This window comes from Drepanopeziza brunnea, assembly GCF_022702325.1.
Source record: "Drepanopeziza brunnea f. sp. 'multigermtubi' strain 214-2 chromosome Unknown ctg1, whole genome shotgun sequence".
Classification (NCBI taxonomy): Eukaryota; Fungi; Ascomycota; class Leotiomycetes; order Helotiales; family Drepanopezizaceae; genus Drepanopeziza; species Drepanopeziza brunnea.
In genome coordinates this window covers 75,635-212,490 of record NW_027094064.1, presented here as the reverse complement: position 1 = coordinate 212,490, position 136,856 = coordinate 75,635, and the positions used below count along the sequence as shown (strand labels likewise).

Genomic DNA, 136,856 nt, shown 5'->3' with positions numbered 1-136,856 from the left:
CGGTTCGAATTAGCGCGAGAGTTGTTTAAAAAAAGCTTATTAACACTTACGTATATCTTCGCGCGTTTTTTAATGCGGCTATTAATAAGTAAGTGCTTTTTACTAGAATCGGAATTTTATTTAAAGTGTTTATAATTTAATTTCTTATTATTAATGCTCGCTTTAAAAAAGTCTAAAAGCTCTTTTTTAATTATTCGGTTTAAATCTCCGCCGGTTATTAACGTAAAAGCTTCCGTTAATCGGCTTATAGCTTAGCTTTCCGAGCTTCGGCTTTAAATAACAACTTAAAAGTATAATATGCGCGCTCTTTTATTAAAGCTAAGTTTTTGCTCGTTTATAGTGCTCTTCTTTGCTTTTAGCAATCTTAAAGCACTTTCGCTTTTGCTTTTAGTTAAAGAGCTAGCGAGACGTTTAGCGGTATAGTTCGAATCGTTAAAATTTATTAAATCGTTTCGTAAAGCAATTGCTTTTAATATAAACGTATTTATAAAGTCTTTAATTAAAATTAAAGCTTTTAACGTTTATGCATCGCTCGGATTAAATAAAATCGCATTCTTTAAGCTTTGATTAAATCTTTTTAAATTAACTTTTATAAAGTCTAACGGCTAATCATTTTTTATATTAATTGCATTCGTTTTTTTTAAGCGATCTTTTACAACGTTTTTTATATTAAACAAAGCGTCTTTTATTTAATTAAAGTCTTTAATATCTTTTAGTTTAATAACGATGCTTTTGATTTCGTTAATCGATTAGCCGATCGATTTTTTTTCGTTTTTAAAATAGAATTAAGTTTTATCGAACGTTACGTTACGTATAATAATCACTTTATAAAGCATAAGAATATAGACTTTGTATATATTAAAAGCTATATATCTAACTAAATAGCTTATATATTTTTTTGGTTTGATTTTAAAAGCTCTTTTATTGCGAAGAGCTTTTCGGTCTTTGATTATTAAGTACGCACGAGCGCTATACGCAACCAAACCGTTATAATCTAGTTTTAAGTCGGTATCGATCCGTATAAAGATCGCTAGATCGTATTATTTAAAATATTATTTAAACTAAAGCTATAGCACTTCATTCGGACTTTTTATAAAGCTCTTCGCTTTTAATATTATATTATAAAAGTAAATAGCGGCTAATATAGTTTCAAGCTAAAGCTTTTTTAAAAGCTTTACTTTTACTTTTATTTTAATAAACCGTTTTATTACTTTTCTTTTAGCTTTTTCGGCTCTTTTATTAAGTTCGTAATTAAAAGATAATAAAAGCTTTAATTCGATCTTAACTTCTTTCGCTTATCTTTGATATTCGATAAAGCCGATAACGTTAATTACGATTATCGAAAAATCGTTATTATAACGCATAATAGCTATTAAAAGACCGTATTTGCGTCTCGTCTATGCTTTAAATTCTTTTAGCATTTTTATAACCGTCAATTGCAACTTGTCTTTTAATATAAAGCCGAATAGCTTTTTATTGTATTTATCTTTAATTATTAATAACTATTTGCTTTCGTTAAAACCGTTAAGAAAGTCGAATAGATCTTAAGCGATCTTGTAAAATAGCTTAGCTGCTTTATTATTTAACGTGCGGCGAGATATGACTTATTAAACATACGTAATAGTATATGCTTTATATTCAACTTTAGTAATTCTTTTAAGTCTTACTCTTTTAGCATTATAAGCTAGCGCTTCGAGCGCTTTTTTACTTAAATGACTTGTTCGTAAATATTAAAGTATTAATAAATCTTTTCTTAAAGCTCGGAAAATACTATTCTTTTAAAATTTATAGCGTGTTTGCAAGCGCTTTTAAGTTATAAAAAACATTATTAAGCAAAAAGAGCTACGAATTAATTAAAGTAAAAAATAATTAAATAGCTTGTATTTAAAAAACGTAAGATTAAACTTTTTCTTTAACTTTTTTAATACGACGCTTTTTTTAACTTTTTCGTAACGGAGAATTGCGTTATATCTCGAGTATTATACGCTAGCTTTGCTTAAAAGAGCTTTCGAAATAATATTAATATTAAACTTTTTAACGATAGCGACGTTTTCTAACTTTAAATCTTTCGTCTTAGCTTTATTTAATCCGTTTAAAGCTTTTTTAAAGACTTTAGTATTTCGCTCGACGATTAAAAGACTATTCGTTTTAACTTCGATAAAGTCGGTTAAGCGAGAGCGTTGAATTGACTTTAGCTTTAAGAGATTTTTATTATTAATAAAGTGAATAGCGCCGCAATTATTAAAAAGAATGCTATTAAATAGCTAATGCTTATTATCAGCCGTGCTATAAAGACCGTTAAAAGCAAGATTATCGAGCGTATTAAAGAGCTCGAGATCGATAATAGTTGTTAACACTTTTTTAAAGTATTTTGATTTATCGTTATTATTCGATTGCTTTTTTTTGCTTTTTAAGACGATCTTATCGACTTGAATCTATGCTTAACCTTTTTTCGTAATCTTTTTTCGAAGCGCTTTAAACTTAAGCTCTTGCAGCTTTTTTTTTATAACGACGATATCATTTCGATTCGGCTTTGCGAATCTACTTTCGTTAAAACCGTTAAAGCAATAGCGAAAGATCTTGCACTTGATTGCGTCTTAATAGTAGTTTCTTTTTTTAAAGCATAAGCACTTAAAACCTTTAGCAAGTCTTTTAAAGCTATCGGAGCGTTTATCGGACTGCTTAAAAGTAATATCGTTAGCTTTATCACTTCCGGAAGTGCTGCGAGTAGTTTGATCTTCGAAAGTAGCGAATACGCTAAAGAAGTTAAAGTTCGGATTGCTAGTCTTCTTTTCGATTTAGCTTTCGTATTAATTAAAATAGTCGTAGAAAGTGCGCTTTTAAAGCAATAATAGCTCGTCGTTTCGAATAACCTTTGCGAGCTTTAGCGATGCTTAAGTTAATAACTATTTTTCGCTAATAGCTTTTAAGAATGCTTTTATCGCGAGTGTACTCGTCGTTTTGTAAAAGTTATTTATTTTCGTTAACTTATAGATAGCTCGGTATTCTTTGATTTATACCGCTAAAAAGACGCTCTTTTGCTTAGCTGCTTGCAAAGATTTGTTATAGTCTCGTGCTATCGACAGCTTAAAGCTCGAGTCGAATAAACGGTATATTTTTTAAAGCTTTTTTATTAAGAATTAAATAAAAGTGTTATTTTCTTTTAAAGCCGCTAAGATCGCTTCTTCGAGAATAAAGCTTTTAATCGTTTCTTTGATCTAGTTTATGATTTGATTGCTTTTATTACTTAAGACTTTTTAATTGTTTATAGCGAAGTTGTATTTTTTTATATTATCGTTATACGCTTTTCGAACGTCTTCGAACTTAGCGTCTTTTAGCTTTAAAAGTCTATTAAAATCGTTTGCAAAAGCTTTTAAGTGCAGTTCTTTTTAAGCTTTTCGTTAACAGTCTTACTTTTAGAACTATTCGTTATTAAGCTCCGTTATTATTTTTATAATAGACTTCGTTTTTAATTTAATTTATTCGATAAAAAGAGCAAGTTCTTTTACGTTAATACGAAAAGATGCGTATTATTTTATACTAAAGCGCTTGATAAAGTATTTATAATTCGTAATCTATTTTAAGAAGTCGCTACGACTTATAAAGTTCGTTTTGTTGATCAAAAAGACCTTTTTTACTTTGTTGTTTATTATTATAGCAGTTGACTTTATAACTAAAGCTTTTAAAAATTGATTAGAGTTCTTAAGAGTAGTAAGTGTTAGTTATAAAGAATAAATATAATTGAAAAAAGATAGATTGTAAAATAAAAGTTATAGTAAAGTAGCGTTAAAGTAACTTATAAAATCCGCTCTCGATTAATTCGAAAGTTGTTAAAGACTAACTAAATAGCTCGTAAGTGCGAATATAGCTCTTAACTGTAATGCTTATTAGCATTAAGATTAAAAAGAGATTCTGTAAATTAAATAAAGCTTAGTATATTCTATTTAAAAAGCTCGTCAAGATCTATATACATATACTTAAGAGCTTTAGTGTGCTAAAGGCGCTACTAGGCGAGGTCATATAACATGTTACATGTAGCTTGGGTGGAACCATGCTTGTTCCGCACAACACAAATATACTAGCTTTATTTAAAAGCTACGAACGCGAGCCTTTTTAGCTCTACGATAAAAGAAAACGATGTTTGTATTATACGGATCGAAGCCGCTTATAAAGCTATACGTATTCGATAGTTGTCGAAAAAAAACTCGACGCATAGCATTATGAATTGCTTTTAAAAGGTTTATAAGTGTTTAACTATTTGACGAAAGGTTTTCCTTAACGTAGTTTTTATTCTCGATTAAATAATACTTTATATATAATTCCTTTACTTAGCACGTCGCCGTACTTTATAAAAGGTCTTTAAGGTCCAAGCATTGCGTTTTGGATACCCGCTCGACGTTAATAAATACAATAACAATAACAACAACAATTAGATAATCAAATATCAAATATCTATTTTCATAATTATAATATTTATCACGTAAAAGATTGTTTTTTTTTTTTTTTTTTTTTTTTTTTTTGGAAATGAAAACTCGCAGCAAGCTTGCAGCCCATCGACCGTTAAGCTTGAGAGGCTTCGTTCGGAATGTCAAAAGATCAGCTAGAATTGATGCGATTTGCAACTCGAACAAAGTACAGGATCCGAGCTCAATTTAATTATCGAATTATATATATATGTATATAGGTATATATATATAGCCGTTAGTTGAACGCAGCTAATATCGTAAAATATAGCTTCTTCTTTTTTTTCCCCATCGGAAATAATAGTGGGACTTGACGTCGCCACTTTTGGGGCCCTTCCCTAAAGTGGGCGAAAAAATTATGTCCCGCTTCAACGTCAAAAACCGCGGGGAACGTAGACACTTATATTGCTTATAACATTGCTTACAACATTGCAATAATATATATATATATATATAATAATAATGTTATTCATTCTCAATTAAGCTACGAATATTTTATTTTACTGCGTGTCCTTTGAATTGAGTCAAGAGATGCTACAAATCGAATCGACGGCGAATCTTTTTGTTTTTTTTATTTATCTTCTTCAAGCTTTCTTTTAAGCCCTTTCTATTTAATAAGTATTATTTTTATTTTTCTTATAATCTTCGTCGTCGTTATTGATTTGAATGCAAGCTAATAAATTTTATTTAATTCGAAAGCCTTTTTCTTTTGCAAATATTTAACAGGCGATTAAGTACGAAGCGTCCGCGAACTTAGCAAGATCTTTTTCTCGAACTTTTTTTGATAAAGCAAAGCAAAGCAAAGCAAAGCAAAACAAAGTAAAGCAAAGTGAAGTGAAGTAAATAAAAGCAAAGCAAAGTAAAGCAAAGCAAGTTAAAGCAAAGCAAACCAAAGCAGCGCAACGAAAAAGTAAAATAATTAAGTGAATTAAAATAAATAGATAATAGAAAGTATTTAAAAAAGGAAAAGCAAATAAGTAAGTAAATAAATAAGTAAATACGTACGTATATATATATTATTCTGAACTTATAAGAGATTAAAGTCTTAAGAATTAAAGAAAAAAAAGAAGAAAAAAAAAGCGAAAAAGTGAAGAATAAAATCTATAATAAGCTTAGCTATTTAAATCTCATATATATATATATATATATATATATATATATATATATATATATTTAAAAGAAAAAGAAAAGAAGAAGAAAAAGAAGAAGAAAAAGGAAAAAAGAAAAAGAAAGAAAAAAAAACAAGGACGGAAAAAAAGAATTTTTTCTTCTTTTTTAATTAAGATTAAAACTAACGCTAGAGAGATTTTAACTTTTTTTTTTTTTTTTTTTTTGAAAATATTATATTAGATTATCAATGTTTTTAGTCGTTTTTTTACGCTGAAGCTTGAAGCGGGACATAATTTTTTCCGCCCACTTTAGGGAAGGGCCCCAAAAGTGGCGGCGTCAAGTCCCACTATTAAATGAAATGGGACACTCGCTTGACCTACGGTCGAACACTTGCATATCCTGACTGGTCCCAAGAGCCCGCAGGTAAAAAAGGTCAGCGCGCTGGATACGGTACGGTACTATACTACGAACTCCATAAAGTAAAGTAAAAGCAAGATGAAAATTCAAATCAAGTCAGATAAAAAGAAAAACGAAGAAACAGAAGAGAGTCAAACTCTTGTCTATCTATCCATCCACCTATCCATCCCTCATCTATCCATCCCTCATCTATAAATCCATCCATAAATCAATCAATCAATCTGTAAATCTATCCATCCACCAGCAGCTTAACTTCCCCATTTCCTCTTCTCCCACCCACTTATCCATCCATCCCATTTGCACCATTTACCAAACAGAGAGAGCGAAAACCAACCAACCAACCAACGAACCAACCGACCAAAAACCAATAAACCAACCAGCACACAATCATGCGGCAAGTGAAGAAGAGGAGCAGAGACCGAGGAGCAGGGCAGAACAGGGCGCGCGCGCGGCAATACAATACAATCTATTATCCTTTCGACCTCGCTTTGCTTGACTGAGAAGGAGATGATCCCCCCCCTGCAAGCAGACAGGCTTTTCTGTTAATCTAACCTGTCTTATTACTTCTTCGTCGTCTTGTTCTTCTTCGTCTTCTGGCTCTTCGACTTCGTCTTCGTCTTCTGCACAACAGCGAGCCGTCGTGCAACAGCGTACGTAGATACATACACAGGTACACTTCTGCAAGGGGAAAGAAAAATGGCAAAAACAAAAAACCCCCTCCGGTGCGAGTAGCAGTATTACTCGTCCTTCCGAACAGACTTCCGAGTAGACCACGGGGGCGAAACATGACTTGCCGATCCCTCCATGCCCTCTGTAACGCCGTGCCGCTAAATGCTTACAAAAAGGAACGCCGTGCCTTGCCTTCACCTCCCCTTCCCCCGCATCCATATCTGGACATTCGTTGCCAGGTCGCCGGGTTTTTATGTATTGGCTCCAACAGTCAGTCCTGTCCGCATTCCATCATCACGCCACGTTAACCATCCCAGCCTTAGTAACCTCTCCCCTCGTCTCGGCCGTCGCACCACCCGCGTACGCCTTCTTGCATGATTCAAAACTCGTGTACCCCCACTGATCCGTCCACTCAGTCAGCATTTTCAAGACAAGCGGATCGTTACCCCGATTCGTCTTGATGAAAATAGTATCGTACGGATGGATGTCCATGCCGTAGTATCTCCCGTGGCCCTGCACGTCATGGCCGCCCTGGCACTCCTGCTCGTAATGCGTGCTGCTGTGATATGCTATCATTATCGGGTCGACTTTGTACCCGGCTGTTTGGAGCAGACCGGTCGCGTACACCTCAATCGCGACTGCGTCCCAGTAATCGTGCGGGCAAGAGTTGATTCCGGGGACTTTCATCTTCGGGACCGGTTTGTGATCCCTATCGCCGAGAACGTCCTTGTATTTGGCGATTAGGGCTTCGGAGGGGAAGAGCAGGACCTCGAGACCGACGCGGTCGGTAGCCCAGATCATAGACTGGACGTGGACGCGAGGGACGCAGTTCATGGTCATGCCCACGAGCTGTAATTTTCTACCGTCAGCCAGTCGAGTGTGGGGTGGAAGGAAGCAAGGGGGAAAACCAAATTGCATACCTTCGTGTCCGCCGTGATCTTGCTCAAATACCGCTCGCTCCAGCAATCCGTAGCCCAGTACGGGAAGAAAGGACCCCGGATACTGCTGTTCATCATGATATACTTGTTGTACTTCTTGTATAGATCATTCGTCGTAAGCACCTCCGCGAACGCCCCCAAGTCAAAGCAGTCATTCTCCCTGTGCAGGAATCGCACATTCCCCGCTACCGGCAGCAGCGACTCGGCATCAGTCTCGCCGTTGAGGATGAAGAGAAAGTCGGCCTCGTTGTGAATGGCGTGGCGAAGGAAGAACTCGAGGTTTGTTCTGGCGAGCTCCGTCTCGAAGAAGGCGTACAGGATCAGGGGCCGGTCCGAGACGAAGTCGCTGTCGTCCAGATGGTCGCGGATCGAATCAAAGGGATGGAATTTAGGGACCGTGGGGGTAGCTACTGGGATGGGTCCAGCGACTGCTGCTGGGGCTGAGCCAACGTGACCGGAGGGGCGTTGTGACGGTGTCTTCTGTCATCACAATCAGCTTTGCTCATCCAAGCGAACGGAACAGGAGATGCGAAGAGAGAGAGAGAGGAACTTGCATTCAGCAGATGCGTTGGGACAGTATTCAGTCCTATGCCCAGAGACCAGAGCGACCATATGAGACAGAGGGAGCCGATTGCTGTGAGCCACGGGATACGGGCCTTGGTTTGGGTGAGGAGAGAAACCATGGTGTAGCGTCGGCGCGATCCGCGATCACGTCTTGTCCTGCCTGTCCTGTGTCCTCGTGTGCTGCTGATAGGGAAGTGAGAAAAGGAAAGGAAGGAAATGGAGGATTGGCTTTCTCCCAGTCGAGGCAGCAAAGGATATGTAAGGATGCAAAAGGTGTCCAGGCCCGGAAGATGAGAAACGAAATTCGAGGCATTGGACCCGAGCGACGGAGAGCAAATGGAATATGAAGGAGGAGGGAGTAGCGGCGACCGTGGCATTGGGGGAAGCGCCCCGACCAAGATCTGGCACGACCTGTGGCATTGAGGATAATATCTCCCAGGAAGATCTCTTTCTCTTTGCCCTCTTGTTTGTCTCGACCCGGGATCATACGAGGGGTTAGAGTTTCACTCATCTGTGAGAATAGGGAGAGCACGGAGAGCACGGGGAGCACGGGAGAGCACGGAGTACCTACTCCGTGCTCTATGCCTCACTTTCTTTGGCCGGGGGGGCATCGTGGATAAGATAGTTTCAGCCCTGGAGCGGGCTCCGGCTGGCTATGGCCATGTCAACAAAGCCGTTATTCCCACTTCAGGTGCCACAAGCTCAGTAAAGATGTGGCTCGCTTCAGCTGGCTGGATGTAGGGATCTACTACTATCTCCTAGGAAGCTGTAAAGGTACCGTAGAAATAGACATGCCGTGCCCCCAGACGAGGGCAGTTTGATTTTGCGACAGTATACACTGTAGCGTAATAGCAATGGCCGTCCGCCCTCTGCCCTCTGCCCTTTAACAGCATCTCGAATCTTCCATACGGGCGTACGTAGGATGAAAGTGCCGATCGAAGATACACACATACCGTACCTACTCCGTACCTACTCCGTACAAACCCGGGTCACCGAAGACCACGCCCCTGCACATCCATCTACCATACCCTGGGTAGATATCACGGACATTGCGCCGCTTTCAGAACGATCTAGCGGAATCAGCCTTTACTGTATTACTAGTACATATTACATTACAGTAACGGAACCCGACTCATGCCGCGCTACTGTAATACTACTATACTTGTACAGCCTTGCGGATCGATGCCAAGGGGATGGTAAGAGCAGTGATTGGATCTTCGATGGGTCAGGATTCTAGAACCTGGAAGGAATCCTGAGCTGAGATGAGATCTCCATCCGCTTCACGGGAAAGAGGCCTTGCTCGTGTGGCGGCTTTGGCCGGCGGCCGTCGGCGATAATTTCCATCCTCATCTAAAGGGAAGGCTTCCCTATCCTACCTACCTACTACGTATTTGACCTGAGTTGATCGAGGCTGACTCCCGACTTGGATATCCGGAGAAGATGGGGATGAGAACACCATGCACATATTACGTAATACATGGACGAATGTTACCCGTGTATCGAGACATTCGTCAACTCACGTGATTAGCCTGAGATCATGTGTCGGGCCTGGACTGGAGAGTCGAGACAGGCCTGGTCCATTCTCGTGACTTTCTTGGCTGCTTTCTTCTTTTGCTGGGTTGGAGCGCAAGATAGTAGTAAGATGCACGTACGGAAATTAACACGAGAGCGACTTTTGATGGATGGATCCAGTCACATACCGGTACTGTAGGTAGGGTAAGGAGGGTAAGGAGGGTAAGGAGAGTCCAGAACACAATTCCAGCAAACATGGATTCTGCCCTAGCAGAGAGAACAACTGCCGTCGAATCGATACAGATAGCATGACAACAATCTACATACCGGTAGTATAGCCGTATGCATAGTGAACGAAAGATGCCTGCCTGCTGCCTGCGTGTGAAATTGAGTGTTGATAGCGCATCTCGAGAAAGCAACATGTCGTCGTTCAGACTACGCCTCATATTATGCCTGCTAGGAACATCCCGCGCGCTCTCTCGGAAAATGAGTAAAACGAAATGAAAGATATATCCGCATCACGATGCCTCGACTCTTGCTATCACACATCCTCAGTCTCGGTCGCGGTCTCGACAGGCCCAAATCTTCCTCCATTCACGGAGAGGTAAAGGCCTCCTCCGCGACTCGACTTCCATCACCAGACCCAACACTGACAAAGCCTCCACGCGTTCCCGTCAGACACGAGGCCCTTGGCAATCGAAACAGAAGCGTTCCAATTGCAGTTCCAGTTCCAGATCCAGTTCCGGTTCCCAGAATAAAACACAAAGAGAGCGCGGGGACCGGGGAAGGCGATTCGAGGCTGTGCTGTGCCTGGCTTAGATCAAGAGTCAAGAGTCAAGAGTCGGGAATTAAGAGTTGAGACGCTCATCCATTCGCCTTGGCCGAAAGAAAAGAAAAGCCGGGGATGCCGCCAAGGGACGAATTACGACGACGGGGTGATTGCAGAGTATGTAATCTATGGATTGATGTGGTCTGGTCTGGTCTGGTCGAAGATCGCCACGGGTCAAGGTAGGACGGAGGAAGGGAGATACTTAGTAGATACCTTCAAGGTAAAGAAAGAAAGTAACAAAGAAAGACATACATACATCCATTATATTTGTTTGGTGAGAACTTAAAACATCGGCGACAACTGAATTGCTGGTACTTGGCTTTTATACCGGTACCGGTACTCCATCTCCCGACTCTGTACGTACACTTCGATCTGCTTTCACCACTCGAGAATCGAGAAGGAAGCGAGCTACGAAGTAGCAAGAAAGCCAAAGCCAAATTTAGAAATCTACGGTACGGACCCAGAAAAAGGCCCAGAAAAAGTCCGAGACGCATGCCAGAGGCCCAGAGCCGAAAACGTCGACGTAGACACCACGCATAAGCTGCCAGGGCTGTGTAGCGACGACGACCAGAGAAGCCACTTACAAGCTCTCTTTCCGCCAGAGTCCGTTGCGTCCGACGTCGCAGACAACGACGACGACGACGACGACGACGAACACAAAAACATCAACAACACCGACTCCCGCTCCCGCTCCCCTCTCGCTCCAACTGTAGCTCCAACTCCGACCCCAACTCCGGCAACAACAACACCACCAACACATATGAAGGCCATGAAGAGAGTGGGCATAAACCGGGTGTTGGGCTCCATCCGGCGGAAGAGTAAGCACAGAAACACCCCTCCGGAAATCTACTGGACTGGAAGACTCTCCATCTGAATAAATATTTGAAAAGCTAATCGCGAGACCAATCCAGCTTCGGCCGATACGTCCCCCGAAACAGCCCTCGACACGCCCGAAGCCAACGCGATACGGAATGCGGTAGGTTGCGGAGACACCCTCCCGCGCAAAACGAGGCTGACCACCCGCAGCGACTATTCTGCGAATCCGGCGGTCCCAAAGGCTCGGTACGTCCTCCTACATCTTGCGACGCCGAAGGACGCGAGGGCAAGGCTAATATGGGCAGCAGGCCGAGGAAGTACTCTACCTACCCATGATCGTCGAGGCCTGCGAGTCTTCCCCCTCGGCCGCGCAAGAGGCCTCCCTCGTAATCCGCAAGTTCCTGTCAAAAGACAACTTCACAAAGCCCTACGTGCAATACAACGCTATCATCCTGATCCGCATCCTGGCCGATAACCCGGGCAGAACGTTTACCCGGAACATTGATGCCAAGTTCGTGGCGACGCTTGAGGATCTGTTGCAGGTGGGCAGGAATCCAAGCGTCAAGCAGCTCTTGATGGAGACGCTGGAAACATTTGGACGCGAGAAGAGCCATGATGAAGGGTTGGCTTTGCTGGGCGAGATGTGGAAGAGGGAGCGCGAGAGGATAGCTAAGGAGCACGTTGGTTCCCCTATACCAAACGTCATGAGAAGGGTCAATGAGCTGACAAGTAATCAGGGCCCGCCGGAACCACGAACCCCCAACGTGCCACCTCCCGGCCAGCAGCAACAGCAGAGTCAACAAAGCTATTTCTCCCGCAGCCACAGCTCGCGCCAGCTGCCCACCCCTCACGAACTCTCCTCGCGCATCGAGGAAGCGCGTACCTCTGCCGACCTCCTCTCGCAAGTCGTGCAGTCGACACCCCCCTCCGAAATTCTGCACCATGAACTCGTCCGTGAATTCGCAGACCGGTGCCAGAGCGCCAGCAGGAGCATACAAGCCTACATGATTGCCGAGAACCCCAGCCCGGACAATGACACTATGGAACAGCTGATCGAGACCAACGAGCAGCTCAACAGAGCCATGAACCAGCACCAGCGCGCCCTCTTGAGCGCACGCAAAGCAGCAAGCCAGGGGGCTAACGGCGCGTCCACACCACCCGCCGCTGACCTCCACGGCGCTTTCGCTCCCCCGGCCGGTCCACCACCAGGCCGCACGATCTCAAGGACCAACTCCACACTCGCGCGCAAGCCGGTGAAGACAAACTCGCAGCGTTCAGTCGCTCAAGTGCCCGCCGGCCCCGAGGCCGAGAAATCCTCCTCGGCGTGGAAAACCGCGAACCCGCCTTTTCCCAGGGATGAGCCTAGTGCGGCGACGGGCCAATTCAACGACCGAATGGGCGTCGAGCCGTATCACCCGGGCTTCAGCTCGACGCCGAGTTTTACGGGGAGGCCACAAAGCTCGATGGGCAAGGTGATGATACATACTGCTGCGGTGCCGGAGCGGGATGAGCCGGATAGCGATGATGATGATGATGGTCGGAAGGAGACGGTTACGACGACTGCTCCGACTATTCCGGCGAAGGAACCCGTTTATCGGTTTTAAGAATGCAGAGTGCCGAAGGGTAGATGTGTTGGGGCGGAGTGGAAGTGGAAGTGAACGCGGGATGGGTGGCACGAGGACCCGGATAAGGGGTGGCATAAGGTATAGATGGGGAGGGGAGGATCTACTACTCTTGTGTTTTTTTTTTCATTCCTCGTTCTTCCTCTAGTATTCTTGTACGGTCCTGGGGGTTTTTCCCCCTTCTCCATTCTGGGGGAAAAGCGGCCTTTTCCCTTTTTTCCCTCCCTCACTACCCCCCTTTTTTTTGATACCATTTGATGATGAGAGAAAAAATAGATGGAATAACGAAGATGGACGAAGGCCTTTTTGCATTTTTCTTTTTTTCTCTCTCTCTTTGCAGACTCGAGACTCGAGACTTGATCATCTTTGTCCCTCCCCGTAAGCAAAGCAGGTAGGTATGTAAAGGGCCTCTTGAGCTGCTTGCTGCTTGCTTGCTTTGGTCCCGCGATGTCGACTTGACTTGACTTGACTTGACTTGACTTTGATACTTCTTCCTGGGTGGGTCGGTCGGTAGGTCGGTAGATACGTGTCTCTGTCTTCCTTCGCTGTTGGAGGGAGGGGGATTCTTAAGGAGAAATGAATGAAAGGGAATGGAGGAGGGGGTGTGTGATGGGGAAGGGAGGTATTGGCTTGTGGCTTGTGGCTTGTTTGGATTGGATTGGATGGATGGATGGATAATGGATACCAGGAACGACCTCATCTTTTTTTGCAGGGCGGGCAGGGCGGTCAGGGAGGGCAGGGAGGGCAGGGAGGGCAGGGTATAGTAGGGAAGTAAGCAGGTGAGTATATGAGCTGGCTAGCTGGCTGGTTGCTGGTTGGGGAGGGGAGGGGAGGGGAACAAGTAGCTAGTTAGATAAGTAGATTGTGTGGAGGATTTACATCAATAGGTGGGTAGAGTAAGGAGAGGAGAGGAGAGTAGAATAGAATAGCACTTTTCTTTTTAATCCAAGGTAGTTTTGAAAATTGAAAGCTGTACTTGCTTATTGTAAAGAAGATATCTTGCAGTTTCCCAAGACGCTACTAATCGTCGGCTCGCTTAAGTAGACCGACCTCCTCATATCCTTCCAGTCTTAATCGGCCTAAGCGATCGCGGATCGGAAGCGAATGCAGATTTTCCCACTTTATTATCAATGTCTGTATATAAAATACAGTTTACAATATCACTTTTCGATTTCGAATCGCCTATTAGCATTTTACAACTACTCATAACCCGAAAACGCACGTATCCGAAAAAAAAAGCTTCCAAAGATTTTTCAATACAAAAGCTACGCTTAATCAGGTTGTCTTGATGCAATTACAGACCTGGCGACGGGTTTCTAATGCGCTATAGTATCCTTATTCGAACACTTGTAAGAGACATAGGAGATGGCCGCGCGTGGGTACGATCTTAATAAGCCTACGCAAAGCTGAGCGCGAGCGGAAAAAGACTGGACGAGAACGCTCTGCTGCAAGCTTGGTTATTGAAGATGACGATTTCATATATATCTTAATTTTCACTTCGAAGAGAGATTTGATGGTTGCAATGGTTATTTAAGCGTGAGGTTTTGCGGCTTCGTAAAAAAAAAAAAAAAGGTATTCTTCGATCAGCTTTCTTTTAATCGTCGGTTTCCTTAAATTTTAATTCGAAAGAATTGACCGACTTGCTGTAGCAAGTCGGCACTACTAAAGCGGGACACCCAGCAAGGCGGGACAGTAAAATTTGCTCCTTTTTAATAAATAAAAAATCAACCAATTGTTATATAATAATTATCTTTGTATAAAAAGATGCGCCGTATTGAGTTTGATATTAATCAATTAATTGAATTTTAATTACAAGTTGTAATTCCTTTATTGTGTTGAGTTAAAGTAATAAAAATAGTACTTTTAGTATATTCTTTTCGATTTTTGTAATGCGTGTATATCAGAATTGCCGCGTATATATTAGAATAAGCGAGGAATACGAAAATCGGACTTTTATTCAAATCTATCAAAAAAATACGTGCATCACTACCAACTTTTATTTAATAATTAATACCTTTAGCAATATAATATATTAAGTCATTTATTTTCGATCTATATGACGTTTTTTTGAATTAAGGTTGTGGCTATTAAGATATTTGCAATAAACAAGTAAATTTGAATTATTTAAGATAGTTTTTGACCATTTTTTTATTACATTTCAATGTATTAGATTACTATAAATCAATGGATTTTTATAATTTTAATTCACGTTTATAAAGCAAAATTTTCTAAGCATATAAAGATTTTTTTTTATATTTTTAATGATAATAGTTGTTGTTTAATAAGTGGTATACCGTTACTGTCCCGCCTTGCTGGGTGTCCCGCCTTGGTGGTGCCGACCTGGCTGCGCCAGGTCGGGATTTTTTACAAATTAAATTCAAGGCAACCGACGATTACTTTGTATTCTTTCTCGATGGCGATTATTTTACATTTATGGCCGATGTTATTAACGACATTTTTTTATAACAAGATCTTTTTTCTTTCTCTTGATATTAATATCGATAGCGATAGATTTAATTTTGATAGTAGTAATAGTGGGCCTTGACGTCGCAACTTTTGGGGCCCTTCCCTAAAGTAGGCGAAAAAATTATGTCCCGCGAAAAAATTATATCCCGCTTCAACGCTAAAAATCGCGAGGAACGTAGACACTTATATTGCTTATAACATTGCTCACAACGTTGCAATAATATATATATATATATATTTAATAATGTTATTCATTCTTAATTAAGCTACGAAAAAATTATTTCACCGCGTGTCCTTTGAATTGAATTAAGAGATGCTACAGATCGAATCGATATCGAATCTTCTTTCTCTTCAAGCTCTTTTTCAAGCTTTTCTTACCCAATAAGCATCATTTTTGCTAAAGGAGACGAAGGTAAGGTATTTAATCTTTCATCTTCGTCGTCATCGCTAATTTGAATGCAAGATAATGGGTTTTGTCTAATTCGAAAGCGTTTTTCTTTTGTAAAGATTTGAAGATCGATTGAATACGAAGGGTCCGCGAATGTAACAAGATCTCTTTCTTGAACTTCTTTTAACGCAGCTTTTTCGTTTGCAATTGCGTCTCGAAAAGAAATCAAATCAATATTATCAGCTTCTAGTTCTTTTGCTATAAGTTGCTTTTCGCGGTCTCGAATAAGGACTTTTCGTTCGGGTAGAATGTGTATAAGAATCCTTCGACCTTGTTGCTTATACGCTTCGTTCAACCATTTCTTTCGCTCTTTTTCGGCTTTCCGATCAAGAACTCTTTGATTATAACGATCGTTTCGAATTTTAATCGTTGCTGACTTGAGTTTAGCGTTCGCTATCTTAAGACTAGCTTCTTGCTTTTTTATCTCTATAGCCTTGACTTTTTCGAGTGCTTTAGAAGCTAGTATATTCCTTCCCGTTTGCAAACTCGACCTTCTAATTAGCTTTTTCCGATGTGTATCGCGCTAAAGCTTTTGATTTTTATCGAGTTCTGCTTGATCAAGGCTTCTTCGTAACAACTAAGTCTCGGTACCTTGTTTCGCGATATCGAAGCGTTAGCGGCTAAGAGAAGAAAGAGCTATTTTAATCTTATCGTTCAGATCGTCGAGTTGCTTTACGCAATCTTGAAAAGATTAAAGAGGTCGAGGTAGCGCAAGAAGAAGTAATTCGTCAAGTTGCTTATCGATTGAAAAAGAATATTCATCTTCTTTAAGATCAGACGTTTCTCCGTACTCGAATATATGCAATCCCGCTTCTTTTTTACTCTTTTTACTATACTCTTTCAATTTGCGTTGAATTTAAGAAAAGCTGATCGGCCACATTCTTGCATCTCGAAAAGCGTGTTTGATATTCCGAGTTGTAAAGGTTTGCTCGCGAATTTAAAGAAGGTCTCGCATAAACGATAAGATAGTATATTCAGCTTCGAAGCTTCGAATAGCATCTATGATAGCATATTATTGATTATGTTTCTAAGTGCGAAAGCAGCCGACATCGAAAGGTTGTAAAAGATGAGTTTAATAAAAAAGGAATTTGATAAGCTATATACGATTTTGTTTAGCTAGTAAAATGAAATTTAAAGCTTCGTAGCAAAGCTGACCATCAAGTAATAATATTATCTACGATTTATCGAGTCTTTGATCGGTATGCTTAATAAAGTGCTTAAGCCACTCTATAATAATCTTATCGTTCGTATAACCGGATTCGAAAACAGTGACAACTTCATGTCTAGTCATCTTTTCGGAAAACCAAGACGCTATAATTTGCTTTCCGAGCACAATAATCATTAAAGGAATAGCTTTTCTATCGGCAAGAATAGCTTCGATCACAGTTACGAATAGTCGATTTTCACAGATTCTTGTATACATCTCTTTGATTCCGATAGGTACGATAACTTCTTCTTCGGCCGGCATACAAATCCGCGCGCCTTTCTCATCTATATTTGCGATTCTATGCTTATCTTTAGGCCTAATTCCGCAGAACTAGATAGCAGGAACAAGCTCGGTATAGAACCAGTTGGAAAGAGATTTCTCGGTATGCATATCGACGCGATAAGATGCGATTAGTTTGGTCCGTATAGCATAGAGTTCTGCTGTATTTCTTAACTAAGATTGAAACTAACGCTAAGAAGGTTCTGGCTTATTTTCTTGTATTTTAAAGTAGCAAATGCATCGATAAAGCATACGCTTAATAGCTCCTTTCCTTCTTTTAGTTGCTTGATCTGCGGCGTAGATTAAAACAGCTTTATGCTGTGCTGCTAATAAAACCATAAGCCTCCTTACTTGTAGCGCTTTCCTTTCTTTCAATCGAGTTTGTTTAGCTTGATACTTATTCTATCTTCGCTTTAAAGTATTAGGCTTCTCTATCATATAAATGCGACTCGCAATAAGAAGTGTTTCGGAAAGGTTTTCGAAGAGCCATTCGAATGCTAGCTGTATTCGCTTATGTTAAGAAGCTTTTAAGAGCTTCTGGTATTCAGAATTAGGATCAAGAAGTGCAAGAGCGCGCGCGCGTTTTTTGCTTATTTTTATTTGGGTACGTAAGTCAATGTTTGATGGAAAATGTTGTGTTGAAGTGTTGTTGAAGTGTCTACGTTCCTCGCGATTTTTGGCGTTGAAGCGGGACATAATTTTTTCGCGGGACATAATTTTTTCGCCCACTTTAGGGAAGGGCCCCAAAAGTTGCGACGTCAAGGCCCACTATTAAATGTTTAAACGATTTATTACGTGGGGTAAGAAACGGATCAGACTCTAATGAAAATAGTAATCGATAATCACATCTTTTATCGGATCATACGATTCTAGATTTTTCGAAAGAGGATGTACTCGTAGATTCATTACTTATGTAGATATTTTATAATTATAGTAATAATTATTATAATGTATTTTTTTTACGAAAAATCCGCATTCGCTTCCGGTCCGCAATCGCTTACGCCGACTAGGACTGAAAGGATATAAGGATGCCTACTTAAGCAAGCCGACGAGTCCTTCTTCTGGAAGGGGAAAGTCGATCAAATTCCAGGGGCTGAATTGTCACCCTTGCGGAATTTTTTCAGAGGCCGCTTATTTGGCTATTGGTAGTTGGTAAATAAGACAAATTCTGTGTAAAGTCAATCAGAAGGGGTTTTCTTTTGGAAGTATGTCTGTCTACTTGGCATATTCATCAGCCCGATGAACCTAATTTGAAATCTGCCGGATCCAGGTATTTGTATCTAGCATGTCATTTTACGATTAGTCGAACACTTTATTTCCTCTCGCTCTTTATGGCTATTCTATTTCTTTCTACAAAAGCAGCAAAAGCAAAAGTAGAGACACAAGTAAAAGTAAACGGACGCTTTCACCGTTACACCTAGCACCGTCATGTGTGTCAGAAACTCGGCTGGTATGTACGTATAGCTTTGCAGGACGGTACACCGAGTACAAGCCACCCGCCCCTATCAGTGTCAAGCCCAGCCCGCCAGCCAGTCAATTTCCAAGTAAACATACGTCTGGCGAGAAAGCGGGAATGCATGCAATCAATCTATTCTATTCTTGGCTGTCTGCCTGTCCGCATCAAATCAAGCTTCCGTAAACTTCAAGCTTAAGCTTAAAAAGGGGCGAAGAGACAAGAATGCCAGAGCTGAACTCAGCTCAGCCTTATGTGTACCTTTCTCTGCAGATCTCAGCGGCACAGCTAGCTAGTTGCGGCTGAGACCCTAGACTTGAGCATCTAATCCCCCCCCAAAAAATCATCAGCCCAAAGAAAAGCAGCAGCCACTCAAAAGAGCAGCCGCAGATGAGCGGGAGTACAAGACACGGCGGCGGGTACGAGAGAGGGACGTTATTATTATATAAACAGGACACCTCCTTCCCCCGCCCTGAGGCCGACCGTCCGGGTCTGTAGCCAGTCAGTCAGTTTTCATTCAGGAAAGAAAGAAATCATCAGCTAATCATATATCGATATCGCTATCATCTCATCCAATCGTATACATACCTACCTACCTACTTACTTACTTACTTACTACTACCCCCCTATATATCATCAAAGATGGCTCTCGCAATCGGCGGCGCCGCACTCGTCCCTCGCCTGAGCGACTTCTTCGGTCCCGGCATCACGCCTCGATTCGAGAATGCCGCTGCTGGACATCTCCTCCAAGCGCGACAGTCGTCGAACTCCTCGTCCTCGTCCTCGTCCTCGTCCTCGTCCTCCTCCTCCTCTTCAGATTCCACCGTGAACCTCTTCATCGACTCCACGGACCCGGACTTCGAGTACGCGGCCTCGGTCATCAGCGCCTGCCGGGACGAGACGGTCTACGCGCTGCAGTGCACAGCCGGGCCCAGAAACGTGGGCGGCCAGACGTGTGGGCCTAATGCTGTTGTGAGTTTCCTTACATATATATATATATATATATATATGATGATGAGGATGAAGACGAATAGCTGATGATGATGACTGATGATATTAGATCGCCACGCTCACCAACGGCGCATCCACCTACGGTTTCTCCAGCGAAGTCACGACCACGACGCAGGGCGTAGAAGTGAAAGCCACAGTCATCGAGTCCTGCGCTCTAGCAGCTACTACTGCCGCAACCTGTACGCAGACCCCTCCCCTCTCCCCGAAACCAAACCCAAAAAAAAGAAAAAAAAAAAGAAAAAGGAAGCGAAAGCCTTGCCTCATCACCTTTGAGCATCGTCGCGGGACCTACCACCCATTAACATCTCCCAAAACAGGCACCGCCACAGTCAAAGGCGAAGCAGACGGCACCAAGACCTCAACCTCAACCACCACCATCCTGTCCGGAAGCGACTACATGCGCTTCGACGTCGCCATCACCGGAGGCGCCGAGAAGACCGCCGCCGCGACGGGCGCGTGCGAGAGTAGCGCGGCCGCTGGGAGGACTCTGGGCGCCAGCAGCGGTAACGTGATGCTGTGGGCTCTGGCGGGCTTTGCGGGCGCGGCGAGCATTCTGTCGATGGCGTAGTGCCAGTGTAGTCGGTGCGGTGCGGTGGATGGGGATTGGGATTGCGATCGGGATGGGATTTGCGTCTCATCTGGTACACAGAATGGATACTCGTCTATCGGCGCTTGCTTGCTGGCTGGCTGGCTGGCTGGCTGGGTGGCACGCTTAGGAAAGTAAGAAGCGAAGCGAAGCGAAGCGAAACAGTTGGGGGGAAATCCATCCATCCATTCATTCATCCATCCATTCATCCACATCTTTTTTTTTTTCTTCCCTTCTTTCCTCCTCTCTTTTCTCTTATTCAGCAAGCCGGCAGAGAAATCCTACACCCCCGAAAAAACAACGCAAATTTCGACATCGAAAAAAGATACTTGTTTTTTTTTTTAGCGTGAATGATAGTAATGATAAAATGTTTACGTTTACACTCAAAGGAGAACGCAGGCTATACAACCTTCAATGCCTTGAAAGGCTGCCGGTATGTTACAGGATAAAGAAAGACCTTTGATCAGACTGGTCTCTATTACAGTGGTACTCTCCCAGAGCTACTTATGAGTCCTCAGCAGCGATCGATTGCTGGGAAGTCATTTTCCCCACCCGCCATCCCTGGCCACACTTCATGTACCGGTACCTATTCAGAATGGCCCTCATGAGGAGCGTTTAGGCTTCTCTGAGCTTAGCTCAATTTGCTGATACGCAGCTGGCTTCTTAAGCAAGCTACACGGAAGCTTGCTAGCCAGCTCTCAATCACATCAATCAAAGCTCAAGGGCGCCTGTCAGCCAAAACTCATATGTTTTCACCTTTCCTTCCTTCTTCCAAGCAATCGAGTTTGAAGATAAAAGACTAAAGAAGAAACAGCAGCAGCAGCAGCAGCAGGATCTACAAGAGGAGACAAAACAAGACAACAAGTCAATCTATTCTCTAGTACTTCATTTCATTTCATCTCATTTCATTTCATTTCAACTCATCTATCCATCAATCGCTAGTCACCTAGATAAGATACCTCTAACCTACCGATCATTATCTCAACGAGCGCTAGCCTGTACGCAAGGGTTGTATTCTCCGTAGTGTGCTTGCTGTCTTGTGTCTCTGAGCATATATACATATATATATGTACATATGTACACACACACACACACACAGACACACACACACGCACACACGCACACACATATATATATATACATATATACACATACACATACCTGCATGTAAGTGACTAATAAACACCAAACCAAACCAAAAAACCAAACCAACCCAAGGCTTGCTTTGTAGTAGGTGTCAGAGTATCAAAGTAATTCACTCTAGCCGAATACCGAATCCTGAATACCGCATACCGCATACCGTCTACTCATATTCATTCGCCCCTATCCCGACATGGGTCTGTCGAAGATGAGAAGGAGGAGACCGATCGATCATAGGTACACACAATGCAGTAGGAGCTTCTTCAACGGAAAGCGCCCCGATCACGTACGATCTGACCAGCGGAAAGAAAGCATAGATGAATGATCTAGACGTCTAGAGGCAGGAAGGATTGGTATTTCAAATTATGCGCCTCCCGCTCAGGACGCGTCAAAGGCCCCCTCCCTCAACCAGCCCCCTTCTACTATCCCAGGACACCTTTCCCAAGTGCACCCAGACTCATCTCGTATCGACCGGGACTGTGATCCAGTAGCATACTTCCACCGAACCGGATCTCACCAAATCGCTTTTCCACATCGCGCACGTATTTCAAGACGCTTCTCGTAGCCGGCCGACCCAGGTCCCTCGCCTCGCCATTACCGCCAGTCACGAGCGCATCTCGCTGCAAGACCGGCATGGTCTCCACCACAAAGACTTCTCCCGGCGGCAACAGTTTGGCCGATAACATGGATGCACGGAGGGCTTTTAGAGCAGAATATGCCCATTGGTCGTCGTCCTCGGTGTTCATTCCCGGAGGACGGTTGGCGTACCAGTTATCCATGAATGTGCCGGTGATCCCCGCCCATACACGTTTTCGAACTTCACCCTTGGCGCCTGAGTCGTCAGTCTTGAAGGCAAGAGCTACAGCTTGGAGATCATGAAGCACGCCAAGAGAAAGGTAGGGGACCAGATCTTGACCATTGATGATCGTGGTGATTAGACCCCGAGTGGCGAGTCGGAGCGACGGGGAGAGGGTGGCTGGTGGGCCGTACGCGTATACATGCACTCGCCGACCTGGTGGAAGATGTATTCTTGACGGAGCGGAACTCTGCTCAGTCTGAGATGAGCTGAGACGGAGATGCGATGACGTATAGTTAGACGATGTGAAGAAAGCCGTCGACGAGGAATCAGAGGAGGGCTCGGAGATAAGAATGGCGAGTAGAGCTGTTACGCCTCCACCAAGGGAGTGACCACACATCACCAGCCCGTAGTCAGGGAATTCCTCCAAAGCAGCTGTGATGGTGGCCATTACGCGTCCACCACCACCATCAAGGAGTCGCCTAGCTGAAGCATGCATGCCCCTGTGAACCTTATATGCTTTCCCTCTGTACTCGAGCTCGTCGTAGTCGCAAGTCATGTCGGTCAGAACGTCTTCGAAACCAAGTGTTCCACGACAGGTGAGGACTACGGCTCTGGACTCGTGGTCGAGGGAAACGAAGTGTACCATTGGAACACCCGTATTTGTGTTACCATTCGCGTCGGTACCACCTTGGGGATCTACAAAAGACGATAACAGAATGGTCGAGGGCGGCAGCTGAGTGTGAGTAGAGAATGAGTGGTGTTCATGATGATGGGACGTTTCAATCTCTTTCGCTGTCGGACCTTTCGAAGTCACGATGCCCATAACGCGAAGAAAACTGGCCCCATATGAAGCGGATGCAAACCGCACGAATCTAGTGATATTCCGAACGATATGATGCTGTGGGAACAATCCATCAATGAACCCAGTGTGAGCCAGAGCTTCAAGCGTCTCGGAGCTTTCGAAAGCGCTGCGACTTGGTTGGCTCGCCAGGACCAGTGATGTTGCCGAGTTGTTCGCTCCGAGTGTATATATACTCGGCACAACACTCTTTGATCTTCGATGCTGGAGAATCGGAGAGACTGGTTGCTTCACAATGTTCTTCTCGGACCGTGCCCTTATCAGATTGCTCTGAGCTTTCAGGTGAGTCCTGAACGCCGTTGGCGATCCAGGCCGTGTTTCAGCCGAATGTATAGAGTAGGTGTCAGTTTGAGAGAGTAGTGAGTCTCGTCGTCGCTCGTGGACCGAGTAGTAACTTCCACTCGAGGGACTCCTTTGAGTGTCGGCCGGCTGCATCGAGCCAAGGTCCCGGGACGAAAAGTAATTTGGGTCGTCTCGCTGCGGAGGCTTAGGTGTATCCCGGGCAGAAATCATGCCAGAGTTACGATGAGGAACTGGAAGGTTTGATTTTGAGGCCGACGATGGACCCGAAATTTCCCAGCTAGGTTTCATTGGAGGTGGTTTGGTCTTTGACTGTGCAGCGCTGTCTTTATTCCAAAAGTTTGGAAGTGCTGTCCCGGATCCCTTTCTGAGAACATTTCGGAACGAACCCTTCTTCTCGGAGGGTTTAGTGGGCGGCCGCTCCAAAAGAGGCTTCTTCGTCGCCGGAGGCTTCGCGGCCACTTTCCTGAGATGGGGGAGATCCGAAGTCGAAGATGCAGAGCTCATTGGTCTGCGAGTCCGCTTCTGGTTCGCAGCATGCTCTGGAGACTTCGGGATCGGTATGGACGAGAATCCAAGGAGATTGCCGAATCCCGGTGCAGTTGATCTAGGCGAGCGATCCGTGTTCATGACGTCGGAAGATAACTTTCTCGACTTACCCTTCCCGGGTGGTTCTGGCGGCAAATCAGGAAAAAGCATTGACGGTTTGCTAATCTCACTATCCTCGAGGACTCTTCTATCTTCTGTAGCTGGGAGATTTTCTTCGTCGTCGCTCTCCTCAATTTCGTTTTCCTTACCAGTCTCTTTTTTCCGCTCAATGTCGGTGCCTCGAAATGTGCTTCGAGCAATCCGATAGACCACTCTATACCTGGGAGTCAACGAGCCGTTTCTCGGTTCATTCGTCAAGGCATGGCCATCGAGATCTAACTCTGGCGTGTGATGAACATCCTCTTCCACAATCTCGACACCGTGGGGCGGTGACAGATCCAGAGGCTGTGCCCCAGTGATCTCCACTGTAATCGTTTTCGTAGTGGTAGTTTCTGTGGTAATTGACACCGAAGCGTCGGCCGGCAGGGACCTCATGATCTTTTGCCTGAGGTTGATCTCCGGCAGGTCATCCTCGGACTCGTCTTGTAACCTGCTCTCTCGCTCGATGGTCTGGACAACCTCATCTCTACCTGGAGCCACAAATGAAATGGAGTGCGTCCTTGCCACATCCTCTTCAGCATTCGGTACATCGTCCTTGCTGATGACATCGGCCCTTCTCCCGTCGTCCAGCACCACGACATCCCATACCACGGCGTCCCCAGTCCCCTCGGCATCTGTGATCTTCTTGCACCACCTCTGCAGCAGTGCTAATCCGCAGATCCCAAGCAGAAGATCCGCGACTCCGACCTTCTCGCCTTCCTGCCCGGTAGCCGGATTTTGAAACTCCCTCCGTATGAGCGTAACAATACTGGCAATGGCCCTACTCGAATCCGTGCTCCCCAGTATGCTGTCCAGCGTAAACAGCAACTGCTGTGACAGGTCTCCCGCGCCGTGTAATGCTGTGGAGGAGATGTAGAAGCCGGTGGAGGCCGCGAAAGATATATTCGTGATGGTGGAATGTAGCGTCGCGATACTCCGTTCCAGAATGCCCTCTGCCTCCACCTTCCCCAGCTGCCCTCTGCTCCGCAGGTATACATCGCGCCCGGCCCGGTGTAGGATGCCTTCAAAAGCTGCTCGACTTACCTCCAGCCCAGTCAAGGTTGTGACTCGTGCGCCATCCAGGGCCAGCCCCCCGATGAACGTCCCGAGGCGGAGGTATAGAGAGCCAGATCGCGTAGCCAAGCTCACGACGTTTGCGATGGGCGCCGGCAGCAGAGTTGAAGATTCTGCGGCTGGTGTGGGATTCGATGAAGCTATTCCGACTTCTCGGCCCTTCCTATCCCGCTCATCCGCCTGCATCTCGACCCGCTGAATGTGGCTGGACGGCGCGTGGAAGTGGAAGTGGGATATGGGGGGGGGGTTCGCGCCTTGTCGTCGGGGTCTTTCCATTCGCGATGGGTATTCGTGGGATTTGTATCCGGTTGGAGGTTGACAGGATGAAGCATTGTTTCGAGGTGGCGTCGTGCAGTTGAGACTTGCATGTATTGGTTTGGTGGTGGTGGGCTAGGGATTGGATATGGTTTCATCAAAGTAACCTGGTCGCCTTGAGCGTTTCGGTGCACCCGAGGCATGTGAGAGGGTGGCGGGGTGGCGGGGTGGCGGGGTGGCGGGGTGGAACACTGAGCGTAAAAACCAACAAACAAATATCATAGAACGAGTACCTATCCATATAGAAACCACGCATTCCGAAATCAAACCATGGAATACATATACACACCTATATACTACATTATTATCAGTTCTTGCAAACATATCAACTAATCAAAAGCTATCTATCATCCACTTCCATCAACAACATCAACATCAAACTAACCATACGAACCCCTTCTCCATCATTCTCACTATTGAACCCTAACCCTTATCCCTCTACTCAACCCATTCCACCATTCAACCCATTCCACTATCCAACCCATCCCAAACAACCACCACCAATTCCACTCCATCCCATTCCCTTGAAGTCTAAAAAAAAAAAAAAAAAAAAAAAAAACACTCTCTCTCCCCATCTCCCCCTCTCACTCACTCCCTCACCCCCCCTCCCAACCTCAGCGTTCGTTAACCGAGAACAAACAAACAAACAAACAAACAACCGAAATGGAGCGACCACACACACATACACACATACTACCTCACCTCACCTCACCTCACCTCACCACATCACCATCACCATCACCATCACCAAGGATACAAACCCCCCGACCCCTGGAATTGATACCAGCTTTGCTTTGGGTTGGATTTCCGTGCGCAAGCAAGCAAGGTCAGGCAGGCAGATGGACAGACAGACGGATAGATAGACAATGAGCCTCTTTTCTTTTGAGGCATGTCGGTATGTAGGTCTATCAGCGTAGTGCACTGTGCCCGCCCCGGAGGAAGCTGTCTTTTTAAATATTGGTATCTGAGATCAGACCGACGAGTTTGTGTTTTGTGATTGGGTGCTGGGCGCTTCTTTCATTTATTTATTTAATTTCTTAAATATTTTTTTTTTTCCTTTTTTTTTTCTTTTTTGTATAGGATCAAAGGAGTGAGCACGTCAGGACAAGCGTAAATGAATTTGGAAAAATCATGTAAAGAGGAGAAGCATCGATTCATATCGGTCTATCCCTCAAGAGAACCTTTCGAGTATACGACTCCACCAAGCTATCACTGCCCAGCACCGTATCGAATCAAAGGGTATAAAGCCGCGCGCTGAAATACAATCATTACAATGCATCATCATCCACGACCTCCCGCCCATTACATCCTCTACCGCTCAGTCATTATACGTCCCCCCCCCCCCTTTGCCCCTCCTAAAACTTCATGTTCGCAGCTGCGACTGGTGAATCAAGCCGCGGTTGGAACTTCAACGGCATCAACCTTCGCATCAGCTTTATTTTCCACTGCAATACCCTTATCAGTCTGTCCAACCTCAGTGGACGAGACAACGGCATTCTGCTTCTCAACCAATCCCTTCACAATCTTGACTTCGCTCAAAATTTCCTTCTCGAGACCAGCGCTGACGATGGCGGTAAGTGAAGCAGCTTGCTTCTTTGTCTCTTCAGCGACCGACTTCACGCTCTTGACTTCGGACAGAATCTCTTCAGACTTATCGGCTGGTGCGGAAGTAGGGATTGCCTTGACGAGGCTCTCCACAGAAGTGATGGACTTCAAGATCTCATCGTCTTTACTCGTCGGGGCTGGGATAGCCTCAACAAGGGCCTTGACTGATTGGACAGAAGCAAGAATTTCGGCGTCCTTAATCTCTTGTGGTGCGGTAGGTGCTGGCAGGGCCTTGATGCGAGTCTCAATCGAGGCGATAGACTGCAGTATCTCATCGTCCTTGCCAGCAATCTGAGCAGCTGGAGCGGGAATAGCCTCAACGAGCGCCTTGACTGACTGGACCGAAGCGAGAATCTCGGTGTCATTTGTGTCTTTCGGTGCTGGGAGGGCCTTGACCAATGACTCGACCGAGGCGATGGAAGAGAGAATCTCGTCATCTTTGCCGGCAATCCGAGCAGCTGGGGCTGGGAGAGCCTCAACCAGAGACTTGACAGCAGCTACAGATGCCAAGATTTCTTCATCTTTGACATCCTTGGCGGCGACTGGTACTGGAAGAGCCTCGACAAGGGCCTTGACGGAGGCCACTGAAGCCAGAATCTCCTCGTCCTTAACCTCTTTTTGGGTTGCGGGAGAAGGAAGTCCCTCCACAAGAACCTTGATCGAGGCGACGGAAGCGAGAATCTCATCGTCCTTCCCAGCAACCGGGGCAGTTGGTGCTGGGATAGCTTCAACCAGGATCTTGATCTCCTTCACGGAATTTTCAAGACTGGAGAGGTCGACCTTCTCGGAGCTTGGTGCAGGGACGGCGACTACACCCTTGATCTCCGTCAGGTGACCAGTGTGGGACTCGAGGGTTGCGTTCAGCTTGGCTACGGATGACTCCAACGAGGAAAGGTCGGTTTTCTCAACAACAGGCGCAGCAGCAGGTTTAGCGACGAGGCTCTTGATCTCGCTCAAGTGGGTAGTGTGAGCATCGAGAGTGGTGACCAGGGGAGACAGGTCAACCTTCTCGGCGGGAGCAGAGACGACAGCCTTCACGTCGCTGATCGAAGAACCAAGAGTCTGGATTGAACCGTTTGAAGCCTCGACGGCAGCCAGGATATCCGATGTCTTGCTGGCGGAATTCTTGATTTCGGTTAGAGAAGCATCTTGCGCCTCAATAGCAGCGATGATGGTGCCGACGTGGGTGTTGAGCGCGGAAAAGCCAGTACTGTTTGAAGTCTCAAGGTCTGACTTGACGGAGGCAAGCTCCGAGCTGACGTTCTTCAAGCTAGCGGAAGCCGCGGAGTATTCCTTGATAGTAGCGAGCTCCGCAGTGATGGCGTCCAGTTTTTCGGCCTGGGAGGATAGAGCAGACTTCAGGGGAGTAGGGCCCTCGGATTGTAGCACTTGGAGTCCCGTGGAAATGGAGTCTAGCTTCTGACCATGTGCGGCGAACAACGAAGTGTCCGAAGATGCAACTTGTTCCTGAACCAGCTTCAGGTTGTTTCCTAGCTCCACCAGCGACTTCTTTATATCGGCCACAGCGCCATCAAGGGCAGCTAGCTTGCCGGTTGTAGAAGTGTTGGCTTCGTAGTTTTGTCGGACAAGCTGCTCCGTTGATCCCAGGAGTTTGGATTCGATGGCTGAGGGCTCTAGGGCCGACTTGAGGGAAGGTTGGAGTTCGGTAGCAAGGTGTTTGGCTACGGCTCTCGTGAACTCATCGTTGCGAAGGGCAGCCGAGATTGCGTCTGATATCGACTTTGGAAGAGCGTCTGGATCCTGGGTTTGCTGACTCTTGGGAGTCTCCAGAAGTTCTGGCTGGCCAGAGAACCTCGCGCGGAGGCGTGAATAGGCCGAGGTGGACATCACAGTAAAGGTGGATGATGCTAGAAGGACGCAGAAGAGAGTCAATAGCGACGACATGCGGAGGGAGGTGGTGGGAGAAGAAGAAGTGAAGATGGAAAAAGTTCAGCATCTTCTTATTCTGCACGAGCTCCACACTCCACACGACCCATGCAGGAGACACGGAGACGGTCGCCGGTCTCACTTTGCTGGAGAACTCATTTCGTGAATCGCAGTCGGAGTGGGATTTGTGGGATTTGTAGGGATTTGTAGGGATTTGAAGGGAATTCAAGGGAATTGTAGGGGGGAAAGAAGGTTGGCAAGGGAAGGGACGGGAAAGGGGACGGGAGAGGGAAGGGAAGGCGCGGCCCGCCAGTCAGTCCGTGCTAGAAGCCTGGATCTAGACGTCCATCATTACCTACTGTACAGTACCTCGTGGAAGTATTGGAAAGTGAATATTTTATTTATACTTCTACCAGGTGGACCTTCGACTCCCCTGATGAATCCAAGCGACGATCTACGGCACAGAGTAGAATGCCGGCTTTGAGCGTTTCCTGCGGTGCAACCTCTCTGCTGGATCTGGGGATCAGTGAGCAACGCCGATCCGGCCGCCAGCTGGTAGTTAGAAATGTACCACGCATCTCATGTTTGCCTGTGCCTGTCAAGTTGTCCGGGTCGCCAGTCCGAAGGGTACGAGTCATTACGGAGTATCGGTTTGTGGTTTCCGAATAACGTTTGCGCGGCGTTGCGATGAGAAAGAAGCCGGGCTAGCGCGCAAATTTTACATACGAAGTACTAAGACTACCTACTACTACCTACTACAGTACAACAGTATCATACCCATGCAAAGGTTAAGAATTCCCAGCCTGGAGCCAATTTCCGCCAGAAACCAAGTGTTCGGTAGCTAGAAAAAAACGTTTGTCTAATTTTAAATGTTTCAAAATGGTTTTTTTTTTTTTTTTTCAATGTCAACGTACTATCCATCTGACACGACGATCTCCATCGCGGGCTACCATACCGTAGTTGATAAGTAGCAAGTCCACTGGTCCTGCAGCTACGACTATTTACCTCGCTTGCAAAAGTTACCGAGCTCCAAGCCCCAAGCCCCAAGCCGCATGGCCAGGCAGGCCACACCTCACTACAATGTTCTTACTAGGAAGGCAGCCGGGCAACTCGCCATCATCGCTATCACGAAAAGGGGGCTCTCCATCTCCACCGGTTCTCCAAGTCCCGCTCAGCAACACACACCTCGCACTCGGCAGCTCAATGCCACACAATCCAATGCATCTGAAAGCCCTGCTTCAAAAAGAAAAAGTCGACCAAACGAATCTCTCTTTTTTGTTAAATACGGAAATTCAACTAATTCTCTGCACCCTTCCTTTCCCTCTTCCTCTCCTGTTCTCCTGAGCATGCATGACTATACACATACAAACAACACACATACAAACCGCTTCATTTTACATTTTTTATATCATCAGCTTTACCACATCATCATCTTCTTCATTATATCTCAGCATATCCCCTAAAATACCTCTCAATGATCAAAACCACGTTTTTTCACATCTCCATCCTCCCCTCTCCATCTTTCCCCCCCCGCCAAAAAAGCTGCCATTTCCTCTTAAGGCACAGGCTGAAGATTGATAGAATGCATGCGTTAGGAGTCCGCGCTTTCTCGGCATTTATTTCCAGGGGGCGAGGCGAGGGGTTTTTTTTTAAAAAAAATTATTATTATTATTAAAATTTTTTTTTGCCCTTTCTTTCGAAATCTATATGCAGCGAGTCCGAGCCCTAACGTAGGCTAGCTCCCTCGGTAGCTCATTCGCGCTCACTGCGATATCTTTATCCAAGCGTACCAGAACAAAGAATGCTGTTACTTGTTTTTGGGCCTCGTTTGGTTTTTCCACCTACTTTTTTTGGATGCTCATTTTCTGTGTCTTCTCCACCCATCCTGCAGGCTGCAGCATGCCGATTAGATTTCAAATATCTTCAAACTCCGCCAAATAAGGAGGAATGAAAGACCTTGCAGAAGGTATGCACGACGACGGCCGAAACCATTTTCAATTTCTGCAAAAGCCCTTGCAAAATTTATGTATTATACATATCTAAAAAGAGCTTTTCTCCCGTAGTAGACTCGTCATCCACAACCACCAGTCAACTACCTGCCCTCTTCGCTACTTTCCGAAACCCCCTCACTCTCGTCCTCGTCGCAGAAGCACAAAGTGTCTACATGGTGAAGAGAATCAAGAACGACACCATGAGGGCGAAGAGTCCCGTCGCCTCAGCGAAAGCGAAACCGAGAATGGCGTAGGAGAATAGCTGTCCTCGCATGCTCGGGTTGCGCGCAACGCCAGTGATCAGAGCACCGAACACCGTTCCGATACCAGTTCCGGCACCTGTTAGTCGTGGATCAGTTAGCCTGCTGGTGTATTCGTCCACCTTGCGTCAAGCTGGTGGGGAGAAGGGGTTTCAATTTCGATCGCTAGATTGGATAATTGCCTCCTCTCGAGCGGCAATTGTGGGATTCTATGTGTGTGTGTTTGAGTGTGTATGAGTGTACGTACCAATCAGACCAGCAGCGGCAGCTCCGGCACCGATCAGCTTTCCCGCACCCATGATCGCAGCACCGACGGTGATAGTCTCAGTCACGACACCGCGCGTCTGGTGGCGGGCGAGGTTGGCGGCCATGTTACGGCTCATGAGGAGGCCCGAGGACCGAGCAGGTTGGAAGCGGGAGATGGAGGTTTTGGGACCTGGAGAGCAGCTCGTTAGTGCCTGGTTTCAAGCATTGCTTGCATGTTGTTTGACCTCAATTGAACTGGGAGGAGTGATGAAAATTGTTGGCATGTTGGGGTAGTAGTTATCCGGGCTTCGGTTGGGACTGGGGATGGAAGCGGGGAAGTTCGAGACCAGACACAACCAACGGCATCATCGGCATGAGAGGAGAGCAATGAATTGATCGATTGATGCATCTTGGGGGTGAGGGCATTGACGGGCAACGAAGATTGAATGGAATGATGGATGATTTGAGCGTTGGAAAACGGAAACACACAAACACACATACCGTTGGTGAAGGCACGACGAGCAACCGTGTTACCCTGGCGCATGGCAGAGAGGCCATTGGACCGGGCCGAGCGGGCAGCGATCTGAGTGATGGAGTTCATGATGGAACGAGTTGGTGATGTCGAGTGGGAGTGGAGGTTTGGGGTTTGGAATTGAAGCTGTTGATGATGGATTCGGAGGATGGTAGGGGCGTCAAGGGAGCTGGAAGACAGAGGAGAGGAGAGGAGAGGGAGGAGAGGAGAGACGAATGGACTGGAATGTACGGAGCTCTTGGGTATTGGACCGGAACTTCGATCTAGTCCGGATCAGGGAAGGGAAGGTAGTCAGCCGAACCAATAGATGATGGTATGGCAGAACTTGTCACAGATTACTAGCCAGAGCTGCATATGGACCAAAGGGGAATAGGCCGAAGCTCTAGCTACGGGACAGACAGTCTGAACTTGGAAGGCTGCACATCCCTCCTGAATATCTACCCACGAAGCGTAACAGTATCAGGACGTGACGTGACATGTATAATCAACGGATTGAGTTGAGTTGAGATGGGTTGAGATCTCCACACTCCACTCCACTCCACTCCACTCTTGGCGGAGCCACTTCCCCACGGGGCCCCCTAAACCTAAAGCCCCACTTTATTGCGCATCATCTCCATTTTTTATCGCCAATTACCCAACGAGGAAGAAGCAATTATTGATTCGAGATAGAATCGCCACCACAGACAGCTATCTCGTCCCAGTAGATACCTAATTGATCGAGAGCGAGGGTGAGGACCTGAGTATAACATCGAGCTTGCGACCTATCTGTCCAATGTATTGGAGAGAGGTAGCTGCCTACCTGCACGGCTGCTCCTTTAATTCCGCTGGATTTTATTCCCGGCCCTATCCGAAGGAACACTGATTAGGGGAAAGATCTACATAAATACATATATAGGTACATATATGTACATACCTTTATATGATATACAGCAGAGGAGATAACCAAAGAATCTTTCTCTACGAGGAATGCAACCTAGTCCGTCCGATAAAGACCACAATCCAGTCGGTCCCTTTTCCTGCAGCAGCCCTAAATGAAAAGTTGCAAAATAGACTAACTGGTTATTGGTTCGCGGGCTATTTCGGTTTCAAAATGGGCATTTCTTCAGTGTCATATACAATACGATTCTTGGCTATATACACCTCAGGGTCATATCTACAATCTTCTCTTCGAAAATGCCGACACAACACAATCATTACCATACCTGCATGACCGATTCTACCATGAAATTTTGTATGTGCATTGTCCCGCCCGGTGCTGCTGGTCCCTTTTTTTTCTCTTCTCCAAAGCCATGCAAAATCCAAGTCCCCCATGGGACATCCAGCAAGTTCATATTCTCATGCGCCCATTTACGCCCCTTTATGGCAGCATGTCCGCATGTCCGCTCTTGGAAGCCACAACTTTGCTCTTCAACGCATCCATAATCTCCTCCCTCGTCTTGCCCCTCCAATCCTTATATCCCTTGTTGCTCAACGGCCAGAGCGGCAGGTTCAAGTGTCCATTACTCTCAACATGCTGCGCGAACCCTGGAGCTGGGGTGCTCATCATCGTATCCAGCTCCCGGTTTAACTCGGCGCAGTACGCATCGAGAGGTAAGTCGTTGACGTCGTTGCCAAAGGGGTTCTCAAGCTCGTCGCCAATCGTCGCGATACCGAGAATAATGTAAGCGGCGGCAATGGTGCCAGGGATCGTGACCCATTTGAGGGCAGTGTAGAGTTGGAAGGGAAGGAGATAGACGTAAAGGAGAACAACCTGCGAGATGAGGATGTTGTAACCAATTGGGAGAGGTGTCGTAAGGACTCGCTCAGCGTTACCGGCCGTATCGGTCATCCCAGCAAGCGCAGTCACTAATTTTTATCAGCATGATTATTGCAAGAGACGGTCGAAAGGAGGGCCATACTAACTTGTCCCACCATCGCGGCAGATTTCAATTGCCCGTTGTTGGACACCGTTTCGAAATAAGCACTCAGGTACCCCATAATTTCCATCGGCAAGTTTCCGAGCGGCTTATCAGATCTCTTCATCTCCTTTCGCGGATTGCTCATTGCAAACGGTAACCCAAGATGCATACCTAGACTCTTCCACATACTGAGTTTCTGCTTTTGGAGATGCTCCTCCTTGTATGCTGCCTTTGCATACGTATCCAGATGTGAGACTAGGCCGGCTATATCAGGGTAGTGCGCGTAGGGCTCGAAGCGGAGACGGTGCTTGAGGGAGACAGCGTGAGAGAGAATGAGGTTCATGGCTGTGACTTTTTGCAGGAGGTCGTCAATACCTTGTGCGCCCTCGCGCTCTTCAACGTGGATCCAGATATAGCGTGCCAGGTTGCGGGACTGGATCATGAGGGTGCACCAGGATTTGCGGCCTTCTGTGTATCTGGTCGTGTTAGTTGAGTCTATTGGTTTGGGAGTTTGAGAGGTACCGTTCGTAGGCTGTTGAGCTTCGGAATGAGAGGGACAGACCAACAACGAAACCGAGAACTGTGAGAAGAACAGTGTTGACGCCAACTAGGACAGTTAGCATTATTTCGTTGAGAAAGCTGGGATACGCTATATTCCTACGGTCGAAGATCCATTGTGAGATGCAAGTTATCAAAGTTGCCCAAGCGCCTATTCCTACTAATGGCAAGAGCATGCGAGGAAGAACACTTCCATGCATGCGCATGAAATACGGGAGCTTGGAATGACTGTCGAGATTTCGAGGGCCGAACTAGTGGTCATGTCAGTTAGCAGTGGATCGTATAGTACAATTGATTTGTGGCCGACTCACAAAATAGTGATCAAGATCTAAGATATCTTCAGACACTCGTGGTGTATTGGCGGCGGTACTCTGGGCAAGCACATCGAATCCAGACAAAGGTCTCTCAATCTTGACGTTGATCTTCTTCTCTTGCCCAGCGTCGGTTTGGTCTGATGTGTGTCCACCACCACCACGGCCTTCTCCACCACCCGCAGCTGGTGCTCCTCCCGCAGGTACTGGGGAGTCGTCCGACATATTTGATCTTGCAGATACGATTGATTAACTATGAATCTGTATCGGGGACAAAATCCAAGGTATGGTTGTGAAGGAAGGTGATTGATAGAAACAAGACGCGAAGAAGAGTAAAGTGAAGGTGGAGGAGGGGTGAAAAATTCAGAAGAAAACAAGAGTGAAGGCTCAAGGTTGAAGGTTGGAGTTTGAAATTGAAGATGAAATATTAATAAGTAAAGGAGACGCGACGAAAAGCAAGCTTTGGCTGCCCAGCCTTGTCGGCAGGGGTAAACTAAGGCTCGTCCCGAACAGGAAAGAGGAGCAATCGCCGACCGGCCGTTTCTGAATCTGCGCCCGCCCGAACCACCGAATCACAGCGTCAGACGGCCAAGGAACTATGGATATTCAGAGGCCCGTCCGCTGAGACGACGGTTCTGATGAATAATAGTGAGACTTGACGTCTCAACTTTTGAGGCCCTTCCTTATCCCGCAAAATAATTGTATTCCGCGTTGTTTATAAAATAACGGAGAAAAATATATATTTTAATCAAAAAACCAACTAGATAACTTAATATATATATATATTATTAAATCTTAATCAAGTTGAAAAAAAATTATTATATCGCGTGTCTTTCGAATGATGTCAAGAAAAGCTATAGATTAAGGTCGCAGCGAATCCCGTATACTTTTTTAATCTTTTATTCAAGCTCTTTTCATTCTTTAAGCATCATTTTTATTAAAGTGACGATAAAATAATATTAATTCCTGATAATCTTCGTCTTTATCGTTAATACAGATATGAGCTAATAGATTTTATTTATTCCGAAAGCGTTTTTTATCTGCAAAGACTTAAAGGTCGATCGGATACAAGCTTTCGCGAACTCAGCAAGCTCTTTTTCTAAACGTGTTTAACGCAGCTTTTTCGATTGCAATTGCGTTTCGAAAAGAAAATAAATAATCATCAGCTTTTATTTCTTTTTTTATAAGCTGCTTTTCGCGGTCTCGAATAAGGGTTTTTTCGCTCGGATAGAGTATGAACGGAAATTCTTCGACCTTATTACTTGTACGCTTCTTTTAACAATTTCTTAAATCAACTTCTTTTTATATATATCTAGCTAAGCTTTTTAAGCTTTACGGATTTCTATTTAATCAAGGCTTCCTCGCCATAATTGTATCTTAATACTTTGTTTCGAATTGTATCTTGCGAAAGAATTGTATCCTGCGTCGCTTGTAAAATAGCAAAGAAATCAAATATATATTTTAATTAAAAATCAATCATATAACCTAATATATATATATTATTATATTATTAGATCTTAATTAAGCTGAAAGTAAATGTTTGATTAAGAAATATTAATTCAGTGTGGGACACAATTCTTTCGCAGGACATAATTATTTCGCCCACTTTAGGGAAGGGCCCCAAAAGTTGCAACGCCAAGTCCTACTATTAAAAGCTCCGACCGCCCTCGGGGACTTTTGAGGAAAGATTAGTCAGACTCGAGTGAATGGATCCATTACAGTATGAGTGTGATCTGGTTAGAATCACAAATTACCCCTGTCCGTAGTTGTATCACTGGTTGCATATCAGATCGTTATCAAGCTAACTTTTCAGCTGCATTATGCACTCATTGAATGTATAGAAAAATTGCAAGCACTTGGATTTTAGCTTCGATATAACGTTGATTTCCTGTACGAGTCACTTATACCACGTGATCAAACGTTGGATGGACCATTTCCAGTCTAGCCTCAGCCTCCCTGCAACTGAAGCTCCACCACCAGATTTTGAGCCTCACCCCGCCTAAGACAGCTTCGACCACAACAACACGGCGAGTTCACAGCAGAAGCAAATGTGAGCATGTCCGAACGAGGTTATCAACGCGGTGGACGCGGTGGCGGTGGTGGTAGAGGTGTGTGCCTTCTCTTCTTCATCCCATCTCCAATGCGGCTCGAGCTTCAGTGGACAATGCAGTCGAAAGCCGACTCGGATGCAGCTATATACAGCTGAGAGATCAGGACAACGGCTAACAGCTACATGGCAGGCGATCACAGAGGTGGGCGTGGCGGCGGCGGTGGTGGTAGAGGTGGACATGCAGGTGGCTCAGGCGAGAGGCCGAAGAAGGAAAATATTCTTGACTTGGGGAAATACATGGATAAGAAGATTACCGTGAAATTTACTGGTGGGCGCGAAGGTATCCCTCCCTCACTTCCCATCCTTCTTTTCATTCTATGTATGTTTGGGTAAAGGGCTGATATGTTGGGCAGTAACCGGCACACTAAAAGGCTACGACGCCCTGATGAACCTAGTCCTCGACGACGTCGACGAAGTGCTTCGCGACGATGAGGGGAACACATCGAGTCGGTCGCTAGGTCTGGTTGTGGCGAGAGGAACTCTACTCGTGCTTGTTAGCCCGGTGGATGGGAGCGAGGAGATTGCGAATCCCTTCGTGCAGGCTGAGGAATGATGCTGTCATTGAGATGCTGGCGGCGAGGAAAGGCTTAGGGCCGGGAGGAAATGTACCATGAGAGATTTGACTGCTTTGGTACAACGATTTGACGCCTGGGAGAGGAGTCATGGTGGATGCTGGCGAGGACGAGGGACGATGCGAAGTCTCGTTTCGAATATTTCTCCATATGCAAGCGCATATGGAAAGTCACTCACAAAAAGAATGGCGAAATTCACTCACACAGAAGAATCGAGTCTGAATGACACATTTGCAGCATCTCCGCTCTTCGTTCGATCTTCTTTTCCATCTCTTCATGGATAGTGGGACTCAGCGATAGTCTCGACATCTCTCAATGGCTCACATTCAGAGTACCCAACTCCCAGATTACATTACGACTTATAGATATCGAGAACCACAAAAACTGCTCATCCTACAGCTGAGTCTACTCTTCACTCATATCCTCCCAATTCAGAACTGCAGCTCCTCAAGCCCTCCTAGACTCCAAACTCGTGTTCTCGTTTCTCAACCCCAACATCGACTCCAAGCGCTTCTCAAACCGCAGACATGCCCCCTATAGTCTCCTGCGGCTCCCTCAAACAACCCATCAGGTACTCCTACCGGCATATCCGTGTAGATCCAGATCCTGGGGCCTTCAACGGATGCGCCGTAGCAGGAGCCCGGTACCCACAGAGGATATGCGCCTCGGGCTATATCCTCAAGCATCCGAGGATCGTCGATAATAGAAATTGTGGCGACTGTGCCGCAGAAGATCGGAAGAGCAAGAAGAGTAAAGAACGGGAGAGGAGGGAGAGGAGAGAGAAGAAGGGCGGGAGCGGGTGAAGAGAGCGGATGAGAAGGAGGCGAAGAAGGAGAAGGAAGCGGAGAAGAAAGAAGAGGTGCCTAGCGAACTTGAGAAGAAGATGCAAAAGCCTGCTAATTTCCGGTGATAGGTCTTTTGTTGTTTTGGGGGGGGGGGAGTGGTAGGGGACGATGGTTGGGCATTCTTCGAGTCTTGGGAGGCAGGAGAGATGGTGATGGGCTCTTGGTATATAGGACGCATGGTTTCCTGATCGGAGGGGCGACGATCTTTGTGAGTATAGCGAGGTTTTTTGGCTTTGGTATCTGGACTGCTCGGGACTCCGAGTCTGAGCTCGTCTATTATTCATAGCTTCTTGTTGTTAATCAACCGCGAAGAGGCCTATTCAGAGGCTTATAGGTAGCCTTCTGACCATCTGAAAGAATCACATCTTCATTTCCCCAACGGTATAAGGAATCTCGCAATTTATCCTATCTTTTTACTTCTCATTCATTCCCCGCTAACGAACGAAGCACATCGTCATCAAAAACATCGCCCCCCTTCGCATCCATTGCCATGTGTACCCAGACGCAAGTCTACTACGAAGCATGCCTACACCACGTCAAAGACGGTCCGCCCACCATGCATCGCCCACCCTGCTCCGCCGTCGTCACGGCCGACCCGCACCAGAAAATCAGAGCCTACTGCCCGACATGTCGACAAGAGAGGCAGGCAGAGCTCGCTCGGATGCTCAAGGAAGACGAAGATGAGGAAGATTCCGGGCCGGGCCCGCTCGGGTACGGCTTCTACGGCAAGGACGACAAGGAGCAGCGCAGGCGGGATGAGGAAGAGAGGAAGAGGAAGGAGGAGGAGGGGAAGAGGGAGGCGGAGAGGTGTAAAGAGAAGGAGAAGAATAAGAAGCCACTTTTCTTTCGCTGAGGGCTGCTTGCTGGGGGGTGAGTTGGCAGGGGAGGAGTGGAGATGGGTGGAAAGGGTTCTCTCCTCCTCTCTCTCTGAGTTGCTTGGAGACTGATGGGCAATAGGTATCACGTGTGTGAGGAGTGAGAGATCTGTCTCTAGTCACTCTCGTACTTCTCGCGCTTTTTTCTTTAGGCTGTAGTTCTGCTCAAAAGAATGCATGTGGTTCCGTACATGTGGATGCGCCACGGCGTTGAAGTTTAGTATGTAGAAATTGCGTATTTATGCTGGATAACCATGAGGAGATTGTGACCGAGGGATACTTATGGCCATCGCCTCAATCCCTCGCATTCTCTACGCATGTACGATAGATAATAGCTGAGCGTTGTGTTGACTTCACGTTCTGCGAACTTTAAGCGAAGTTCGCCATTTGGCAACTGCAGCCAGCTCACTTCAATTCCAGGCCATGACGTCTCTCATCACTCAGAACGATCAAACCCTGATAGATATCCACTTTCCAAGCTACTCTACTATTTCAACTTTCCGTGGCTAGTTTCCTAAAAATTGTTAGCGCCTCTCATCTCAAATATCAGACCACGCATGCTCAAACACCAACTCACTCACTTACTCACTCACTAATCACCTATCTCTCACGTCTTTCAACCATCATCCACACAAGCAAAAAAGAAGGGGGAAGATGTGCACACGTCGCAGCATGCGTAAGCACCCATTCCCTCCACACCACCACCTTCCCTATCCAAGCCTCGTCACCTCCCCCAACCACCAAACGCGACCTAACGCGAACTAACCCGCGCCGCCCACCCAGGCTACGCATGCACACACATCTATCCCTTCCCCATCACCTCTCCGAACGCAGTCCACCTATGCAGCTTCTTCCTCTCCGACCCCCAATCCAGATACAACAGCGACCCGGCCAGAAGCCCGCCAGAATCCTGCACTCCTACCGTACTCGATACCGCCCACCCGAAACGCAGAGCCGGGCTGTGTCCGGCGTGTCTGCAGGAGATGACGAGGCGCGCTGACCAGAGGAGCGAGGACGTAGCGGGGGAGAGAGACGACGAGATGGTGGGAGGTAACAAGGAGGAGGGTGCTGGGGAAGGTGAAGGTGGAGGGAGAGGGCTGGAGATGAAAGCCGAGGGTGCCGAGGGTCACGGAACGGTGCAGTTTGCGTTGTTTCGGTGACGAGCGGGATTTCTGTATGCCAGATGGAGTTTGCAGCTGGTTTTAACTGGACGATTTGACGATTGAAAGGAGTCTTTTGATAGAGGAAAATCCACGGAAGTGTGAGCGTTGAGTGAGTGATTAAGTGCAGAAGCAAGGGAAAATATGCTCGTCTTTTCTGGGTCAATGATACGGCATACCCGACCGGCGACTTACTTATAGTCGTTCATGGAATATATACGGGCAAGGGATTGGCGACTGACCAGGTTCCTCCTACCTTACTTTGGTATATAACACACAAGCCACTATACAGATGTACCCTCCAGCCGTGATGCACAATCCCCCAAGCCCATCCTCGAGACACCAACACAATCAAAAGCAGCATGACCGGCGGCATGCTCATCCAGATCCAGCCGCGAGCATAGCGGAATACCGGCTACCCTCTGATCGATATCGAACGATTTACGAACCTGTAATGACCAACACGCTCTGACTCGAGTCTTGAAACAGACAAAAAAAAAAAAAGGACCGTCCACTTCGTCCCCTTCCTCCCTCTTTACTTCCAATCTGCAATCCGGGCGGTGCGACAACTGTAAGGCCAACTTAGCGGGAAAAGATATAGTCGTGAAGAAAAGGACGAAGGTAAAAGTAAGAGAAAGGGGGAGGAGGCGAGACGAGCAAGCCTCAGCACCTGAATCGACTCGACTACGTATCGTCGGACAACAAGCTGACAACAAGCTCGAGCGTCATGTCCTTGAGTTTCCGCGCCATATCTGCACGATAGCCTGCGAGGCGCGTTATTAAGCATTGATCTTCACACTGCTTGCAATTTCGGCGGACCTACAAATGCTCCAAGAATTCCAAGCTCGCACACTCCTGCCGTCCACATGAGCCTGGCTCAAGGGAATTTGTGAATGTTTTTGTTCATTGCGTGCATCTAAAGCCCTACCGACAATTCATCGCTTTGCGCTCCTTCCTATTTCTCCACCCACCACCCCCGCCGTAATATCTCGTGACTCGTCCGCACTTCCACGTGCCCCATTATCTGAAAGTCATAATGATCAACCTTCCTTCCACTCTTCCGTCCTAGTATCGCTTCCCACTTGGTTTCAACAACTCCCCAAATGCAGCGTCTACTTGCTTCTTCAATTCCTTATACCCCACAATCATACAATCCTGATCATCTCTACTAACGAGCTTGATCTTCTCCGCACTCCCCGCATCAAGTTTATTCAAGCACTCGAGCATGTGCCCCAGGTCGACCACCGGCTTGCCCTCCTGATTGACCTGGTGGAAAACGTAGTCTCTAAACAGCTTGAGGATATATCGTTCCCCGACCTCGCTCCACTTTACGTCACCTTCGTACTCGGGGCGTTCGTTGATCGTGCCTAGCTTGGCAACAAGGCGAAACAAGCGGCCGTTCTCGAGTTCCTGACTCAGGGTGCTGAGAGTGGTATCTTCTGAGTGGAGCGCGTTGTCGTAGGATGCCAGAATTTGGCCAGAGATGCCGCGGATAAACTCGTTTAGGTCTTTGGTACCAGGCGCTACGGCGGGAGTGAGGAGCCATTCGACTGTATCGCGAAACTCGGGGCTGTAGTTTCGTTTCAGGCTTTCCATAGCTCCTTTCAGGGGGGTGTTGCTGGAGACGAGGTTGGAGCTATTTGTGGCAATCGCTAAGATCAGCCTGCCAAACAATATAAAGTCCTCTTGCTGAAGATCTTGGATTGGTCGTCCGTTCTCGTACTGAATGACATCCAGGATAGAACATGCGCTCAGGCGGATCCGATTCTTGTCGGTGACGAGGACCTTGCTTGGGACCATACACCGCACTGCAAGATTGGCAGCGTGGATTGACTTTATTGCGTTGGCAATCTGTACGACGTAGCCCCATAGAACTTGTTCGGCGACTAAGGTGGTGGCGATACGATTTCCGTATCGATTAGTATTGGTGAAATGGGCTTCGATTAATGTTTTAGACATCGGGTAGTAGTTGTAGACGAAGATCAGGGAACTGTCTCCAAAGGCGCGGGTCGTGAAGGCATCTATGACCGATACGACGCTGGCGTTGTCAATCCTCTTCCAATTCTTGGCAACTGTTAAGGCGAGGTGATTGCTGAGTCGGAATCCTTTTTCGTCAGCGAGGCAAAAACTGGAAAACGATAGGCCTACCCTCAACCCGTCTCAAGATATAAGTAACGCCATTCTTGCTCGATACCGCTTTGTACACCCAGCTCGGCAGGCCAAAGACAGTAGCACTTCTACTATTGCTTGTATCTAGTGGTACTAGGGTGTGGTAATGTTCGACGGCTGGAAGTCCAGTATCTATATCCGTCAGTGCTGATGTATCAGTCGAAGTGTAGGGAACGTACTTGGAATGACCTGCCGCGCCGCCTCGGATTTCTTCTGCAAGTCTTCTCGGAGGTCGTTCGGCATAAAGAAGTCATGAGTGTGTCGCTGATAGGCTAGTAGGTCCTGTCTGTGTGCGCCGATGGGAGCGTAAAGATGATATTGCAGCTATTTCATCGATGTCAAAAAATGAAAGCATAATTATTGTTTATGACTTACAGGTTGGGCAGGACTGGCGAAGGCAGACTGCGTCTGGAAATAGCCCGCTGTATTGGTTGGAGCATTATTTTCTTCGAGATATGGATTGTACGGAGCCGCAGGAATTGCCTGGGCCATAGCTTGCATAGAGAAAGGATCGAATTGAGGCTGAACATCTGGTGTACCTCCGTTTGCAAGAAGCTGTGGATTATTCAGCACAAAACAAAATGCCTTGGGGCCATCGACTTACGCTGTGGGCCAAGTCATAGTTTTGCTGGGGAGTGAACTCTTGAATGAAGGCGGGATTGAACATTTTTGGCTCGCTCTCGGGTTGATTTGGTGTGGTAGTGCCCCCTCCGCGTGGAGTGAACGGCGCGGCAGCTGCAGCTTGTGATGAGATGGTAGAGACCTTGCCGGAGGCCGGTAGGGTCGAGGGGGTGAACGCCGGGGAGTCGAAATTCAGTGACTTTTTCCTGATGATTGTCAGTTTATACTCTCATCATAAAAGTGCGGTTATTGCGAAGCCTGGACATGATGGTATCTCTGGACTGGATGGTCGAAGCCCCACCAACTGAATGGTAACAGCGATGGAGGCAGTCGTACATCCTTTGACTGGTGAGCGCATTTCGAGAAGGAACCATTAACATCGCATCAGAGATACCACCAACGCGACAGAATTGAGGAGCCCAGCAGCAAGGTATTTCGATTCGAACAGCGGCATCTCGTAGCATAAAAGTGATCCGCCGATACCAAGTTTGCAGGCAAAACAGGGAGCCGCAATTAATAGCTTGATATGCTGGGAATGAATGACCTTCGTCATAGCAATTCATGAAACTCTCAGATGGTCTTTTCAGAGGTTCTTTTGTACCTGGGCCTCCGGTAACGTGTCTCTGGCCGAAAGACCGAGCAACGGACCCAGCCTTGAAAAATCTGGTCTTATTGACTGCCCTACTGATGCCTCCGTAGGACCCCAGGACTTGTTCGAGCCATGGCTGGGCGTATGGTCATTTGAAGGCCAGGACGGAGACACGATTCAGAAGGCGGAAAAGACAGCTTGAGATGTGTAGCCGTATCGTAGAATCATAGAAGCAGAGCTCTGGTAGTGCCACCAATGGAGATGGTGTACCCCACCATGTGTTGTGAAACAGGTCGCAAGCCATTCAGGACGAAATTCTAAAGTAGAACCTCCAGATTTGTCTGCAACATCGCCAAAGTCCTGTACGAAATGCGCGTCCAGTATCAGACTGTGACGCCCAGTCGATCGTCTCCAGATGCTCCAGGTAATCCATGGCATAAAAGAAAAAAGGTACCTACGTCTCGGCTTGAGGATTCGTAGCTTTATTGGGGTCATGAACGAAGGCACATCCAGAGTCTTCCCACCTGCAATGCCCGTAAATAGTGACATTTCGGCAAAGCGTATCCTTCGAGTTCTCTACACCACGTCCTATCAGCACTATGTACCACTCACTGCCTTTGCCCCGTTGTATCGCGGTACACGCACCTCGTCCTTTTGGTCGCGGCGATCCTGTAGATTTGCCGGGCGGATTGAACCGGATAGAAGACATTTTATTTGGAGAGGGGGTTGTTGATTCTCCAGCTTCCTATCTGCTGCCACCCATTGACACGATTCGAAGACTGGCAACCAAAAGTCAGCTAGGTTCGGAGTCGCATGCTGGGAACAAAGACATATGCAGCTGCATTTGTGCCTGTTCTATGGACGTATGGTATTTCAACGCGGTCAAATGGAGTGGACGGAGATGAGAGAAGGGGAGGGGGAGGAGAGGGGAGGGGAGGAGAACAAGGCTTTGGGATGACTAGAAAGGAGTGACTGACGGACTTCAATCTGATAAACATGGCCTTGTATTCAATTTTGTGGTCGAGGGAGGAGTTCCCATCAATGAATAAGGGTTAATTGATTGCCGCCAAAAAGAAAAGCAATTCCATAGTCTCCAAAATGATGAAACGCGTATAGTGTAAAGTAACTTGCAGTCGGAGTGATGCGCGTGGGGTTGAAGGACCGGTAGAGCTCAGATGCTCAGCTCAGCTCAGCCGCTGGTAGGGCTAGGCTTGGTGTGGCTTGCCTGTCGGAATAAAAATATCCCGGTGGTAGTCATTGCGTAATCTGTCTGTCGGCGAAACCAGTGCAGCCCGGTCCAGTGACCTCTCTCTCCTCGGTCTCCTCGGTCTCCTCCCTCTCCTCGCTCTGGTCCTTATTGTCGGGCAACCGCTCTTTCTCTCCCAATGTTTATTTAGCAAGGACTACCTACACCTACCATCACACTGCAAAACAAAATGGCTACACCAGAGACGGATGTCGACGAGCTGTCAGAGTCGCAACAACTGGCCTTACAGCAATACACGGCAGTCACAGATCAAGATGTTCCAGCCGCGATACCTCTTCTCCAAAGGTCGCAATGGAATGTACAGGTATGCGGCCCATTCTGCAGATCCATCACCAGCTTTATATGCTGACTTAACTTCAGATAGCAATTGCCAAGTTCTTTGACGGTGAGGGCCCAGACCCAGTGGAAGAAGCGCGGGCAGCGCAGAACCTACCCCCACCAAGAGCAGCAAGGCATGAGAATCTACAACACAGCTTGCTTCGAGGATCCTCGCGACCACTACGATCAGAGTCCCGACCAGACGCCGCGCCTCGGATAGTGCCACAACCAGAAGACGATGTCGCCCCGAGTCCAAACTTTTTCCTCTCTCTCCTCTTCACACCTTTCAGCCTCCTGTACAGGGTCTTCTCCTCGTCATTCGGCAGTCTCTTCTCCCTAATCTTTCCATTCCTCCCACGAGCACTGCGCCCGAATCCCACAATCAGAACTCCACGCAGGGCAAACACAGGAGGAAGACGATCGCTAAAGCCCAGAGATTCAGCGGCCAGAGTCAAGCGAGAGTTTGAAGAGGAGTACGGAAGTGACAACATCCCATTCTATGAAGGTGGATATGCGCAAGCTCTAGACTTGGCCAAGAAGGATCTCAAATTCCTCCTGGTCCTCCTTCTTTCCACCGAGCACGACGACACCTCCTCTTTCATCCGCGATACTCTCCTCTCCCCCGAAGTCCAGACCTTCGTAAAAGAGCCCGCCAACAACATTATACTCTGGATCGGCGACGTGCGAGACTCAGAAGCATATCAGGTCTCTACAGCCCTGAATTGCAGTAAGTTTCCATTCTCAGCCCTCATTGCCCACACACCAAGCGTCAGCAGCACAGCAATGTCGGTCGTTGCACGAGTAGTAGGGCCCATGGACTTCTCGACCTATCTGGCGAAGTTACGAAATGCGATTTCGACGCACGAAGAGCAACTAGCTACAGTACGCGCCACCCGCTCCGCGCAAAACTTTGAGAGGACCCTTAGAGAAGAGCAGGACTCGGCCTACGAGCGCAGTCTTGCCCAAGATAGAGAGCGCGCAAGATTAAGGCGTGAAGCGGAGGCGGCTGCTAAGGCAGAAGAGAAGAAGCAGAGAGAAGCGGAAGAAGCCGCAGCAAAATTGGCGGCAAACAGACTGCAATGGCGGAAATGGCGATCATCAAAGATTAAAGCCGAGCCCGGCGCAGACGCTAAGGATATCGTGCGGATAGCGCTCAAGATGCCCGAAGCTGCACGCGTGATGCGAAGGTTCAGAGCCGGCGACTCGATCGAGGAGCTATACGCCTTCGTCGACTGCTACGAATTTGTGCAGGACGGCTCAACTGCCGATGATGAAGTCAGCGAGCCGGAGGGATACAAGCACGAGTTTGGCTTTCGGCTGGTGCAGACGCTGCCGAGGGTCGTGTATGGCGTTGAAGACGAGGGCACGATAGGGGAACGTGTGGGCAAGAGTGGCAATCTAATTGTAGAGAGTATCTCAGATGGAGATGAAGATGATGAGGATAACGGGAACGAATAAGCCAATCCGGAGAGGGCCAATTGTAGAAAGCTGTCTAGATATACCAAACCATAACACTCACACCTTGGGTTGCCAATAACTGCTGAGCCAAGACCTCTAGGTATATAGTTTCCCAAGTGGGAAAGGTTGGTTGAATGTTCTTGCTTAATTTTTTGGCTGCTGATCCTGCCTTCGTCTTCTTCCCTCCTGGGTACCATCATCTATTTCCTGAATCATTCTTTCAATACTCTGTGGACTCTCATTGACTACATACTTTTCGATATGTGTAATTCTCTCTGCCAAAAGGATCTCCGCTTCAGAGGTGAAGATAGCGAGATCAGGTGGATATACCGGTCGGTACCTAGGGGTATAGCACATACAGGTACCAAATACTACGTAGTAGTAGTACCGGTAGTAGCATCGGCCAGCACTCGAGGTTAAACCAGGGTTCATACTTTACGACAGAAATGCAAGCGCAAATGCAATGATCCTACCGGTATACTACGTACTACGTATGCACGCTGAAAGTACTACCGGTACTACGTACCGTACAGAGGTAACAGCGGTGAAGTGTTGTTCCCGGTCCGACAAGGGCCAGGCTGAACCTAGCTCAGTCAGGTACGTAGTAACGTGATTTTCCAAGAACTTGTGCCCAAGCTGGCTACGTACTTGTTTGGATGATCTGTACCTCATCAAGTCAAGTTTGAGCTCGTCATCCTCTTCCTCTTCCACACCCCGCCCTGCTTTGAAAGAACTTGGCCGCTGTGCCTCTGTGGGAGTACCGGGTAGGTACCTAGGTAGGTAGGTACATCCTCACGTTCTCCAGTAATCCGCTTCGCAGCTCCTCTCGGCTAAAGTCCCTTTCTCCATCAACAAACTTCACCCACCACATCTCTTACGAAATCTCTTAAATGAATACCTAGTAGGTAGCGCTACGTAAGAGCCCGAAGTTTATTCGAGTAGCCTTCAAGCTCACCTGATGTAGTTTGTGGCCACGGAAATTCGAGAAAAAAATATATATATATAGGTATATATAAAAAAATACAAAGACTCTCAATTCGGATGAGCTGAGAGGAGAAACACCTCCGACTGATAGGGTTGGCTTTTCATCCGCTATAGCCCAAGGATGACCGCTGTCGTTGTTGTTGTTGTTGTTGTTTCGATTGCATCTATTAACATCCGGCGGGTGGCGGGCGAAGCCTCCGCCCTGGGATCGTTCATGGATCTCCCATGGGATATGCCGACATACTAAGCAAAGAAGTTACGTATAAAACAAGGTTGCCCTCTTTTCTTCGCCCACTTTTCGGAATGGTCACGATATGGTGAGGTCGATTCCCGCTATAATCTATCAAGCCAGGTCTTCAACTTATACACTTTGACTGTCTCAGAAATGGCGCAACAAGTTGACCCCGAACGTTGGAGCACTCCCTACCTCGTCACAAAAACACTTCGTCGGGATCCATACCCCGCTATCTCCCCATACAATCCAGCCAACTCTCAAAAAGACAAGATCATCATCATTACAGGAGCAAGCAGTGGTATTGGAGAAGTAGACAAGGATCCGATCCTTTCAAGCCCGCGAACCTTTCACTTACACACATCTAGGCCGCGGCAAAAGTCTGGGCTCGAGCTCGCGCAAAAGGCATAGTCATTGCCGCTCGCCGTCTCGATGCCCTGAACGAAGTCGCCGAGGAGCTCAAATCCATCAGTCCCACGACGCAAGTGCTCGCCGTCAAAACCGACATCGTCGTTGAATCCGACGTCAAGTCCCTCTTCGATCGAGTCCAGGAGACTTTTGGCAGAGCTGCGGACGTGCTGCTGAACAACGCCGGGTATCTGAAAGACGGTGCGATCGCCGAGACGCCCGCTGATGAGTGGTGGACCGGAATCGTGAGGCGCACATACATCGCTTCCTTCTGGCGAGAGCGTGTTCTGGCTGACCCGCGCCTCAGGAAATCAACCTCAAGGGCCCATACCTCATGAGCCAGTACTTCATCCAGTCTCAGCCTAATCCTAAGGAGTCGACGGCGACTATCATCACCGTCTCTTCCGGTCGTGCAGGCTTCACCAGTGCACGCGGCTCGGCCTACAACATCAGCAAGATCGCCGAGCAGCGTCTCAACGAGCACATCCAAGTCGGTACGTCGCCCTTCTCTTTTCACAGGTGTACGGGTCTCTTTTCATCCCTGTCCCGTACACCTGTAAAGAGAGAGAAAAAGAAGCTCACAACCGCCCAGAGCACCCCAATCTTCGCGTCTTCACCACCATGCCCGGCGTCACCTTGACAAGCATGGTCTCGGAGGCCTTCGCTCCATTCGCCAAGGACCACATCGATCTGACCGGCATGCTGGCTCTGTATCTCGTGCAGCCCAGAGCCGACTACCTGAAAGGCAGTATGGTTGGCGTCAACTGGGACGTCGATGAGCTGGAGCAGCACAAGGAAGAGATTCTGGAGAAGAAGGTGCTCCAAACGTCCTGGTTGCCAATTCTACCATTCTGTGGAGGGAAGGGACTCGGTGCTTAGAAATTCACCGCGGGATCAGAGTTAGGGGGAAATTTCGAGGATTCGATGTCAAAGAAGCGGGTTGTAGCGCTCCTCAGCGTCCTGATCCGCGGCCATAATTCCCCCTTATTTTCTCTCTTTTTTTTATTTTATTTTGGTTGACTCAAAATATGTACCGGTATTATCACATGGCGTGGCCAGTCCCAGATCGATCGATTCACGATCCTAGTCAACACTCGAGAGTTTACTCTAAAAAATTTATTTTTTTTCAGGACCATCCAGTCGTTATTGTGCGAGCCGTGCTGGAGATCTCCAAACCAACCGTGAAGTATGTGTTTGCTCCTGGCACTTTCTTATCGGGCCGTCGTGCGTCTTAATTGGTAGATATCTTCCCGAGACACGCAACCTTGATTCGCAGGGTGATGTGATCCATGATCAGTGCTGTCTCTACTGTAGCTGTGCCGTGGCAGGTAGTAGTAATTGCAGACGGAGTTTGCTTAGGGGGCCAGGACGACTGGCTTTCGGAAAGCTAGGCTGGGCTGGGCTGGGCTGGGCTGGGCTGGCTGGCTGAGCGAGATCTATGTCGCCTTGCTTCGAGAAAGGGGCTCGCTCGCTTGGTGATAAACATCCAGGAGTGAACCACACGATCTTCAATGTTTCTGCCAATCAAGCCATTACTCCATGCCTGACGAGTTGTTCATGTCTCCGTGGAAGGCAACCCAATTGACCCATGATAGATCCTCCTCAAAGTTACCGTCCATTATCGTTGGCTGGCTGTTTGCGATAGCCATCATGGGGTAGGTACCATGTCACCGGGTATCGTTTAGCCAAATTCCGGTCAGGCAGGTCTAGATCAATGGCCGTGCCGTTCAAGGTTGCGTTGATGTCAGATCCTGCCAATGTAGTGAACTCAAATCCGTTCACTTCAGGAGCTTCGGTAGCCAATGAGCATTGACCAGGCACTCCTCTGACCACAGTCCCTCTCAGCCTCTCTACCCGACGCAGCAGCTTCGCTATGGGCCTCCAAAGCACTCCAGACTCGCTGTCGGCCATAGTCTGGGAGTAATTCGCAAAGGTTCTCTGCGCGACGAGGTCAGAGTGATCGATTTCCGGGCCTTGGCCAGGTCCACCAAGCTCAGCTAGGAACACCGCGAGAACATACCATTTCACCCAGGTAAAGCATTGCCAAGGGGCGAACTCGATTCGAGCCCTTTTGTTTATTGATTGCTCAAAGATGTCCGTTGTCGCTTTCACGACGTCGAAATCATCCCAGGGAGGCACAGGAGCTGTGCCGTGCTGAAGTCGGTATAGAGAGCGTCTTAGCGTAAGCTGGATGTTTGCCAGTGATCCTGTCGCTGCCGCTTGTGTAAACTGCTCCAGAGATGTTGATGAGTTATTTCTCAAACAGGGAAACGGTAGCAAGTTTGTCTTTCCACCTGTTCCATATGTCTCTGCTGGCGAGAGCGTTGCACATGTTGGTTACAAGTCTGAGTCGTTGATGATGGCCGGGAAGCTCGTGAAGTCTGAACCAGACAGTAGAGGAGGGATACCTACCCCTATCTAGAGACAGTTGAGTGTCCTTTGCACCGATGGCGAGCCACAATCTCCTACGAATCCCTAATTTAAATACCGAGTATTTTGCGGGGTCTTCGGAACCGAGACCTAGTGCGCTCGCAAGTCTGACAACGACTGACTCAGACCTCGCTTCGCCCTAGTCATGGTGCAAGGCTGCCTTCCGCATTAAACGATACATCAATTTTCCATCAGAAATAGTACGCTTTGAAAGGATGAGCAAATGATGTAAAGAAAATGTAACGCTTTAGCCCGGCCGCAAGCTAAAACTTTCGGTCCTCCGCAAGCTCTGAGGTAAATTTTCCGGACCTTGCGGTATAATATTCGTAGCTATATAATCTACAATAACAGTTTCTTTTAGCGCGATGCATTTTATCTATAGCAAGAGCCCCTTTTAAGGCGATGCAGCAAGCAGTCTTTCGAGCGTTTCTCCTCCTTTTATTAATTAGCTATCCGTCAAGTATTCGGGAGGAGAAGAGTCTATAATCGTAGTTCTTGACCGCCAAAGGTGGATCTCAATTGCAAGAATGCAAATCTAGCTTATTAAACCGGCAAGATTCCCCTTTTTTCATATCAATAAGGAATTAGTCAAGTTTTTAATAGTCTTCGATGGCCCAAGCTCAAATGGATGCACCCAATCACGTAACGGCCGTAGGTCAGGACTCAGGCGACCGGACTTTTAACAGTCTACAGGATCCACATTTAGCTCAACATTATATTAGATATTAGATTTTACTTACACGAGTAGCGGGTTTCGGAACACGAGGTCTTTGAGGAATGTTCGGATCTTGAACTGGCTGGGCCTCGCTCTATGTACATGTAAGGAAAATATGTATATATTTAGTAGGACTGAACCTCACAACTTTTAGGGCCATTCGACAAGCTTCATATGTCATGGGGGAGTCAGTAATTACCGTGTACATAACATAGTTTTGGGGAAGGAAATGACCACGTCTCGGGACCAAGATCTGGAGACGATCCGAAATAGGAAGCTATCTATTTGCATAGGGTAACGAGCGATTGAGGCGAAAAAGCGCAGGGAAGAGTCCATTAGAGTTGCTATCCCCGGCGGACCGGCGAAGCAGGATGTTGGTATGAAGTCTTCCCCTCAAAGTGCGTGCCATCAACATTGATTCGTCCCCGAAAGTATCATATAGCCTATCAAACTGCTTCTGTTCCTTTGGCGAATGGTATTTGAGTGCTTCCGCAGTCTCCTGCTCCGTGATGATGAAGCTTGGGAACATCTTCGTGAACCGTAGCATGGGTTCCTCCGCCATAATTTGCTTGCTCCGAGGAATCTCGACTAGAGCAACAAGGCCCTGGTTTCTGCTTCCATAACGCTGGACTTTGATGTGATTATGGACACCGCTGTCCTGTGGCTCAACTTCTGACATCGCTTTCGCCTTTCGGTCGTCTGCTACGATCTGTTGGAGATGGAGGACAGAAATGATTATCGACGGGGGATCGGACCTAATCCCTTGCTAGTAGTATCGGTATCTACGGGAACGTGAGCTTGAGCTTGAGCTTTATTATGTAGAAGGTCTAGATCAAAAGAATGCATTTCATAAAGCGAAAGTCTCCATCATGTTCACCTGTCACTTCTCTTAGTTCTTTTCCTGTTTCTAACTTGAATTCCTCTGCTCCAGGAACGAGCCGGAGAGTGCACGTGTGACAGATTATGGATGAAGCCCAAGCAAGAGTTGCAAGAAAATAATAGTTGGCACGCATTCATCCACCACGTCTGGCCTCAATTGTTCGAAGACCCGGATGAGGGCTCTGATGACTTCTTGATGAGTACTTCCCCGATCGCACCTACAGTAGATGCAATCTTTAAGTCATATGGAAGGGAATGTGCCCCCAAATGATGGCCGAACGTGGAGAATTGCGGTAGATGAGCCTGCTTGTTAGACCTTGCCCTGCAAGTAAAAGCTGGGCCGAGAGAGGGTCGACTCTCCTTCAACAACAGAATGTATTCAGTCTTAGATACAGATCCTAACAGCTGATTATTGTTGTTATTTTATTTACTCATGTCGGGCGGGTGGCAGGCAAAAAAAAAAAAAAATTTGTATATAATACCTCCGAAATTGTTCCTAAACATATTCAGAATCTCCGTCTAGCTGGTCTAGTGGTTCATCGTCTGCCTGCTCCGATCTCGAATATCTGGGTTTTCGCTTTCGTGCGACCAAGGGGATTCTGAATATACGAAAAACGGGTTCAATCACGTTTGTATTCCAGAACCTCGCAAGTGCGGGCTTCTGGAAGATTTTTTGCTATTTTTTCGTATTTTGGTTGTTTTGGTTTAAGCGAGCTCGCTTCGTTTCTTCAATTTGCTTGGCGACGTATTTCTTCAATCCTCAGCTTCAATATGTGTCTTTGAATAACCGTTATATTCTCTCATACTTCCAGCTTTGAAGAGACGACCAAATTTCCAACGCTCAGGTCAGTGCGCATGTAAATAATAAGTCTCTGCGAGGAATCTTCTCCGCTTCAATTTGGACCTCTTCATTCTCCAATGAATGGCAGCAAGAATTTCGCCACCAGCCGACCAAGCTTTGATTTACGTACCCCTCTCGTCCGGAATCGTAATCAGGCGATCGGTTATGCTCGTTCAGCATGTCACCTGCTTTCGTCAGTTTATTTCGAAATACATCAACCAACGGTATCCTAACCACTGCCTAAAACCTTCTCCCTGATCTCGCGAACCAAGTTCATGGCTGCATCATCGAGCCCAGAGACGTCATCACGGCTCCCAAATCCTTGCGCAAATGGGCTCAGCCCACCAGTATCGACCTTGCCAATACGGTAGAGAGCATGGAATAGATGCGCCAACTGCGGATATGGCCCATTGTCTAGCGCTTCATGAGTAGTAATGACACGGTTCCTTCCTATGCTCAGCATGCTTACCCACCTCGGCTATTCTAGCTGCTTGTACGTGCTGGCCGGCCAGGGTGAGCATTTGCTATATACAATAGCACAATATGAGCATTTGCTGCAAAGCAAATTGGCCACATGCCTTTGTCCCGCCTCCGCATGACTTTCTCGAGCTGAGCGAGAGCCTTGATGATATATTCCGGGCAACATGGAAGCAGATGGCTTGTGTTTGAAGGTTGAGTAAGCAAGAAGTATAGCGCCTGGAGGTAGAATTCTCGGTTCGGAGGTGTTCGAGAATCCGATTGGCGGATGACGGGTTCAGCATTATTGGGAAATTGATCGCTCGCATGGCACCTGCCAGCTTGAAATAATTGTGGAGAAACGTATCTCTCTTTGCATCTTGAGGTGCGGAGCAGCATGTGCCTCAGGCTCTACCAAAGCTGGTTGAGTGGAGCAGCTACGTAAGCCTGAGGCTTCATCCACGTGTTGGCTCACATGACCTCGCCTCAATGGCGCACTGGCGCGCCGAGGTATCTGTATCGTCAGTCTCCTAGGTAGAATTACATAAGCTTCACTCAATCTACGGAATCCCCTCCTCCTTCGGTGAACCATTTGCACCATACATCTGTGAGATCATGTTACGACGTTGGGGGAGAACTTACTGAGAGCATCGCTTTGTAGCAGGCAAATACGATGTTGAATACGCTGTTTGCCAAACAGGAGCTGGTTTCCCCTAGGACACGCGAAGGAAGTTCAGGCCCTTGCATTACCATGTCGACTTTCTGTATCCCAAAAGCGGTGATTCCCTTGATATTGAGATGGAGGATGCCCACGGGAAGGGACTCGGCACCTGGAGCTGATGACCAATACTTTCTTTTTCTCTCCTCCTCTTCTTTGTCGAACGAAGCGCGATACGATAATCATTATTTACGGAAAAACACTTTTCCTTTCGGCAAAGCTCCTTTCGATCTGCTTATAAAATTGCTTCTTTTGAGAACCTCAATATGTAAAAGAAAAACCGACGCGTTCGCCTTTTTGAACGAAGCTAAACACACGATCATATCTCCTTCGAATTCACGCTCAATTCAGCCTTTTGTTACTTAGAACGAAATAATCTTTAAGCTAGCGTAGTGCTTGTACGAAAAAAACCGACGCTCCGATAGTAATACGTAATATCGACAGCTTATATTAATTTAAAAGCCTTGGCTAGGGGGACGGAGGGGGGGTTCTTTTTTTCTTTTGTTCATCTTTAACATATAACCTAGCTAACCTCAATCTGGCCTCGATTCACGTAGTTTTGCGGCTTTAAAATACGCCAAGCTTTTAAGCTTGCGAAAATATACTTTACTTTGCCTTCTAAATCTTTACTCCGATTTAAAGTCTTCGTCTTTGACATGCTAGGTATATTAACTATAAGAAAAAGATCACTATTGATAATAGGTCCGCTACATGACTTTTGAATTGCTTTCTGAAGCTTTTTATATATGAACCTTTAGCTTAATACGTCGCACTACCTAGTAAAAGGTCTCTGAGCGGCAAGCTACGCAAATAAATACTACCATTATTACTATTACCAGCTCTACTAAACTGGGGCGTGAAAACTAAACCTCGAGTCTTCTCTTTATTACTACTATAATAAGAGAGATAATTGGAAGACAGAAGGAAGTAAGTGGGACCCAGAAAAAGAGTTTGGCCTGATTCATAGCTTGATGATACCGGTAGTCAAGTCGGAGCCGCTAAAGGCCGTCCCGTAACCTTTCCGCGGACCGTATCGCGGCGGCAGAAGTGGCTTCCCCGAAGCAAATCTCAGGGATTAATCCTGTGCTACCACTCGATTCGAAGCTGCTAGTACCGTACGTACCGTATCAGGCCAAGCTTTCGATGATTTTGCGTTCGTTGGCGCTTGACTGACGACTACCTACTACCTAACCAGTCTGCCATCGCGCTCGAGCCCTAATTCTAGGCATGGGCCTAGAGAGAGGCCGCCACTGTAAAACGTCCAGACCAGAGAAGTATGCAGGTCCGTCCAGAGGGGTAGACATCATTAGCCCCCGAGCTTAAGACCAAGTCAAGATACTGCTGGCATGGGGATGTTTTCTTTAAGAAATCGCTCCCACTGCTGGCCTTATTACTCAACTCGATCCTTCCAGCTAGCGCAACGATACCCTCTTCGACTCCGGCAAGATGAATTCTTCTATAGCGAACGGACTTTGTTATTTACGATGTTTGGCAACAATGCCGGAAGGCATCTTGATATCGAATTTCGTTCATCCCCAGCCCGACATTTTCCCGAATCCTATTACGAAATCGCGAGACCTTTTGTGGAGTCCTTCATTCTCATTTGAAGGGACCCCCATCATACTCATCCTTCCTGGATCTCCTGCTAGTATACGGTATTGCGTGCTTGCAAGAAAAAAAAAAAAAGACTTCGTAGCTGCCTGTGCGTGGGGAGGCGCATGTGTAAACATGTAAGTATTGCTGGTCGGTCCTCAGTAGTGCCCAGCTCGAATATTTCAGCGTTTAAATAAACTCTGTATTCTCTTCGCCATGTTGCCGAAAGGTGATGCCGTCTCCGAACCTCATCGCTCGTCCTCTGACGCTCAGGTCAAGCGCGATGAAAGTCAAAAGGGAGCTTTGGGAAGCGAAGGCGAGGTCGTCCAGTCGGCTTCGGGAACTCTTGACGCAGTCTATGGGGTCGGTGGAGTCGGCCGCACGCAGCGAAGGTTGAAGGCACGACATGTAACATTCATTGGGTTTGGGGGAGGTATCGGAACAGGTTTATTCGTTGGTACGGGAGCGGCATTGGGCAACGCTGGTCCCCTCGGGTTGCTTCTGTAAGATCCTCTTCAAGAGACATTTTCTTACATAGATGCGGAACTTTGGATGCTCTTACTGTATATGCTAAGAACGTCAGGGCTTTTGCGGTGGTTGGCGCCATTCTGTGGTGTGTGATGGAGTCCGTTGGCGAGCTTGCGACTCTGGTAAGCTTGACCAGATAATCAGTCCCGGACAACATCCTGACCAGATATTAGTTTCCGACTGCCGGCTCATTCCCACATTTCGCCACTCGATTCGTTGACCCAGCACTTGGATTTACTCTCGCCATTTCTTATGGATATTGTTACACAATCGGAACTGCCTCCGAAGTCTCGGCCGCGGCAGTCGTGGTGGTACGACTCCTCCGTTTCCCCTAGCTCATCAATCTTCATGTTCACTGACCCTACCTACATATAGTCTTATTGGACCGACATCACTCCTGCTCTAGTGATAACTCTCGGTCTTGCCGCCATTTTCGCCATCAACATTATGAATGTCCGCTTCTTCGGCGAGACTGAGGTTATCACTGCCTCCATCAAAATCCTCTGTTTCCTTTGCTTGATCGTGGTCTCCTTGGTCATAACACTGGGCGGGGGACCAAATCATGACCGAATAGGCTTCAGATACTGGAAAAATCCGGGTCCATTTACCGACTACAACGGCATCAAAGGAAGTACGGGACACTTCCTCGCTTTCTTCAGCGCCATGATTAACGCCAGCTATTCATTTATCGGTGTTGAGACAGCAGTCGTCGCTGCTGCCGAGACGCTTAACCCTCACAAAGCGATTCCTAAAGCTACCAAGCGAGTCACATATCGGATCATGTTCTTCTACATCCTGGGCTCCCTCCTTATAGGATTAATCATTCCGTCCGACGACCCGAACTTGCTCAGTGGATCTGGAAACGCCAACTCCTCACCTTGGGTCCTAGCTGTCAAGAATGCAGGTATCGGAGTCCTTCCCCATATTATCAACGCATGTATACTTGTCTCAGCCTGGTCCGCTGGAAATAGTTACTGCTATATCGGTGCCCGTATCCTGGTCGCGATGGCAGTCGACAATCAGATGCCTCAGTTCTTCGGCAGGACAAATCGCTGGGGTGTGCCCTATTACGCTGTTTTGGGATCTTTTGCTTTCGGTCCTCTCGCATATCTCAGTTTGGGTTCTGGCGGCGCAACACAGGCATTTACCTGGCTCTTGACTCTCAGCACTCTGGCTGGTCTGCTGGCATGGATGACTCTGTGCATTGCATATATCCGGTATCATCACGCCTGTGTGGCTCAAGGTATCGACCGCAACGATTTGCCAATGAAAGGTCGTCTCCAACCTTATGCCGCCTGGTTCGGTGCAGTCGGTTCCGCAATCGTCGTTCTGTTTTCCGGCTTCAGCGTATTTTTATCTGGAAATTGGTCGGTGTCGGATTTCATTGCGAACTACATCGGGATTGTCATTTATATCGTGCCGTTCGTAGCGTGGAAGATTGTGATGAAGACGAGCTTTGTTCGGTCGAAGGAGATGGATTTGTTCTCGGGCCGCTTCGATTCTACTTATGCGCCTGAAGAGCCAGTACCAACTACCTGGTGGGGGAAGTTCACGGCTTGGCTGTTCTAGGTATCATTTTGGAAGGCGTTTGAGGAGGCTGATTGTAAATCAACATTAATATATATGGTGTGAACTCAATAGCTGTGCCCTCAAATCTTGGCTGTATCGCGCAAAACTCGGCTTTGACCCAAGCACAATCTATAAGGGTGCCAACGACTCTACCTCAGTTCTTCATAGCGAAGCTCTGACGTTCCAGAGTCTTCGGGAACACGAGAAAGAGCTGACGGCGTGCTTCTCGGTGGCTGCGGATATCGATATCGCCACGCTGAGTTTCGCGCGATACAGCTGAGCTTTTACGAGACCATTGATCTGGCGAGCCTCAATGGGAATTTTGCCATTTTTCACGCAAACACAGCTCTGATCAAGAGAGCTCGTTAGTGAAGTTGCTTCATGGGAGCATTCGCCGCGCACATCGCATACCGATCCGACTATTATGTCTGTCAGCAAGCGGACCGGTAGAATAGATGGATACATACGGTACCTACTTCGTATACATGTTTTCAATTGTAAGGCTGACGGCCCAGCGACGGCTGGGGTGATTGCAGTCATGCAGCATGCAGAGTCCCGCCCGGCCTTCATGGAATCTGAATCCTGGGTTGGGAAACGGGTCTAGGTGTTCCTGATGTGTACTCGGGGGACGATGACCTGTCAGTCAGAAGTGCCTCGAGGACTCTGAACAATGAGTAGTATAACGAGACTGATGTGAAGCAAAAGCAAACGCATACATGTTTAGAAACGAAGTCTGAATATGCAAAAAGATTAGTCTCTGCCAGGGTAAATTGAAGATATCAAGACCACCCAGTAGAGTAGATAAGAAAAAAAAAGAACAAAAAGAATACTCTTGAACAGAGTGGGACTCGAACCCACGCCACTTTCGTGACCAGGAAATTGTTGTTAAGGAAACCTTAACCTGGCGCCATAACCAGCTCGGCCATCTGTCCTTTGTTGTTGTGATGTTGATGAGATTGCAAGTGGTATTAAGTTTAGCATCGAAATTTTTGAGCTTACATAAGCCATGTGACGTGAATGATCCAGGCGATCCGATCCCGCAATCCAAATCCGGATGTCGCTTAACGGAGTAGAAGTGGCAGGCCAGAGCAGTCAGTCAATCAAGTCATCTTTGCAGTCAGTCTGGAGCACACATTGGCAGAAGAATTCTTGCACCCATATGATTAATGACATTTCTGGCTGGCGGGCTATGGTATAAAGACATGGTGCAATCCAAGTATACCCGATAATGAAAGAGTCAATCTGCCTGCTTATGATCGAGATGCAGATCGTTGTCGACGCCTTCATATACCGGTACTTATGACATGGAGCGCGAGGAACAGTGTTCGCTGTTCGCTTCAGTCACGAAGCTGCATCCCATATCAGAGTCGATCAAAGAAAGCTTGTCAATATATGTGAGCCAGGACCATGGCACTTTACCTACGTGAGATATAAAGTCAGATCAGTACAAACTCATTCGCTACCTTGTGAGTAATATATAATTAGTCACCCTTCCACTTGACCATATAATCAGTTTGTAAGTCTATGCGCCAACCAAGCTCTGAACTTCAGTAGTCTTGCAATAGTCTTCAATAGTCTAGAATTCCATCTCTACATACTTCGACTCAAATCTACTTGCGTACGTCAGGTTATCTAAAGTCACGACGCATCGAAGAAGTCAATAGAGAAACAAGTCCAAATCTTTGGCAAATTCAATCGATTTCTTTACACTAAGTGTCGCTCGCTTCCAATTATCAGCTTCTATATGCTAGGTTGTATAATCGATCTAGGGTTTGTGTAACCTGGGTTTTACAATCAGCTTTTACAATCCTGTGTTAAACGGTAAACCCAACGAGCCCTTAGACTATGAATTTTCACTCACTCAAACCAACGAATGAATGAAATGACTCAACTCCGCTCAACGCCAGTAAACTCGGACTTCATCCTAGAAACAAATGGAAGGGACGGGAGGCTACGTGTGAGTGAGTCGCCCACCTTTGTCATAGCCTCTTCGCTCAGTGAATGCCAGCCTGAACCGCAATCGCAAAGATACCTACTTAAGCATGCCTTCCTCTCGAAGAATTTCTCTTCTCTTGCTATTCTACAACCACAACAAAACCTCTTAGCAATAGCAAAACCCCTCAGCAACAGCAGGCATGGCAACTCCGTCTCCATCAGGCTCTTCACAGGGCAATCACCAGCGTCATCCGTCGCAAAAGTGCTTCTCCGTGGCACGGAAGGATCCCCAGGTTCTCTCCCTACCTCCCAGACCCTCTCCTCCCATCCCCCCCAAGTCGACTTCTGTCACTCCGATACCCAAACCCGCTATTCCAAGCCCCTGGACAACATTTCATGTCCAGCCAGACTCCCATTAAAGTCACCAACCTCGAGTTGCCACTCAAGCTCCGCCACCCCGATGGTAGTGTCCGACGGGAAACTCCCGCTGAGCGGGATTTGATCCGGGAGATTTTCCCAGCCATGCGAAGTATAGGGTAGCAACATCCGTACCTTGTCATAGGTGTCAAGGAATTGTCCCCCTTACCTTGGCCAGTGACCCTTGCTGGTCTGCCATTGTGGCTGACAGATAAACCCGACGGAGTCCTCCGGTCGATCTAGGCATGCATGGTCGTGGATTAGGCATCAGTGTCGACGGCGAAATCTGCGACTTCCAAGTTCCCAGTCGCACGACAATCCTCGAGATATTCCAAGCCATCATCGTGCTTGGAGGGAAGATCAATAAGATCAGTTGGGATGGTGTGATCTTCCGTGCGTATGGTGTTAAGTAACCCAGTCCAGGATGGAGAGAGAAATTGCCCGCCAAGGTCAATGGCTTCCCGATCAATTACTTCTGGAAACCATCAGATATTGGCGCAGAAATGGCTATCAGAAGGATCACTCCCGCTCCCGGTATCTTGGATGACTCCAACTACCTGGTGGGAGCAGGTCGGCTGGACTTGCGACCAGGAGTCATGGTCGAAGGGCTAGAAAACGATCTCACTTCCTCTTCGGGCACGACATCCGGCATCTGCGTTCAGTCTCTCAAAACAGGCCAGCAATATGTGACCTTGGCCGCATGTAAGAACAGAGTTCAATTTGGCATGGGACTGTGACAGCGAATTCAATGCGCAAGAAAGCCATGAAGTATCAATCTTTTCACCTATTTGGGAGATGTTGATGAGCAGTTCCTAGATGGAAGCTGTGGAGGTGTTATATGGGAAGAGGATTTGGATGTTCTGGGGCAATTAAGATATCAGAAGAGGGATGGGGATATTACTGCAATTGGTTCGACATTCGATAAATTGATCGACGCAGGGGTGGTTCTTGCTTAGGTCGTCCATGCGCAATGGAATTCCCAATCGTTGTGCAAAAGCAGACCTGCAATTCACATTGCAGTTTCTAGTATCATCACCCTATACCGCACGACACCAATGAAAAGAGCCAGAACATGCGCGAAACGGTCTATCGCAATCTACTGGAGAGCTCAATCTTTATCGTTGGCATCCTGCTGAGGCTCAGGAATCCTCGACACCTCACCTCGTGAGGAAAAACGCAAAAATAATCGCTCGTCGCGACTATTTTCTAATGGGGATAGGTCTACAGTGTCCAGCCAGGCTGGATGGAGGACCTCACTTCAGGGAACCCCTTAACGGCGGGATTGCGTACAGCCCGGCGCCTTAGCCATTACGACCACACGGCTAACTTAATTTACATCAAGTCAGCTACTTATCTAAGAGTTACTATACTTGTATAAACCGCCGCGCTATTATATATTGCCTATCGTGGTAATTGAGTATGTATTGCAAGTAATCATTAACTACGGGGTCGCTTAGTAGTAAGAGCTGACCTCACAACTTTGAAGGTTCTTTCCTAAAGTAGACTTGAAAAAAAAAAGGTAGCTACCAAAATTGAGCGAAAATTTAATGAAAATCAGCGGAAAATTCACGACTCTGATCGCGTGCATCTTGGTAAGATGTTAAAGCCATAGTAGTAGAAACTACATATTTAAATAAGGAGCTTTTTAAAGTATCTATATATCCGGATTTCTATATTTTCTATATACATATATATATTTTTTTTAAAAAAAAAAGGAAATTAAAGAAGACATGGTTTTCTTTAGAGAGAGAGAGAGAGAGAGCCTTTGCAAACTCCGTTTTAACGATTTGATTGATTAAGCGAGTTTTGGAAGAGGTCAACCAATACCTCCCCATCAGATCCACAACTTATATCAAGTGATAACTACAGACAAATATTTGGGTGTTTAAAGGAACCGAAATCAATGAGTTGGGTGAGATCGTGTATGCGTATTGAAATATCGGATTTTTTATAAGTCAGCCAAGTCCACTTTTCTTGAGGAGGGGGGAGGGGGCCGGGGGGTCAATGAATTTTTTTTTTAAAAAAAAAAAAAACAAAAACAAAAACAAAAAACTCCCCAAAAATCACTATCCTACTTAAATCCGTTACGGGAGACAGACTTATTTCGTGGTACTAAAAAACTTATTTCGCCTACTTTATCATTAGGGAAAGGGTCCCAACTCCCACTATTAAGTGTTGCAGCGAGGAATGGGGAATACAGTGTACCTACGCTCGTCCTAAAATTCAAGATGTAGATTTAGTCTGAGAGGACAATTTCCCTGCTCTGAATAGGTAGCCAAATGAACCACAGGAACGAAAGTCAGACCTCCCGCCCCCTATCCTGGCCTGGCGACTTTTTCAAACTCTTTACTAAGCGAGGAGAGGAGATACATCCATGGTGTTACACGAGTATCTATCTATACAATGTAGGTGCCATATCTATTTCTCGTATACCACCCAATGCTATGCACCCGTGTTCCCAGCTTTTGGTATTTTACAATGTGGATATACAATATGCCCTTCCCACATGTCCGGACACAGTAGCCCTGCTTAATACCGGACATCCTCGATCCTGCTCAGATCATCCTCAACCTCTTTCGACTGATCCTCCAACACGGTCTGCTGCTTCTCACCGTCAGTATTGATCTCCAAGGAGTCCGAAATTTGAGTCCCATCAGCCGTTCTCCCCTCTTGTTCACCTTCCTTGACCGCATCCACCTCCACCTCACCCTTGTCCCTCATCCCTCCAGCCTCTTCCCAACCGGTGGACTTTTGAGATTCGAGCCTATTATCAACAACCCTCCTCACATAGTTCTCTGACACACCGCTCTGATGTAATTCCAGACCATCACCCATAACTCTCCGGGCCACGTTTTTATCCACCACTGGTCTGATCTGCGCCTTCACGCCACCCGTCCCTTCACCCTGCTCTCCGACAATGTGGGCTATTTGGTACGCCATATCCACAAACTGGGCTTCATCCGCCACTTTGCCACCTAGAATGGGTCGCAGTTTAAGTTCTGCGCGACGACCCCCTGCTTTGCCGGCTTCGATGCTGGTGTACAGCAGCCGCCAATCTTGGTAATTAAAAGCGATCGAGTGGCGGACTTCGAGGCCGGCAAAGAGGTACTCGACCCCTCTGACATGTTCGTCCGTCTTTTTCTTGCTTTTGGTGTTATCAATATCAGCCTTTTGGAGGATTTCGAAGCCCCCGCCACGAGTAAGGTGCTTTGCGATAGGCAGTGTAACCGCCGGCGGAATTTGCAACATCTCGGAGCCTTCGAATGATAGACTACATTTCTTGATGTAGTCTAGAATCGGGTCGACGTAGTCATGGTATTGGGACTCATGCTGTAGCTGGCTTGTGGTGCGTTGCTGGAAGCGAACGTCAATGTTGTTATGCGGAAGCATGACGTCCGTCTTGCTTTCTTTTACGATAGCTACGATGTTTTTGAGCGCAGCTTTCTTGGAGACGCCGTCGATTGTGAAGCGCATTTCGATGGCTGGGAATGCGGTAAGAGCGTTGGCGCCGATGGGCCGGTGCTTGTAAAGTTTTGCTTTCCCGTATTTTACACGCGAGGTAATGACGTGGAAGGGGTCTGGCAGGAATCGGAGGACGAGGGAACTGACCCTATCTCCTTGATTTAGGACATGGGCATCGTTGACAAGTCGAGAGAAGTTGGAGACTTGAGTTACAAATGTCTGGATTTGATTAGGCCCTCCGAGCGAGAGCGGCGGAGGAGAATCTGAGGATTCAAGGGACGAATGCAGAACCTTGCCTAGTACTGCTGAGGTATCTGTGAAGTAATTGTGATCCCAGCAAGTCTCTGATATCGGGTCAGTTGAGTTTTGCATTTTGATTGCAGCTTTGGCTTCTGCTTTCGATTGTCCCTTTTTGCCCGTGGGCTTTATAATGGGCTCAGCAACGGGTGTCCTGGACGGTTCCTGTTTTTCTTTCCCAGTCGGAGCAGTCCATCGACCCCAATCTCGTTGTTGTTCCCTCCAAGGGAGAGCATTAGCCACTGGGGTGTCAACGAATCCCCCCTTTTTCGTACTCGTCGTGTCGCGAGCCAATTCGTGTTTATTTCTACTCGAATTTTCACCAGAGACCAGCAGGAGACGCCGAACAACATCAACATTGGAAACCACGGCATTGGGAGTTTTGTCAATGCACGAGATTTTCAACTGGATTCTATCAGCTTGCTGTTTTCAAGTCCAGTTTCGGCCAATACTTACAGTACCACTAGGCCCCTGAACGATGCTGGTGTTTGTTAGACGACTCAAGGACTGAAGGGTGGTGGCATCGAAGTGTTTCTGAATCCACCTGTCCACCTGTCTCTGGGTCGGTTTTTTTGGCCCGACGGGTATCAAGCTCGCTAGAGATAGAGTCGCAGTCCGACTGCGTTTCAGTGCGTCGTCAAGATCCCGAACAACGAATGGTTTCTTGACATGAGGACAAGTAACCCGGATCACATTTCTTGATCGAAACGCTTCCAGCTTTTCGCCCTCACCGTGTAGGATGGCCGCATGTATCTCGCTCAGAACCGAAGGATTTCCCACTAGGAACGTCAGGATGTTGTCTCACAAGTCAAAATGCTGGGCTTACGGAGGAGAAGGTCCAAGTCTTCGTAGCTAACTTGAATTTCAAATTGACCAATGCCATCCACTAATTCCGGCAGCTCCAACATCCAGCACTCTCGCAGCAAGCGAAGGGTCAAACGTTGCTTGGCAGTATGCGATTCCAGAAAATAGCCTCTCAAAGGATCGTTGTCAAAATGATCTTGTATTTCCGAAACTCCTGGCAACCAAGGTGTTACTTGTAGAATTCTGGCATCCGTCCTGATCGTAGTCCAAGGCCGTTCTGGTGCCTCGGGCTCCCGTCTGCCTTTGAAATTTTCAATATACTTTTGCAGTTGACCTGATGTGAAACCCTCCTGCAATGCCTGCACGAGCTCGTTGATCTCATCCCAAGTCTGACGCTCGCTCGCTGGCCTGAATTCATCGATATTCTTCTCCACTTCTGCCCAGCCAGCCAGCCCTCTTTCCTCGGCCAGCTGGCCTAATATATCGATGTGCGCCGCTTCTTGCGGCTCCAAGTGTTTAGAGTCCAGTTCGTACCAGTTCACTATCGAGTCTCGAAGCACAATGACCTTTGCCGTGTCCCCTAGAGAATTGTGCTTCAAGGTCTCCTTGAATTCCTGCTTCTTCAGGCCACGATATCCATGAAGTCGAGACGGCTCGCGACTACCCGGCTCCTTGGGTCTATGTATATCCAGGCCCGCATCGTCGCCCTGGTCATCTCGGGCATCGTATTCGTTGGTAGTTTGTACATGCGAATCGGTGGACTGGAAGGCGACTCGAGCTACGGCAATCGAGCGCTTTGCCAGACCTCGTTGACATCTCAAGCATATGTGCGGCGTCCTTCCTGGTCTGACAATCATGTAGGCGACGTGGACTGGCGTCTGATCTGCCGTGTTGTGAGGCTGAGAATGTACCGTTCATATTTCAATATAATTTTTGGAGTCGGAGGCCCAGGCCGGCATTTCCCCGAACTCAAAGCCTTGTCAACTTTCACGCGTGGGCGCGTATAGCAAATCGCGTCTCTCTCGTTTCAACCCCTCCACAATTTCGGCACGACGCGATTATCCAAATAAGTCGACCGGATTTCTACCAAGTACTTGACTGATTGACTACTTGCAATCGATAAGATGTCTTCAGTTGCGCGAAGACATCGGACTGTTTGTTCAACTCCTCCCAGAATCGCGTCTCAACTAACATTCGCCAGGCTCAGGCTGAGGAAAGCTCCGAAGAAGAGGCACCTCGAAATACCCAACGGCGCAGAACGCAAGCAGATTCTGAGGATGAAGAAGAGGATGAAGCAGAAGAGCCTGTGGAAGATACGATGGAATTGGACAGCGATGAGGGGCACAGGCAGGTGGTGAAGAAATTGGTGAGATATGCACTCGCATGCGAGTTCCAGCGAAAATATATCAGGAAAGCGGACATTATGGAGAAAGGTGTGTTAAAGATACATTTTCGACATCTTGTCATTGCTGACAAGTCAGTAATTGGGAAACAACAGCGAGGCGGAGCTTTTAAGAGGATATTTGATGCGGCGCAGAAGGATCTGAGGTTGAAGTTCGGGATGGAGATGGTGCAAATGACTTCCAAGGAGAAGATTACCATGAAGGAGAAGCGAGGTAAGAAATAATTTTTACCGATCATATTCCTGGCTAATTGTGCCAGCTGCGTCCAAAGCCAAGGCAACGTCCAAAGCCCCCGATTCGTATATTCTCACTACGATCCTCCCAAGCGAGTACCGCATCCCTGACATTATGCCCGCCTCCAATATCGAAAGCGAAGAGAAAGAAGCCTCGTATATAGGCATCTGTACCACAATAGTCTCACTCATTGCACTCAGTCCTAACGACTGCCTTCCTGACCACAAACTTTTATCATACTTACAACGATTGAACTTAGATGTCAATACTGGATTTGGAAAAACGGAGGTTTTGTTGGCAAAAATGGCCAAGGACGGCTACATCTACAGGACGATTGAAAAGACTGTAGATGAAGAGCAAATAGACTGGCGAGTCGCTGCAAGGGGGAAGGCCGAGATAGGGAATAACGGGATTCAAGGGCTGGTGAGAGAAGTCTATGGTGAAGAAGCGCCGACGGACCTGGACAAGAAGCTCCAGAGAAGTTTGGGGATGGAAGTCAAAAAATTGGATGAAAATCGGGATAATGGCATCGAGGAGGAACAGCCACAGGAGGAAGAGGAAGAAGAAGAAGAAGAAAACGAGGCGCCAGATCCAAGACCTAGTAGGAGGCGGAGTGAGAGATGAGAACGCAAGCCTAGCTATCTTCGTCGATTTGCTTGGTTATCTGCGGAAGCCTTTTCACGTCTGTAGTAACGTAATGCTTGCTATGCAAACATGAAAGACCACCTGATGATACTTGTGGTCAGAGAGTTTTAGTTGCTCCCGGCTTACTTATGCCAGGGCTTCCCATTCAAGTCGGCTGTAATGCATAGATCCTCGGCGTGGAACAATCCCATGCTGGCAACAGTCTGAGGCCCTTCATCTGCTCCTTTGCGGTACAGTACAACGACTGACATATCCCTACCCACTCATCATTCGTAATTCCCCGTGCCAACCACCATAATGCAGCCTGGCCTTTATTTGATCTCTCAATCTTGCACCTCGGGCGGCTTGCCAACAGGCTGTATCATTTTCTATTCACTATCAGCACATATTATCTCCAATATTTTCCCAAAGTTCTCCTGGCAAAAGAGCCACTCACCTCAATCATTTGAGCCCGGACCTTTTCCCTGCACTCCCCCATCCCGATCGCCATATAACTCAACAGCGGCGGATGTCCCACATAGCTGGCATAACTATCTCTCTGGATGTTGGACGTCCACTCGAACTTTGTGGTGTCGGCGTGCCCAGTGCCTACGTAGCGGGCTTGCAGAGCCTCAAGCTGTTGTTGCGCACGGAGTTTGTCTGCCTATGGAACTGGTGAGTAATATTCAAAGAAGGAGAATACGTGGGATTTACCATCTTGCGAGTTTGTATCAATGTGCAAGTGAGAGGTTGCGTAGGAACGGACGAGGCATGTTGGAACTGAGTTGAGAAGGCGGGGTTACTTTATTCCGGGCTCTCGTAACTATTCCTTGTTATCGGTACTGGTGCTTGACAATAACAACAATAACTATAACAACAGGCAAAAGTTTCTTAGTGTATTCTTCTCGTCACCACCAATCGAGCACACATCGGCGTGAGCTTTCGCCATGGCGGCTATGACAGAGTATGTACCTATCTATTATTATTCACGTGATACTACACGTGACAGAAGGAGGTCCTTTTCCCATCTTTCCCGCTACTATCTGCTTGATGGATTCTCTGTTTGATTATTGCTTCTCGTTTTTCATATATAACTAGCTACTGACAGTCGACAGAGGCACTGAGACGCATATCCAGTCTCAGCAACCACAGAACCTTTACCCATTGTCCCTGGACAGACGTCTCCTGGCCGGCGATGCCTTTAGAGAAGCGAAGATACGTCTCGAGAATACTCTCAACGTGATTGAGCGACACTACTCTACACCCGAATCAGGTGTCCACACCGGATTGCCCTCCTGCCCGCGTTGCCAAAGCAAGAAACGGGACATCCACCGCGCCTACTGTGACTACTACCTCTCCAACGACCAGCGAAGCTGGTACGCCGAAAACCCCTGGTACAAGCAAGAAATGAATCGGCGTCTCCAGGATCCAAACATTCCCCTAAACGAAATCCATCAATTCTTCAATAGTGCGTTGAGGGAGCACATGAGGCAAGATTTGTCTGCGGTCCAGCCCGGTGACAGCACTGTGGTCAAGGACTTCAAGAGAAAGACGTCAGATCTGTTTACAGATAGCTACCAACCGCGGTCCATGGCGGATATTCTTTCAGCGTATCTCCAAAATATCAATATCATCACCGGCCACCAGGACGCTACGGACCTGGTCAACGTCCTGCAGCTGACAACTACCCCGCAGGAGAGAGCAGACATCTACATCCGGTACTATTGCACCAGCAGCTGGAATGATCTGCCGATTGTCAAAACCTTCAAGTCAAAGTACGCCCGTATGTTCGAGTCCGGTGCTCCCCACGACGCCGTGCTAGCTTCCATGCGGAAAGAAGGCGAAGAAGCGCAAGCGTTGAAGATTGCAGAGTTGCAAGGCAAATTGAGTGATATCAAAATGGCTCAAAGCGCACATCTGAAGAACAAGAAGCGCAAGGAGGAGAAGCGTGAGAGGCTCCAGCGCCTGCGCGAAAGGCCGTCAAACTCGGAGATGGCACTCTGCGCCCTGGTAACATGTGGTGAAGAAATCAATATTTCGAGTGGCACGGTGACCGAGTGTGCCATCTGTGAATGGCATGATCGAAAGGGTGGGGACAGAGGACGAGTGTTCTACTGCTCGACGCGTTGTGCCGAGGAGGATTTCGTAGGTTTCTTCTTCCTCCTGATTGGGATCTCGGTTTTGCGTGCGTGCTGACCGGTGAACAGAAGGCCCATGATCCAGACCACACATGCATGTCCGAGAACTGTATCTTTGCCCCCGAGATCGGTCCACCGGGTGATTCCGACCTGCAGCCTGGCGTCTGCCAGTCTTGCTTGCAGGAGGACCATGTTGAGTACTTTTGCTCCCTGCCTTGCTACCGCGCGAACTATGTAAGTCCCCTCTGAAGCGACGCCGTAGAGATCTCTAATGTGTGCAGGCATTGCATAAAGAGCAAGTTTTCGAGCAGAGGGGATGTCATGACCATGTTGAGATGCTGGAGTTTTTCCGCCCGGCTGAGGGCATGGAGATCATCTCGTGACTCTACCGTGGGCGTGGATTTGAGATTGAATCGCAATCGAGAAATGAACATATTTTTCTAACATGGGTATAAATAAATGTTTGATCCGCCCGAGTTCATTAGTCTAGCGTCAATGTGCGTTCTTACCGACGGGACCTTGGTTTGGCATCGTATTCAATGCTGTGTTTACGGACAAATGTTCCCAGGCGCTTTTACGACGATATGACTTGTCTCCCTCTTAATATCCCTTCTATCCGCAAACTGCTGGATTTTTTTTTTATTTTTTTTTTCTTTGCCTTGTTTTTTCTTTTTCCTTTCTTTTTCCGTTCTTTTTCCCTTTTTCCCTTTTTTTTTTCTTTTTTTTCCAATCTGCTTCCATATTTTTCCAACACATACACACACAAAACACACACACACGCATACCCGTGTCTCCTTCGCATACGTTGACTTGAGCTCACTCAAACCCCATCCCATCCCATCCCATCATATCATTTCACATCAAATCACCTTCTCCGCAAACGTGTACGAAGAACCGTCAATTACTAGCCATGCTCCTACGCATACTCGTATCGTACAACCAGCCCCCTTTCTACACGTCTCGTCTCATCCATCCCAGCTGCAAGCGAGGTACTGCCCGTATGTAAGCAGATAGCCCAGTCCGCTTGACGCTTGATATCCAAGTCTATGGCGGGCAAAATGGCAATGGAGGCAAGATGGTATGATATGATACGATGTGATTCGGACCAGTAGCGGGCTAGCTACGTAAATGTTCCCGGTGTCATCATATGATAACAGTGAAGGGAAGAGAAGTAAACAATATCAAGAACCCACCTCAAGAATCTGGGCAAGTCGACTGTCTTCACGCTTCAGTGCTAGTGTTTCAGGTCCCTGCCTAAATAGGCCGACTCATCTCCCTCTTTTTAGGTGCCTGCTACAAGTAGATACGCCTAGCGGCGGTCAGGGGTATGAGATCTAGATTCAAAACATCGACCGACACAAGCCACTAGTGCAATACAACAGCCTATGCAATACCCGCTTGCCCCTGGAGCCAGAATGATCTTCTCAACGAGGCGGAGAACCCACACATACTACAATGTCAAATGGAATCCCTAATCTTCACAAAATTCAGATACCGCGTCAGCGTCCACCGCCGGCACGCCTTCCCGTATACGACCATTGGCACCGTCAAGGCGATGAAGAAGAAATCCAGCACGCTCAGCGCGATAAAGCAGTCCCTCACCCCGCTGTTAGCTAACCACGTGCTGGCCGTGAAGGTGAAGATGCAGCCGATGGAGTTGTTGATGACTGAGACGCCCACCATGCCCTCGAGGACCATCTCCGGGTAGGCATCCATCAGGTACGCCATGGACAGATCCCCCGCGCAGCCCCAGCCGAACCCAATGAGGCCGAGGCCGACGTACGGCGCAGGCCACGCCCAGCCGTAGGCCGTACCGATGCCGAAGATGAGCATACCACCCGGCGAGCACACGGCGCAGGGGAGCATCATCCACAGACGGTCCTCGGCTTCGCGGATGCCGTTGCGGCGCTTCGCCATCCAGAACACAAAGCGGTCGGACATGTAGCCGCCCCAGAAGCAGCCTACTATGGCGCCGATGATGCACGGCACATTCATCAGGCCCGTGCCGATTGTGGAGTAGAACCACGGCGCTCCGTACCAGTTGTCCTGTTCGAGGGTGATGTAGAAGGTGAGCCAGGCGTCCTGGGCGCCCCATTGGATGCCCGAGTAGATGACGGCTGGGAAGCCGAAGATGCGCAGGGTGTGCCACAGGCGGGAGACGTACTGCTTGAAGCCCGTGCCTTTGACATTGGGGGCGAGCGTGATGATCTGGATGCGCTGCCAGTAGGTTTTCGGCTTGTCGTCTGCGCCGATGACATCGGACGGGGATCGCTGGATCCAGCCTCGGGCCGTCGCCTTCTCGCTATCGGATACGTCTCCGGAGGCTATGGGACCGGTGGTGTTGCTGCTGCTCTGCGCGCCGTCGGTTGTGACGTGGGCTGCACGGTCGAACATGGTCTCTTCCAGTCCGAAGTAGAGGACGACGATGGTGCAGGCCGAGATAATGACCGACAGCCAGCCAATCCACCGCCATCCCAGACGATCTGCCACATAGGCCGCAATGAGCGGGCCAAGATAAGTCCCGATGCTGGTAGCGAAGACGTAGATGCCGATCACACTTCCTCTCTGGTGCTCAAAGAAGATCTCGGATAGCGAGAGTTGGACATTGGCTTCTGCGGCACTCTCTGAGGCTCCCACGAAGAGCTGGTTCCATATCGAGTCGCTCGCATTTCTGACCTTCGACATCCAGATTGCGCCGATGAGCCCCCAAGTCATACCGATCAGATACGGCACCCGTCGCCCATACAGAGAGGCTGCCGGAGAGACCAAGAATGTCCAGTATCCGATTCCGATAAACAGAACCCCCGCGCCCGTGTTCATCACATCGTACGAGATGCCGTACTCAGCGTTCATCCCATCCTGGGCAGATCCAGCGTCATTCGCCGTCCCGGCGGTGAAACCGGCGACGAAGAACAGGAGGATCGCGTGCAGGTATTTTCGGGGCAGAGACCAGTTGAGAGGGTCGTTTGGCGACTCGGTCGGTTGGGGCGCGAGGACAACGTCACCGTCTCTCTTGAGGTGGGAGATGGCCGCATGCGCATGGTCCTCAAACAGACGCGAAGTGCCGGGCAGCATCTCGACTTGATCGTCCATCGTGATGATGGGGTGTGTATATGTATCAGTATCCGGCCGGCACTCTGCTTGCTTGCTTCGCCACGGGAGGCAGAATGGGACCGGTGCACCCTCCGGTCAGCAAATGTTGTCGTTCTACGTAGTATATCGAGTTGCGATTTACTACTTGGTAGAAGATGGGACATATGGACTGCATCCAATTAGGTAGACAGAGCGACAGATAGGGCACTGACACAGCTGCTGCATTAGCTAGGTTTCCTGTCACGGGTAGCGATAAGCTCTCTCCCCGTCCATACTACTTACCGGTACCGGTATACAGTAGTACTGGTACGTACAGCACTTTAGTGGTTTAGTGCCCGCCCGATGGAAGGGGTCGGAGAGGTCAGAGAGTTCGAAGAGGTGGATCCGCCGAGATCCATCCTGCCTCGGCCTGTCCGACACCGACGTTGTCAGTCATACCGGTACTACACCACCGTAAGCAGTAAGCTGTAGCCGATGAGTATATCGTTACGGACTTACTGATCTACCTCCACGAGGACGGGGACAGGCCTTCTCGTCGACGACATCTGCCTGCTCTCGCGAGAAGTATGAAGAATCTGTTGATGTACCGGTAGTGAGTGTACAGAGTTATGGGAAGATGAGATGGACAGAAAGCTTGTCTACCCGGTCTATAGAGTGGTGGTTTCTGAATGGCTCAAAGCCCTGTCAACTCCATTGCACGGACTAAACACTGACCTAAAGATACTTTTCAAGGCTGGATTCTTATACTACCGGTACGTAAGTTGATTGGTTTCAGCCTTGGTAAGATCCCTTGCAAAATTATACTTTCGACATGTATTCATAGGGGGGAATAAGATCTGAAAGACGACCGGCCGACGAGGTGAAAGCTTGTGCATCCCAGCCCAGTCTAGGCTGCTACAGGTTAGTATCATAAGTAGTGTGATCGGAACGTGACGTCCGAAACCCAATAAATACTTTTACTTACCTCTCTACCCTTTATTACTCAGCAGTATTTTTAGATCTGGGAAACAAAACACTTGACACTCTTACGCGGGGCATGGGTGAGGTGGATGAAGAAGGGAGTATGAGTATCAGAAGAGATCTTCCGACGATCTGCAGAGATCTAGAGACCTTCAAGTGAAGAGAGAAGGGCATGGCATGAGCCCGAAGATAAAGCAAGTACGGAACATGATGCAACGTTCCGGATTGTTTCCAGTCCGAATCTCTGGAAAATTACTTGGAACATAAACTGACTGACTGACTGGCTTGTTAACCAGCCTGGCACTGCCTATGAAGCGGGCTGGACAAGCCTCCTGATCTAGCCAAAACAAAGTCGCATTTTCAAAGGATGAGCGGCCGTGGACGTATGCTGTCTATCCACGACCTGGCCCTCCTCCATACGTTATCGAACCCCTTTACCTTCTGCTCGGCCCAGACTTCTTCGAGCAGAGGTACTGCGTCGCGGAACATATGATATCGAGTCCAATCATCCCCAGATGGAGCAGAGTTTGACAAACTGCGTCTCTATTGATCGATCTCGCAGCTCGCAGCCGGCAAGGAAAAGTGGCAACAAGGCCTGCCTGGACATCATATTGACGTCGCGATACGAGAGTACGTGCTCCATGATAAGCCTTGCACGGTACAAGATATGTGTCGGGACGCTATTTCCAAGTTCCCACTTAAAGACCCTGAATATGTAAAGAAGAAGGCCATTTCTCCATGCCTCGGAGCAATGCATAACATCCTGATCTTGGTGCATGGAATCTTCGTCTCGGAGAGCTGTCGCAGCGGGGACGTGGCGCCAGGACCCAAGCGACGACTCAATGTCCGAGATGGATATGTTGTTGGATGCCAAATCCAGTGTCCAGGACTCCTTTTGCCTCTCTGCGCTGAGACGTGCTATCTGCATTACAATCTTTGCGAGACTCGTTGAACACCCACATCGTCCAAAAAAATCCCACTCTCATTTATGCTGGCTGGAAAGTACAGCATCGAAGTATGTGTAAGAGAAAACGCAGTGTTCACTAGACAGAAGACCTGTTATAGCATCCCACCTGGCACGTTAGCTAGCACTCAGAGACAACTATTAATCAAGCTTCGCATACCAGGTGAGTATCCCTATCTGAGCCTCGATCCTAGAGGAAATGGTTAATGTTTTGAGACTACCAAGATTTCGGGATGTTATATGCTCCCACGAGATGTGTGCTCCAATCTCCAAGCATGGACTTGGTTTTCTAATATCCACCATTAATCTGGACATAGTTTTAGGCAAACGTAGGTTTGACTAATATCCTGCGAGAATAGAATTGCGATTGTGTCAAGAATAGAATACATAATTTCTGCATCACTGAATGCGTGAAGACTCTAGCGAAGGAGTTGAAGCGCTTCATAGCGATGACTCAAAGCTGAGGTACTCTTGACGTGATGGCCCGCTAAAGCCATCACCGCATGAACTAGAAAGGTCGGCTCCAGATCGATATCTGTACGGTATATCGAAACGGATTTATCCGTAGGTCGAATGTCAATGGAATGATGCAAAACTCCCCGTTGTCTTAGAGTTAATAGTCCGTGGTGGGAAGATCGATGATGCGCCCACAATGCATACACCTGTCGAGCACCGGCTTGAACCGTTGATTAAGGCTGATATATTCTATAATCGGTGGTATAGGTGTAACAAGAGGATATGGGGTGTCAGTCAAAGCCCAAATCGCCCCGGCATTCGGCCCCGAGCCAGCAATATGATGCTCACGGGTAGCGAGCTCGGGTAAAGGCGAGGATATAGATTGGTCTTCGCTACTGCAACTCCACGGGTCCAGGCTCGGTTCGGTCGTTCTGTCAACTGTCTCAGGAGATACTCCGATTGGAATTGATCGACCGTTATCCAAAGTCCCGACTGATAGGTCGATGGTAGGTTCATTTTCCTCAGCAGCTTGCCCGTGGGGATAAGATCAAATGGGGCAAAGAGATCAGAGCTCGCAGTCCATTTATGAAAGAGGACATCATAGTCCGGCAACGAGATTTGGGTGTTGCAGCCAGTGTATGATTTGATAGCATCGTTTCTGCTTCAGGTTCTGTAAGTTGATCAACTAGATTCTAGATCGACCATTCCATTCGACGTCTCTTTGAAGTAGGTGTATGGTTTTCTATCCTTGCGTCCAACGTCAAACGTCATAATCATATTTTCTTTTTTTGTAATACGTAGTTCCATATACGTATGCATCCATGGTTTCTAGAAAACTGACTGGTCAGCGATAAGAAAGAGTGGGTGAGTGATAAGATGCCGGGCGATAAAGCTGGCGATCAGTACTTAGTTGTAGCATAGATTGTCGTCGTCGCCAATGATGATGATCAGCATCCCCGTAAGACCTTTCTTCCTCGGCATCGATAAGTATGGAGTACCGGTAGTAGTAGGTATCAGCATCGCATCGAGTACGTACGTTCGTTCGTTTACGTAAGCCGATCAAATGATCTCCATATCCCTTCAAGCTTGGCAGTTGGTTCTTGTACTCACTCCGGAGTCCTGAGTGCTGCGTCCCGACTTCTTATCTCAAGCTTCTCTTCCATTATCTACCTACCTGTCTCCCCCATCAAACAACAAATACATCAACACACATCGAGATTTCCATTCAACTCCGAACTGCTGAACCAAATTGATATACATCTCTCTCTCAACATAACACAGTATACTTCCTCTTTCTTCCTCATTCCCCCGCCATCGAGGCCCGTACCCTCACTACCTACGCAGATGTTGAGTCAGTATGTCAACTCTATCCATATCAGTTCATGGCGCTTTAAATCAAAACCAAGAAGTAAACCGTCATCGAATTCCAAATGGAGTAATTGTTGGGGCCCAGATGCCCAACAATTCCCACTCTGCCAAATTATCGGCCGTCAATGCCACCAGACCTGAGAAGACCGCCATCATCGCTTCTGCCACTGCCGATCGAGCAGCTATTGTGCCTCCCACGACTCCCACGAGTCAACAGCAGGCCTCGAGTCAACGGCACGTCGTGGTTGTCGGCGCCGGCATCTCCGGACTGCGTGCGGCCTCGGTTCTGCAGCGGCATGGAGTCGCGGTGACCATTCTCGAGGGACGGCCGGACCGGATCGGGGGACGGATATCGACGACTCGCGAACCAGGCAAGGCGGCGAAAGACATTGGTAAATATACCTAGACTAGGCAATATCTTCAATTGTGGGTGGTTGGGCCGTCACGGCTTGACCACACAATGTGGGTTGTTGATCCTCTCCCCGGCAAGATTGTGCTTACACTCGACTTCTAGGAGCAGCATGGATGCACGAGACCTCCCAGAACAAGTAAGGCAGGCAGGCGATGGGGAGAACTACCCACATCCATATCCATATCCTTTCCCTTCCCTTCCCTTATCATCCGGTCTGATCCCGAGGCATTGTCAAAACCCTCCTTTCCCAACCCGAAACATCATCCGCTCATGGCAAGGATACTGACTGACTGATCTGTCTGTCATCCAGGCTCGTCCAACTGATTCCAAAGCTCGGCATCGAGTATTACTACGATGATGGTGCAGCCCTTTACTATACTCGCGATGGCAGGGCCGGATCTCAATTTAAGGCGAAGAAGGTTGCTGACGAGTTTGCCGACTATGTCGAGCATTTCTACACAGCGAATCCGAACGCTGCGGATCGATCCGTGAAGGCTTTCGTCGACGAGTTTGTTGAAAAACACCCGCTCATCACTGCCTCGGAACGGAAGTGGGCGCCGCAAGCAACTCGGGAAGTCGAGCTGTGGATCGGAACGTCCATCGAACAAGCCTCATCCAAGCATCTGAGCTATTTTCTGACGGAGAGAAATCTCTACATGAAAGGTGGCTATGACAAGATTGTCAATTGGACGGCAGAGCCTCTCCTGAAGAATCCGGATACGATCCGGTTGGGCGAAGTAGTGAAACACATCAGCTGGGGAACAACTGATGGCTCCGTGACAGTTCACTCACAAAAAGAGACCGGCCAGAAAAGCACCTGGGCCGCCGATGCCGTGCTCGTGACGGTGCCCCTTGGCTGTCTCCACCGCGATGCCATTTCTTTCTCGCCTCCAATGCCGGCCTCAATCCAGGCAGGAATCCGGTCTTTCTCCTATGGTGCCCTTGGAAAGGTCTTCGTCGAGTTTTCCGAAGTCTTCTGGCCCAAAGACAACGACCAGTTTATCTACTACCCTGCTCCTCTGGCTCCTGGCACGCCAATTGATGACTCCTCCATTTTGTCCTACGCGACTGTGACCTCGAACCTCTGGATCATGTCTGGCACCAAGGAACTGTGCATCCAAATCGCAGAACCCCTTACCCAGCGCATCGAGGCCATCTCGGACAAAGCAGTCCTCTTCGCATTTTTCGAGCCTCTTTTCAAGCTCATGCGTACAGAACCCTACAAAGATCTTCCTGACCTCTTGAGTATCGAGACGACGCACTGGACGACGGACAGATTCGCGGGCTACGGCAGCTACAGCGTCGAGAAGACGGGAGACGATGCCTCCATGCTCGTTAATGCCCTGGATGAGCATCGTGGCAGTAGACTGCAATTCGCTGGTGAGCACTGTATTCAGACTGGGAACGGTTGCGTCCACGGTGCTTTCGAGACAGGTGAGATTGCCGCAAGGAATCTTCTGGCTGTCTTTGGGAAAGACTGGGATGGCTTGGACACCACTGCTAGGAGCGTTTCTCCTTGAAGAGGTGAGTGAATGGTATATTTAATGAGGGAGGGACAGACTTTGAGATTGGCTGAGTGAGTCTTTCGATTTTTTGGCTACGTTGCTTTGGCTACGTTATTTTGGCTTGGCTGCTCCTTGCGCTCCTTACACTCGTTTAGCTCTGGCTTTTGATCAGTATCGGTATTATTTAGTCGTGGTTTTAATTATGCGTTCCCTAATTCCGACGTCCGTCAAATATACACGTATTTCCCTCATTACCGAGAGAACAAGTTTCTGAATCTTTTGTCCTGCTGAAGTGAGGAATAGACGATGAGATGTAACGAAAGTGATTCCAAGGTCCTGGCTTCTCAATATAGCTGAACCAAAGCTCTCGCGAAAACCTGCTTCACTTCTCTCACCTCGTGTTACATTTCCAACGCCTGGAATAAGCAGGGACCTTGCGAAAGGGTTGAAGTCAAACTGCTGGATCAGAGAGAAACCGAGCCTAGAAAGAAACCAGGACGCGAGATGGCTGCTCGCTAAAAGATGGGATGCAGCGAGTAAAAAGGCTCTTATCCTGTAGGGATCATGCTCTCCAACAGTAGAGCATAATAAGCCATGCCTCATAGCCTTTAGTACCAGCGTATCTCAGCTATAGATCTCGGGTCCTTGTAGTGACGGTGGTGGTGAATTTGGATAGGGCGCTAGGCGCACAAGCCACCCGTTTGGAAGGATACACGAAGTAATATTAAACCATCAATCCACCCATCTCTCTCTTCTCCAGGACGATACTAAAAATGATTTTGGTCACCTGCGCAGGGAGGTCGATCTGTCGATTTTCTTCTTCACCGAAGGCTCAACCTTTTTTTAAGATTCATTTGTCTGGACACCTCTTCTGGTTCTGTTCATACGGCTAGGATTGAAAAATTGAAGGTTACTTACCGGTAGAAGAGAGAGCACTTGATGATTGATCGGGGCAGATGACGGAGTGCTTTAGTTTGGATGTATGCCACGACGTTTTTCGTGTCGCGTTCACCGCAGGATCGAGAGTGGTAGCAAGAGCTCGTAACTCTGGTGTTGGGAGTTTCGAGGTCATGGAATCAATCACTTGTCAGAGAGGGGATAGGGGAATGTCTTTGGATATATCGAGCGACGGGGATTCCAGCGCGCATGTTTTTTTTTTATAATGGGGTAGTTAGATAGGTAAGTAGGCAGGTAGCCTTCGATCCACGCTCCTTGGTATCCTATCTGTCATTTGATCTGCTTAGCACCCCTCTTTAAGCCTCTTTCTCATGTCTATCCTTTCCGTCGTAATCATATCTAGGTATGCCAAAGCCGGATTTTAATATGGGATCCTAGTGTGATATATCTATCCCCTTTACATATATATATGTTATACGTGTGTGGGTGAGGATGTATAAAGATACACTTTCTGCAAACCCACCGCCACATGAAGAAAGGAAGGACGTGATTTTGCGGTGTTTCAACTCCCAAGACCCTCGGTCAGGGTAGACGAACAGGCTTCCCTCTCTCTTTTATGCCAACACCACTGAAACCCAACAAACCCGTATGAGAGAACGCATCGGTCGGAATGAGCACTCGACACCGAGTACCAGGCTGGTCGCCATTCCCGACCTGTGTTACTTACTAGTGTATTGACAGTAAAGCGGATTCGTCGTTTTCGCAACCCCCGTTCCCGCCCTCTTCTCAATCCATTCCCGCCATCCATCCATCCATCCATCCCATGCCACGAGAAGTGACACACATGGGATAGGACAGCTAGAATGAAATCCCGTAGTTGGTGTTTTCCGCTCATCGCGATCCTTCTGCGTCTTCATCTCTTCCCCGTCTCCATCAGATCAGGGCGGGCCCTGAAGTCGTGAGGTTGTTTCCTACTTATATATATATATATATATATACACCTACCTATCCACCTATCTATCTATCATCTAGACATACATACTATCGACACACTTGAAGCGAGCGAGAGAGATCCAAGAGCGGAAGTCGAAGCAGATCAATCACACAATCAAACAAACAAACACACACACACACATAAATACACACACCCAAACACAAAAAAAAAACAAAAAAAAAACAACAACAGAAAACACCTCGCGCACTGAAAAAAGATGTATATGGGTGAAAGGCATAGAGCAGTACAAGATACAACCAATTTGACAAGTCCGCAATATCTCTCGAAACCAAGGCCCGAAAATCGGTAAACGACGCCCAGCCGAGCCGAGCTTCAGCAGACCACCAGCTCCGAGAAAAATTTCCACCCATCTTTCTTTTTCAAGAACAGAAACCCTTCGGCCGGCTCCGGTTCGGCCGTGATACTGGTCGCTATGCGAGCCCGCACAGCCACGCTCCAAGCTGGCTACAGCAGTCTGTACCTGCCTGACTGACTCTTTCTCTTTTTTTTTTTTTGTGGTTTTCCCTTGACGAGAGATTTTCTCTCGCGGTGATCCATCCTAGCCGTAGGGAAAGGGCGCAGACGAGATAGTAGTAGCTCTCGCTGCAGCACCTTGGATTGCGTGCTGGGGCCTTCTTGTATGTAACTCCTTAGCTAACTAAGCACGTCGCCGTACCCCATGGGAGGAGGTCCCAGGGCGGCGGCCGGCAGGCTTCGCCTGCTACCCGCCCGACGTAAATAAATACAACAACAACAACAAGAACAGAAACCTCGTCCTCTCGTAAGCCTTTTCATCACAAAGCAACGCGTAGAGTCGTGTTTGTTACTGTGGAAACTGGTAGGGGAGAAGAAAGAAAAATTTGCTCCTATATCCGACCCGACCCAACCCAACCCAAGCCTGGGTACTACCGATCCGAGCCAGCCTGTCCATATACCCATCACTCCCCCATCACTCCCTCCATTTGGCCGTTCCAAAGACAAGAGATAAAGACAAAGAAAGAGACCCTTCCATGATATCCAGGTACACCTAGCCCACGCCACCTGACCACCCTGCCGATTCGTAAGCTATGTCGCGAAGGAAAAACAAATTTGTACAGAGCTTCCCGCCCATGAGCACTGAAATAAAACATCAGGTACCACCGACCCGATTCATCCAATCATTTAGACGTGGATCTCGCTGCCCCTTCTCCATGCATCTCCCCCTCTTCCTCCTCCACAACCTCAACCCAGCCCAGCACATCCCGCTTGACGTCCATCACCCGCGCATACTCCAACAGCAGCCGGTACATGTAGATCTGCATATCTTCCTTCCGCAGCACCTTCAGCGCCCACGCCCTCCCATCCGCGCCAATCTTTTGCGCCAGGCGATCCCGGCCCCCCTTCTTCGTCCGGAACGTGCCCGTCTCATCGCTCCTCTCATCCAAAGGCGCGGACTCTGGGTGGAAGCCGTCCGCCGTGCCCGTGCCGACAAAGAACTCCATGATGCCGTACAGGTCCATATAGCGGTTGTCGACGGGCACGAAGTGCTTCCATGCGACGAGCCGGCTGTCGTGCCACTCCTTGAACAGCGTCGCCTTGAGCGGCACGCTGAACGACTGCAAGAAGTCGCGGTAGCGCCCCGAGAAGGAGTTGCCGTCCACGTCGGGCAGGTACTTGTGCGCCTGTTGCTTGAGCAGGCTGATGCTCGACTTGGGCGCGAAGAGGTGGTCTGTGTACTCGCAGCCTAGGGATGGGGGATCCTGCTTCGGGAAGCAGGAGAGGTCGATGAAGGAGGCGTCCGCGAAGGAATTGAGCCATTCGCCCATGGCCTGGGCGCGCTCGTTGGGGTCAGGAGATGTAAAGGTGGAGAGGCTGTAGGGTTCGAGGGGGAGTGTAGCAATGTCTATAAAGGAGGAGGAGTTGGGCATTAGGAGGGCCTGGGTCCCGTTCAGCATGGACACGAGTCTGTGTCGGTGGAAGCCTTTCCAGTTCTCGGCTCTGTTGCGGCCACCTGATGCCAGGCCTCGCCATATCATAGTCGACGTCTTCTTGTCCCATGGGACGGCAGCATCTTCAGCTGACGTGAAACGTTTATCGCCTTTATAGTACATCGTAGGAGGGACTAGTATCTCAGATCCCTCGGCAAGCTTGCTGCTCCCGAACATGGGGAACAGCTTGTCGGTTGTGGCTATACTGATGCTCTCGATGAAGAAGCCGTGCAGACCTTGGAGATCTGGTTGATGACATATCGACATCGAGAGTGTATAGTTGGAAACATAGCCTTGGTGCGTATGAGGTCCCGTATGCGCCAAAGTCATGTTCGGCGGCTGTGAGAAGTCGGTCTGAATGGGACACGTCCTCGCCGGACTACCAGGCGGACATGGAGCCACGACTCGAGGCCAGATGGACCCTGCTGTGTTCCACGGAAATTGTTCTATGAGTTCGGCGGTCGCATTGTATTCGACGAAGTCTATACCCATTAGCACCCGCCCGCCATTGAGCAGCATTCCATTGCCGCATCCATCCATCCACTCACCAGAGAACTTATCCGTCAGGACACTCTTGTCCACCAGCTTTCTCCCACTCCTCTCATGCTCCATGTGCTCGCCCATCTTCTCCCACGGCACCCACATCCTCGGTTCGTCCATAGTATTCATAGCGAGATCCATGTCCGGCAGCCCCTTCGCCACAGTCTGGATCAACTCCTGCCAGATCGGCATCCAGAAATGATCCGTCTTCTGGCTGACCTTCCCCTTCCTGACCTTCATCTGGCTCATCTGCATCCTCACATCTCTCAACATCTGGACCGGGTCCAGCGCCCATAAGGGATTGAGATCATGGTATATCTGGTCCCAGAAGTCCTCCACGATGATCGCATGGTGGTCCTTCGCATACTCCCACCACTTGTCGAAGCCCGGTGGCGGATGCCGTCCTCTGCGCTCGCGGTAACGCTGCGCCGCCGCCGGCAGGTCAAAGGTCTCCTTCACCAGCAGCTCGTCAAATTCTTGATCAGCGCGCGCTAGCAGTCCGATAATCGGGTGGTGGTCCTCCTCGGGCGACGGGAGCGGTATGTCTGGATTGTGCAGGGCATTGCCGTCGGCACCTGGCCACCACGTCGGCGTGGACAGCCGGTGAGTGTGCGCGAACTCGTTGGAGTAAAGGTACGAGGTGAGGGTGAAGAGCGAGAGCACGCAGGCCACGTAGGGCAGGAGCCTCAAGATGCGGATGTCGAGCATGGAGAGTCGAGCCGGGGAGAGAGATGCGTCGACACCAACATCACCACTGACGGAGGAGCAGAATCATAAGGACTGGAAGGAGGGTTAGAAGAGGAGAGGAGAGGAGAGGAGAGGAGGGGAGAGGGGAGAGGCGAGGAGAGGCGAGGAGAGGAGAGTGGGAGTGAGCGGCGCAATGTTGGAGGAGGGGAGGAAATAATTGAATAATCGAGAAGTTCCACACCACATCATCCTTGTAGAGACGATACTCTTCCCCCCCAGGAATACATGTCGAAAGTATCATTTAGCAAGGGATCTTACCAGGTCTTAAACCGATCAACTTATATAGTATACAGTACTCAAGAATTCATTCAGCCTTGAAAAGTACCAGTAATACAGTATCGTTGAGCCAGCATTTAGTCTGTGCAGTGGAGTTGACAGGGCTTTAAGCCATTCAGAATTCACCGCTCGCGAATCTATGGAGCTAAACTGGGTCTGACATTTAGAGAGCTAGATGAATTATTATCTTGTTATTACTACATTTATTACTACATCTATTACTACATTTATGACTACTACTATAGGGCTTTAGGCTGCACGCTTAAGCACGGGGTCTACCCAAGAACGACTGTATTACCGTAGGGCCGACGTTTCGGACCTTATTAACTGGGCAGGACAGGCCATGCATCACGTGGCTGCACGCACTACAACAACAACCAACTACTACAGTACTACGGTATAGGTAAGTACCTTATACAGAGATCTATAAATACACCACCTATTGCCTTTTGCGATATGGAATGAAACCAACCCCCATAACACTATTAGTACTAGTACGTACTACGTAAATCTCGATCCTCAAACGCGAGCAAGGGAAGCCTGCAGCAAAACCACGAGGGGACCAGCCGGACCCGGTCGACCACGTTTCGGCGGCACTGCGTGCTCTATTAGACTTTCCTAAGTACCTTAGCCAGGTCGGAAGTCAGATCAGATGCGTCGTTGCATGAACTCTCGCTGGTTGAAGTTGTTCCGCTCCGTAGGTAGCGGTATCTCCGTCTTCACTCCATCAACAGACGACGACCGACGACCGACGACCGGTACTGAGGAGCCTGCAAACTACGGTACTACTATTTCTCCCCCCTTTTTTAAGCTTCAGCTTTCAACAGCCCTTCTCCCAATTCTCTCCTCCTCTTCATATCGCGAACCCCGCTGAGCAGATCGCTACGACGACTGCCTCCAAAAGAGGCTCACAACGGAGATACCCGATTAGTCAACAGCCCCGAATGCCTCTTCGGCACCGACCCAATGCACGACCTCGAACCTACCTAGTTCCCCGTCAACGGCACCGCGCCGTCATGTATTCATACATACGTATATAAGTGACCAATACCAATAACTTAAGGGTATCTAAACATTACTACACAACAATGCTTTCCTTTCGTACTCCTTTTCATCCTTCCTTCCTTCCTTCCTTGCTATGCCATGCCACGCCAGCCAGCCAGCCAGCCAGCCAGCCATCCAAGCCACCACCCTGATAATTGTCGCATACTTCTCATCTCGTACTTCTTAATCCGTACCTCATAAACTCCCCTTCCCGTTCCCAGTCGCCCCATACCTCACGCAAGTCTCAACACAACCCTCCAAGCCAGCGCGCCGGCCTCCCTCACAGCACAAGCGAGACAGCCCCGCCCCCTTCGACTTATCACAGCATTCCACCCGCGTTCCGCACAAACCGCCCTGGCCAGCATCTCCAAATCGCTACCTCCTTTCGCCTTCTCTTTCTTTTCTCTCTCCCGCATACTACTGTGTGGGCTCGCGCTTCCGGATCGGGGAGGGAGCGAGGCCAGTGACGCGTCGGTACAGTCGATGATCAAGAATTGGGGTGTACCAGAAGAAACGGCGATATTCGTGTGATCAGGGGACCTAGGGGGGAACCCAGCCGCGATGAGATCGATGGTCTTCAGATCCTGCGCGGGCCCAAGGGGAGAAAAGAGAGAACAAAGAGATGTCTTGTGGAAAGTATAGTTCGTGTGGAGAGGGTGGGCTGCGTACTTATCAGTCCTGAAAAGAAGCCTCGATTAGTACGAGGAGATTGGAGGCAAGCATACCGTTGAACGCCCCGTCACCCAGCTCTGTGGGCTGGCTTTTACTACTAACTGACAGCCTCAAAGACGACCGCAAGAGCTCCACATGCGAAGAAGGGATACATGGATGCGCAGTAACGAAATGCACATCGTGATTCAGCGCCACATTCAATTCCCGACTGGCCATCTCAGTTCCCAGAACCATAAAGCGCATCATTGCGGAATAAGTCTTGACCGTCGGAGCGAGGCTGAGCCGCGAGAACGGGGTAGGCTCCTCTTCAGTGGGTGTCGAAAGGATAGAATCCTTGGCTTCGAACATGTCCAGAGACTCGAGGTGAACGCAGATATCTATGTCGGTAGGCTCATCTGAAGGGACGACAAAGTCTCCTGGAAGCACACCAGAGAGTCCTTCTGCTCCTTTAACCACGTGGCTATCGTGTTCCACTGCTTGCTTCTGCCAGAGTCTTGGGTTGTTTTGCTCCTCGTTTGAAGATAAGACTGGAATCATGTCAGCATTATGCGTGCCAAGTGTTCATTTGCAAGTAAAGCATACTAGCCAGCTCTCGAGTCTCCTCCAGCTCAATATCCATCCAGCCCTCCTTCGCTCCCCTCGGCAATACCTCAGAGTAAACCCAGCCCATACAATCCGTCGCACCCTTCCCGGCGGCCAAAACCCGTCCAACAATGCACGCTGTACTCCAGTAGCTTTTGCCCTGGTAGATGAAGCCACCATAAAGATTCGCCTGGTCACCCAACCGCGACAATGCAATCGGATCATTCTCTAGCAACGTGGAAATCAGAAAATGGCTTAGTCCTTCGCCTGGTAGAATTAGTCCGCTAATATAAGAATTGGAGAGCCATCCCGCAGGGTAGATCATGGTCGGAACGTGCCTGGAAAGTGAAATCCCTCGCTTCACTTGTGGTCGTCGATTCGCGAAGTACGAGGACCGGTGTGTAGACACCGATAGGGGTGTTCCGACGGGAGTGCTTCGAATGCTGTCGGAAATCGTAATACCATTCGCCGCCGCTTTCGCGGTCAAGCTGTCCAGATCTGGCCAATGAATGTTCCGCGCAAAATGGAGAAGTCCACTGAGTTGCCGACTTTGGTGCCTCCCGGTAAAACGGATATCCTCAATTCTATCAGCTAACATTGGTTCGGGATTTGCGGCTGACGAGAAAGCCGCTCGCCATCCTGGCTTCTTGTCCGCAATAGTCACAGCCGGCCTTTCGATGGTGATGTTCTCTAACCAGGTACGAGCCAGTAGAAGCGACCATTTGATGCTCGTCGTTGCCATCTGCTCGAAGTCCCGGATCTCCATGGGTGACGCTATCTTCACGCCATCGTCCATCTTCACAGATATAGCATCCAGCCGAGTTAGTAGTTCGCACGACAGCAGAATTTGCACCAGCAGCCAGTATCGTTCGGTTCCAGGGTCACGAGCCATCTCATTGTTGATAGAAACTCCATCTTCCTGATCCAGATCAAGGGCTACACCCCAGAGTATTTGGCCAAGTCTAATTCGCCATTCAACCAGACTAAAGTCCACCCAAACTATAGGCGCAGCTAGCACCTCGAGCAAGGCCTCGACTTGAATGACGAGGCTGTAAGGATCGTTGTGATCAGTAATTTTCGACGGAGGAAATAAAATCGCTGCGAAAAGCTCAGAGTACAGCTGAAAGCTCGGCCTCGGGTTCTTCTCCGGATCCTCGTGGTACACCCTACTGATGTCGAGCAAACGGTCAATGAGAAGACTATCCGGAATCGGTCTCAGCCCATCCTTGCCATTCAGAAAATGCTTCCTATGTTCATTAACCACCTCGGGACTCGTGTCCACATGCCCATCCGGGATCTCGAGCGCATCTGCAACCCCCATCTCCAGCGCAGCTTGATATCCCATCGTGCCCCTTTCAATCCCGTGCATGCTCAACATATTTGGTCTTTCGCGACACCTGGGCAGGTAATGCGCTTTCCGCTTCTGATGGTGTTTCTCTATCGCAAAAGGATTCCTGCTACTTTGTATGGTAATATGCGGCCACGCCGTGACATATCCCCATGCCTCATCGTGAATTCTCCAGTGATCAGTGAGATCCCGTACCTTTATGTCACCATCCCATGGGAAGCAGACAGAAGGATGCGGCGCGCCTGTATAGTGCCCTTCTGCCCTGGCATAGAATTGAGGCGCTCCAGAGAATATCTGATGCAGTTCGTCTCTTGTGATAGGCGAGATGATGCGCTCGAGTTGGACGGAAGCCTTCGCCGGAGGCATGCTTTCCGGAAAGCCCAACGAAGGTGGGGGGGGCAGAGGTTTGTCCTTGTCCATGGGAGAGACTGGGGACTCTGGCAGTTTTGCAGGAGATGCGACTGCCTGTTCCGGTTCCGGTTCCGGTTCCGGTTCGGATCCCGGTTCGGAATTCGTTTGCCTTGGGCGCAGCTGTAGATGATGTCAGCTGTTGCTTGAGTAAGATGTCAAGCATGCCAACGGACAAGGTATCTCTCTCGTACCGTGCTCCGCCCACTCGCACGGCGGTCGGCTCGGGATTCGTGGGATAGGCTGGACAGCCTCCAGAAACTGCGGAGATAATCGCGTTTGGACTGTCTCCGTTGAGCCTTCTGATCTGTGCTGCTCTCATGGCTGCTGTCGCGACGGGAAGGAGCCTTCTGACGATCTCTTTTGGCATTGGCGTTGGCGTTGGCGTTGGCGTTGGCGTTGGCGTTGGCGTTGGCTCTGGCTTTGGCTTTGGCTTTGGAGGGACTGAGGAATGAGAAAGAAGGCATTGTTATGCCGCGGAGTAAGTAGCGAGACAGCAGTCGAGGGCATTAGATGTCGAGTATCAATCTAACGAGTGTTGCCGACCAACGGGCACAATAAAAAAATAAAAATAAAGAAAAGACCCTGCGAGAGGGAAGAAGAGCGAGCGAGCGAGCAACTGAGAATCAGAGGATGAGCGAACGACGCAGACCGGCAGATGCCTGCGGATCACGGGCGAGCTGGGGCTTTTGATTGGGCTTGCACGGCACGGCATGGCCAGGTCGTGGATTCCTCCGAAGAGTGCTCCCTTATACTAGTACTAAGTACTAGGTAGCATTAGACGCCGTCTGCAAGATGAATCTGGACTTTGGACTGCGCCATGGGAAGTGAAGGGAGAAGAGCGCAATCCTTGTTTTTGTTTGGCCCTGGCCCTGGCCCTGGCCCTGGACCTGGACCTGGACCTGGACCTGGACCTGGACCTTGACCTGGACCTGGACCTTGACCTTGCACCCCTGGTCGACCTTGCTTTAAGCTACGGCCTAGAGCCTACGGAGTAGAGCGGGATGCCGCTTCTGCAGGTAGAGCAGAGGTCGGTATTTGGTACGTACTGGTACGTAGTAGTAGTACGTAGAGCAGGTGCAGGTGCAGGAGCCGTAGCAATACCGGTAGCCGGAACACCACACTGCGAAGGTATTAGTAATCGGAGGAGATGCCGATTTGCTTGCATGAGGTCGAAGCTTGGAAGTCGGAAGATGGAACCAGTAAGATGGAAGTTGCACGTTGCACGCTGCAACTTGCAACTTGCAACTTGCAAAAGGCATCTTGATCTAGTAGTACCGTAGTAGCTGCATCAGCGGCGTGAGAGAGACTTGGCTGCCGTGCCAGGGCAATCCTCTGTCCTGTGCTCAGAGGAAAAGGAAAAAAGCAGAACAGGTACCCACCGTATACCGGTACGGTACATGTACTACTACTGTACGTAGTACAACTACGTAGTACCTACCGGTACTACTACTTGCATCTGCACATACTACGTACATACGTAGTATAAGACCAGGTACCGAAGAAGCATACCTAGGTATAGACTCGCTTCGTACAACTAAAAGCTGAGAGCTCGAAGTACCGGTAGTAGTAGGTGCCTAGGAGTGCGAGTCTGCTAGCCAGGCAATACAGATCTAATTATAGACGTGTTAAATATACTACCTACTATATACATGCATATGGTTTACGAAGTGCGACAAGGTCCTCTACGTATACAGGAAGAGAGTATCTGATACGGTACCTACGGAGAGAAGGAAAGAAAGATTCCCTGATCCTTGTCTTTTGCACCCGGTGATTCGTGAGACGTCAGGTCGGAAGTCTTATCCCATATTCGGCTGGAATGCTCTGCCATCTCGTCGTGCTATCCCATTCGAACCTCCCGGCCTCATGGAACACGTAGGATTTACCTAGGCTTGTAATGTTTGGACGCGGGTCATCCGACTTCCACTATTGTCCCCATCTCTAGTCGAAGTGAAGATGTGATACGCCTGCCTTCTGAATGTGGAGATTGGAGGTTGCGGTGCAGCTCAAGCTGAGAGCCGAGAAACGGAATCTTGAACTGCACTTCAGAAGCACCATCACACTGCATTACGAGTTGGAAACCGACCCTTCACTCCTCGAACCATCAGATGAAGCTCGCACAGCGCTGCAGACTTCTGCAGCAGCTCGAACCCAGTAATTTCAACTCGATGCCGAGCTCAGCTTCCAGAGCCGTACCCATGGTGTCACCGCAAAATCCCAGCATAGATATGGAGAACGAAGATATTGCCATTATCTCGTCTCAAATCCATGTCCCCAGATCCGTGAACTCCTGTCCTATGTAGCACTAGGGTATTCGCTCCAGACCAAACAAACGCCATGTGCAACCAGAGAATCACCTGCTATCGAACACTATGAAGGAACGTCATGAACGACCACGAAAATGTACTTGGGGTCCGGGACAATGACCAGCTCATGCTTCTTCGTTCTGAGTCGTAATAACTTGACATCGTCCTATGCGCACACCAATTAGCTTACCATCCGCCTTGGAAAAGAAAAGGTGGGGGGGGAGGGGGTAAGTGTCCAGGGGTATATCTGCATACTTCAGAATCCATATCGTGCACCAGCTCTCCCGTCGAGTTCACGTAGCCCCAAACCATCTTCGCGAAGCGCTCAGTGGCCCGATCCTCCGCGGTTCCATCCTTGGCCTCATCCTCGTTGATCGCTGTTGCCCCGGGTAGACTGGGGGAAGGTGAGGTCAAACTTGTTGAGCCAGCGGCTACCACCGAAGGCGCTGTCTCCATCGTGTAGGCAGCCGCGGAGGTACATGAGGCTGGGTTGGGGGGCACCGCACTCGAGGCAAATATAGCAGCCAGTGCCCCCGTACCGTGGAGCACGCACGCGGTAGTCCTGTCGATTGCAAGCGCGGCACTCACACCGTGTTTGGAACAGAGTCTCGCCAGTGTCTCTTCGACGGACAAACAGGGTGACGAGATGGTTGCCATGGGAGTCTGTGGGGTGGGGGTAAGAGCTGTTGTTAGTAAAGAGACTCGAGATCGAGGCTGAGGCCGAGGGATTGTTTGTTGACTTACCAGTGATGAGAAAGTGGTCTTCGGTGAAGGGTCTCTCCGGAGTGGAATGTTGAATGAAACTGATGAACTGGACTCGAGTTGGGCAACGAGCAGGAGTGGTTTTGATTCTGAGCAATTTCCTCAAGCTCTTACGGAAGTGGCAGGTAAGGCCGATGATGATTCCTGCAAACAGCGAGGTGAAGAGGAAGATCGTGGTGAGAGTGCGAGACTGAGATACGGAGAGAGAGGTAGAGATTAGCAAGGGTTAGCAAGAATTACGGATACTCTCGGCCTCACTTCGGCTCGGGGATAGGTTCTTCCAGACCGTTGTAGCCGAGAGGAACTAGGAAATAGGAAGTAGGAACTAGGAAATAACTCTTACCTTGCAGCCCGGGTCGTCAACAGGACCCACCATTGTTGTTATTGTTGCGGTTGTTGTTCTTGTTCTGGTCTTCTCTGTCACGATCTGTGTGTGGTTGTTCAAGATGGGTTCTTCTATGCGCAAGAAACGCGAGAAGAAAAAGGATTTTCAGGTTAGCACGTGACTATTCCAACCCTCTCACGTGTTATATCCTCTCACCCTCTCACCTTCTCACCTTCTCACCTTCTCACCTTCTTACCTGTTCACCTTTCGCATCCTCCTACTGACATCCTCCTACTAACGTCGCCACACAGAAAGCGAAACTGCGGGTGGGCAAGACCAAGGCCAAGGCCGATAACTTCACCGATACCAGCTTCAAAGCAAAGTGTGGGTTTTTTGGAATTCTTTCTCTTTCTGCTATTTATTCTTCTTCCGCTATATTTTGACTTCTTATTTGTCTGTTTCTGCAGCTTGGATACTTCCCACATTTTACCGTGTTGTGCTTGATTGGTATATATTACTGGAATGCTGAGTTTGATCTGGGCTTGCAATCTGGGCTTGCAAGTTGCAACTCTTCATAAGCTCTGGGTGGTTGGTTACTCCGAACCGAGAGCCTGGTTCCCCCTGACCAGCCTCGAGATTGATGCATTTGTTTGACTCGGGCTCCAATCGTCACCCGCAAAGCCTGAGACCTGGGGCGTTGATGCGGATCCAATGTACTGGGGGACGCCGGGCAAGCAGACCTGTCCATCTGGATCATCTTCCTCTCATATTCATATCTCCTCAATCAATCCTGTTCCCATGTCCTACATAGACACTAAGACATTCAAAAGACTGACATTCATACCATCATAGCCATCGTCCTGAACCAACAATCCCTGACTACGGTCGCTCCATCCACCACCCATCAACTAAACCACTACTTGTCTCTCGCCTCCTCATCCAAATCAGACACTCAGCGCAAAGATGCCATGGCATATCTCGTCTCGCGACTTTCCAATGCACCCGCCGGGACACCGACCTTATCAGCTGCCATCCTCCTCCCGAAGCTCCTCCCTCTAATTCTCGATGGCTCCACCTCAGTCCGAACCCAACTCCTCAGGCTCTTCCAGACCCTTCCTCACCGCGATGTTTCCGACCGCGCCGCCTCTGTCATCCTTTACACTCGCGCAGGTATGACGCACCTCGCGACCGAAATCCGTGACGACGCCCTCAACGTCCTCGAATGGCTCCTCGACGTCTCCGGCGACGCAGCCGTCAAGTGCCCCGGCGGCTGGGTCAAAACCCTCAACTCCTTCATGTCGATGCTCGGCTGGACGCTCGATAAATCGGTCAGCAAGTGGAGCGCGGAGAGCAAAGTCACCTTTAGCAATAAAACTAACCGCAATTTCGCTCGCCAGCTCGTTGTTCTTTCCAAGTTCCTCATGGCTGGGCTGGGCGAGGAAGCCGTTATTGAGAAGCGCACTCTCGACGAAATCAAATTCGACGCCAGAACCTACATGATCCCCACGGTGTCGGATCCTTTTGGGTATCTGAACCTGTTCGGGCCGCCGAGAGATGAGGACGGGGCGGCGTACATGGATTCTGATGCGAGGAGGAGGGTGTTCCACCAACGGTTTTTAGGGACTGTCGAGAAAGGTGCGGAAGATGCGCGGAAAATGGGGGGCGAGACGGGGAGAGCCGGCTCAACTCTTTTGAAGGTCACCACTGAGGGTATGGCGCTGTATGGAGGGTTATGATTTGTACATCAGCCCGGGCAGGGCAGGCGTGGCGTTTGGACGGGGCGTTTGGTACTTGTAAGTGTACCCACTGTGATATTGGAACGTGAGACTCGATTTGCTCACGATAAATGGATTCCTGATAGAGCAGCCCAGTCTGGTTCTGCGTCGGCTTTGTCTGGGTGGCCTGAATTTCTCCACAAGGGGATTGGCAGAACGGCCTGAATTCCCCTGTACCTGATCTCATATTGTAGAAAATCCTGGGGCCTTCGTGCCCACGCCACAACGATTCAATATCCCACGGCCCAGGCTTGGGATATTCAATGAAGTTCGTAGACGCCATCCTCGATAGGTCCCAATTTTCGTCAGCCTTAACCACGGTCTTGACACAATCAATTCGAGGCTGCTAAAATGTCCATAATTTCCTGCCCCCTCTCTAAGGGAACATATTTGAAGTAACGACATTGCTCAAGCATCAAGATGGGAGCATTTCTCCTTCTTCTCCCCCTCCCCCCTTCCTTTTTTCTACCTTTTTTTTTTGGCAAGTCCATATGCATAGCTCTGATTCGCAGCCCGGATATTATCTTCTGGATATTCGGACAGACCAAAGGCTAAATAAAGATGGTTCCTTCTTGCCAGTTTAACGCTCAAAACTAATCAGCAAGGAAATCGATAACGATCATACAATTGACAGCCACTCCTCCAACTACCTTACAAGCACATATCCAAGGACGTGTTTAACCACCTGCACTCAATGAAGAAAGAAATACTGTTGCGCAAAGCCCTCCCCTCCCCCCCCCCCCCCGCCATCTGCACACTGATAGCAGAAAACGTATCATCAAGGCCAACAAGAAGGCTGCGATTGGGCGGGTCATGTCGTAATCAGCTCTTTAGCAAGTTTTGCAAGAAAGATGATATCCAAATGCCTAGTCTGAGGCACACTATATACGCTCTTATCTCAGACCCTCTTCTACAAAGAAGATGAGAAGCGCCAGCCAGCGTCCGCCGCCCATGCGCTTTTGCTCCAAATACCAAAGTACGAAATCTATTATAAGACGACTGACAACGTTGAACTGAAGGGCTATGGCAGATGTAGAGACTACCGTCCTCAGGAAAAGGCCACTTCGGCTTTCACCTCACTAAAGACTGCTAGCAGCAGCAGCAATCGGAAGTAGAGATCTAGGTCTATTATCAAGACCAGGATTCAATTTACCAACCACCACGGCAAGTTTTTAGTACAGGCGATGTTAGAGGAATGGTTTTCTCTTTTTTTTCAGAGTACGGCTTCCAATACTGCTGTCAAAGTCAATAGTGCTGGCTGTTATGGATTTCTTGCCGAGCATTCGATTCTGTCTCCCACCAGCTCGACAGGACTCCAGCTAGGTTCACGTTCGTGTGTTCGTGTGCGTGGGAGCTTTGAATAGGTCAAGATCTATCCAGGAGATATGAATGGATATTCATCCATTCCGGACCTAAGAAGAAACACTTCTTGTGTCTAGCGGCGTGGCATCATTATACGCTCTTGAGAGATAGTTGCGACAAGCGATTATGTATAGCATTTCGCTTGTATAGTGACTTGTTCTTTTCACGAGGTGCTTTCGGTCGTTGAGTACATCTATATTACTCCAGTCGCGGTGTGTACGGTTGCGTCTATTCAATCTCTGTCTCAGTCACTCACTCCTCGGAGTCTTCGCTTCAAGGCCACGGATCTGTTATCTGGCTACATAATTAGGTAAGGACCACAGTGATCTCCCAAGGTGGTGTCCCAACATGGTAGGGAAGCAGAGGGAGGCATTCCCTTCATTCATAGCTGCCTTGTGCAGAATCGGATACAAATGGACACCTTAGTACCTCTGAAGAAGCATTACATAAAAATTTGCGCTGAGTTTTCTCGCGTCAACTATTCAATAGGTATAGCCTTACGAACGGCTTCGATCCACATAAGTACAAACATCGTTCTCGTTGTCGTAAAGCTTTGGAGGCTCGTATTCGTAGCCTATAAAAGTACGAAGAAGCCCGATATTTTTACCAATAACCGGAAGAGGTGATTCCTGTCCGAGCTCTTTAAATCAATGGATAATCAGCTGCATATTCTTAGCTGAAACATTGATGGCCTGAATCTATTCAGCCAGAAAATTTTATATCAAGTCAAGTTTTAGCTGTCGTAACACAAGAATGGAACCCAAGTTACCAATACAGATTCCATTGAATTTGAATAATCGGCAAATAATAATAGCAATGACCTATAAGCGGCAATACTATCCGGTATGGCAACACAAGCATGTCCCGGAAAACAGTTTCTCATTTGAGACCTCAGTTCAGGTCCGTAGAATATCGTATCCCTTGCGCATTTCCCACCAATAGGCTGGACAAGGCAATTCGTCTTTATTGATCCGATCTTAGCTCTTCAGTATTTCTTCTCATCAAACGAGGGGGCATGAAAATCTGGGAATTTTGACAGATATTTTAAGTCGAAAAAAAACCCGTTCCGGCACGTGGTTTTTATAAAGTATCGTATTCTCCCAATTTTTCGTACACTTCTCAGCTCTCAATCGCATCCCTGTTTTGTTCGTACTCTTGTTCACCTATGATCTCCCGCATTCCTATCCACCCACTTTAGCTAAACTATTATAGAGCTGTAGGCTACGGTGGCATAGAGACCTTAGAAAGATTCAAACACCTGGTCCGGACACGCTTTACTCTATAAGTCTGTTAATGTCGGTAAATTCTTTTCACCCACTGCCTCGTATCCTGTCTCGACGTCTCTTGCTCCCCTTACCCTCTCGAGCTTATTACTCCCCTATCTCTTCCATGCAACACCTTTGAGTAAATATGAGCTCCTCAATCCAAATTTTATTAGGCCAGCTATATTCTAAAATCAGTCCTCCTATAGCCTCTCCTTCTTTTTCACTATCATGCTCTTCATCCTTGTAACACAACTAATTCACCGTCGGATAATCCGGGACCGGCTTCAAACTCTTGTAAGGCTTACTCCATTTCCTCAGAATCTCAGATGTTAGCCCTGAGGGATGAGGTTCGTGTACAGTTCAGCAGAAAGAAAAGCTATAATTTTTCTCGAGACTCAAGGCCGTCCCAGCCATGAATGCCCTTTTTTTCAGCTTACCCAAAATCCCAACATCAAACAAACGAGTAAACAAACAGACCCACAGCTTCTTCTCCGGCCTCGCTTATCATCCCATGTGCAGCAGCCCCTCCATGCCGCCCCCACTATTCCCTTTCCATACTAGCCTCCCTATCACGCCCCTCTCACCAAAGCGGCAAGGCTCAACACTCGGCTCCACCACGACTACTCTGCACAGCAACATCACGTCTCTAGATTACCATCAACCACCATTATTTTCAACGACGAGCTTCATGTCACCACTTCCGAGCCAACGTCTCTTTACAGACCACCTGACGAAATCGAGAACACTGCTGCGGAGGAACCGGGTACTGTCTTGAGAAGAAGGTACGTGAAGACGCGCATTTGTCACGGTGCACGTCTGTTTGTCGCATAGAGTGTAGAGGAACGGAGTGTTGAGCTACGGAGATGAGATATGTACCAGTGTGCTTATCAGATGTTGGGGTATCATAATAGGAAGTTTCCTGGTGTTTAAGTCATGTTTGGACTACTGGCGCGTCGAGGCGCGTGATGCGCTGGCTACTTAGCGAAAAGTGGACAGGTGCGACTTTACTTTGCTGTTTTAATTTTGATATCGGATTTGAAGTTAGAGATTGGGACATTCTGAACGGTTGTTTTGCAGGTTTACATGGCCAGCTATCAGCTCTTACTTGCCATCATTCTGTACCCCAGTATGGCGAAGTATGGCCTCTGACGAAGTATTGCCTCGGCTTCTATACCTCCTTGTGTTGGCGAGGCGAAAGAATTTGTTTGCACGGGCTCATGGCATTAACTGGCTGTTTGGATATGATCTTCTGCTTCTGAAGTTTGTTAGCAGTACATTTGTTGTTGGAGAAGAAGGAGCGGCCCTCCCAACGAACGGGCTTCTGTTGAGTCCTTACAATCGTCGCATCCTGTCATCTACATAGATCCTTTCAGATCTATCATTATTCGACCTATAACTAATACAACGAACAGTAATATCTCTAGATGATGGAGATGGCGGCGGAGCTATCCACGACGCCAGTTCTAATAAGAGACGACACCAAATCCGAGGACGAGAAGGAAAAAATCAAGGATGATCCCGATGCAGTGGAGCTCATCAGCGAAAACAAGACTGGTCGCAAGATTCCCGCGCCCAGGAAGATCAAAGAAGAGCCCACCGAGTATGTCAAGATTGACCTTACTCTTCCTGATGGGGAGGATGACATGTTCGAGGACGTGGATGAGCTTGACGAAGATGGCAATGAGATTGTTGACCTCACGTACGAAGGAATTGCTCATGTCAACGGGGTACGGCATTTCGTGTGCGAAGGTAAATTCGAGATGGTCTAGCGCTGCAGATGGAGGCTGACCCTACCAAAGGCTTCAAAATCCGCCAGATCCCCGAGCCTTTTATTGTCAAACGAACACTAATTGACATTTTCCGTAAGGCTCGACTCAACCACGGTGAGATCTTCGCTTACCGGTGATGCAGGATGCGTCGAGAGCAAATCCATTGTTCTTGACCCAGATTACCAGAGAGAGGAGGTATGGGACGAAGGTCGAGCTTCTCTGTTGATCACTTCCATGTTGAGTACGTTCACCACCAAACCTCTCACCACACCATATTGAAATCCGCAGTGGGATATTTTATCCCTCCCATCATCTTCAACGTCAAGAAGAAAATAGTTCAGGTCGATGGCCGGGACGAGGAGCGCTTCCTGCGTACCTGTGTCGACGGCAAACAGCGCCTGACTTCCATCTATAAGTTCATGAAGGGCAAAATCGGGTTTCTCGATACCAATACCCCTCAGAAGAAGTGGTTTTTCTGCCACCCGATCATCAATGGCCAGATCCAAATTAGCAATCGCAACGTCCTACCCAACGCAGTCAAGAAGTTCTTCGAGAAGCAATTCTTTTGTTGCTACGAGTACGAGGACTTGACGCCCGATACAGAGGAGACCATGTTCCAGCTCGTCCAACGTGGCATAGCTCTCACCCCGGCCGAGAAAATGCGAACCATGTCCACCGAATGGGCAGCCTTCACCCGCCAATTCGAAGACGACTACGCTCTCATCGTCAATCGTACGTCCTTCCTGCCTCCATTCGAATGTCGCTCGCTAATTAGTTTTGAAGTATCCAAACAAAGCCGCGCCTCTGGCTTCCGCCTCATCCTAACAATCTTCAACATGATCCGCGAAATTTTCTCATCGCCGCGCCGTAAGCGCTACTCGCGCTCCTCATCATCCCACCGTACCCTATCCACCCCTCCCTTACAAGCATCTCCACAGGCCCTTTTGCGGCTCCTTGACTCCAAAACCCCCATCCCCTTACCCTTGAAAGCAACACTGAAAGCAGTATTTACACGCTACGAGCACCTCGTCAAGCTCTCCTCCACCCAGATAACAGCCACCCGCTTCAAAGTCAACACGGACTCCGCCTTCGACCCCGCGCCCAAGTACCTGCGCGCCAACATCCTGATGGGCGAAGGCACCGGCCACGTGCGGACCTTCAGCCCCCTGGAACTCGTCTCCGCCGCGATCTTGGTCGCCGTGCACATGGAGCACCGAGACGACGACCAGCTGCTGGAAGACGTGAAAGAGATGCGCACCTTCATGCGCCGGAAGCACAAGGACCTCCGTGTCAACGCCCAATGCTGGGCCACCGGCTGGACCTTCATCACCAGCGAGATGGACGTGCGGAGGAGCTACAAGGGGAAGCTGCATCGGAGCATCGAGGGCAAGTCGTCCGGTGCGCGCATGGACACGGATGGGGATGAGAGCCCGTTGAGCTCGGTGCCTACCTCGGACTCGGAGTCGGGGTCGGAATCGCAGGAGGAGCCGCTTTTCAGCAAGAAGAAGGCTTTAGGAACGAGGTCGCAAACTCGTCGGAAAGTGAGCGGGAGTGGTGGCGCTGGTTCTAGTCGGAAGGGAAAGGGGAAAGGAAAGGGGAAGATCTTCAAGTCGGGTCAGGTTGCGAAGCGGCCGAAGCCAAAGAGGAGGAGGAAGACGCCTATCGAACCTGTGTTTGAGAATCTGGAGTAGGGCTTGTTTACAGACGGGTGGGTTTGTGGCATGGGCGGTGTTTGGTTGGGATTGTGTATTGTGAGTGTCGTGCTTGTTGTGGTATTGACGCTTGGGCATTGCATTGCATCGCGTAGAGGGCGGGGTATTGCTGCATTATTGCACCTGTAAGTACCTATTTGTATCTGAGTAAGGATGGCATTGGTGAGGATCAGGGGATGTATGAAGCTGGAGTTGTGACATCCACACATCATTCTAAGCGGTCCAACATGGGAACGGTCTTGGCCTGGACCTGGGTATAACATTGCTGTACCCAGCTGCTTTCACGCGTGTATGCTTATATGTATGTGCGTACATCCATTCTCGCACTGCTCAGGTATTAAAGAAAGGAAAATCGTCAACGCGCATTATCGCTTATATCATCATTGTGACATCCCTCCCTCTCGCATTCTACCCATTCACATCATCATTATCATCATCATCACATTCAAGCATCTACAGCTCCCCTCTCAGCCAGTCCATCCACCCCTTCCCTCCCTTTTCCTCTCCGGGCAACCTGATGCCCTCCCACTCACTCCTCTCCACACTCTTCCACTCCTCAATAGGGATCCACCCGATGTATGCACGATCTCCGAAGCCGCCAATCCAGTACACTTCTTCGACAACCAGTCTGACCCACGTACTAGTATGCACCGGATTCCCTGGGAGCCAGTACTTTGCGTCTGGGTGCTTATTGGTAAAGCATTTCGCCAGCTTGAGCGATTGGACCAGGTCAGGAGAAATTGGCTCTAGCTTCCCGATGAGCGAGAAGCGCGGGAGCGAGGCTGCCGAGTAGGGCAGGGGCCTAGGGTCGTTGGGCGAAAAGTAGGAGAGCGGGTTGAAGTAGGAGGGCTGCGGTGGAGACGGCGGTGTCCAGCTTAGGGACATGGAGATGTTGGACCCGGCCGCGACGTTCTTGAAGGACGTCGCGATGTTGATGGCGAGGATGGTGGGGTTTCCGGTGGACTCGCAGTCTGCGAAGTAGTCTGGATGGGCGCGAGTTAGTGTTTACTTACTAAAGTGAGTACTGATGGTTGTCTTGTTGCCATTCTTCGGTAAGGGCGGATCGATTTCGTCCAGCTTGACTTGGCCTCGATGTCCCGACAGCGCGTATGCTAGAGCTCTGCCCAACTATCGAAATGAGATGGACATACCCATCAGTCCAATAGGCACACCTCCCAGGCCCTGCGGTCTTTGTTCTGTCGTCTCTGCATCATCCTGGGAATGCGATTTCTCGGATGGGAAGACGGTAGCCAGTGTTGCCAGCGGTGTAAGGTGAAGTATTCTTCTTGCTTGGACCGCAGATTCCCTAGAGGTAGGGATCTTGAAGCCGGAAACAGACACTGGATTCGTGAAAACGGGGTTTGGGGAGAGGGCGTGTGCTGCTACGAGGGGTAGCAGGACAAGGAGAGAGAGCTGCTGCATCTTGCTTGCTCGAGGATCGATCTTTGGCAGCCGAGAGAGAAAAGGGCAGAGGGAGAATCTTTTGACACGAGAGAGAGAGAAAATATAGCAAAAGTTTATTGATTCAATATCACAGATAGCCAGCGCGGACACGTCGGGACTCTTGTCTTGGGAACAGAGGAGGAGGAGGCGCAAGAGAGTAAGCCAAGCAGAGGAGGCCAAGTGATAAGATTACTTGGAGGCGGATCACTGACATCGGAAGACCGAAAGCTCCGGCCTCGGCTTCGGCATACGGAGACAGGGAAGTTGGGAAGTCGGTCGGCTCCGATAAGAGCCCTTATCGCACGTGCAGCGATGTGTATTACTGAAGCAAGAAATTCGCAGGATCGTCAAGTTAGATTGAAAAAAGCCGAAGAATTACCTGCGGATTCTTGAACGTGCAATCATATTACTTTGTGGGGACCTGCAGCTATATGATGGTATGGTCCTGAGTGTCCACGTGACTGGCACTCAAAATGCCCTACCGGCCTAGCGCCGCTTAACCGAGAGTTTCAGTCCACACTCACAAATTCCAACTGACGACAGCCTCTTCCACGACATCGACAACAACAAACAACCTGTAAGTACCCATCGATCCATCATCTCTCCGAATCAACGCAACCCTGCCCTCCCGAATCTGCAATCTGCGAAACCTGCGAACCTGGGAACGGCGCACAGCGCGAAGGAGAGGCAACAGCAGCTAATCTGATATCGCCGCCCAGATCGGAAATTCACATTCAGCATACCGATAGACCGCAAATATGGGAAAGGTTCACGGATCCCTCGCTCGTGCCGGAAAGGTCAAGTCTCAGACACCAAAGGTACGATACACGATATTTCTTGATGGGGGGCAGAGTGGCGGCATGGGAAATGAAGAGCGCATGGATGCGAAACCATGTGGCGATGGGTCACTGCTGGCGGAGGACTGCGTATTTTCAATGCCAGAGGAACGAATGCTGATGGTCTACGCACAGGTTGAGCCCCAAGAGAAGAAGAAGACCCCCAAGGGCCGCGCGAAGAAGCGCATCACATACACCCGCCGATTCGTGAACGTCACGCTCACCGGTGGCAAGCGCAAGGTTTGTCGTTCCTATACCCTCGACAATCCAACAGTCGACTAACTCCATACACAGATGAACCCCAACCCCACCACATAAGCAGCCAATTTTCGGTATGGAGGGAGGCTCGGGCGTTTGCTTGTTTGTTGCTTGGACTGGAACGGAGATGCGACTCATGCATTTGGGTCAGATTGACGCTCGGCTCTGGGGGGGAACTCTCGGAATGCCGCTGCAGAGAGATGGCTGGCGTCTTTGTGTATATTTGACACCCGAGACGAGATAGATGCCGAGGTCTTTTTTTCGCTGGGTCATTCGCAAATGCAGTTTGGTCTTCTCCGGATGTGTGTCACCTGCAATGATGCGGATCTGTCGTGATGTTCGCTGGTTATAGTGCCCGAGGAGTGTTAGTTCACGATTTCGGCTCTAGCAAAGCCATGTGCCGTCTTGGATCCTTGACGTCGCTTCTGCTCGTCCAGATGTCACAACTCCCAAGCTTCAGCAGCCGCCCCGACAAGCCTCATCTCCTCAAGCGCATCAATTGCCTCAGTATTCTCTCTGCCCTTGTGTATCTTCCGAGGCATTTACCGTTTACTTTCATTCACCTTCACATTCAGTTTCTATCACAGCCAACCAGCTATCTGTTGAGAAGTATCCACCCGCCTCCAGAGTCCTTCCACACCTCGTTTTCGCCTCGACTTCGATCCGACCTCGTCTACTCCTCGGGCCCGTCAAGCAGCTCCTCTCCCACTCACCCACCCAATCGTCATGGACGGCCCACGCTGTATTGGGAAAACACGGGGGATGTCATGCAATGCAATGCAATGCTGTGCTCTTGGCTGCAGCGTGACGGTATTTTTTGGACCCATATATATATATATATATATATATATATATAAACATATGTGCGAGTGTTCGATGCTTGTTCATCACTTCTGCTTTGGAAATTCATCTCGCTCCAAGATACAAGCTATTTGCTCACTGGGAGACGAACTAACTATCTCAGCTTTGGCACGAGATCTTCCCCTCAATTCCGCTCGTCAGACTCGACTCAGTAACTTCATCTCCGAATATCACAAAATCCACCACTCCAGACAGCACCGACCACCATGTCCACACAAACCTCGGCTACCACTACCTCCTCTTCCCCAGACCCAGAGAAGTCCCTCGACTCCCTCAAGCCCACCATCTCGCAGCACGAACTACACCACGAGCACGGCATCAAGACCATCGATTTCGCACCCGGCTCCTACGTGCAGTCCAACAACGCGTCCTCGTCTCCGTCCCTGTCGTCGTCGTCGTCATCGTCATCGCCGGGAGACGAGGTCGAGTTGATGCGGAGGATGAGTCTGGGGAATCGGGTCCAGAAAATGTTGTGGAATCCCAGAGCCAAGTACACGCGCCGGGGAAAAATTGCAAGGGCGTTGGAGAGAGACCGTGTCATCTGAAGGGGTGAGGCGTAGGAAGCGTGGATGGGGAGAATATAGCTAAGCGAGCGTAAGTGCTTCACATGTTATTCTGCGGAGATCTTTGTTGACAATCTTCTGAGTATTTGGCTGTAAATCCACGATGATAAGGCGGAGCGGGGAGCTCGGGCTTTGGGCAAGCAGTCGCCGTGCATGAGCTGGAGGCCTCGCTCCGGAGATGGACTCCGGGACGATCATCTATTGTGCCTGGCCCAGAAAGCGGTCGGTGGGTATTGAAGGGCGAGGTGCGGCGATGGCCATACCATGCTACATTCTGGCTATTGCCTTCTGATTTCAACAAGCTCTCGTCGGCATCCAGAGCCTGTCGCTCGCGGTCGGAGGTAATCGCTTGCGGGCAACTGTCCCAGGGAGGTTACGCTGGAGCCGTTCAGCTTGGTACCTAGCACCGTGGCCACGCGAGCAATTCACTTTGAACATATACAAAAATCAAGTGCCGGTCCACGATCATCAGCTATGCCCAGTCAGTTGATCGCAATCGCCCTACTCTCTTTCTCGTTTCCCATCCCACGTCAACATTTCCACGCTGCTCGAGACGACTCTCTTTCTTCCCCACTTCTCCACATTGTCAATGGCATGAGATGACCCGTACCTATAGCGGTAGCGCCATCACGGTCTGTCAAATCGATACACACCTCGCTATCTGTCTATCCACTTCTCAACAACCCAAGCCCTTCCATACTTTCCACGTACTTCAAAAACACAGCGGAAACAACCCAATGTTTCTCCATGCAAAGGATGTGGACAAGATTTTTCCACCCTCCATTAGACCAATCAATCCCCTACGACAGGAAGTCAAGCTCTCCGTCACAAAAGCGTGGGAAAAATTGTCGAGCTATGCTTAGAACTTTCCCGCGCTCTTTTCATGGCGCCGGCAGGAGAATGCTTTGTATGTAAAGTGAACTGAAGTGAAGAAGCTCACGAGTGGTTCGGGTCTCGGTGGTTTCTGTTCTGCGATGGCGAGTTGGCAGGTAGCTCGTGGTTGGGTTTTTAGGAGGAGTTGTTGACTTTTTTTTCTTTTTTTTTTTTTTTTTTTTTTCTCTAGCTAAGCTAAGCTGGACTAAATACAGAAGTATTGAGGCAGCCTTGGTCATGCGCAGATGAAGCCATGTCTTCGGATACGCCGTTAGACGCGGTCGTCTCGAGCGCGAACTTGTCTTTGGAGGATGTTGCTTTATTTTCAGCTAGCAAGCTGTATATTGTTGTCAAATTAGTTTGCTGAGTTACGATGATGAGCCGAGCGTTCATCTGCTTCTCTTGCGTTTAGTGTTAGGGGTGTTTGCTTTCTCTTTACAGCACAGGATCTGAACCGTTTTATATCACCTTTTCCCAGCACGGCATCTACTAGGTACCTCACTATTGTTTCTCTTTTCTTTTCTTCAATCACTGTGTTTGAAACCAATCCGAACCTAGGATTTTATTCTACGGGTCTAGCTGCTGTGAATAGTCAGCCCACGATCTTGGGCATTTGCTTGCCGTAACCTGCGATCGCGTTTATCATTTTCTTTCCCCGTCACCTCGGGCAGTCAAACCAAGCCAGGGGGTTCTTTCTACGCACACAGGAGAAGTCCTCGACCGCCTGTGATGAATCCGTAGCCAGGAGGACTAGAAATATGGAGAACCAACAAGCTATTCCCGCATCATTTCAGTTCGGGCCTGGACCCCTCAGCAAGGCCAAGCCCACCAAATCTTCTTCATCCAAATGCGATGGAGCTCAACCACGCGTGCATACTACTCAGCCAGTCCTTATTCATCCCGGAGACAGATAGACATGTGTATGTATTCCTTTCCTGCCCCAGGCCGCCTTCACCAAGTCGCGAGGACGTCACCAGCGCGAGTTACTATCGGGGAATACCTACTGCGGAATTCGTTCGAGTCATTGTGTGCTGTGCACAGTAAGGCGTCAGTATGCTTACTTCTAATATGAACTGTGAAATTCACCCACCTCAAGGTTATATCTTGCGATGATACAGTGCCCACTTAAGCAAGCACAGCAAGGTATTCCTTAAAGAATCAAGGAAGGCTTGACTTCGCCCAGAAACACAAAAGCTGCGTGCTCATGTCGTCTTGGAGCAGCACGACAGGGAAATTTGATGATTCTCCCCATCTCTGCAATCCTTTTGTACTCTTGAATGTTAGTAATTTGGCTGCGGGTACCTGGCGCTGTTCTTGGGATCTAGTTATCTCTTTGCCATCGTTTCTTTCACTCTTGTCGAGGACTTCTTGTCGTGTCTTGCCTCCAAGCCTTTGTGGTTGATACTTTAGAACGATAGAATCCACCAAGTCTGAAGATACACCTTCGCCGAGCCTGTAGAGCTCTTCTTGTCTTTAATTCATATACGTTATATCTTTATATGTGAACACGGCCGCTATCACAATTCTTTGATCTCTTCTTTGCAGAGTTGATGCGATTCTAAATGTTTCTTTCTTGTCTTCATGTTTTTTTTTATACTTCTTGGGGGGTTTCAAGCCTCGAGAGAATGGTATGTGCCGCTTTACCCGATTCGATTTCTAGGTGAACTTCTCGGTGCTTCAGATATTCCACGTTTGCGTAATAATACGCTTCTGCTTCTTACGCCGATGCGATGAGAGATACCCTTTCTCCCACAATAGAATGGCAACATACGTCGGTGACGGCAGTCCCTGATTGCTTGTGATGGCCTGAGTTTAAGGTACTAGGTGTACCTACTTTAACTATCCGAAGATGATAGCAAGGGAATCCATCAGCCCACTGTTGTCATTCTACCGCCTGCTTGTCCGAAAGCAAAAGTTTCGGTACACCCCCCGTCGGAACCAAATACCTCTCCACACAGTTGCTCAGCGATACCGCCAGGTCCTCGTGCGTGTTCTCCCTCTGCCAGAATGCATTCTCCACCTCTCTCTCCGCACTTCCCCAGTCCTCTCCCTCTTGTTTCTCATTCTTCGTGCGAACGTCCCTCGTATCTCCCTACTAGCACTCTATAAAGGCCTTCCCTAGCGACCCCCGCATCACCCATCAGATTCACATTCACTATCATATTCTTCTCCACCCCTTTTCGGAATCGCATGAATCAAAGAGTAGGTAGGCAGGTAGTATACAAATACGCTGTCTGCTTGCCAACTCACATTCTGTCCTGTGCAGCTTCTCGCAATGAAGGTCTTCTGGAAGCACGGTCGGCACGCAGCCAGGTCCGGCAAGGCAGACAGCCGTCCTCGCAGCCGAACGTCTTTCGCCATTCCGAGAGGCGGTGGAGCGAAAGAGACGGATGCCGCTCTGTTACAGATCGGTGATCGAATCAAGTGCCATGCTCGAAACGCTGTTGTCAACCTCCTTTTTTGCTATCAGCTCGGTATTTCTTGTTGAAGGCACCGGCCGGGGTTGAGGGCTAGCGGAGACTGTGCCGAAATCTCATGGCTTGTAATACTGCTGTGAAGCGCAGAGAGAGAGAGAAAGTCATCTGAGTTCTTGCGTCGCCCCCACCCTGGACCCTCTGCAGAGTCCTCCATCTGGTGCCGCCGTTTGAGGTAGATGGGGGCGCGAATCACCGTTCCGTACCGAGTCTGAACTATAGCTTCTGAACTCGCATTCCCTCAAATCTTCTTGCTCTGCTGCTAATACCGTCATCACGGAATCTGGTGTCAGAATCCAAAGAACCGCTAACAGATGACTAGAAGACCTGAATACCAGATCTGAGAGTGGAAAAGCACAACCCACTCGGTCCGTACTGACTGACTAGAATGCGACGCCACAGCCCAACAAGGAGAACGTCTAGCATTTCGGTCTTGCTATTGAGCTTTGGGGTAGCCAGAAGGCTGTCTTGTTAAGGACTCGATGCGTAGAGGCGGGGGGCGACAGGACATTGAGCGGCGGGAATCACTTCGACCAGGTCCAATTTCCGAAGATCACCTGCTTCGCCGCTCCTCATTCACTTCTCGGACCCCAGAGAGAGAGAGAGATATATAGACTCACCGGCGGGGCGGGCTGTGAGAACCCAAACCTCCGAAAAGCTTTGTTTGGGAAAACTTCCCACCGAGAGGCGCCACGAGCGGTGGGTTTGTTGCCGGTTCTGGCTCCCTACTACTCGAGCCTTGAGTCCTTGTGATATATACCGTGTCTTCCTGCTTCCCCTTTTACTTTGATAGTGTTGATCGTGCAAGGTATTCAGATACTATGCGAGGTGTTTTGAAAGCAAGACCAAAGAGTCTGTTGACCTTTACGTGCTGTCATGGATTCCTCACTGTCATCTCTTCCGCTTGTTTTTTTTTTCTCTTTTTTCTTTTGCTAGGATACCTAGCTCGATGAGCCACCACTCATCGATATCTCCTCCTCTCAAACATTCAGGCACCAAAGTTCTTCCTTCTTCTTCCTACTCTCCCTCAACTCTATCAGCCGCCAGTTGCTTGCGCACCTCTCTCTCTCCATAAGCGACGTCTCCGAACTTCTGGTTTGGTTGTTGAGGTTTCTCAACCATAACTCCCCTCCCCCCTTTCTTCTTTCTTCCACCGTGACAAAAGCGGTGGATTTATAGCAGCAGCAGCAAGTCACGCCGGAGAGGCCGAGAACAGCCTCGCACAGGTATTCACGTCAACCCACTAAGCCCCGCCCGTCACGAGATTGATTGATTCACTCTGCACCTTACCTACCTCCCTTACCGACACCAGATCCGGGACCTCGCTTAACCAACCACCTTCACGCCCCTGCCGCGAGCGAGCGACACTTTGCACTCATACCGGTACATTCACTCCCCTACACACAGTCTCCTCCAGGCCCCAACCCCCAGAGAGATCTCCCAGCTGAACACAGCCAGCCCGCTTTCAAGCCGCGGAGAAGAGACGCACGCCGCGATATTGCAGAGTCGAACAATCTATATCCCTTCCTGGCTCACGTTCACTCACCCTCTAAGCGAGTGTGTGTCAATCTATTTAATAAACGAGTCACACTTGCCTCGCCTCCTCTACCTAATTCAATCCAATCCAGTCCCTCCTTCCCAAAAAGCATAAGAACCCCCCCATGCAACCCCCTCCCTCCTCTTCCCCAAAGAACCAGAATCTTTCGGAGTCAGGCTGGAGGAAGTCGCACCCGCCACCACCACCCCACCCGAGAGCGAGCGCTTCGCACATACATCTCCAAACTCCACACTAAGATAAGACAAAATAGATGCAGGCTCCTACCCGAAACCCAACTTACAACTAAACAAACAGCAAGAGCCCTCCTTCCCTTCCCCCTCGCTCAGAATACCTGCTCTGCTGTGCTGTGAGCCCCGCCCTACGCGCGAAACGGGAAACTGGAAACGGGAAACTGCTGCCGTTGGGTATCGCTGCTGTCAGCGAACGTGCCCTTTCTCTCTCTCCCCCTCCCCCTTTATGATTATTATTATTCTTCTTCTTCTTCTTCTACTACGACGACGACGTACGCTCTTCACTTTTTCGTTCCAGCTCTAGCTTGCAGCACGCTGGGTAAGTAATCTCTCTCTCTCTTTTTTTTTCTTTTTTTTTCTTTTCTTTTCTTTTCTTTTCTTTTCCCCTTCCAGCCAGTCGTCGACGTTCCATTCCACGCCACGCCACGCTACGCTACGCCATGCTACGCCCGCTGCCCGATCCGACGTACACATGGCCCCGCGCATTTCCAGAATCAAGAGCCTGCCTGCCTCTGGCTCTGCTTCCATACTGCTACGCCCTTCCTTTGATCCGCTCTCACAATCATTTCTCCCTGTCCTTTCCCGTCCGCCTCGCAGTCATTCCGAGATGCGTACCACGTGAAACTAGCATGAGAATATGTTCACCAATCCAAGTCGCAAAACATCCATTACTATGATCTGCTCTGCTCTGCTCTGCTCTGCTCTGCTCTGCTCTGCTCTGCTTCCTCCTCTCCAGCTTCGTCAGGTGCAGGCTGCTTGCTAGCTAATTCCCAATTCCTCATCAGATTACACCGGCCCCCTCCATCCCCATCCCCTTCCCCATCCCCATCCCCATCCCCACCTGCGGCACCACCTCTCGCCCCGCTCTCCCATACGCTCGTAGAAACCCATAATCAAATCTATCATCCAACCCAGGTATCAAAATAACGCGTCACGTCGCGCCCAGATTGTCTATCCGCAGAACCGCAATCATGAGAGCAATCAAAAAGTTGGGGTGTAAGAAAGGAGTACTAGTCATCAGCCTTCATTCGTATCCCCCTCCACCCCCCCCGTCGCCCCGTCGCCCCCCCTTCGTTATCCAAGAAGGTCAAGCCAGACCCAAAACAACAGATGGGCAAGGCAAAAGAGCAAGCGATGGTATCAAAAAAAAAAAAAAAAAAAAAAAAAAAAAAAACCGCAAACGTCAAACCATCCACATAGTCCCCCTATCCAAAAAAGGAGAATCTTGAGCCAAAATGAAGACGTTAGGCTGGCGAAGAAAGAACCACCCAGCCCCATTTCTATGCAACCCAGAACCGATTCGAGAGTCGTGAATCCCCAGTCGTTACGAATGACGCAGAGCAGATAAAGCACAGACAAGCCCCCCGTTCGTGTAGCCGTTGCTTCCCACCCACTTTGTCTCCCGAGGATGATGATGTGCAGGTGAAAGGAAAGGTCGAGACGGATCCAGGCAGAGGTCACAGACTCATCGTCAACCACTCCCACTCCTGGGGGCCGGCGCCCCCAGCTCCTGCTGGCCCCATGCCGGGCGGGGGCCCCATTCCGTTCATGCCGTTCATGCCCGGCACAGCCATTCCACCAGGGCCAATCGGTCTCGTGGTCATGCCAAAGGTGTTCGCCAGTCCAATATTCGTCATGCTCCCCGAGTTCACCAAGCTCATACCCAGAGAATTCGCAGCCTCGTTGGAGCCGGCGGAGTTCTCTGGGGAGTCAACGTCCATACTCTCGACGGCGCTGACAGATTTGCTGTGCCGGCGCTGGCGTTTGGGAGCCACGGCGACACTCGCTCGTGGCGTGCTCGAGGCGGCTGCTCCAGGGCCTGGAGTCGCTTTGGGAGGAGCGGCGGCGATGGGGACAACCCCCTTTCCTCCACTGACGCCACTGGCAGCAGCAGAGGATCCCGCGGAACCATGGTAGGACGTTGGTGTACCGACCGTGCTTCCCCCGCCGTTGGATCCAGATACCGAAGGCGGACTCTGGCTTTCGTTTACGCTTCTCGCGGGCGCACTCGTTGGAGTCGTCACTTGGGTCGCAGGAGCTGCACTCGTCGACACAGTTACGACCGAATTCTTCCGAGTGCCGGCTCCGCCTGTCGAGGTCGGATTGCCAGCCTTCTTCGAGGCACGCATGGCCGTACCAGCCGTGGCTCCAATGGGCAGCGAAGCACCTGATCCTCGATTTCGCTTCTTGATAACATCCGTTTTCAGCGAAAGTGGCCGGACGACACCGTGAAGCTTCAAGAACAGCCCACAAGCATTACACAGGGGGTGGCCTTCCGGGTTCCTCCTCCAGAGTGGCGTGGTTTGCGTGAAGCAGTTGGTGCACGTCGTTGGAACGCCATTCTCGCCCTGCGCTGCAGCTCCAGCGAGGTTGGTCGAAGAGCCGTGTCTTGAGCCCCCAGGAGAAGATGGCCGGCTAGGAGCCACCGAAGAGAAACCAGACATGTTACCCTCGGGCGGCGAATTTGGATTCGATTGTCCCATTGGCTGCTCGAACATCCCGCTTCGCTGTCCCAGCAGAGCGGTGTTCGGTGTCGAGGCATTCCGCGGGATCTTCTGTCTTCTGTCGCTCCTTGATCTGTTGTCCGAGACAGACTGGGCAGAGCCGTGCGATCTCCCCAGTGAGCCCCCCGAGCCATCCCAGTCCAGCGGCGAAGACATATCGGCAGTGCCTCCCAGCGTAGCCTGTTTCCTTGGTAGCCCCCCCGGATACCGAGCCGCCTGCGTATTAAATTGTCCCGGTAGAGTAGCATCCCACTGCAGTCCGCCGGGGCCCATCTCCATGTTCGGGTCATCCAGTGGCGACTGTGCAAAGTCGTGTTGCATCATGAGCGTCCTATCAGCGAAAGCCGCCCCCTCCTCGTCCTCGTTATCCGAGTCGCCTCCGAAGCTGAACATGTTCTCATGGCCCATGGGAACAACCGGTGAGCGGGCGGGATGATCAGGCTGAAAGACCTGCGTAGGATCTATGTGTTGCGACATGCTGAACGAGGTCGGAGAAGTAAACGAGCTGGAAGGGCCAGCCGACGTGACCTGAGTGAAAATCGAGCTTCCATTGGCATTATACATGTATTGAGGAGCCAAGGCATTGGCAAGGTGGGAAGAGCCGTGGTTGAATGCGTGCAGTCGCTGATGTCGCATATCCATCCCACTTTGTTGCTGTTGCTGCTGCTGCTGCTGCTGCTGCTGCTGCTGCTGTTGTTGTTGTTGTTGCTGCTGCTGCTGTTGTTGTTGTTGCTGTTGTTGTTGCTGCTGCTGTTGTTGTTGGAGGTACATTTGCTCGTTCTCTGGGATGGGCTGCGGCGTCGAAACGGCGGATGGATAAGCACTTCCCGGGGGGGAATAGTAGTTATTCGAGTTCATCGAGGACGAGGGCATCGAGAGATTATTGTACATGGCAGAGAAAGGACCGTGCTGCACGAGGGGGGACTGTCCGGGCGAGAAGGGAAAGCTGGACTGGAAAGGGCCGGCGGAGGTAATGATGGGATCGTGCTCCAGATTAAAGGTATCGAGTTGAAAGGCGACACCCGTGTTGGATGGATGATGTAGGTCAGGCGGGTGGAGTTGATCGAGAGAATACTCATGCAGCTCCTCCTCGTGGTTGGGTTCGCTGGGGATCATGATGCTGTTGACAGCTGGGACGTGGGGGGAGAAATCGGCGGGACGTTTCCGGTTCTTTAAGTTATATTTAGTCAGTACCAGCCCGGTCAGGATTCAGTCGGTGCCTATCTCGCCTGTCTATCTATTGACTTGACCCTTGTCCCCGAGAAAAAGCATGTTTTCAATTTAACCCAGATAGGAAGCAACTCACGCGTCTGTCATCTATGCTCGTCTTTCGTACATGGCGTTGAACATAGTTAAATTCGTCCTGGTGACGAGGCACCGGTACGGATTGAGGGATCGCAAACTGCGCTGGCTCCTTGCGCATCTTGATGGGGATGGCCGAGGCGACAGCATGGGACGACTTTCCAGGCTCCTTCTCCTTGTCCTCTACCTTCAGTACGCCGGGAGAAGGCGACGTGCCGAGACCAGCTGGGGTCGAGATATTATCCGAGAATATATAGTCGTCGATGTTCATCGGCGTATCCAGCTGCGGGAGTTGTTCTTCCGCCGCATCCGGCGGGCCCGAACAGTTCCTCAACTGCGCGATTCCACTGGGCGCCGACAGGGTCTGCGGCTGTTGCTGGGAGTTCCTGATAGCAGATGTTAGACCATCTATCTCTCCGTCGGTGTGGACACGGCGGTTCTCGCTCGCATACCTTGCCGCCGCCGCCGCCTCCAGCTCCTTCGCTTTCCGTAGATTCATCGCCATCATGCGCCAGGTCAGGTTCTCCATGCGCTCCGAGTTGGGTAATTGCTTCTTCGTCTTGCTGTACAGGCGCCATATCTGTGTCGCGAGCGGATCTTTCCTCTGCATCTCGTCGGGGCTGTCGAGCGAAGTGTCGCCCGCATCATCATTCCAGGTCGGAAAGAAGCTCTCGCGCAGCAGCTCTTGGCGCGCGCTACTGGCGGCCGAGAGATCGAGACTCTCCAGCTCACTCACGCTCGAGTCTGTAGTGGTAGCGCTGGGGGTGGGGGGTATGAGCGAGGCGTTCGCCGTCGCGGCCGAGGCAAAGGGCTCGTCCGAGAAGGAGGTGGCGGGCCTGCGTGGGAAGCGGTAGTCGTGCTCTGTTGTAGAGGATGCGGAAGAGGGTGTAGGTTGAGATTGAGCCTGTGCCTGAGCCTGTGCCTGAGCCTGTGCCTGTGCCTGTGCCTGTGCCTGTGCCGGTCCATGGACATATTGCTTGCTGCTCATCATTGTCATTGTGTCGGAAGGTTCAAAGGCTCGCTGCCGCAGTCCCTGGCGCTCCCCGTACTGTGCCACGCCCGACATCTCTGTTGACTGGAAAGCACACACCTTGCGACTCCAGCCGAATGGATCCTCCTCCTCTTGTTTGGCAGTACTGGACGGGGACGGGGACGAGCAGGCGGGTGGTATATCCAGGTTGACGCCACGGTGAGTGAGGATGAGAGATTCGAGTTGTGAAGTGGGGGATGCGGGTTGCGGGTTGCGGGCTGCGGGCTGCGGATGTGATCGGATGTGTGCCGAGCCTGGTACTGCTTGCTCGCTTTGCTTGCGCTAAATCGAGTGAGTCGAACAAAGGATTTCCGATCCCACCTGTTGTTCCCTTTCTTCTTGTTCTCCGTCGCGACCACGCTGTACGCCGTACGGGAGCAGCTCTCTCCGTCTTTCCCTCTCGTACGCGGGGAGGAGGGGTTTTTGGAGGGTCGGGCAGAGCAGCGCAGCGCAGAGCAGCGCAGGACAGGGCAGGGCAGGGCCGAATAGCGCCGTACGGTAGAGCCGACCGAGTTCTCCGTCGAGGGAGAGAAGGCGACGGGATTCGGCGACCTGTGTGGTGTCGTGTCGTAATAGATACTTCAGATACGAGTTCTGTCCGTCTGTGTATAGGTATAAAAAATATATATATATATATTTATATACATATACATATACTCTTGATCGTCGTCAAGCGTTGTTGAGAGGAAGTCTTGACCTCGCTGTCGGGGTTGGAACAAGACGGGAAGTGAGTTGAGTGGGTAGCAAGTACAGTAGGTAGAGTTAGAGTACGGAGCGGTGTTAGTGGCTGGTAGTGGCAGCGTAGGGTGTAGTAGTAGCTTTAGCTTTAGTTACTACAAGGATTTGGTAGTGGGGCAGGGAAGGGCACGGGGCAGGGCAGGGAGGGGCACGGGGCAGGGCAGGGAAGAGGCCAGGACAGGGCAGGGAAGAGCCGGAGACAGGGCAGGGTAGATTTTAGCCAGGGTAGTAGGGGTCGCACTGTAAATAGTACGTAGTAGTAGTAGTAGTAGTAGTAGTAGTAGACCGGACCGGACCCTATAACGTAAACTCGATACAGGCCTGTATCATGATGCAGCCGATGTTCGCAGCATGTACTTGTACGAGGTCATCAGGAGTACGTACGTACTACCACGGCTGTCATCCAGGCCCTCTAGTGAGGGTCCCGTGACGCGCGGGAATTCCACTGTTGTTAATTTGTAGTGGTAGTAGTACAATAGTTGTACCGAGCGAGCACCATGCGCGCTTCGAGTGGGGGGGGGGGGGAAATAGTAGTACTACTAGTACTACAACTACTACTAGTAGCTGCTGGCGTGCAGCAGAGAGACAGGGTCTCCCTGCCTGCCGGCCGTGTCAGTGCGGACCCAGCGGCGCTTTCAAAAGAAAAAAAGGAAAAGAGAATATATAAAAAAAAAAAAAAAAAAAAAAAAAAAGATACTTACACCATCCGCTCGCAATCGACCAAGTGAAGCGAGACTGGAGAATGGCCACAATCGTCTCAACAAGAGCCGCTCCTTCTCTTTTCGACTTGCAACTCGGTCGCGGTACCTGCCCTGCGGCCACCTTTGCTTCCTCCAACTGGGCTCCAGATTGCCAATGGGGGCCTCGACCCGCCAAATCCTCGATCCGTACAGAGCTGGCCCAGCAGCATCGCTGTCTCGGCGATGTCGAGATCCACTCTCCGCTCTCCGCTCTCCGCGCTCCGCTCTCCGCCCTCCGCGCTCCGGCCTCCGCTGTCCCTAATCCCCTACGTAGTGCCGTCTCCAGCCGGGTCGAGCTGCTCTCCTGGCGGTTGTCCTGGTCAATAACTACGTCGTACTAGTACGTAGTAGTACGTAGTAGATGGTTCTCTCCGGCCGCCGAGGCGAGACAAGCGATAGACTTCCCCCGCCCCGGCCAGCATGGATGGGCATCCACGAGTTCCTCGGTCCTCGCCGCCTTGTTGGATCCCAAATCCCACTACAAGTATGCATTTGATTCACCTCAGGCCACCGCCCACCGCCCACTGCCCACCGCCCTCAGCCCACAGCCCACACAGGCACAGGCACAGGCACAGGCACACCCACACCCACAGGCACACCCACACCCACACCCACACCCACACCTGGCCCCACCATGCCCACCATCCCCACCATCCCCACCATCCCCTGCTCCCACGGGCCCTGGCCCCGGCCCTGGCCCTGCCTGACCTGCATCGCGGGATCAAAAAAGTGTGGGGGGGCGTCCAGGCCTTTTTCTGCATTGGCCCTCCCCTGGGTAGCGGCCCTCACTCAAGAGCTCCCCCCCCCTTCCAAGAGCCCCCCTCCCCCCCCTTCCAACCCTTCGGTAGTGAAGGAGGGGCAAACCGGGAAAAATAAGTAAAATGAAAAATGTTTAAAAAAAGGGAACAAGACGAAAAAAACAACAACAAATAAAACAAGAAAAGAAAAAGAAGAAAAAAAAAGAAAAAAAAGAAGAAGAAGGAAAATGAGAAAAGCAAAAAGGAGGTCCATCCGCATCGCTGGCTTTCTTCCTTCGGATGGCCCTCAGCAAAGAAAGTGCCCTCGCCGCCCTCGCCGCCCTCTCCGCCCTCCCCGCCCTCCGCTGCTGACTCGCGACGACGGCCGCCGCCTGCTGCTGCCTCCAACCAAGGCAGCGCAAGTGCTCCACTGCAGTGCCCTCTCTCTGCATGGCACTGCACTGCACTGCACTGCACTGTATAGCACTGCATAGCACTGCACTGCATACTGCACACTGCACCACAAGCGAAGGGAATCCATCCGCTTGCATATACGTCCAGTGTGTAGGTACGTAGTAGTACTGTCTGTATCAGGAGGTAGGACAACTACTTGCCTGTACTGTTTCGCCCCAAGACCACCACCGACCCGATCGCTTCGAGCTGGGACCCCGACCCCGACCCCGACCCCGACCCCGACCCCGACATTGTTCAAAAGGCCACAGACCGTGCAGAAAAAGTAAATAAAGAACGTAGTAGTAGTACTACGTAGTACAATCTGTACTGACAGAGTACTTCTCCTTCCGCTGTAGCTCCAAAATAGCCGACCGGCCGCGAAATCCCTCCGTGCCAGGCCCCCATCCCTATCCCCCATCCCCCCCCCCATCCTCCAATCCTCAGATACGCGGCCGGCGACTGGGCAATTAGTAGTAGTAGGTACTACCCGTACATACAGTCCGGAGTTGCAGCTCGCCCAAAGAGTGCGCGACCGGGAAGCGCTGGCTGGTCTCGTTCGCCTCCCCGAGCAGTCCATCAACACGCAGGGAGTCGATTTCCTCCTATACGAGTGTCCTCTCGGGGAAGTTGCGGCCATGTGGTCTCGTCGCGCCCTCGCGCGGGCTGATGGATTTCCTGGTCAGCCCGCCAGCATCCGCAACCCAGATGATCGGATGCCGTCTCATCCTGCCATCCACACATGGCGAGGCGGGAAGTCCTGGCACGCCCACGCCCTCGCCCTTGCCCACGCCCTTGCCCACGCCCTTGCCCACGCCCTTGCCTATGCCCACGTCCACGCTCACGCCGCACGGCATCCCGAGTATGAGGGTGGGGGTACCCTGGAGCAGAGCAGCGAATAACAGTGGTACTGTCTGTCCTGTAGCTACAGCCGGAGGAGCGTAAGCTTCGCCTCCAGCATTCGCTCGGCACGCAACTCAGAAACAGGTTGTGGTCGTACGACCGGCAGTATCGTACAGGACAGGACAGGACAGGACAGGACAGTAGTGTACAGTAGTGTAGACTGGCCCGGAGTCGGAAGGCCTTTCGCATTCTGGAAAGTGTAATTAATGTGCCCTGCCCTGTCCATACTCTTCCTTCGCTGACATCATAACAGCAAAAGAAGCAGAGCCGAGGAAGATACTGTACTTCGTAGTAGAAGTACGTAGTACGTAGTAGTAAGTAACGTCGATGTCCGTGAGCTGAGAAAAACCGGACCCCTGATTTGACATCTCGAAGACAGCCGAAACTGTGATCATGCCCGCCTCCCCCCGGATCATTTCTGTATCCCGAGGTAGTAAGTAGGTAGTAGGTAGTACCGGTAGGTACGTAGTACTTACGTAGGACGGCGTACTTCTCGAAGTAACAGGTGACAGCGGGTGGGTGTGTCGTCTCGTATCGAGGAGGAAGCCGTTGCGGCTGGGAAACCCCCGATAGCCTGGTTAGTGAGTGAGTGGTTGGGATGACCTACGGAGCGTAGTCCCGTCTCTTGTGTGAAGAGCGGCTGGCGATGGATCTGTGCAGCGGCGCTCAGAAGCCACACGACACCACACCACACCACACACACCAAACAAAGGCCGTTTGAGTCGTCCATCCATCCATCCATCCATCCACCCACCCATCCCATCCATCCTTCCATCCAGCAGTGCAGTCCGAGTTCTTCCGAGCAAGATACTGCCTTCCCCCTCCCTTACGGTAGGGCTACGAGACGGACGGTGATGGCTGACACGGCAAGTACGCGGTACCTACATTTCTCAATTGGTCCTGCAGCCTCTGTCTGCTTTGGAAGAAGGCTTGACTCGTCAAGAAGAAGGGACTGACTGAAGTCAGATCGCAAGGTGGTCTCTGCACACCATCATGGACGGATTCAGAATACTAGTAGGTCCTAGGTCCTAGGTCCTACTGTAGGTACAAGGTACTAGGGACTTGCGATGGTCTTCTTGCTCTGAACATTGTCGGACCGGGCGCAAAGTATGAAGCAGCGAGCCTCGTGGCGGTGAGGGGAACACGCCAAATGCTTCAAAGTCAAAGGTGACGACGGGGTCCCTGCTGGCCCGTTGAGGTGCCAGGCCGCATAAATCATCATCATCATCATCATCATCATCATCATCATCATCATAACGATGATCATCCAGAGTGACACCTACTGCGACACATGCTACACCGTCGTAATCCTATCCTGGTGCCGAGCAGCGAGAGTGGTACCTACTTCAACAACATAGACGTAGAAACAAAACCATGGCGGCAAACAGGAATGGAGGGCGTCGGAACTCGTGCCAGACGGCGAGTGCCGGGCCAGTCAGTAGTCCTCCATCTACATACAGTATTACGAGTAGATCGAGAATCGAGGCATCTCGGCTAAGGGGACTCGGCTCGTCAGTAACCATCCGACTCCGTACGGTACGGAGTCGTCCACACCCTGCCGACCATCCAGTCTCAGAAGGGACAAGAGCACTAACGCAACGTCGGACCCGAGCGCTGTTGTAGACTTTTGCGAGTCATGTAGAGCGCATACTGCCCTTGCCCCAGATTTCCCAAATCTGCATCGGGATCATACTACAGTAGTAGTACAACTAACAATCAATTAAGTACCTGTCACCCGAGGAGTTGTTTCGAGCCATGGGCTAGGGCTGCGGCTGGGGCTGCGGCTGGAGCGACGAATCTCCATCTCATGTCCCGGCTTCCAGAGTCTCCCGCGTTGGATGCATGTGCGATGAGATCTTGGAGCCACCACATCGTCCAGAGTCAGGAATCGGAGGCTGTCCACGGCTCCTTGCTCTCCTCTGCCGTCGAAATTAAAAGCCGCCGGTCAGACTGGCGTGTGCTTTCGAGGCGTGAGGCCGGCCGTCAGTCCAGGAGAGCCGGGGATCGGTGGTACCCTGGTGAGGAGATGCACTCAACTGGCTGAAGGAGTGGTATCCGTACGTCCTGTAGTCTCCGTAGGAATATCACTTCGCGGGCCAACTGCGGCGTGGGCGCGCCAGACCCAGGGGAAGCGAGTGCTGCTTTGAAGTCGGCGATTGGGACGTTTTAAGAATTCATTCGGAATCCACCTCTGCCGCCCCCGGCTCTCTCCGTGGGGGGCTGATGTTGCACCGAGGGAAGCTCAGCACGCACCTGGGGATAGGTATCCGGTAGCTACCGGTACCTACCGGTATTCTTGCGTTTACCTGGCTGCGTGGCACTGGCGGGAGACAAGCCGACGAGCCACTCGAAAGCATCTACTGTATGGAAAACCACCATGGAACAAGCTAGGTAGGCGTGGGGGTGAGGCCAAGCAACGAGTTGGAAGAACGGGCGGTATATATCGGCAACGGGCACCGCAACGCATCGCATCCTGTCCTGTGCTGTCTGGTCCTGATCCTGCTGAGGAGGCATGCGCGCCGAAAAAAGACGGCCTGCTCCTCCAGCTTTTTGGGGGGGGGGGGGGGGGGGTTTGGTGCGAAAGGGCATTTTTCCATCTTCCTTCGAGTGTGAGCGCGGTTGCCCATGGTAAGAGTGCAGAGAGTTGAGCCCTCGCATTGGTCTGGAGAGTCAGGGTAACGAAGCCCGAGGCCCGAAGCACAAAATGTGGATGAGGTTCAGGTTCAGCTTCAGATTCAGCTTCAGGATCGGGTTCGTAGTCGCGCATCGAAGAATCAGAGAGGGAAGCGTTTCGAGAGCGATCTTGTTTTTTCGTGTCGGTAGTCGAGTCAGGTGACCCAGAACAGGACGTCCTCTGCAAGACATCCCCACGAGAGGTGATGGCAACGGCCGGCAGGTACGCAACTGGCTGCGGCTCTGATTTCATCTGATGGCACGGTGGCTAAGACGGTATCATCTTAACTTGTCATCACGAAATAGCCAAAAAACATAGGATTACTTTTAAGAAGGTTTTGAAAACAAGAAGTCTCAATTAATGTGGTCTGCGAACAGCTACGTAGTACTACTAGTACTACGTCTAGAGCGACCCACGACCACGAAGCGATCGATTCCCCCCATCGAATATTGTTATTGCCTCTTGGACGACGGGATTCTGCGTAATAGTTATTACTACTACGTATATCCCACGCCAGCGACCGCTCACCCCACGGAAAGTCGGCACAACTGCAGCCAGCCCTGTAGCTGCCGACTGCGGAGGTACAGCGGCTATCTATTCCCCCCTGCTCTAATACACTACGGAAACTAGGCGCACCGAAGAATCCAAAGAGAAGAGAGTCTCGAGATCTCATTCATCACTGAAGTCGTTCTTCCGTCAAGTGATTTCAAGACGGGACGTCCTCTGCAAAACACCTACGGAAGATACTACCTACGTGATTGCCACGGCCGGCGGGTACGCAACGGGCTGCGATCCTTACTTCATCTCATACTTCTAAGTAGAGCGGTAGCTAAGACGGTATCATCTTAATCCATTACCTATTACGGCATGATTGAAAAATAAGCTTATTATTAGAAGGTTTTCTCTCTTTTTTTTTTTTTTTTTTTTTTTTTTTTAAGAGGACCTATGTCCGGCTACAGATGAGCCACTACTACTACTATTTAGCTACCCATCACCATTAAGCCCTCGGCCCCACTGGATTCAATTTCTCTTGTTTTTGGTTTCCCTGCCAGGACCAAGGCGTAGTGGTTATTAGTATTAAATCCTAATCCCAGAGGCCGCTCTTGCCACGGAACGTCGGCACTACGGCAGCCCCTGTCGTTGCCGAATAATTGCCGCAGATGCTGCACAACAGCTGCTCTCGCACTTCGTATAGCCCCACTTGGTACTGCCGCGCACAAATAATTTGTGCGTTCTTAGAAGTATTTTGAATGGAAGTAGTAGTATCTAGGGCGTCAGTTCAGGTCCGGTGATGGCCTGAGGCTACCAGGGGAGAGTAGGGTGCACTTGCTACCTTTGGAGCTACATACCTAGACTTCTCTTAGCGATAGGAGCTGAAAAGAATACGTCTTTATTTTACACACTTTCCCTCTTTCTTTTAAAGTGATATAGTAGTACGCAAGGACGTCCTTTTGCAAATCTCTAGACTTCGCAGTCAAGTAAGGGCAACGGCGAAGACTATTAATACTTCAATATCGAAATCCTGACGAACTCCTTGCTTTATTTACACTTAGAATCCGGATCTTCTTTAGCGACTTCAATACTCGCATATCTTATCCGCTTATATAGAGAGTTTCTATACGAATGCTTTAAATCGATACTGCTTTTATAAGATTTATTTTCTTGCAGAATTCTATCTAAATCGAAATCTTCGATAGCAATAAGGGAGGGCTCTTTCCTTCGAAGGCTTGCTTATAAGTGCAAGGTTCACAATGATAGGGAATCACTATTCGAGGCTCCGATAATGCTCCGTTGATATTCAGATTGATCTCTACCTTTCTAAACTCTTGAACTCTGAGGAACCCTTGAGAGATACAGCTAGTATTATATACGTGATCGAGCTAAGCCCACAAAGCCTTCGAATATGTCATGCGTGACAATAATACCTAACAGGATTACCATATCACGCTCGACAGGAATACTTTATTCGGATACTCAGTACCCGTCTGTCAGAAGGTAGCTTTTAAAGACAGGCAAAGATAGAATAATAAAAGTGTAGAAGTATGTATCGGTAATAAACTGATCTCTGGGGCTCTAAGAAGCACTGTAGCTAGATATTTTGGGTGTGCAAAAGTAGTGTTTCTAAGGTACACATGGGCATGACTGTAACGAAAAAGAATATATAAACCAGATTTGGAGAACATGAATCTCTCGGACTAATCGTCGGTTACATTGAATTTGATTTGTAAAAAATCCCGACCTGGCGCAAAGGCGGGACAGTAACGGTATACTACTCATTAAACAACAACTATTAATATAAATATGAATAAAAAAAATATTTATATGCTTAGAAAACATTGCTTTATAAATGTAAATTGAAAATGTAAAGATGCATCCATTTTTGATGATATAATATATTAAAATATAGTGCAAATATAGCTAAAAACTGTCCCAAATAATTTAAATTTACTACTCATCTGCTGCGAATATCTTAACAACTACAACCTTAATTTAAGAAAACGTCTTAAAGATCGAAAAAAAAAAAAAATGATTTAATTTATTACATTACTTAAGGTATTAATTATTAGATAAAAGTCGATAATGATGCACGTATTCTTTTGATAAGTTTAAATAAAAGTCCGATTTTCGTATTCCTCGCTTATTCTAATATGTACGCGGCATTTCTGATATAAACGCATTATCAAAATCGAAAAATACATATCAAAAGTACTATTTTTACTACTTTAATTCAATACAATGAAGGAATAATAAGTTGTAATTAAAATTTAACTAATTGACTAATACTAACCTCAATACAGTGCATCTTTCTATACAGGAATAATTACGATATATTAATTGGTTGATTTTCTATTGATTATAAAGAACCAAATTTTACTGTCCCGCGTTAATGGGTGTCCCGCTTTGGTGGTGCCGACTTGCTACAGCAAGTCGGTCAATTGTTTCGAATTAAATTCAAGGAAACCGACGATTAGCTCTTATATTTTTCGGACGGACCTGAGTAGCGAAAATAGAGAGCGACGAGATAGTACATTATGCAACATGTGGTTATTCCAGTCCGCGGGATACAAAGGAATCGGCTTTTGATATGATGGAAAGAAGTTCTGGAAGGAATTTGAGCAGGGCATCTCACCTCTGTCCAAAATAATCTCTGGGGAGAGGTTCGTAAGCCCAATTGTGACATTGCTGCGAATCGGATCAGCGGCCGAATACCACACATTTCTGGATATTCCTTCCTGTCCTGCCTTGAGTCCAGCGTGGATTCGTCCCCTAGTCGAAGCTCGCTGAAGTCTCTGGCCATGCAACAGTCACGACTACGATTGCGTAGGAGGCGATCAGGGTTTCGACTTGGTAGCTTCGGGATTTGAAGTCTCACTGCCACCCTGCCCTCTCTGTGTCTGTCCCTGTCCGGCCGCAGATCCAGCGACCGTCTCCTCTCCAAGCACTTTCGATGCCGCCATGAATCTGGGTGGCGACAGTTAGCCTGGTCCGTAAATCTCATTGATCCGCCCTCCAGTCCGACGAAATCCTCCTCAGATCCAATTTGGAAGTCGCCACAGCAACGAGTCCACCACCGAGGGCCAATATCTGCAATCCGGCCTCCAAAAAGATACCCCACAGAGGGAAATGGCGGCACCACCTACAGTCCACCATGCCAAGCTCCCAGTCCTCGTACACTTTCCGCTTGCACACTCGTCATCCGCAACAGGTTTTCCAGATCTGCAAGGTTCGCGGAGAGCTGGGCGAGTTGCGCGTGGAGGTGGTTCTGTGATTGCTTATTAGCCACGGATCTTCTGGGTATGAGATTTCTATGGAAGGAGAACCGAGGTAAGAGAGAAATCGAGCGAAGGTATATGGATTAGTTGGATGGGCGTGAATAGCATTGAAGACAGTAGAGAGGAGACTGTACCAACTGTCGCGGTTTGATACTGCTCGGGGCGGTAGACAGACGCGGCACGTTGGTTGATGGGATGCGTGTCGTCATTGTGCTTGAGTTTGATTCAAGCTGAGAGTGTGGAGCGATTTGCAACGATTCTCTGTATTGTCGTCGAGCGTTGGGCAGAGAGCTTGGTGTTTCTGCGCGATGTGGGGAGTTGTTTACATTGGAGAGCACGGACCATGTCGATATCACATACCGGTATCTGCGACATCGAGTTGCCCTGCTCCCTACATACGGAGTAGAATATCTCTATCATTACCCTTCTCAAAAGAGAGAAGGAAAAAAGCATTCAACTACGCATAGCACTAGTCGAAGTGGCTCCCAATTCAGATGACAGGACTTTTGCTCTGTAAACGGCCAGGCAATACCGTCTAGGGAGGTACTTCAAGCCACACTATCACATCTATCTATCTCCCTTTCAGTTCGTATACATGCTAACAAACAATCGCCCGTAGGAGTTGCAGCAGAGGTAAGAAAGTCATTTCCACCGAGTCAGCAAACTTTTAAGCGCCGAAATTTTCAAGAGATTCGACAGGGCTCAAGCTTCTGGTCACTGTTCGGTCCAAACATCTACGTGATTCTGCAACAGACAGAATATTTTGAGACACGATGACGAGCTTTTGAGAACTCTGAAAAAGCCTATCTGGTTGCTGCCTCCGAGAACATCGATTAATGAGGCATGACTCTTGGGTCACCAGTCCAGGACTATCAAGGGTATCGTATTAACCAAGTTTACCATCGGCCCCGTAAGCCTTTCTCGCTGCGTGTATACGAGTGAAATACATTGAAACCTCGCTCGAACAGCACCTCTGTGTTCACCTTACCTCTCAACTTGAAGTCCGGTTCCGCTGTCATCATTCTCATCAATCTGCCATGCCATCTCACAAGGTAAAAGACCTCAAGCTCGCTATTGATCTCTTGTCTTGATCTTCCTCCAGCAAGCACAACAGCGAACCCATCTCTTCTGCGGAAGAATCTCAATGAGAGGCTGTTTTTACCCGGCTCTCATCAATCTTGTTCGATCATCATGCTGGCACAGGCTGTTAGTCACCCTTACATAGAGCCTAGTTCTGAATGTATAGTTACTGCTATGCACCGGAATCCCACCGAGCTCTATCGCGAAATCCAAACGTCTGTGACAACTCTTTGACACTTTCAAAGTTATCAATACGAGATACAAGATGGCGTTGCAGAGCTGAGCTGGCTGTTGCAGCAATGGAATGAGAACTCTCTACGTAAATCTGGAGAGACCTCAATGCCTCATTCTGCATTTATTCTCAGCTAATTCTGCAAAAGGGGAAATGTCAGCTAGCTGCTGCCTAGTCTCTGGCTGTATGACCTCGGAGTCTATTCTTTGAATTGCTCAAGTGCAGATTTGACCTTTGTAGGAACGTATGAACTGTCTGTGTCTATTGATTAAACATCGATGGAAAGGTTCGGATTCCGGAGAGTCTGACAATTCTAAAGAGTATCGTCACGGAAATATTTTTTGGGAGGCTAAGCGAGATCATCTTCCTTTTGAGATGAGCACTTGGATTTTTTGGGGGCACGAAACCATATATCCACAGATCCAATGCAGGGATGGGAGTTAATCTGGTGAAAGAGAACCCAGTCTTAATACAGTTCGTTCGTCGATAGTAGTCGATTAAAAATCCACACTTGGAAGAAGGAAAGAGCGAGCGCAGAGATTCGTTTCAATCTCGTAGTCTCCGCAACGACCCTTTCATTCATTCGTATTATACTACACCTGCTCATCAAACCTCCGCAGCTTCAGCCTCCCAATCGCCAGAGAACCCTCCATCATCCTCGGCTGGCAAGCGATTCCCGTGCAGCTTAACCTAGCCCGGTATCTACGAGACGCCCGTCTTACTATCCTGCCCCTAGAGCCCCCAACCACCTTCTCGCACCTTTCCTGTTCGATGGATCTACTGAAAAGACGGTAAGTATGCATGTCTACGGCAGTAGCGGAGACTTCCCATGTCACTGCATCTGCTCCTGTCTTGGTGCGAATAAGGCGGTTCCCCAGCGGGTTGGATGCTGCAAGACGATGCCGCCATTCACTATAGGACGATACGTTATACACTAGCCCGAGCCTCTATATCAACCAAGCGAAGTTAGACGCCGCGTCTGTCTTTATTCAGAGTAGAAATGAAAGATTTCGTCCGTCTTGATGAGAGCTTCGTGAATTGTCCGGTTTCGGGCGGCCTGGCATCCTAGCTCTGGTTTCCAGCCTTGAGACGTCGAGCTGGATGGATTAGTTGGGTTAAAGGACTGGTTCCCGATTTCGATCCCGTATGCTGTTTGACAGACATGCATAAGAGGACACTTCATTATTGAGTCTTGAGTTCCACAATAAAATGACATATCGTCTTCTTATATCACCCTTCTCGAGAGAATGCAATTCTTGCACCTCTTCTCTAAATATGTTAGCAAGGGAGCTACGGCCACGGGGTTCGTCGTAATTCCATAAACCGCCTCTATTAATCACAATGAAGGACTCGTCGAATAATGAGATTTCGAGCTCCAGAGAATAGATCAGCTGATAAGCTGCATCAAAACTTGTCGGGCATGTTGGGTGCTAATAAAGCCGCAAGCAGCAAAGACTTCGAGGTAGGAATGAGCAGATACGAGCTGAGAGTTGAGTTAAAACGGTTGTTGGATAGGCGGTCGATTGAAGTAGTATTCTCAAAGGTTATATATATATATCATATACAATTCGTACATGACTTCGACCGGAGAGCGTCATCGTTCTTTGGAGCAGCTTCTCTTCCTTTAAGAATCCCGGTTCCGGATTTGCTTTCTGTTCTTCGTATCGAGATCTCTACCATGATCACAAACTCGCCATGTATATTCTACGGCAGAGATTCGAGTCGAAGTTCCAGCCACAGCCCCGACCAACAGTCATCTCCGTCTCCAAAATCTCAAAAACGAGTCCAGCTCAAAATCCCGTCTTGATCTCCCTCGTTGAGTATTTCTTGGGCACAACGAACAGCGCCCTGCCCTCCACACAGACCTTCCCATCCGCAGTCTCCAGCCGTCCTTGTACCCACAGCTTTCGTCTTGCTCCCTCCATCTTCTCTCCCGCATCCACACTCGGCACAGCTCGGATGACATAAAAGCCATTCGTCTGAACCGGCTTCAAATAGTTCAACTCCAGATTCGCCGTGACCCCCGTACTCCCCTGCAGCCACCTCACCGCGCACCGTCCGAAGTTTTCGTCCAGCACCGTCGCAATGGCACCCCCGTGCGTCACGCCAGGCCATCCTGCCACCGCCCCTCCAAACCAGATAACGGTAACCACCTCCCCCGTCTCCGTATTCGTATATATCCGCTGGAAGCCCCCCAGGGCTCTCGCCCCCGCTAGAGGCCCCGTGGTGATCCTCTTTTCCCGCTCCTGTTGCGGGAGAGATGTGTATGCATCGTGGCTCGTCCAGGCCGAGTCCATCGAGAGGGATTGAACGATAGGCAGTTTGGACGCTTGCTTGTGGATGTATTCGACCATGGCATCGTCTTCCTTGGAACCCGCGGCTGGTAGTTCGGGCGGCGCGACGATCATGGACGTGAATTGGCCGCCCGCGACGCCGAAAAGGGTGAATAGAGCCGCCCAAATAAAGGGGCGCAGCGAGCGTTTGCTGATGGGTGGCGCATTAGGTGAACGTTCAGCTGGAGGAGGAGGAGGAGGAGGATTGTACTGCGAAGAGGGGAGTTGTGATCGCAGGGTCCTCGGGAGGTCAGCTGTGGGAGGTGTGGTATATAGGCGGATAGAGGACATCCGTGGAGTCGAAGCGCGGGTTCGTAGACATTTTTGAGATTGTGGTGTAGTTCTTCGAATCGCAGATTTCCCGCAGGCGCGCAAAGGGAATCGGGTACTCATTGCGATTTGTTTCTCCACGGTGATTTTTGGGCGTCGAGTATGGAAGCTTGGAATTCCGAGGCTCTCGGGAGCAGCACCAACCAGACGGCTGGACGACAGCAATTGCAACCCGGGTATTGGCTTCTCGAAATATAAAAGATGCCGTTTTGGTTGTCTTCAGCTACGAAAAGAAGTTGTTGTGCAATGGCCCCGTGCGGACTTTGAAAGCACGAAGTCCTGTTCTCAAAATCTAGCCTCGGTCTCGTTTCCGTATATATTCTCGCTAGACTTAGACCTCCCCCCTATTGCAGCAAAACAAATACATACTTCGCAGACACTTTGGTTTGAGAAAGCCACAAAGAGCGTAAAAACTGCTCTGCCCGATGCCAATGCGACGGAATTTCCAAGAGACTTTTCCTTGCAGCAAGACTTCTAAAGCCAAATTTCGGGAGTCGGTGGTCAGCAAGTGAACATCTACAAACAGCTTCCACAGATCTAAAGAAATCTCTCGCGCAAGCTTCTTTTAGGACCACAGTTGGAACGCTAGTCTTCAGCTCCTCTGGCGTAGAAGGTGGTATCAGAGAGCTCTTCTCATGCGCATCTCCCAGATATACGAATCCCCTACACATGGCTAATCTCCAAGTTCAATACCCAGGCTAGAACGATAGAAGCACTAGATATCACTCGACCCCTTCTCCCTCTCATCAATGTAGCTGTTGTATAAAAGCACAATTCCTCTCTACGCTGCTCGACACCCCAGCAAGTTCTTCTGGCTCTCACTATTGCCCAGACAGCTCTAACCTACCAGGCATCGCTTGATATGTATAACTTCTACGTTCTACACCATTTCCCATCTCCCATATCTGAAAAAAAAAAAAAAAAAAAGACAAAAGGAAGATCACGCACCTGCATTACGAATACCAATACCAATACCAGGTAATTTTCCCATCCATTGATTGTCACGAGAGCGAAACATCTTCGATCCCTCTATGTCACGAGCTACCCTCAAGACTCAAGATAGTTGGACCCTGGATCCTTCTCGGTTACCTAGCTAGCTGGATACATATGTGTTTGTTGACATACCGCTACCTCCACATATAATCCTCCGATTTCCAACCCTCTGTCCTCCCCTTCCTAATCCCCAGCAATAGTACAATCATCACAAACCCTCCCTCCCTTCAAATTCCCCGCCCCACTGACACTCAGTAAAATCCATATCCTAGTAAATGGCTGTACATATGAATAAAACTCACGCGCCAACTTCATCGATGCGTGTCCGCGGCAAGACAACGGTCGGCTTGCTGGGCAGGTCCATTGGCAGCGAGGGGTGGTGTATCACTGGGTATCTCTACAGAGATCAAGGTCGTGGACACGTGGTAACGGAGAAGCGAGATTGATGAATTGCAAAGAAGTAGAATGAACATGTCGTCGCTTCGTATATTTCATTTCACATATGTTGTACCTAGTTCTGTTCCCCTTTCCGTTTTCCAATGCCAAATCAACGGCTGACAAACCACCCCTTACACTTAAAGATCCTGAACGAACCTCTCCAGCCTCGTCTTGAGTTCCTCAACATCATCCTCCAGCTCCTCGGCAGTGCTCGCAGCACCCGGCGTCTTGGGCGGGACCAACACCGAAGAAACAACGTGAATCACGCCATCCTTCGCAATGCCATCCTGTACCGATACGCTGGAGAACCCGTTAATCTTGATCGAGATCAAGCCTCCCCATCGTGCCACATCGATACTCAAACTCTTGTTCTCCAACAGCGTCGGGAGATCGATATGGAAGCGACCCTTGGGGACATCCTCCGTATCCTCCCCCGACTTCTCTTTGTAGAAAGCATCCGAGTACAGGGTTTGGTTGGCAACGATGTGGTATTCCAGTAATCCTTTCAAGTACTTCTGTCCGTATTTGGAGAAGAGGAAAGCATTGATGCGTGGGCCAAGTTTTTGGAATGCCCAGTTTGAGGGTGCGAAGAGGGTACCCCCTTCGTGGGGTGCGGCAGCGATCTTCTCAAAGAGACCAGTCTTTTCGAGTGCGAGGTTGAGCGTCGAGAATTCGCCCGGGAGAAGCTCGACGATCTTTAGAGCGGGTGGCGGTGGGAGGAGGAGCGAGTCGACTCCGTGGATCACGCCGTTCGTGCCAAACTAGACTGTGTTAGCTATAGAAAGGGGACACGGAGAACACTGAGCGTACAATATCGATAGCAATAATGCGAGAGTAGAAGTTGATGTTCAGTCCCTTGGTCAAAGCAAAGCCAACACGGAGTCTCTGCGGGTTACTACCAAGCCGCTCCTCTCCCAATGCAGTAGGGATGGTATGGGTCACCAGCACCCTGCCGGCTGGATAGAAGTCGGGCGAGACGTGGTACGCCAGGATCTTCTTGATGACCTCCTTGCTCGGCTTGTGGTGTTTAGGAATCTTCTCGAACGCCTTGTCCGTCGGTGCGAATACTGTGTAGTTGGCCGCAGTGCCGTTCAGAGTCTCGACCAGGTCCGGATATTCGTTAATCAAGCTCGCGAGCTTAGTCGTGTACTTGCTGCTGGCAATCAACTCATATACGGTCTTGTTCGGCTTGTCATGTCCCGGGTGAGGCTTGTGGTGCTCCGGAGGGCCGTGGTGAGGCGGCGGCTCGCGATGGTGATGATCAAAGACATCGATGTCCTCAGCCTCTGACACGGCCGAGTCAAGCCAGGATTGCGCATCGAACTTGGTCATGGAAGCATAGCACTCGAATGTGTTCTTGGCCCTCTCCGCTGTGTCTGAAGCAGCGTCGATGGCATTGTCGATGGCGTTCTGGCCGAAGGCGACGGTATCCTTGAACGACTCTTCGACGCCAGACCAGACATCTTCCACGTTGCCTGCGATACGGTCGAAGAAGGTTTGAGGCGCGTTCTGGGACTCAATGATCTGGGTGGTGAGCTGCTCGTCAGGAATAACGAAGGCGGTTGTTGAAAAGGCTAGGGCGGCGAGCGGTAGGAAGGTAGTTGTAAACCTCATGATGGTGGTTGATAGCTGTCGATGGAGAAGAAGAGAGTAGAGTAGATGAGAATAGAGTAGAGAGATAAGAGAGATGAGAGATGGGAAGAAATGGATAGAAGGGAAAAAGAAGTTTCCGAGCCCGAGGGAGATCAGAGGAAGAGTCGCGGGAGAGGTAAGCTAGTCCGATAACGATGACGACGACGACGTTGACTCCCCTTCCCCGCAATCCGTCGATTGGGTCGGATATGAGGTCAAGATGCAACGACATCTCTTTCACAGCTGATGTCGATCCCCCGACCAACCAACGTCATTGATGGTCGTGCGGAGATGTTGATATTCTCTGCACCATCTCGGTACATCTACAGTATCAGAATCGAATGGATCTCACGACTTGCTTGGACTCCTACGAAGTACCGGTACACGTGCTGCGCATATCATGTGACATGCCAGCGGCTCAGAGCAGGCCGGAAGGGATGACCAGAGGACCAGAGGACCAGAGGACCACAGGACCCAGGGGACCCTCTTTGCCGGGACCCCGACCCCGACCCGACGACGTTCCGAGCCGAGCCGAGCCGTCGTTGTGAGAGTCGCATCGGGCTGGACAATGGAGAGTGGAGACGGAGGTGACCAATACTGTATACGTAGTACTACTACTACTACTACTGTACTTGTATGCGGATCAATATACCGTATACGGACTACTACGTACAGTACGGTACTGGCTGTATGGGGGTGCCGGCGATGCCAAGACGCTACCGTAGCTACCCTTGAGCACGGCATGCATCCGGTATGGTCGGGATGGGAGGGATGGGACTATAAGTATTGCCTTTTTCTCTTCGACCCTACCAACCAAATCGACATCAATCGCACCGTGATCCTCGCTCGGGAAGATCGCCAGATGCGGAGACGATGGCGAGGGGTCCCAGAGATACCACCGCTACCAAGGGACTAGGGTTCCCGAGGGACCGACGGAGTACTACCTACAGTACGGAGTCGGGACGGAGTTCACCAAGCCATGAATGAGCCCACCGACGGCTGAAGCGCCCACGTGGCATCGGGACCGAGATCGCTGAGCTTCCTTCCGTATTCGGATTTCGGCCTTCGGGTCTGTCCGTCTGTCCGTCTGTCCGTGGGGCGTGGGGCGTGGGGCATGGGGCGTAGGGCTGTAAACAAGCGTTGCCCTTGAACGGGGGAGAAAGTCAAAGAGGGACGTAGTACGTACTACTACGTACGTAGTACGCAGTATGCAGTACGCAGTACGCAGTACGTAGGTTAGAGTACGTTGCCTTCCCAGCTTTCTTCTTCTCTGCCGGGCCAGCTGTCCCTCTGGTTTTCACTCTTTCGCTTTTCACCGCCCAGAGAAAGTCTGCTGGGCGCGCGGATGCACCACACAGATCACAGATCGCACGACCCCCCCCCCCCCCCCCCCGGCAGCGTCAGGGTCCGAAGGCAGGAGCGGGTCGATATCCGCATCATCGATTCGTCATGGCGATCTGGGAAATGCGATCCGGGGCAGGGCCGTGGGAGCATGGGATTTGGATATGATGAGTCAGCATTGCATTCATTGCCTTCCTTATTTGCTGTCCGTACGCGGTCCGATGCTCAAGTGAGGGACGGGAATTCGAGAAGAAAGAGAGAGAAAGGAGAAAAGAGAGAAGAGAAGAGAAAAAGCGAAAAAAGAGAAAAGAGAAAAGAGAAAAGAGAAAAGAAGATAAAGAAAAGGGGGAGAAGATGAGATGGGGAGAGGGAAGGAGGGAGGGAAGAACAGGAGGAAGGAAGGAGCGAGAGAAACATGGCACTGGCAATGCATTGCATTGCTTTGCTTTGCTTTGCGGTCGTGTTATGTGTATATATGTATATATGTATATATGTATATATGTATATATGTATATGTGTATATATGTATATATGTATATATGTATATATGTTTATATATATACATTTATACATATATTTACATACACACACACACACACATACATATATATACATACATCTACACATGTCGTAAACAACACAATACAATACCTACAGTACCCGACGACGTCCTTACCTATACATACATACCTACCTACCGTACAACCGTACAACCGTACAACAGCACAACAGCCGGCGGTGAAGTAGACAAGAGGTAGGTTCCTAGGTGATGCTAGTCCTATTTGTCATGGTATGAGGGATCCTTCTTGGACGGAGATTTGTACCGAATGCGTCCTGGTGTGGTGTCGTATTATACGGAATACCTACCGTACCTGTTGTCTTCTTGTACCTCTACTGGTACTTGTCCTTGTCAGTGCTGCTGTTGCTGTTGCTGTTGCTGTTGCTGTTGCTGCTGTTGGCGTGCGTGCTGGACTAGCTAGACTAGCCCCGACCTGGCCTTACCGTGCCTCGCCTCGCCTCGCCTCGACTCGCCTCGCATCAACTTCCTCAACCTCCTCAACCTCCTCCATCCCCTATCTCACACTCTCTTACTCTCACTCAATCACTCTCACTCTCTCACTCTCACTCTCTCACTCCAACTCTTTCCACCTCTTCCGCCGAATGAACGCATGAATTGAATCTCGCATCGACATCTCTCTCTCTTTCTCTCCCTCTCCCTCTCCCTCTCCCTCTCCCTCTCCCTCTCTCTCTCTCTTCCAATTTCTCCTCACTGTACTTAACCCCCCCTCCCCCTCCCCTCCCTCTCAGACTCGCCTCCATATCGCGAACAGTTACAAGATCGAGTCAACGGCGCAAATCGTTTACGAGAACGACGTCGACGCCAGCATCTCTCTTCTCACTGTCGCTCGAGATTGATCTACCCATCTACCTGTCTCATCCTTCACCATACATCCTCCTCTTCCCTTCTCTACCCTCCTCTACCCTCCTCTACCCTTCTCTACCCTTCTCTACCCTTCTCTCCGCCCAGCCGGCAGTCACCCCGTGCGTGCCGAACCCCGAGTCCAGTCTGACCAGCTAGCCTCCACGACGATTTCCTCCTGTGCGCCGGGCTACCGTCCTTCGAGAGGAGAAGAATAATTCAAAATTCAATATTCAAAAGAAAGAAAAAAAGACGAAGAGAACCCCCCCCTTTCCAAAAATAACAAAAAACTGACCGTCACGACGGATCACTGACACTTCCCACGCCTCCTCCTGCTGTATCCTCATCTAATCTCACTCCTACTCACCTCCTCTTGATCTCAGCGCTCCAGTCCACCTTCTTCTGTGACCGCCGCTCGCTGGGAACCAAAGAGTGCGCCACCTCTCTGACTCGTGGTACATGCTGCGTTGCCACTCTTCCCCCCGGCGCCTGGTCACATACCTATCAACCCCCTCCGCGAGATCCCACCTCGCGACCGCCAGAAACATGGTCGACTCAAAAGTCTTGATCTATCTCATGCGGAGAGACCTCCGCATCTCCGACAATCCCATCCTCCACTCCCTGGCGACCACTACCAAGCAGCACGGCTTCACGCATCTGTTGCCCCTCTACGTCTTCAGTGCCCAGCAGCTTGAGGTCAAGGGGTTCATCGCCGACAGCGACATCAAGAGTCCGTACCCCGAGGCGCGGAGTCCCGTCGGGGGCTTCTGGCGGACAGGACCGCACCGGGTCACGTTCTTGGCAGAATGCATCTGGGATGTCAAGGAGGGATTGGAGAAGCTGGGGAGTGGATTGTGTATCCGAGTCGGGACGGTCGGTGCTGTGGTCGACGATCTGCTGAGCAAGTTCGAGAGTAAAGGGGAGGTCAAAGTTGGCGCTGTATGGATGGTCGGCGAGGAGGGAGTTGAAGAGGCCCATGAAGAGTCGCAGGTGAAGAAGGCTTGTCGAGAAGCCGGAGTCCAGTTCCAGCTGTGGACCGACGAGAAATATCTCATTGATGAGTGAGTTCGCTCGGGGTCCGGAACGAATGGCTTGCTAATCCCACCAGTCGCGATCTCCCTCTCCCCAACATTGATGAGTTATCAGATATCTTCACCAGCTATCGGAAGACCGTCGAGCCTCTCCGCGACCACCCTCGAGACGCCCTACCCGTACCAACCAAGGGCGCCCTTCCACCCTTCCCAGCAGAGTCGATCCCCGACCAGCGCGAGCCCTTTACTATCCCCGGTAGCCTCGACGACCTCCAGAAGGCTCTGCTGAAGCCCCTCAATGCGGAGGATCTCGTCCGTAACCCTCCACCCTACCCGGCCGGAACGACCTCCGCCCACCCGTTTCTGGGCGGGGAGTCGCAGGCTCAAGACCGACTGGAATACCTCATTACCAAGGGCAACGTCGTCAACTACCATAGCACTCGTAACGGTCTCCTGGGCCACGATTTCTCCACCAAGCTGTCCGCCTACCTCAGTCTCGGCTGCATCACCTCCCGCCAGATTCACGCGTCGCTCCTCGCGTTCGAAAACGGCACCAATGCCGCTTACGCATCCGTCCCAGAGTACGGCAAGGGTCAGAACGACGGCACCAAGAGCATCCGCTTCGAGCTGCTCTGGCGCGACTACATGCGTCTCTGCACCCGCAAATTTGGCCCCAAGCTCTTCCGCCTCAGCGGTTTCAAGGCCGAAGGCGAGGAGCGCTGGTCGTCGCCATCTCGCCCCGGCCCAGGACTCACACCCGCCCACGTTCGCGAGCAGATCGACCGTTTCCTCAATGGCACTACGGGCATGGGTCTCATCGACGCGAGTCTGCGGGAGATGTACCACACTGGCTACACATCCAATCGCGCCCGCCAGAACGTGGCGTCTTTCCTCGCCAAGCACCTGAAGATTGATTGGCGCATTGGCGCGGAGTGGTACGAGTGTATGCTTGTTGACTACGATTTATCATCCAACTGGGGGAACTGGCAGTACCTGGCGGGCGTCGGCAACGATCCCCGCGGTGAAGCGCGCATCTTCAACCCGGTCAAGCAGGCCTTCGACTACGATCCTCACGGCGACTATGTCAAGGCCTGGATCCCCGAGCTGCGAGGCCTCACAGACTCGAGCGAGGTCTTCCAGGCATGGACCATCAAGGAGGAGCGCCGAGAGGGTCTTGGGCTCAGCGGCCTGGAGTGGGTTGAAAAGCCTCTCCTGAAGATCAATTTCACCGTCAACCGCCGCGGGCGCCATCCCGGTGGTCGATCCCGCGGAGATCGGGGAGGGGGAAGAGGGGGCAGTAGCGGGCACGGTGGGGATGCAGGAAGCGGACCAGGTCGGTATACGAGCCCCGAGAGCCGAAAATACTACTCCTCGCGTGGCGGCGGAGGCTACGGTGGCCGCGGGTACGGATCCTCGCGAGGCCATATCCGTGGGTATGGACGAGGTGGTGCGGGTGGTGGGGGCGGCCGAGAGGCGCGCGTGGGTATGATGGACCGCGAGCGTGAAGCTTACGCCGACTACACCGGCGGGCAAGACGCGAACTGAACCTGGAATCTGAAGTCTGGGAAATGTTGGAGATGATTTCACCTCTGCTTCTGCACTGGCATTGTGATTGCGATCTTCGCTGTGTCGAGACTCGACCTTTTCGCATGGCACCTCCACTTTTGGAAAACGGGATAGCATACTACACCACATCTCTGGCGTTCCGGCCTGATATTTCTTTGGGAGGGGGCGCAAAGAAACGAAATTCTCTTCGGTGCTGGACATGGCGTAGGCCGGGCTGGAATAGAATGGGATGGGATGGCATGGACGGGCGGGGGAAAAAGAAGGAAAATGGTGTGATACCCACATGCTAGATTTTGCTAGATGTTCTGGAGACACAGAGGAAAGGACGGAGAGATATAAATCCCAGGCTAGATTTTGCTAGATGATCTGGGTCCGATCTAGTTTCTCGTTTAGTGTTTCTCTCCTTTTGTTTCGCGACTGCATAGTGTTCCAGCGTGGATTTGTACATATATACATACACATACATACCTATCAGGGATCACGGCGGTGAGCAAGCTAGGAGCTAGGAGCTAGGAGCTAGGCGGAGCATGGATGCACGAAGTAGCTAGCTATCTAGATGACAAGATAGAGCTAGCTAGAATGGAAGTTGATTCCAAGAAATCTTTAGCGATTGTAAGAGACAAAACCGCTGTGATGCTAACGGAACAGCGACATTAATACCTGTTTTTATCTGAGAATTGAAATACCGGAGAGCAGGTGGTACGGAGGAATGTATAATTACAGTTATATGTATATATATATATATATATATAGCCATGCGCCAGAAAGGCAATCTCTCGGCTACCTTTTCTCAGCCAGTCTCGGGTTCCAACGAGTGCGCTCCGTACACCGACTTTTAAAAGGACTGTTTCTTCCATCGAATTTGCTTTGTCTTGAAGAAAAAAAGAATTTCAAAATTCTATCAAGGCATACGATCATGATCTGATAGGTATTTACATCTTTGATTTCGCAATGTTGAATGGAGACTGGCAATATCAACGAGCTCTGTTGTTGTAAACGTGCGAGAATCTTTTGTATTGTTACGATAATTTTGGTGTTATTTGGAGATGATTAAGTTGCGTTGGGGTGATATTAGGGATTTTTTAAAAAAAAAAAAAAATATTATAGACAATTAAAGATATCGATATCCGTTTGAAAGTCAGTGTATCGCACTCGTAGGAACCTGACGGCAGATTGAGAGTAATAATCTACTTACCCCTGGTCGAAATACAAGTCAAAGGGCAAGGGTTGCGGTTCCTAGTACCTACTCGTTAGCGATACGGTCAATTTTCAGCGATACGATCAATTTTTTTTATAATTTCCATTTTTTTTTATCATACGCGATCGATGAACAATACGATAATTAAATTTTATATCGATACGATAGACACACGATTGCTATAGCCATCGTTTTTAGAATATCTAATCCTGATTCCTTATATTACATCGAGTACAAGTGCCGTTAAACTCGTTGTTTTTCTTTGCTAATTCGACTCGAGATTCAAAGGCCGAAGATTATAGA

The 136,856-nt window shown here is 49.3% G+C and overlaps 37 protein-coding genes across 37 annotated transcripts; 15 read left to right on the top strand and 22 right to left on the bottom strand.

Annotated features, from left to right (window-relative positions):
- Positions 1–6,953: 6,953 nt before the first annotated feature.
- L3040_000042 (uncharacterized protein) lies at positions 6,954–8,280 on the bottom strand (the record flags this gene model as incomplete). Its single annotated transcript, XM_066154995.1, has 3 exons — positions 6,954–7,508; positions 7,580–8,077; positions 8,152–8,280. The coding sequence occupies 3 exons, from the start codon at positions 8,278–8,280 to the stop codon at positions 6,954–6,956; spliced, it is 1,182 nt and encodes a 393-aa protein (XP_066013063.1).
- A 2,982-nt stretch (positions 8,281–11,262) lies between these two features.
- On the top strand, positions 11,263–12,922 carry L3040_000041 (uncharacterized protein; the record flags this gene model as incomplete). Its single annotated transcript, XM_066154993.1, has 5 exons — positions 11,263–11,320; positions 11,414–11,478; positions 11,529–11,564; positions 11,627–11,998; positions 12,056–12,922. The coding sequence occupies 5 exons, from the start codon at positions 11,263–11,265 to the stop codon at positions 12,920–12,922; spliced, it is 1,398 nt and encodes a 465-aa protein (XP_066013062.1).
- A 6,513-nt stretch (positions 12,923–19,435) lies between these two features.
- On the top strand, positions 19,436–20,372 carry L3040_000040 (uncharacterized protein; the record flags this gene model as incomplete). Its single annotated transcript, XM_007295057.1, has 3 exons — positions 19,436–19,765; positions 19,854–19,983; positions 20,122–20,372. The coding sequence occupies 3 exons, from the start codon at positions 19,436–19,438 to the stop codon at positions 20,370–20,372; spliced, it is 711 nt and encodes a 236-aa protein (XP_007295119.1).
- A 1,580-nt stretch (positions 20,373–21,952) lies between these two features.
- On the bottom strand, positions 21,953–25,525 carry L3040_000039 (uncharacterized protein; the record flags this gene model as incomplete). The annotated part of the gene is made up of 1 exon (XM_007295056.1): positions 21,953–25,525. One exon carries the CDS (start codon positions 25,523–25,525, stop codon positions 21,953–21,955), a length of 3,573 nt encoding a protein of 1,190 aa, XP_007295118.1.
- Positions 25,526–26,953: 1,428 nt separating this feature from the next.
- L3040_000038 (uncharacterized protein) lies at positions 26,954–29,017 on the bottom strand (the record flags this gene model as incomplete). The annotated part of the gene is made up of 1 exon (XM_007295055.1): positions 26,954–29,017. One exon carries the CDS (start codon positions 29,015–29,017, stop codon positions 26,954–26,956), a length of 2,064 nt encoding a protein of 687 aa, XP_007295117.1.
- A 2,199-nt stretch (positions 29,018–31,216) lies between these two features.
- Positions 31,217–32,154, bottom strand: L3040_000037 (uncharacterized protein; the record flags this gene model as incomplete). Its single annotated transcript, XM_007295054.2, has 3 exons — positions 31,217–31,386; positions 31,555–31,743; positions 32,055–32,154. The coding sequence occupies 3 exons, from the start codon at positions 32,152–32,154 to the stop codon at positions 31,217–31,219; spliced, it is 459 nt and encodes a 152-aa protein (XP_007295116.2).
- Positions 32,155–33,442: 1,288 nt separating this feature from the next.
- Positions 33,443–35,077, bottom strand: L3040_000036 (uncharacterized protein; the record flags this gene model as incomplete). The annotated part of the gene is made up of 5 exons (XM_007295053.1): positions 33,443–33,930; positions 33,984–34,459; positions 34,506–34,590; positions 34,645–34,792; positions 34,853–35,077. 5 exons carry the CDS (start codon positions 35,075–35,077, stop codon positions 33,443–33,445), a joined length of 1,422 nt encoding a protein of 473 aa, XP_007295115.1.
- Positions 35,078–36,908: 1,831 nt separating this feature from the next.
- Positions 36,909–37,515, top strand: L3040_000035 (uncharacterized protein; the record flags this gene model as incomplete). Its single annotated transcript, XM_007295052.1, has 3 exons — positions 36,909–36,960; positions 37,093–37,242; positions 37,316–37,515. The coding sequence occupies 3 exons, from the start codon at positions 36,909–36,911 to the stop codon at positions 37,513–37,515; spliced, it is 402 nt and encodes a 133-aa protein (XP_007295114.1).
- A 1,354-nt stretch (positions 37,516–38,869) lies between these two features.
- Positions 38,870–39,232, top strand: L3040_000034 (uncharacterized protein; the record flags this gene model as incomplete). Its single annotated transcript, XM_007295051.2, has 1 exon — positions 38,870–39,232. One exon carries the CDS (start codon positions 38,870–38,872, stop codon positions 39,230–39,232), a length of 363 nt encoding a protein of 120 aa, XP_007295113.2.
- A 1,866-nt stretch (positions 39,233–41,098) lies between these two features.
- On the bottom strand, positions 41,099–44,791 carry L3040_000033 (uncharacterized protein; the record flags this gene model as incomplete). Its single annotated transcript, XM_066154992.1, has 11 exons — positions 41,099–41,178; positions 41,238–41,286; positions 41,588–42,519; positions 42,563–42,715; positions 42,763–42,907; positions 42,959–43,138; positions 43,188–43,410; positions 44,252–44,369; positions 44,439–44,462; positions 44,563–44,572; positions 44,771–44,791. The coding sequence occupies 11 exons, from the start codon at positions 44,789–44,791 to the stop codon at positions 41,099–41,101; spliced, it is 1,935 nt and encodes a 644-aa protein (XP_066013061.1).
- A 438-nt stretch (positions 44,792–45,229) lies between these two features.
- L3040_000032 (uncharacterized protein) lies at positions 45,230–46,836 on the top strand (the record flags this gene model as incomplete). The annotated part of the gene is made up of 2 exons (XM_007295049.1): positions 45,230–45,364; positions 45,421–46,836. 2 exons carry the CDS (start codon positions 45,230–45,232, stop codon positions 46,834–46,836), a joined length of 1,551 nt encoding a protein of 516 aa, XP_007295111.1.
- Positions 46,837–48,205: 1,369 nt separating this feature from the next.
- On the top strand, positions 48,206–49,339 carry L3040_000031 (uncharacterized protein; the record flags this gene model as incomplete). The annotated part of the gene is made up of 4 exons (XM_007295048.1): positions 48,206–48,364; positions 48,421–48,705; positions 48,768–48,954; positions 49,053–49,339. The coding sequence occupies 4 exons, from the start codon at positions 48,206–48,208 to the stop codon at positions 49,337–49,339; spliced, it is 918 nt and encodes a 305-aa protein (XP_007295110.1).
- A 729-nt stretch (positions 49,340–50,068) lies between these two features.
- L3040_000030 (uncharacterized protein) lies at positions 50,069–50,501 on the bottom strand (the record flags this gene model as incomplete). Its single annotated transcript, XM_066154990.1, has 2 exons — positions 50,069–50,398; positions 50,481–50,501. 2 exons carry the CDS (start codon positions 50,499–50,501, stop codon positions 50,069–50,071), a joined length of 351 nt encoding a protein of 116 aa, XP_066013060.1.
- A 1,045-nt stretch (positions 50,502–51,546) lies between these two features.
- L3040_000029 (uncharacterized protein) lies at positions 51,547–52,284 on the bottom strand (the record flags this gene model as incomplete). The annotated part of the gene is made up of 3 exons (XM_066154989.1): positions 51,547–51,577; positions 51,631–51,699; positions 51,965–52,284. 3 exons carry the CDS (start codon positions 52,282–52,284, stop codon positions 51,547–51,549), a joined length of 420 nt encoding a protein of 139 aa, XP_066013059.1.
- A 1,000-nt stretch (positions 52,285–53,284) lies between these two features.
- L3040_000028 (uncharacterized protein) lies at positions 53,285–53,788 on the bottom strand (the record flags this gene model as incomplete). Its single annotated transcript, XM_066154988.1, has 3 exons — positions 53,285–53,375; positions 53,456–53,510; positions 53,560–53,788. The coding sequence occupies 3 exons, from the start codon at positions 53,786–53,788 to the stop codon at positions 53,285–53,287; spliced, it is 375 nt and encodes a 124-aa protein (XP_066013058.1).
- Positions 53,789–56,308: 2,520 nt separating this feature from the next.
- On the top strand, positions 56,309–58,189 carry L3040_000027 (uncharacterized protein; the record flags this gene model as incomplete). Its single annotated transcript, XM_066154987.1, has 4 exons — positions 56,309–56,595; positions 56,676–56,742; positions 56,794–56,931; positions 56,996–58,189. The coding sequence occupies 4 exons, from the start codon at positions 56,309–56,311 to the stop codon at positions 58,187–58,189; spliced, it is 1,686 nt and encodes a 561-aa protein (XP_066013057.1).
- Positions 58,190–58,351: 162 nt separating this feature from the next.
- L3040_000026 (uncharacterized protein) lies at positions 58,352–58,759 on the bottom strand (the record flags this gene model as incomplete). The annotated part of the gene is made up of 3 exons (XM_066154986.1): positions 58,352–58,537; positions 58,601–58,608; positions 58,666–58,759. 3 exons carry the CDS (start codon positions 58,757–58,759, stop codon positions 58,352–58,354), a joined length of 288 nt encoding a protein of 95 aa, XP_066013056.1.
- A 2,027-nt stretch (positions 58,760–60,786) lies between these two features.
- On the top strand, positions 60,787–61,278 carry L3040_000025 (uncharacterized protein; the record flags this gene model as incomplete). The annotated part of the gene is made up of 2 exons (XM_066154985.1): positions 60,787–60,934; positions 61,031–61,278. 2 exons carry the CDS (start codon positions 60,787–60,789, stop codon positions 61,276–61,278), a joined length of 396 nt encoding a protein of 131 aa, XP_066013055.1.
- Positions 61,279–63,070: 1,792 nt separating this feature from the next.
- On the bottom strand, positions 63,071–65,961 carry L3040_000024 (uncharacterized protein; the record flags this gene model as incomplete). Its single annotated transcript, XM_007295045.1, has 3 exons — positions 63,071–64,705; positions 64,757–65,079; positions 65,127–65,961. The coding sequence occupies 3 exons, from the start codon at positions 65,959–65,961 to the stop codon at positions 63,071–63,073; spliced, it is 2,793 nt and encodes a 930-aa protein (XP_007295107.1).
- A 267-nt stretch (positions 65,962–66,228) lies between these two features.
- L3040_000023 (uncharacterized protein) lies at positions 66,229–67,365 on the top strand (the record flags this gene model as incomplete). The annotated part of the gene is made up of 4 exons (XM_066154984.1): positions 66,229–66,258; positions 66,306–66,537; positions 66,586–66,720; positions 66,767–67,365. 4 exons carry the CDS (start codon positions 66,229–66,231, stop codon positions 67,363–67,365), a joined length of 996 nt encoding a protein of 331 aa, XP_066013054.1.
- A 344-nt stretch (positions 67,366–67,709) lies between these two features.
- On the bottom strand, positions 67,710–68,082 carry L3040_000022 (uncharacterized protein; the record flags this gene model as incomplete). The annotated part of the gene is made up of 3 exons (XM_066154983.1): positions 67,710–67,754; positions 67,823–68,029; positions 68,080–68,082. 3 exons carry the CDS (start codon positions 68,080–68,082, stop codon positions 67,710–67,712), a joined length of 255 nt encoding a protein of 84 aa, XP_066013053.1.
- Positions 68,083–68,312: 230 nt separating this feature from the next.
- L3040_000021 (uncharacterized protein) lies at positions 68,313–69,886 on the top strand (the record flags this gene model as incomplete). The annotated part of the gene is made up of 4 exons (XM_007295042.1): positions 68,313–68,329; positions 68,481–69,510; positions 69,573–69,737; positions 69,785–69,886. 4 exons carry the CDS (start codon positions 68,313–68,315, stop codon positions 69,884–69,886), a joined length of 1,314 nt encoding a protein of 437 aa, XP_007295104.1.
- Positions 69,887–70,961: 1,075 nt separating this feature from the next.
- Positions 70,962–72,596, bottom strand: L3040_000020 (uncharacterized protein; the record flags this gene model as incomplete). The annotated part of the gene is made up of 1 exon (XM_007295041.1): positions 70,962–72,596. The coding sequence occupies one exon, from the start codon at positions 72,594–72,596 to the stop codon at positions 70,962–70,964; it is 1,635 nt and encodes a 544-aa protein (XP_007295103.1).
- Positions 72,597–72,737: 141 nt separating this feature from the next.
- On the bottom strand, positions 72,738–73,141 carry L3040_000019 (uncharacterized protein; the record flags this gene model as incomplete). The annotated part of the gene is made up of 3 exons (XM_066154982.1): positions 72,738–72,803; positions 72,879–73,005; positions 73,095–73,141. 3 exons carry the CDS (start codon positions 73,139–73,141, stop codon positions 72,738–72,740), a joined length of 240 nt encoding a protein of 79 aa, XP_066013052.1.
- Positions 73,142–76,429: 3,288 nt separating this feature from the next.
- On the top strand, positions 76,430–78,276 carry L3040_000018 (uncharacterized protein; the record flags this gene model as incomplete). The annotated part of the gene is made up of 3 exons (XM_007295039.2): positions 76,430–76,736; positions 76,859–76,892; positions 77,067–78,276. 3 exons carry the CDS (start codon positions 76,430–76,432, stop codon positions 78,274–78,276), a joined length of 1,551 nt encoding a protein of 516 aa, XP_007295101.2.
- A 3,033-nt stretch (positions 78,277–81,309) lies between these two features.
- Positions 81,310–83,367, bottom strand: L3040_000017 (uncharacterized protein; the record flags this gene model as incomplete). The annotated part of the gene is made up of 2 exons (XM_066154981.1): positions 81,310–82,601; positions 82,668–83,367. The coding sequence occupies 2 exons, from the start codon at positions 83,365–83,367 to the stop codon at positions 81,310–81,312; spliced, it is 1,992 nt and encodes a 663-aa protein (XP_066013051.1).
- Positions 83,368–84,959: 1,592 nt separating this feature from the next.
- On the bottom strand, positions 84,960–88,203 carry L3040_000016 (uncharacterized protein; the record flags this gene model as incomplete). Its single annotated transcript, XM_066154980.1, has 4 exons — positions 84,960–85,387; positions 85,452–85,925; positions 85,981–87,859; positions 87,913–88,203. The coding sequence occupies 4 exons, from the start codon at positions 88,201–88,203 to the stop codon at positions 84,960–84,962; spliced, it is 3,072 nt and encodes a 1,023-aa protein (XP_066013050.1).
- A 1,903-nt stretch (positions 88,204–90,106) lies between these two features.
- Positions 90,107–91,180, bottom strand: L3040_000015 (uncharacterized protein; the record flags this gene model as incomplete). The annotated part of the gene is made up of 5 exons (XM_066154979.1): positions 90,107–90,208; positions 90,298–90,527; positions 90,631–90,705; positions 90,787–90,994; positions 91,148–91,180. The coding sequence occupies 5 exons, from the start codon at positions 91,178–91,180 to the stop codon at positions 90,107–90,109; spliced, it is 648 nt and encodes a 215-aa protein (XP_066013049.1).
- Positions 91,181–91,250: 70 nt separating this feature from the next.
- L3040_000014 (uncharacterized protein) lies at positions 91,251–93,069 on the top strand (the record flags this gene model as incomplete). Its single annotated transcript, XM_007295035.2, has 5 exons — positions 91,251–91,298; positions 91,441–91,513; positions 91,982–92,839; positions 92,892–92,922; positions 92,991–93,069. The coding sequence occupies 5 exons, from the start codon at positions 91,251–91,253 to the stop codon at positions 93,067–93,069; spliced, it is 1,089 nt and encodes a 362-aa protein (XP_007295097.2).
- Positions 93,070–96,955: 3,886 nt separating this feature from the next.
- L3040_000013 (uncharacterized protein) lies at positions 96,956–98,991 on the top strand (the record flags this gene model as incomplete). Its single annotated transcript, XM_007295034.2, has 5 exons — positions 96,956–97,280; positions 97,331–97,393; positions 97,443–97,541; positions 97,589–98,032; positions 98,084–98,991. 5 exons carry the CDS (start codon positions 96,956–96,958, stop codon positions 98,989–98,991), a joined length of 1,839 nt encoding a protein of 612 aa, XP_007295096.2.
- Positions 98,992–99,465: 474 nt separating this feature from the next.
- L3040_000012 (uncharacterized protein) lies at positions 99,466–100,434 on the bottom strand (the record flags this gene model as incomplete). The annotated part of the gene is made up of 2 exons (XM_007295033.1): positions 99,466–99,995; positions 100,164–100,434. The coding sequence occupies 2 exons, from the start codon at positions 100,432–100,434 to the stop codon at positions 99,466–99,468; spliced, it is 801 nt and encodes a 266-aa protein (XP_007295095.1).
- Positions 100,435–102,616: 2,182 nt separating this feature from the next.
- On the top strand, positions 102,617–103,069 carry L3040_000011 (uncharacterized protein; the record flags this gene model as incomplete). The annotated part of the gene is made up of 3 exons (XM_007295031.2): positions 102,617–102,944; positions 102,995–103,004; positions 103,057–103,069. The coding sequence occupies 3 exons, from the start codon at positions 102,617–102,619 to the stop codon at positions 103,067–103,069; spliced, it is 351 nt and encodes a 116-aa protein (XP_007295093.2).
- Positions 103,070–109,565: 6,496 nt separating this feature from the next.
- Positions 109,566–112,911, bottom strand: L3040_000010 (uncharacterized protein; the record flags this gene model as incomplete). Its single annotated transcript, XM_066154977.1, has 4 exons — positions 109,566–111,090; positions 111,382–111,782; positions 111,919–112,300; positions 112,367–112,911. The coding sequence occupies 4 exons, from the start codon at positions 112,909–112,911 to the stop codon at positions 109,566–109,568; spliced, it is 2,853 nt and encodes a 950-aa protein (XP_066013048.1).
- Positions 112,912–122,518: 9,607 nt separating this feature from the next.
- L3040_000009 (uncharacterized protein) lies at positions 122,519–123,168 on the bottom strand (the record flags this gene model as incomplete). The annotated part of the gene is made up of 3 exons (XM_007295029.2): positions 122,519–122,648; positions 122,828–122,949; positions 123,094–123,168. 3 exons carry the CDS (start codon positions 123,166–123,168, stop codon positions 122,519–122,521), a joined length of 327 nt encoding a protein of 108 aa, XP_007295091.2.
- A 2,893-nt stretch (positions 123,169–126,061) lies between these two features.
- On the bottom strand, positions 126,062–126,997 carry L3040_000008 (uncharacterized protein; the record flags this gene model as incomplete). Its single annotated transcript, XM_066154976.1, has 1 exon — positions 126,062–126,997. The coding sequence occupies one exon, from the start codon at positions 126,995–126,997 to the stop codon at positions 126,062–126,064; it is 936 nt and encodes a 311-aa protein (XP_066013047.1).
- Positions 126,998–128,502: 1,505 nt separating this feature from the next.
- On the bottom strand, positions 128,503–129,979 carry L3040_000007 (uncharacterized protein; the record flags this gene model as incomplete). Its single annotated transcript, XM_007295027.1, has 2 exons — positions 128,503–129,126; positions 129,176–129,979. 2 exons carry the CDS (start codon positions 129,977–129,979, stop codon positions 128,503–128,505), a joined length of 1,428 nt encoding a protein of 475 aa, XP_007295089.1.
- Positions 129,980–133,304: 3,325 nt separating this feature from the next.
- L3040_000006 (uncharacterized protein) lies at positions 133,305–135,334 on the top strand (the record flags this gene model as incomplete). Its single annotated transcript, XM_007295026.1, has 2 exons — positions 133,305–133,819; positions 133,867–135,334. The coding sequence occupies 2 exons, from the start codon at positions 133,305–133,307 to the stop codon at positions 135,332–135,334; spliced, it is 1,983 nt and encodes a 660-aa protein (XP_007295088.1).
- Between the last annotated feature and the right edge of the window lie 1,522 nt (positions 135,335–136,856).